Source organism: Ochotona princeps, chromosome 13 (assembly GCF_030435755.1).
Source record: "Ochotona princeps isolate mOchPri1 chromosome 13, mOchPri1.hap1, whole genome shotgun sequence".
Lineage (NCBI taxonomy): Eukaryota > Metazoa > Chordata > Mammalia > Lagomorpha > Ochotonidae > Ochotona > Ochotona princeps.
In genome coordinates, this window is record NC_080844.1 from 5,805,169 (window position 1) to 5,920,404 (window position 115,236).

General features: G+C 47.4%; 2 protein-coding genes across 5 annotated transcripts; one reads left to right on the forward strand and one right to left on the reverse strand.

The window, feature by feature from the left end:
• Positions 1-1,951: 1,951 nt before the first annotated feature.
• On the reverse strand, positions 1,952-105,586 carry MARCHF8 (membrane associated ring-CH-type finger 8). 4 transcript variants are annotated; one of them, XM_012930780.2, is made up of 8 exons: positions 105,475-105,586; positions 71,849-72,036; positions 26,452-26,502; positions 7,262-7,344; positions 6,197-7,027; positions 4,415-4,595; positions 2,710-2,857; positions 1,952-2,371 (listed from the first exon to the last, which is right to left on the reverse strand). In XM_012930780.2, the coding sequence occupies exons 2-8, from the start codon at positions 71,948-71,950 to the stop codon at positions 2,067-2,069; spliced, it is 1,701 nt and encodes a 566-aa protein (XP_012786234.2). In that variant the 5' UTR covers positions 71,951-72,036; positions 105,475-105,586; the 3' UTR covers positions 1,952-2,066. The 4 variants fall into 4 exon arrangements, with proteins under 4 accessions (XP_012786234.2, XP_058527060.1, XP_004598709.2 ...); XM_058671077.1 differs by lacking the exon at positions 26,452-26,502; XM_004598652.2 differs by lacking the exon at positions 6,197-7,027.
• LOC101524534 (protein JTB-like) lies at positions 26,781-30,661 on the forward strand. Its single transcript, XM_058671236.1, is given in 4 exon segments — positions 26,781-26,786; positions 26,937-27,066; positions 30,227-30,369; positions 30,371-30,661. Coding segments are annotated over 4 exon segments (570 nt in total).
• Positions 105,587-115,236: the final 9,650 nt, after the last annotated feature.

Here is a 115,236-nt window from a genome sequence, read left to right on the forward strand (position 1 = left end):
CTTGTGGGTGAGCATAGGCAGCCCCGAGGAGCAGCCCTTGGCGGCCTCTGCCTCCCTGCAGATGGAGGGATCTGAGTGCAAGGAGAGAGGCCAAAGAGAGGTGGATGCGGATGGTAGGGGCAAGGAGGCAGAGGGGTCAGGCCTTCTGGAACTAAAAGGAGAAGCCTTCAGGGGCCTGCCTGGCTGCACCTGGGAGGGAACGGAGGCTCTGGGGGCAGCTCAGCTCTAAGGGAGTGCCAGCCTTGCCAAGGCTGTCTCCACGGAGCGCAAAGTTTCAGGGCTTCCACGGTCCAAGGAAAGCTATTCCGGACTTTTCGGTTTGGGGGAGAAGGGAGTTAGAGGGAGGAGGTCTCACACTTTAAACAAAATCCATTGTGGCCTTCACTGTCAGAGGGTGACGAGGCAGTGTACAGAGTTCCTAAGGGCTACAGGCACGGCTGTCCTGGGAGCCAGCTAACCAGAATGGACAAGTCTGAGGCTGCCTGGTATCCCCAGGTGAGAAGGGACACGGGTAATTGCACTTTGGGAGCACAGTCAGCACACTCACCGCCTAGGGAGAACGGGGAGGGGCAGGCTGCTTGGGAACTGGCTGTGACAGGATGGCACCTGCTTGGTCCGGGGAGGGTCCTGACGTGGTAGGCAGCTCTACAGACTAGTCTGTGAGTGCAGAGCCATCAGGAGGCTGGGGCAGGGACAGGGTGGGAAGGTGAGGAAATAAGATGCCGTTCTCACACACTGGCCAGCTTACTCCTCCTGGCTCTCAAAACCCAATGCCAGGGCTTCCACTGGCCAAGGCCAGGCTCAGAGAGGCCCTCAGGTCCTTGGCCTCCTCCAGGGGCTGGTTGCCTGGCCCCATGGAACTGGGGGTGAAGGAGAACTTCCTCCGAGTTCCCAAAGGGACAGAGGCCATTTGATGGTAATGCTTTGGGTTTTGTTGTTTCAAGAAAAGAAAAAGGAAAAACAAGTACAGAGGGTAATCCCTGAAGAGAACAGACCACGAGTGGGGCTGAGACCCCTCACTGTTCAGTCCAATTAAGGCAACGGGCAGGTGGGTGTTGGGCTAGGGACATGCCAGAGGTGGTCCCTGGACCCTCAGCCCTCAGCCGTGACTCCACATAGAAGTCAGCAGGAGGCAGGTGTGGGAGCAGCCATGTGTGGCCAGCACCACCTGCAGGTCTACCTGGGAGAGCGTTTTCTAAACCCTCGGTCCTCTTCCCATTACTAATTTTGTCCCCTTCCACACAGACCTCAAGCCCCTGCCTCCAGTACTGACCACAAAGAGGAAGCACACAGCACAGGCGTCTGAGGTAAGGACTCATCGGAGAGCAGCTTCAAAGCCACAAGAACTCACTGTGCAGCATCCGTGGCCCCAGGGGACACCTGCCGTGGAAAACCTCACACCATGGGTCTCTTCCACATTTGCCCTCCATGCTCAGAGCACGTAAGGCAGAGAGGGCTGTGCACCTACCAGGATGTAAACTGAACAGGACGGTGACAAAGAGAAGGCTTCTGGATGCAATGTGAAGTCTTGGGCCTTCTGGATGCACGTATCACAAAATGGATTCCCTTCTGTAAAGTGCTGTCTCCTTAGCACGCACGTACCACCAGACACGGAGCGCCAGGTCCGGCCCTGTGGCAGGAGCATGTGCCTGGAGGGGTGGGTCGGCCTCCCTCCCCCTCCCTTCTATCCCTGCATTTCCAGTGTGGGAAGGGTCGGCTGCACCCATGGCCTGGTCCAGTATCCAGACTCGGCCATCAGGCATGGTGTGTTCCTCCCTCCTTCTGCCTGAACCCATGGGTAACTCAACCTGGCCCCCAGGATGGCTGTGTGTGGTCTTGACCTTCCCTTCCCACACCGCAGCCTCAGCAGAGGGGACCCAGCCCAGTCCTGCTCACAGGAGGGCTTCCCAGAGGGCCACCAAGGAGGGTTCAGAGAGAGGAGCCGCTAGCCAACAGTCACCTGCCCAGCAGCCTAGGCTATTAAAGGACGTAAGAAAAGGACATGATGGGCAGCGAGCCATGGCCAGCAGCTCCAGGAAGATGGCAGCCTCTGCAGGTGCTCGCGGTCAGACGTGGAGAACTTCTGCCCCACTGTCCTCGGGTTCTGAGCAACAGGAAGAGTTTGTGTCGGAACGACAGGCTCCATGTCCATCCTTGGTGTCCAGGTTGGGCTCTGTTCGTGCCGATTTCTCGAAAATACTCTTATTGCTAGTTTCTGGGCAGTTCTGAACATAGATCACTCTGTTGTAGGCCTTGAGCCTCTTCCACAATTGCACATACACTTTGCACTGAACGTACATGAAGAGCAGCCCCCCAGTGAAGCCAATGGCCACGACCACCAGTTTAGTCCAAAAGGGCCACTCCAGGATCCCTGCAAGGGAAAAAGCACAGACGGCCAATCAGTAGGTCTGACGCCTGAGGGTCCTAACCCTTAGAGCCGGCAGGGTCTTCCTTCACTCGATCCTGCTTCAGCCAAGGAGGAGCAGAGCCTGGCCCCTTCACTCTGCTCCGCCAAGAGGCAGTCCTGGAGACTCGATCCCTTCCCACTGGATCGCAAAGATGGCCACCAGAGCAGGAGCAACTTGCCCACAGGAGACCTGGTGCTCACTGGCCCTACCACCTCCCAATCCTGGCATCCCTGGTCTGAATGGTGCAATGATCCGCTCCCAAGCACCCCCTTGGAACTCACCTGCCCACTGCAGTACCCACCTGTGACCTGCCCCTGCTTGATCTCCTCGGTGGTACGATCGATGAGCACGTACAAGGACCAGACCACGCAGGTGATGGCGATGACGTGGAACGTCACCGAGCACATGATCTTCCTGCGCTCGCTGGCCGTCATCTGCAGCTTCTCCCACTGCAAAGACAGCACGCATGCCACGCATGAGGATGCAGCTGGGGAACACCTGCTCCCCCACCCACCCTTGCCCACCTGGATGAACCATGCCCCAAACACCCAAAGCTACTGTCAAAGCACTTGAACCAGGCTGCAGGCAATGGACAGAGGCTGGGCTTGAGATGAGGCTACAACCACCACTCGCACCTCTTTGCTTACTCCCACAGGCTGATCTCGAATGGCCTGACAGAGGAGTGTAGGATCTCGGTCCTGATGGGGACACACTGGCTCGAGAGCCCGTGGCACATGTTACGTGGCCCTGCCTTGCTGACCGACACGGATGAGCAGAAGGGGATTGATGATGCCACGACACACCGGCAGATGGCCACGTGGTGAAGGTGAATGGCAGAAGGTGCTCACTCTTTTGGTCCTCTGCAACTCTGCAGCAACAGCCTGGGATCGGTGCTAAGAGTTCCTGGTACAAGCAGGCTCTGCCAGTCCCTTCTCCGCTAGGAGTTCATACAATTACTCCAAATAGCCAGACTTTTTCATCTACCAGCTTCCGAATCAGAAGAAAACACAGAGAGGTGGAGAGAAAGAACACAGTGTGAACGCTCTGGGGACGCTTTCCAACTCCAGCCAGGCCTTGCTCCAAGGGGCTCTCCATGGGTCCTGTTGCAAACAGAGCCTCTCAGAAAAACCCCTGGTGCTGCAAGATCCCCACAGATGGTACCCCAGAATTAGCAGGCATTACTAGGGCCAGCCATTGTTAAAGGAGTCTGCACCTGCCTCCCCTGATGTCCCGCCACCTCCGGCTGCCAAGTTCCCGGTGCTGCATTCTGTACCCACAGACCCCGGCTACATCCCAGGACACCTGCAGCTCCACTCTTTTGACTCAGAGAGTTCACCTCCTCCTTCTGGCTGTGTGTTTTTTTCCCACAGATATGGAGGCTCCCCAACCTCTTCTTCTTGGCCTCCAAGTCTCACCAATGCTTCCAGAACTGCTGAGACCCAAACTTCCCATGAGGCCACGACCACTGCACCTGCCCAGCAGAAGGGAGGCCCACAGCAGCACTGCCTTCTCTGAGCATCTGACATGCGTGTCCCTGCATTGCCATCTAGAAGTGGATTCCCCTGCAGTTCTCTTGCTCAGGTTTTGAGACGGGTATAGCTAGTCTTTTGTGCTTCCCAACAGAGCCTTCAGCACTGGGCATACCACTGCAGGACAGGGCCAGGCACAGGGTTCCTCACAGCAGGGGCAGTGCGCTCAAGGGGGCCTGTGCTTAGCTGCCTTTCCCCAGCCAGCAGGGCCCCTATGGGTGCAGACAGATCGACTCTGTGCCACATGGGCCCGGTCCTGAGGAGAGCCACTCACTCCGATATGCAGTCCTCGGGACAGACGTGACAAAACTGTCACCAAGGACAAACTTGGACTCAGCGTCACGTGACCATCTGTGGGCAGGGCCATGAGAGGAACAGACAAGGCAAGGAAACTTGAGGGTCCGCAAGGCCTGAAACCCCGCGGCTTGGAGCCAGCCCGTGTGAGCAGGCCCTGGCTCTCTGCCCCTGCATGCACACCTTCCTCAGAGGCTTCAGCTTGGTCTCCATGATGAACTCATACTTGCAGAGCTCGCAGCAGCGTGTGTCCGAGCTCTTGATCCACTGCTGCAGGCAGGCCTGGTGCACGAAGTGCAGGCTCCCCGTGCAGTGGCAGGGGGTGATGAGGGGGCTCTCGTCATCTCCCTCGCAGTGACAGATCCTGCATCAGAAGGAGAGGTGGTCACTGCCAGAAGGGCCCCACGATCCCCCACAGCCCGCTCCGCTCTGGGATGCAGACACCACAGGTTGGCGAGCAGCACCGGCGCGTGGGTATACACACACACAATGAAGACGGCCATGGCAGCTACCACGTGCCTGCTTGCCACAAAGGCGTGGGAGGTCTATGCGGCACAGGGGGAAGCAACACAGCCAACGACAGCGTGCTCAAGTCTCAACAAACACTCACAGGCTTTCCTCAGACACAGCGTGGAGCCGTCTTCCCAACAGAAGATGTTAAGAGGATTTCCACATCCGGCGAAACCAGTGAGCTACCTTCCAAGTGTACCACAACTAATGACAAAGACGAGGAGCTGGCTTTTTAGCTCTCGTCCCTAACTTCACTCACACGCCACTACTCACTTCCTCCATCGCTCAGTGAATGAACCACGCCAGGAACTGAAAACTCACCAGGAAAAGGTGTTGCAATGATGTCTTTTGAATCCTAAGTGTCCACGGTCTCCAAGGAACCAAGCAGCAGGACATGGCCACTAACCTCAAAGGACCAACTATCTTTCAGAAGGAAAGGGATTTTCCAGCTGCCAGGGACGAGACATCTGTCCTTACAGGAGCCAGGCTTTAGCCTGGGAGGTCTGCATCAGTGCCAAGGTTTTTGACCCAACCGCCAGAAAAAAACGAACAGCCGGCACCAAGCAGGGAAGACTGGGCCAAGGTCAGAATGGGCCAGGCCCAAGAATGGCTAAAAAGCAAGCTGTGAGCGACTTGGGAGGCTGCATCAGCACGATGCACAAGGGATGGTAACAGTGCATATTGGAGGGGTTGGCATTCAACCTAGCAATTAAGACACCCGGGTCCCAGGTCATGGCACCTGGCTCCAATTCCACACACCAACTCCCGACTCCAGCTTCCTGCCAAAGAAGGCCCTGGGAGGCAGCAGTGATGCTCCAGCAACTGGGTTCCTGACACCGACACAGGGGACCTATGGTGGGATACCCGACTCCTGGCCCGGCCCTAGCCTTTGTCCCACTCTAGCCACTGTGAACAACTGGGCAGAGTTGTAGGATGAACCTCCAGTTCTTTTTGTCTCTCAGATGCATAAAATGTTATCTAAGGTGGGAAGTGGAGGATGGCCCTAGACAGAGATGGCTGTGTTGAATAGGGGGAGAGGAGAGGGAAAAAGAGAGGGTGACAGGCTGGAAGAAGCCAGCAGCTGGGTAGAGCCACTTCCATGCTAGTGGGGACAGCGGGCAGAGAGGCTGGGTAGGGAGGCCTGGGCCGTGGAGCAGGAAGGCTACAGAGACTATCTTCCTTCTTCCAGCTTCTTTAAGCAAAGTCTACTTATCTCTCCTTGAGAGCAGTCAGCTTGGCCTTCGCCAGGCACAGCTTCTTCCTTCACCACCTGGGATACTACCAGGACTCATTTCACAGACATCAGCTTTCAAATACCCATACTCCATCCTTCAGAGGGAAACACGGACCCCCAACTGGCTATGACCACCTTCCTGGGACCTCACACACTAGAGCAAAGGGGGCTACGGAGGTGCACACAGGCACAGCCGGGGTGGCAGCTTCTGGCAAACCAACCTGCAGGCATCCCCTGATGCGGACTCAGGAGACACGAGGGGCCGTTTCTCAGCAGGGGGGGAAGGACAGTCGAGGTCACTGTCCTTTTCCACGGAACACAGGGGTGCCCGCGCGACCCCACCCGTCAGCCTGATGGATGTGCTGTCCTCAAAGACATCGTCGTCCCCCATGTCGTCAGAGCAGAAGCCCATGCTCCCAGCCAGCCCACTGGAGGCCTTGGCGGTGCGCGGGGCAGGGACACAGCTCTCCAGCTCCTGGAACCTGTGCAGGCTGCTGGCGCTCGAGCCGCGGGACAGCGACAGCAGGTAGCGGAGCAGCCTCCGGCTGCGTGACACAGCCTGGCCGTCTGCTGACTCATCCAGGAGCGGGACACGCACACTGCCCTTGCCGGCATCCCCCTCAGAGGCAGACAGGGATGAAAAGCAGGAGTGCCAGGGAGCGGCCCGCAGCCTGTGGCTGGGCGTCCTCCGGTCCTTGAGAGGGAACCCGCTCATCCCGAGACAGGGGCCCTGAGGGAGTGGCAGGCGGCCTTCCGAGCAGGTTCTCTCCGTGTAGTCCAAACTTGCCAGCACATCCTGGGCCTTCTCCCCAACATCGTTCAGGGACTTGGAGAATCTCAGTGCTCTTCTTGTTCTCGCATTCCTAGTGGGCTTTAAGGCCTGCACCCATTCCGAACCAAAGGCATCTCGCTTGGGCGCCTGTACTGTGTCTTTACAGAGAACTGTCACAGGGAGCCCTGCTGTCAGAGAACTCCGGCATGGAGCAGCTTTCAAGACAACGGCCGACTGCACGGGACTGTGGTGACAACACTCAGAAAACACTGCACTGGAACTGCATGCCGAACAGTGGGATAAAAGCACAGAGAGTAAAAACAATTTTAAAGAAGAACAGACATCAGAGTGAAGAAATGAGACTTGTGGGGCAGCTTCGTGAACAAGCAGCGTGTGACACTGGCCCAACAGCAGACTGACCAAGCAGCTGGGGTATGGAGACCCTGCAGACACCAGTGCCACCCAGGGGGACACGCACTGATCCTGGCAGCCTCGGCAGCAAGCAGAGAATTACCTGCAGATGTCCTGGGTGGACGGTGTGACCGAAGTGCGAGAGAAGGCAGAGACTGGAGCTGAGGCCGACGGAGGACTCACGGCCTGCAACGACACAGCTTCCGTCAGTTCCAGGAAGGAGCCAGGGAAGACAGCGCACACTGCCTCTCTGAACTGCAGTGCGTGCAGAACCCAGCAAGAGCCACCCTTCCCACTGCTCAGGGAGGAGCATGCATCAAGGGTGTGCAAGTCTGGGCAAAGCACTGCTTCTCTCATCTGTGGATAGAAGTGATGGGTCGGGCCCACCTCAGCTGGCCTGGGGGCAGTGGCGGTGGGGGCCTGCTTGCGACAGATTGGGCACTGTATCTGGACCTAGGCAATGCCACCGCCAGTATGTGGCAGCTGAAACTGCCCAGGATTCCCTAGGCATCTCAGGTTCACGTGGCGCATATCTGAGTCAGGAAACCAAGTATTACCTATCCATCAGGTGCCATGCAAACACGAGACGGGTGAGCTGCACAGTGCCAGCCTCTCGCTTCCACACGCCGCGCTCTCCCCTGGGACCTAGGGTGACCCTATCCAAGGCAGGCTGTCTGGACACCTCTGGTCCACAAAACTTCACTGTCCTGTCCCAGCTCTTGATACAAACGGAAGACTGCCTCGCCACAACGCCACCAACCCACAGTTCAGCTGGGGACCGAGGAGAAAGCTGAGCACAGAAGGCTCCCAAGAGATCTAAACTTGGAATTGTTAATTAGGAAAATTGGGAAGACTGTGGAGGGGAAAGGTTACAGGGCAGAATGGGGCCTCTGCGGGGTGCCCAAGTTGGTGGGAAGTGCAAGAAGAACCCACAGCAGGCAAAGACAAACAGGGAGGAAATGGGAAGCAGAGAGAGCAGAGAGCCTAAAGATACAATTCCACCACGCAAGGCCAGCAGGCTCCCCTGCCAGCTGGGGTGGGACATGCGTGCACACAAACTTCTCCCTCCTTGGAAGGAGTGAGCTCCTGCTTTGTGCACCCACACCAACCTCAGGTCAACACTGCTCAATCTGTCACAAGCAGTGCCACCCTCCCATCCACTGCCCCCAGGCCAGCTCAGGTGGCCCAGGTCCATCACAGCAGCAGGAAGCTAGACAGGAAGCAGAGCAGCCAGGCCTGCAACTGGTGCTCCAATATGGATGCTGGTGATGCAAGCAGCGCCTCAAACTGCTGACCCATGGTACGGGCCCCACCCCTTTTTTCGGTGCCACTCCTGGTCAGCACTCGACCCAGCCTGGCATTCGACCTATGGGCTCCTGGCTTCAGCCAGCCCCCACCAAACAGGTACCCACAAGGGCTTGACTGGGCCGTTCCCCAGGACTCTGTCTTCCTGGCCAGTGTGAGGGAGCCCATTTGTCCTCCACATACCTAGTCCAGGAAGTCACCATGGGATGGGGTGAAGAGAAGCAGTGCCGCTCTATTACCATCCAGCCTCTGAGTCACCCATGATTCTTATCCAACTGGACGTTCATATGGCAATAATGGTCACAGCACTGAAGACATCTCCCAAGATCCCCTTCACTCCTTACTAAGACTCTTCTTGAAACACAGGGAGGGCATTCCAGAACCAGAAGGAAGACGCAGCACTGTCCTCCAAGCCACACAGCACCAGTCAACTTGTCCTCCAGTACCCTCCTCCCAGGGAGGCCATGAAGGCTCCTGTCTCGGGGGTCAGTGCCCAAGGCTTTGTGCTACTGGGGGAATTCACTGTGAAGCACCAGGGAAACAGGCCGGAATCCCCAGGCTCCCGCAGTCTGTGTGATCGTAGCCATTTGGTTTTAAGGCTGCTCTGAGACTGACAGCTGTCCTCAGCTTCTTGCTCCTCCTTTTACCTCCCAGGGTTACCAGCTCTGTGCAGCATCTGTAGGCCAAACCAGAGGCTGCAGGGAAGTCAAGGCTGCCACCATCCCACCCTAGAGGGAAGAAGGGATGTGCAGCTGCATTCACCGCCTTGTCCCTGCCACGGGGCGGCCTCTTCTCCAGCACTGTGGGGACTGATGTTTAGGAAGATGCTGCTGCCCCTTCTGAGGGACAGAAGATGGAGATTTCCCTGGGACCTCCCTCCCTGTAGTCCTCAAAAGCGCAAAGACCCTCACTGACCCAAGCATATTTCCCTATCTTCTGAAGGGAAGGCAAACCCTGCGAGAGGGTGCGGGCATCTTCTCAGGGGAAGGACACCCAGCCAGGGTCCATGTCCCGGAAGGAGACAGGTCTCAGACTGCAAGCAAAACAGAAATGGTCTCTCATCCCTTCTGAACTCAGGGGTGTGGGTCGCACCTTGCATACCTGAGGTGGGGGACAGGGGTAAGGCCAAGTCCCAGGGGAGGAGGGCAGAGCCTGGGAGCCAGCAGCGCCTTCCAGACCATCCCCACACATGGCAGGACCTGTGTTCACTTGCCCATCATTTCTTGTCTCAGCTGCATCCCGTGAGTTCACACAGATATGGCTGTACTGGCACCAATGCCAAGGCTAACGAGACAGCAGCAGCACGCCAGAGGGCACTGCAGCTGGCAGCATGGATCTGCACCGCTTCACCTGCCTCAGCATCCTCTGCTCCAGTCCCATCTAACACAGCAGGACACGCTGTGCCCATGACGTCCCAGCTCAGCCAGCCTCCCAAGACGGAACCACTCTTCTTACTAGAGTGCAACAGCCTCTGACTCCTGCTTTGAGAACAGCAGGAAAACCAGCTCCCTTAAGAAGCTCCCATCACCAGCTGCACATGTCCTTAAGTTCAGGACCCATCCACATGTAGAGTAAAAGTGACCTGTTAGGGGTCTCAAATCGAGCAAAATCTACCAGTCAACCAGCAAGGGTCTGAGAGGCTGGCCTGAGCGAAAAGCAGAGGTGGCCTCCATACCACTGTGGTATGGAATCAGGGCAAGTTGAGCCCACACTAGGGCAGGCAAGCAGGGAGCCCTAGGGTCGGGGCTGCACAACACTGAACCCCAAGCACACCTCTGCTCTCTTTTCCATGAGGACTCCATAAGGCCTGGCAGAAGCTGCTGCTGTTTAGGAGCAGAACAGCCAGGCAAAGCCAAAAAACGCAGCCCTAGTCCCTCCCAAGTTCTCCGTGGTTCTCAGAAGAGAAGTTTCCAGTCATGAGAAGGAATGTACAGCAACCTCAAGACAAAACAATTCCGCTAGAAATCCCCTCTTCTGACACGGTCATAGCCAATCCTGCCCAGACCAGTCTCGAGTGTTGCCTTTCCTTTGAGCTCCCCTCTTTTAAACCATTTCAATGAGCCTGTTCAGACTATGTGGGGCCCTGGCAGTAATCAGCTCCACTCCCATCTCCACCTGCAAGAAGGTGGCCCTTAGGAGCAGGGCTGGCAGGCTAGCTCAGCACACCACACCTTCCCATACCGCTCCCTTTGCTCGCTCCCTTACACAGCTGCTGCCCAGCCTCCCCCTCTTCTCCACAGCAAACCCCAACAGGCCTCCTCAGCATTCGCCAGCAAAGCTACCTGTAAACATCTGTGGTCCTGGACCCCTAGCAAATGCGGGGACAAAGAAAAAGTGCAGTTGGCTTTGCTTGGCATCAAGGCAGGAAGGACTGGTTCGGGAGGGTGAGAGGGATCGTGTTCACCACTGATCTCAAACTGCCCTCAGTCAGATCAGTGACCCCAGAGAAAAGTGGGAAAGGGCAGACAGGTGACCCCTAAAACATGAAAATGCCTGATCTCTGTCACAAGGACAAGCAATCAGCAGCAACAACACTGCTGAGTTGCCCCGACACCCACAAACCTCCAATGTTCACCATCCTTTCCCTGAAAGTCCACCTGCCTTATGCTTTAAGAATGGGTCTGGAGGGGCAAGTGCAGCTCCCTGCAGTGTGGCGGCTGTGGGGGATGTCCCTGCCGGGTTGGACCCAATGCTGGGGACTCACGTCAAAGACACTGCCGGAAGGCAGTGAACGAGTCCTCGGGCTTGGGCGGCCAGTGCATCAAGTGGTGCCAGGCTTTGCCTGCTGGCCGCCCGCTGGCAAACTCTGGGGTTTTTAAGATATGTAGTTGTTGCCTGGGGACACTCATGACTAAGGTCAGTTTTAGTGTAGGTGAGAAGTGAATTTTGGGTGATTCCCAGTGACAGGGTCATGAGTTTCAGGCATGCGTGGGGACTGAGACCTGGTGGTTTGGAGGAAGTATCCAGAAGACAATTTGGGTTAGACAGATTCACCAGCCCAATTAGAAATATAGAGATGGGCTGTTAGCATAGAGCATCACTGATTGCCACACACCAGCCCTCACCAAAGCTATGGATAGGGGCCTCTTTGGCAGTGTTGGGTACCATTACCCGACTGTGTGGTGGAGTGGTGGAGTGGTCACATTTGGCAGGGTCAAGACTGTATCCAGCACGTGAGAGAACCTGGTCTGGGGATAGACTCTATGGGGTTGTGTGGGCCCAACCCTGTGGAAATACAAGTCCCCCTGGTTAGCTCGCAAGCAGGAGTTACGATGGACTAAGCTAGGTGTGACCATGCCACCTGCCATCACACACGAGTATAGGAACCCACAACAGTCAGGGCAGGTCAAGGCAGCAGCACCTGAATGTGCATCCTAAAACAGGATGAGGAGTGGGCTGGGCTGCCACTGGAAGGGGGCAGAATGGGCAGGGCTGAACAAACCTTAACTCACAAGAAACAACAGAAATCAGGTTGGAGCCTAGGTCATGCCAAGTAGGTCCTTGCACCTACTGATCCGCGTGAGACAGGGACGCTAAGCCACAGCATCTAAGGGGCCAGGACAAGTTAGGGGCTCTGCCAAGCTGAGTCAGAGCAACCACTGGCCTGCACATGATCTAAGGCTGGGAATAGGCCTGGTTGGGCAGCTAAGGGGACACCCTAGCTGGGTTGAGTTTCCCAGCAAGGAGCGCATGGGCTGGAATTGGGGCTGCATTCTGATCAGGATACGATTGTAATCTCACTTGGCACAAGTGTGGACTGGGACTGGAAGCACCAAGCTGAGCCAGACTCCAACACCATCTGGTGCTCTGCAGGACCAAGGGAAATGTGTGACAGACTAGGCTAGGTCTCAGCCTTTACTGAACCATGTGTGAGCTGTATGGGGGTATGGACGAGCCGTGGCTGGGTTGAAACATCCAACAGTAGGAACCAGATGGGGTTGAAGACCAGTCAGGACCCCCTGGTATGCGTGAAATCTGCCACTGGGAGAGTTTCTGATGGAGGAGCCTGGGCAACTCCTCTGGCAGGACACAGACCCTGCAGGTAAGCGCAAGAAGCACAACAGGAAACAGCCCAACACTGGCTATGGAAATTATCCCACTGGCATACACATGGCATGGATTGGGGGCAGACCAGGCTGAACCTCTTCACATCAACCGCTGGTGAGTCTGAGCACCAGAACAGAGTGTGAGTTGAGCCAGGTTCGGTTGCAACACATACCAGTACACATTAAGGAATGCCAAGGTGAGAAGAGCCCTCCTGGAGACCCTGGGGAAGGACGCACCTGCCTGGCGGCTGGCATCCTTGAATCCCACTCCACCTGACAGATCGCTGGTTGCCACACAGGGGCCCTGCCCATCCCCACATTCACTTGGGCGATTCATCTTCCAACTGCCCCTTCTGCCACCAGCCAGGGAGAATTCTCCGCTCTTTAGGACTCATAGGATTCCATGGGACTTGTGTGTACCAACCAAGATGATCTCACGATGTCACAGACAACCGGGCTACACAGGAAGGACACCACACTGCACCTACGAGTCCTGGGCGTTGGGGTAGGGTGGCTTTTGGGGAGCAGTCTAGACACCCGACTAACCAGGCTCAGCAAGTTGCTAAAGGTACTCACACTGAAAAACATCCGTCTGCTCCCCTCTGCCCCTGCACCTGGTCCTGTCTCACTCGGGGCTGGGATCCTGATTTGTACAGGCTGGGATTATGTGTCTGCACATCCTGGTGAGCACAGAAGTCATTCTGTCTAAGCCAATGCTTCATTACGAGACTCTGACTTCCAAAAATAAATCCTCGGTCACATTCAACTGCACAAAAGAACCACAATTAAAGGAGGAGAGGCCTTCTGTGGCTGCTGTGAGAAACACTGGGTGACCCTGCACCAAGGGCTGTGCAAGAGGCAGCTTTCTCCAGCAGCGATTATAGTTGTCCAGCCCAGGGCAGACACACAGCCCAGGTCCCACGGGCCAGGGTGGAGGATGAGAATGTCTCAAGGCCAACATGATTTCCACTGTAAATGACTGGTGAGCACGCTCCATTTGGCAGCACCGACATGGGTTACAGTTAGACACGTAGCACAGCCGCCGCCGCCACCCATCACAACATCGCTGCTGGAGTCCGTGGTCAAAGGCACTTTCTCCAAGCTTCTCCCACAGTTGGCATCTGCCTGCAGTTCACTGAGCCATGAGCAACCACCCTGAGCACTGAGGGCTTCGCAGGCCCAGAAACTACAGACGTGGCAAGGCTCAAAAGCACCAGGAGCTATACGAAAGAAGGGTTAAGTTGTTCCCCACTCAAACCAGCCTTTAACTTCTGTAACTTCCTTGAAAGAGTTAACTTCCAACAACAACCAAAAATCCGCCTTTGAGAGGATCCTCAGGGTAGAAGCACTGGCCTTGGACTCCAAAGTCCTCCGTGTCCCAGGGACCCTCCACTGAGCACATCACCCACTGAGGGGTTAATGATTTAAAACTCAGGTTACCAATCCAGTGGGATGCCACAGACATCAAAACCAGCTGAGGTGCGCCTCCCTCCACCCCAGGGACACACACTTCCATCACGAAGAACACACTTCTGACCCCTGCAGATTAACTTCAGCTCACCATCGTGCACCCACCTGGGAGGAAGAGAGTTTGCTTCCGCCCAGGCTACTTGGGCCAGCCTTGGCCCAAGGTAAGCAAAATTGCCAACGGTGAACCCTGGGTCCAGGAGCCAGCACCTAATAGGAACCCCAAAGGCCAGGAAAGTGGCCCTGACTTCACAGTTAAGGCTGAGTGAATTAGAGAAAGTGACAGGGAAAGTAGCCCACCCACGGCCCATCTAAGCACTGATCCAGAGACTTGCCTGAAACAGCTCCATTGCCCTGTGAGCCCAACCTCCCCACCGCCACCCTGGCCTCTCTGCCCCTGTCCCACAGCCTTGCCTGAAACACCTCCATTGCCCTGTCAGCCCGACCTCCCCACCCCTGTCCCACAGCCTTGCCCAGCGGAACCAGCAGCTCACAGGCCTCTCCTCCCACTGCTTCTCCAGCAGCACCCACCAAGGCCATGGGAGAAGCTGGGTCTGGAGCAGGACAGTTTTGTGGAAGCCACCGTGTGTGGTGAAAACATGGCAGGTATTGGAGGACACCTGCTGAAGGAGCTGACCCCCAAGGCAGAGGCCCTGGTGTGAGATCAAGACACCTCTAAACCCCATGAGCTGCTGATGGGGCTTCCGTCCCCAGCACTGAGACATCTGAACACACAGCAACACTGTCACATCCACAAGACACACCAGCCCACATGCCACTTAGCCTCTGCCAACTTCACCTCCCCCTGGCAAGCGGCCCCGGGAGGGAATGGCAAGGAAAGCCTCTGGGGTTCCCAGCAACGGTGCCAAACTTGCTCCCCCACACCACCTCCAGGCATCTGCACCAAGCAGATGGCCTAACAGTCTACCAAATTCCAACTGTGACCACGTGAGGAAGCAGCACCAAACACCCGGTGTGCCCAAGGTTGCCAAAGGGCAGCCACAGGGCAAAAACTGTGCTCTGTGACAACTCGGGTGAGGTGGCCTAGGGCTCCTGCCACAGATGGAGCAGCAACAACTACGTGAGGCCGCCCTCCTCCACCAACTCATTGCCCTATTTCTTTTCTTAAATTTTAATCAATGTATATTTTCTTATGATATAGTTCCATAGGTTCTAGGGTTGTCTGCGCCCTTTCCCTGAGGTCCCTCCCCACCCACCCCACTACCTGCATTGATTTCAAACTAAGAAACTTCAGCACAACAAAGGAAACAATCATCAAAGTAAGAAAGCAACCAACAGAGTGGTACAAAATCTTTGCACACTACATAGGGGCAAGGGACTAATATCCAGGATATACAAAGAACTCCAACATAACCGTAACAAAAGAAATAAACCAGTTAAGCAATGGGCAATGGAAATGATCAGACACTTCTCAAAGAAATACAGATGGCCAACAGACATATGGGAAATTCCTCAAGCTCCCTAGCAATAAGGAAAATTCAAATAAAAACAACATTGAGGTTCCACTTAAGTCCAGTAAGGATGGCTCACAGAGAGAAAACTACCAACAGCACCTACTGGTGAGGATACGGGGAAAAGGAACAATACTCCACTGTTGGTGGGAAGGCAGGCTGGTACAGCCACTGTGGAAGTCAGTATGGTGAATACTTAAAACTCACCTACCATATGACCCAGCAATTGCACTCCTAGGAATATATCCAAAGGACCTGATACATGAGAAAGCAACTTGCAACCCTGTATTCATTGCAATCAATAATTGCGAAAACTTGAAATCAATCAAGATGCCTTATTTTGGTCTTGACTTCCTTTGCTTTTGGTGATATTGTAGGAAGTCTTGCCTGTGCCTACATCTTGTAGAGTACTTTCTATGTTTTCTTCTAGAAGTTTAATGGTTTCTGGGTGTAGATTTAGGTCCTGTACCCATTTAGATTTGATCTTTGTGTACAGTGGGAGGTGGGGACCTTGTCTTTTAGTTCTGCTATCCAAGTGTCCCGATAGCATTTATTAGAGACCTTGTATCTTCCCTGAATTATTTTCTGTTCTTTTCTCAAAGATTAGAGGGCTGTACGTGGCTTCAGATGTTTCTATTCTGCTCCACTGGTCTTCCTCTGTTTCATCCGTACCAGTACCAGGCTGTCCTGATTACTACCACCCTATAATATGTCCTAAGGTCTGGGATTGTGACCCCTGCAGCTAAGATCTTATTCTTCAGGATAGTCTGGCTATTCATGGTCTTTTGTGCTTCCAGATGAACCTCTGTATCACTTTTTTCCAGCTCTGTGAAGAATAATCTAGGTATTTTGATTGAAATTCATGTTGAATTTGTACGTTTCTTTTGGTAATATGGCCATTTTGATGATATTGGCACTACTCATCCAGGAACATGGTATATTTCTCTACTTTCTGAGGTTTTCTATTTCTGTTTTCAATGTTTTATAATCTTCCTCATAGAGATCTTCCACATCTTTAGTTAGGTTTATTCCTAGGTATTTCAGTATCTTGTTATTTTGAAGGGTACCATGCTGATTAGTTCTTTTTCAGCCTTGAAGCTGTTTGCATACACTAAGGCCACTGCTTTCTGTTCATTTATTTTGTACCCTGCCACTTTACCAAACTCTCATATAAGATCCAGTAATCTTTTCATTGACTCTTTGGATTCCCCTACATAAAGAATCATATCATCTGAAAAGCTTGACTTCCTCTTTTCCTATTTGAATTCCCTTAATTTCTTTTTCTTGCCTAATGGCTGTTCTGAGTACTTCCAGTACTATGTTCAACAGCAGTGGGGACAGTGGACATCCTTGTCTGGTTCCAGATATTAGTGGGGACATTTCCAGTTTTTCCCCATTCAGTATGATGTTGGCATTGGGTTTTTCATAAACTGCTTTGATTATGTTGTGGAGTGTTCCTTCTTATGCCTACCTTGCTTAGGGTTTCAGCATGAAGGAATGTTGAATTTTATCAAATGCTTTCTCTGCATTAGTTGAGATTATCATATCACTTTTATTCTTCAGTTTTTTGACATGGTGTATCACAGTGATAGATTTGCTTAAGCTAAACCATCCCTACATGACCGAAATAAATCCCACCTGGTCTGTTTGAACCATCTGTCTAATGTACTTTCATATTCTGTTGGCTAGAGTTCTGTTGAGAATTCTAGCCTCAATGTTCATCAAGGATATTGGTCTATAACCTTCTTTCTCTGTTGTGTGTCTGGCTTTGGTAGTGATGTTTGCCTCATAGAAACAGGTTGGAAGGATTGCCTCCTCTTCAATTGTTCTGAATTGTTTATGAAGCATTGGAGTCAGTTCCACTAGGAATGCTTTGTAGAATATAGCAGACAAGTCATCTGGGCCTGGACTTTTCTTTGTTGGGAGTGCTTTAATTACTGTTCCTATCTCTGTCTCAGTTACAGGGTTATTTATATTTTCTGTAGCCTTATGATTTAGTTTTGGTAGTTGGCATGAGTCCAGGAATCCATCCATTTCTTGAAAGTCTCCTGATTTGTTGGCATATAATTACTTGTAGTAGTTTTTTATTATTCTCTGTATGGCTGAGGTGTCTGTTGTTATGCTCCCTTTTCCGTCTTTGACACTATTAATTCTTGCCTTTTCCTGCTTTGTGTGTCAGTTGATCCAGTGGGGTGTCTATTATGTTTATTTTCTCAAATAACCAACTTTTCGATTCATTGATTTTTTGTATTGTCCTTTTGGTCTCTACTTGGTTTACTTCTTTTATTTTGATTATTTCTTTTTTTCTTTTGTTCTTGGGATTTTTTTTGCTTTGTTTTTTCTAGTTCCTTCAGGTATATACTTAGATAATTTACCTGGTGTGTTTCTTGTTTCCTAATGCAGGTGCCAACTGCGATGAATTTACCTCTTAACAATGTCTTCGCAGTATCCCACAAGTTTTAGTAGGTTGTGTTTGTGTCTTCACATACTTTTTTAATTTCTTCTTTAATTTTTTTCTCTGACCCATTGTTTGTTTAGTAGCATGTTGTTCATCTTCCAAGAGTTTAAAAATTTCCTAGGGTGTTTGGATCTGTGGATCTCTAGTTTACCCCCCTGGTGGTCTGAGATTTCAATTTTTGATTTCAATTTTTTAAAAGTTGGTAAGGCTTTTTTTGTGACCTATCACTTGATTGATCCTGGAGCAGGTTCCAATGAACAGCTGAAAAGAATGTGTATTCAGTGTCCATAGGATAGAAGGTTCTGTATGTGTATATTAAGTCCATTTGTTCTATTGTCTGTATGTGATCTGTTGCCTCTTTGCTGAGTTTGTCTCATCGATCTGTCTATGTTAATGGAATATTAAGGTTTCCCATTACTATTGTATTATCATCAATGTCTCCACTTAGGTTCATTAATAATTGTTTCATATAGTTGGGTGCTCTTATATTTGGTGCATATACATTTACTACGGCTATTTCTTCTTGGCATATGACTTCCTTAATCATTATGTAGTGTCCCTCTTTATCTCTTTCAATATTTTCATGGTGAGGTCTAAATCACCTGATATTAAAATGGCTACTCCAGCTCTTTTTTCTTTTCCATTGGCCTTTCACTAACAATTTCCTTGAATATTTATTGACTGGATGTGTCTCTTGTAGGCAACCAATAGATGAGTACTGCTTTTTGATCCACTCTGTTAATCTATGTCTTTTCACTGTTGAATTTAGGCCACTTGTATTCAGAGTTATTACTGAGAGGTGGTGATTTAGTCCTGTCGTGTGTGTGTGTGTGTGTGTGTGTGGTGGTCTGTGAACTTCGGATTCTTTTATGGTTTTTTTTTTGGGGGGGGAATCTTCCCCTTTGCCATTGTTGATTGTGATTAGCTTCCTTTCTTTCTGACTTCACATTTCTGAGCAGCGTTTCCAGGGCTTGCTTAGTTTTGGCATATTCTTCCAACTTCTCTTTACTATGAAAATATTTTATTTCATGTTCAAATACAAATGAGAGCTTTACTGGATATATTATCCCAGATTGACAGCTTTTCTGTTTTGGAATCTGGAAAATGCTACTCCATTCTCTTGTTTGAGGGTCTCTTCTGAGAAGTCAGCAGTGATTCTGATTGATTTTCCTTTGAGTGTTATCTGCTCCTTTTCTCATGTTTGGTTCAATATTCTTTCTTTATGTTCAGTTGAGGGAAGCTTGACCACAATGTGTCTGGATGAGGGTCCTTTCGGATCTAACCCATTTGGTGTTCTCTACCGCTCCTGTATTTGACTTTCCCTTATGTTCCCAGTATTTGGGAAGTTCTCTTTTATAATTTCATTGAATACCTCCTGCAACTCTCCTTCTCTTTCCACTCCTTCAAGAATTCCTGTGATCCTAATATTTGATTTTTTTTTATATAATTCATTTCTTGGAGAGATTTTTATTTTTTTTTTTTTTGCTTTATTCAGATTTTCTTCCAGATGCCTAATTAGTTGTGTGCTCTCCTCTTGGTTATCGTCCACTTCTGATACTCCTTCTTCTGCAGCATTTATTCCATTGTTTAAGCTCTCTATTGTTTTCCTTAGCCCTAGTATTTCAGTTTGGACCTGTTTTATCTTTGTGATGATGTTATTCTTTAATTCCTTAAGTTCTTCCCAACATTTTTCATTGTGTCTGAAAAGTTTCATGGTGATTTTCTGTATTCCCTGTCTGGGAGCTCCTCCATATCTTCATCCTGCAGCTTTAGGATTGAGGTGGTCTTCTGTTCATTTTTGAGGGAAGCACTGGCCCCTGGTATGTAGTGTTCCCTATTTTTCTACATTTCCCCATGATTTTTCAGATCTGTGGGCTGTCTTATGGCTGTCAAATTGCGTGCTTTCTGCCTCTGATGGTTTTCTAGTATTTTCTGATACACCTGTGTGTAGTCTGAGAGGCTGGTAGCACACAAGGAGACTCACTGTGTCCCTGCTTGGAGGGTGGAAGGGGTTTCTTTGACCTGCCACCCTCAGGCAGCAGATGGTGCTCATGGGCCAATGTAGATCTAGTAAGGCTGCAACTGAGTCTTGGGGTGTTGTGTGTTAACCCGGGTTGCCGTGCATCCGACAACTGTACTTCCTCCCTGTGACTCAGCATCCGTGCCACTCTGGGGGGTGACTGAGATTCACGCTGGTTATCTCCCTGTATAGGTCCACGACTCACCCAGCTTTTTCTGCATCCCTGTTTGCAGTCAGCATTTGCCCTCCCAGGCTGTCAGTTGCCAGCTGCAATCCTGTGCACCTACCATAACTCTTCCTTGCCTTCATGGCACCTGTCTCCCTCCGGTGAACTGTAGGAGCTTCAGACACCTCGTCTGGCAGTTTTCTTCCAGCTCCCTGCTCATCTGGATCCTGTCCCTAAGCTTTCTTCACAGTCATCCATAATCAGCCATCTTGGATCTCCCCTCACTGCCCTATTTCTGTCACAGGAGAGTCAATGTGCTGGACTCTGGCACAAATACAGACACACATGCTCCACCTTCCAAGAAGTCTAAGGCTGAGGAACTTGAGCTGTCTCCTCTGGCCTCTGGAATGGAGAAACCAACCACTTCCCCAGACAACCTCATGTGGTCTGTCCCTTTTTACGCCTAAGTGGGTCAGCCAGTCTCCCTTTCCAGGTTGAATCTGACCCAACTGTTCCAGGTAGCCACAACACTGGAAAAGAGCCAAGAGGTCTAGGGTAGCCAGTGCTCAGACGCCCTGGGAACCACAAGTCGAACAAAAGCACAGCAGTAACTCCATCTGTTCATTAGCACGCCCAGTCTGACTGCCACCAGAGAACACTTGACTCCCAGACATGCACCACACTCATGGCACCTGCAGAAACAAGTAGAGTTCCAAACATGGCCTGCAGGCTGCTAGCCTTTGGTGATGGCAAGAACCTAGAGGACTTGGCAGAGGGCACTCTCCACCAAGCTTCCAGGGCCTTCTCCCTGGGGCAAATGCTGCCCATCATAAAGTGGCTCAAAAAACTCCACCACCTGGTAAAAGCCTATTCCCACTGCTGAACTTCCGGCTTTCCTTGGGTCAAACAGCACCATGTCTGTGTGCTGCCCTTTGTATGCCACAAGCCAGGCCCCACATTATAGAAAGACAAGCCTCTGGGATCAACCTTGCCTAGGATGGTCCTGGTGTCTGGACACTAGCAAGGGGCAGGCATACAGTAACATACCATGTCCCACTGAAGCACCCAGGTTCAATAGTAGCACTGCAGCCCAGAACTCCAGCTGCCTGCCAGTGAGTGCTGAGGGGCGGTGGCAGTGGCTTGAGTACTTGGGCTCCTCACCCCTGTACAAGATCTGGTTTAAGCTGTTGGCTTCCAGCCCCAGCGAAGGGACACAGTGGGTACAGAACCGCTGGAGTACTTTCTTTCTCCCTGTCTCTCAAAAAAGGAAAGAAATTATGGCAGGATAGAATGAGCTTGAATTCCAACCTGTCTCTGGAAGATTCCAGGCCAACGACGGCTGGCAACATAAGCTCAAAGTGTACCGGCACCAAGAGCTGAGCACCGTGAAGCTGTCATTCCGGTGACTAGAGCTGGCCTTCTCTGGCCACCTCAAGTACTGACATTTCCAACTATCTGTCCACTGTGGGTCAGCCCCACCCTGGCCGACTCCTTCCTGCCGTTAACAGTCTGCCTTCCTTTCAACTGGGGCCTCCTGCAATTCTCCATCTCAGCCCCTGCTGATCCTTTTCCAGGTTCTGGCTCCATCCGAGGCCCACACACAGACCAGTACTGTCTGCTTCAGTATTCACAGCACAACATCTGGCAGCGGGTCCAGGGCTGGACAGGCAATGAATGTGTGTCATGCTCACAAATGCTGCACTGGGCCTGCTAGGCTCACATGCAGGTGGAGGGGCGGTGGTGCAAGCACACAGTGCTAGTGGACAGGTAGCTCCTTCTGCTCTCCGGGGTCTACTCCGAGGCTCTGCTCAGTGCCTTGCTGCTCCCCACCCCCAGCACCTGCAGTGGCAGTTCCTTAGTAGGCAGAGGCTCCCAGGAATGACAGTAGATAAGATGGTCCAGCCTCTATTCCTCTCCTCTCTCTACCACACAGTCTCCTAAAGGCACCCCCTATGTCTGGCTCTACCTCATAAAGGACCAGGAACAATACATATGCTTAAGTAACAAACCAAGGAGTGTATTATAGTTTTAAGTAACTACATTTTGTGTTCTAAAACTAACCAAACACGTGATTTCAGATACTATGCAGTGATCTATTTTGAGCTGGTCCTTCAAAAAATGATTATGCAGAGTGGCACAGAGGGGTCTGTGGGTGGGGGACCTGGGGAAGATGGCTCCAGGATGCTCCGCTGGCCCGTAATTAAGTCCTCCACCAGGTGGCGCCAAAGCACTCAGTCAACAGAGCAGGACAAACCTGCTATGCCCAAAGACAAGTGGTTCTAGACAGGGTACCAGTATCATTACAAATGGAGCATGATACAGAGGGAGCAAAGATCGTACTACATTGAGTGATGTGATGTAGATTCAAGAAGTGGAGGGAGAGCACCTCTAAGGAAGCAGAGCCTTAGAAGAAACCAAAGTGAGGAACTGGCCATTCCGGTGAACAGGAGTGGTAGTGAGGACGCCTCTCCACTGGAGGGAACCGCATGTCCACAGGTGGGCAGGAAGCAGGCTAGCCTGTTTGACCACTCATCTGATTATGGTAACCAAGAGACACTGCACTGGGCAAGGCTTCAAGTGGTCCATGTGGGGTCCCTGTAGACTCAGGCCAAGGTATGGGGCTGGACCTTGACCTTATTCTAAGATCAACAACAAGCACCAGAATTCATGTCGTGGCTCCGGCGCAAGGACTGTGGAGGAGGCCAGAAAGTAGGTAGAGGCTTGGAAGTGTCTGGGATCTGAGAAGGCCTTGGCCAGCAGGGCTGGAATCAGCTTGATGACAGGGCAAGAGAAAGGTATGAAGTGTATTCAGGTGTTGGGCACACCCTGCAATCACTGGCTTAGCATGCACCAGGAACCTCCAGGGTCGCCCTCTGGCCTTGGCAATGACAGGTCAGGGTAAACAAGTCACAGCCCTGCGTTCATGGAACAGAGGTGTTTTTGAAGCAAGAAGGACAGCTAGGACAGCCAGGCTCAGTGACAGATAACCGCAAATCAGGCTCAGACAGACAGAGGCAGAGACAGCACTGCTGCTGCCACAGCCAACAACGCTGGGGTTTAAAGCAGGCCAGCCAGCCTTCCTCTGCAGGCTCCAGAGAGACCCCCCCAGATTTCAGACTTTTGCCTCTACAACTGTGAGAAAACAAATCTGTGTTCTAAAAAAAAAAAAAAAAATACATAGAAATGCTTCAATATGCTTCCTTCATTAGCTCTTGAAGGAAACTCAATCGAAAAAAGCTAGGTAATTCTTATTTATTTGTGACTCAGAGACAGGAGCTGTGGCTGCCCTGCAAGGCCATGCTTCGCACTCTGTAGCCTTCCTTTTATACAAAATCAAGTGGAAGAACAGGACCAGATCACAAATACATCCAAGAAAAGGTCATTTAATGTCACAGAGGATCTACCAGATTAGGTTAAAAGATGATTTAATGAAAACATTCGTGCTGTTAATAAATTTAAATGGTAAATAACTTACTATCCATTTTGGCATATCAAGGAAGCCCTGAGACAGGACAGGTTGTGTCCCACTGTGTACGTCAGGGTCCTGCCAGGAACTCTGCCACACTGGCCACACACCAAACATGGGAACTTACACGACCCACAAGTCGAGCCCATGTCTGAGCTGATGTGGCCACATGCAAACAGCTGGCCACATGCAGGCGTGGCAGCTGCCGTGACTGGTATCTCAGGCCTTTCCTTTTCCTATCTGCCTTCCAGCTGGAGGTGGCCTGTGAGCCAGTTCCAGCAAAAAGAGGCGCAGGCAAAACTCGGGAAGCTGGGTGGGGCTTCCTGCCCAAAAGGGCCCCTATCAACTGATGGCCTACCCCGTTCCTATTAAAAGCCACAACCAAGGTGCCAGGCAGCTCAGCTCCCACTGAGACATGCACCATGATGGAGGATGGCCAGGTAGCGAGAAGGCAGCACAGACAGCAAAGACAGAACAAGTAAGTTAGTCCTGCACCCCACCTTCAGATATCTCACTATCTAAACTCTGTAAAGCCACAAGTATTTACATCACCACAGTTGGCGTTTCATTATTTTCTGCCAAATGCAGTCCTAATTGAGTCAACACTCTGGTGAAAACTGACTACAAGAGATGGCATTTCCCCACAAGTCTCCTGCTCTCCTGTTAGACACTCAAGGTGGCCTCACAAGGAAAACATTAAATGCCACACGTCCTGCGTGGGCACAGGAACGGGTTACAGAAATCTAGCAAGAGTTTCAGGTTCAGTGACAAAAACACACAGCAGAACAACGGCGGCGGCCTCCTCAGGACAGGGTGCTGTGCCAGCAGGACATGCCTCACCCCGCCCCCTGCCCGTGCGCAACACTGGAGCTGCGTCACCCACTTCTATCCCGCACACTGAAAACCGATCAAAGACCTAAGTTTAACAATGATGATACAGGGCCCAGCGGCGTGGCCTAGCGGCTGAAGTCCTCGCCTTGAAAGCCCCAGGATCCCATACGGCCGCCGGTTCTAATCCCGGCAGCTCCACTTCCCATCCAGCTCCCTTTTGTGGCCTGGGAAAGCAGTTGAGGACGGCCCAATGCATTGGGACACTGCACCCGCATGGGAGACCCGGAGGAGGTTCCAGGTTCCCGGCTTCGGATCGGCGCACATAGGCCCATTTCAGCTCACTTAGGGAGTGAATCATCGGACGGAAGATCTTCCTCTCTGTCTCTCCTCCTCTGTGTATATCTGGCTGTAATAAAATGAATAAATCTTTAAAAAAAAAACAATGATGATATTAGGAAAATGAAGGGCAGTCACTTCAAGATATTGGTGTGGGCAATACATTAGGGGGGATAAGACCCCAAAACAGAGGCAGTGAAAGTAGTAACAGACAAATGAAACTGCTAAGAAGCTTCAGCACAGCAAAAGAACCAACTAGCAGAATAAAAATATAACCCACAGTGTGGGAGAAAATTTTGGCCAACTTTCACCTAGGCACTGATAATTGGGGATTAGAAGGAACAAACACAGTAATCAAAAAAAATTCAATTTAAAGACAGACAAATGATACAAACATTTTACAAAAGAACAATTTCAAATGACCAAGAAGTTTGCAAAAACATGCCCAACATCACTAGTCCTACAGAAAAGCAAATCAAAACTACAGTGGGATATACTTACTCCAGTCAGAAAGACTGTTACTGCAACGTTGTTGAGGCCCCTGTGCGGCAGATGGATCTTCCACCCACAGTGTTGGCTCATGTCCTGGCTGCTTCACTTCCAATCCAGCTCCCTGCTAATGGCTTGGGAAATCAGCAGAGGATGGCGCAAGTGCTTAGGCCCCTGCACACACTGGAGATCCAGAACAAACTCCTGACTCCTGGCTTCCGACTGGTCCAGCCCTGGCTAGTGCAGCCATTTGGAAAATCTGTCTCTGTCTCCCCTTCACCCCGTATCTTTAACTTTCAAGTTACATAAATCTTTTTAAAAAGGAAGAAGATGAACACTGTCAAAAGTGATGTAAATGTGGGCAGCCACCATGAAGAGCAGCACAGAGGTTCCTCAGAAACTACAAACCCAACTGCTGTATGACCCAACTATCCCCCTCGAGCATCCACGCAAAGGAAATGAAACCAGCGCAGCAAAGAGGTGCCTGCACTGCCAGGCTCACAAGGAAACAATCTCGATGTCCATCAGTGGACGAGTGGACAGACAGTGCAGTGTGCATAAACGACAGAATATTATTCAGCCGTCGAAAGAATCCTATCCTTTGCAGCTTACTAAACCAGATGCCACGGGAGGATATCATGTTAAGTGAAGTCAGTCAGAAAGGAATTTACCATAGGCTCTTTCTCACATGGAAGATTTTAAAAAATCGACGTGAATGTAGCATGGTGATGACTAGAGGTGCGGGAGTAGGGAGGAAATGGAGGCAGGCCACATGCCGGACGCCAAACCAGACAGGAGGGGGAAGCTGAACTGCTCCAAGCACAGCAGGGTGGCTACAGTTCACAACAACCTACTTCCAGAAGAGAGAAGCTCGAAGGCACCCAATGTAAACCAACAGCAAGAAGAAGGGAACAGTTATCCTGACTTGAAAGGCACCCACTGCACATACTTACCCAACCACCAACTCAAACATCCTTAATACACATGCTTGTCACATCCTAATTTTAAAAGTTCCTTAGATGTTTAAGGACATGGAAATTCTACTTATCTGATCATCACCCAATGAATACATACAGTATCTTTTTCACTACACAATGTACAATTTAAAAACGCTTCCTAATGACACAGTCTCCCATTCCCCCTTTGATCTGTAAGGGAAATGCATATAACTGTACAAATTGTCTAAGAACAGCAAAACACCAATGTGCTCATGGATGGCATCGCAGTAGTTCTCTACCTTAGAAATGTTGCTTGAATGACTCATGGAATGTCCCAAAGTCTTCTCATTCTGCAAGTAAAACAAACAGGTATGAGGTTTCAAGCTCTGATTAAAATAGACCAGAGAAACGATGGAGTGTAACAATCCTATTGACAAGTTATTCCCAGAAACAGAAACTTGCTGAGCACAACTTGCTGTGTTCTGGATGTATGTAGCCAGGCGGCTGCTACTGGATAAATGGCCCAAAATGAATTAAAATACGAATTGCTACCAGAGAGACCTTTCAACCTGAGATAACTTATCAACAAATTATCAAGACAAGAACAAGAGCATTCTAAAGAACTAACATGGCGGTAGGGTCTTCAAGATGCACTCAACCGAAGGTCCCGGGGCAGGAAGCCACATGCATGACACACACAGTCCACACCACAGCATGGGGGAAGTGGACAGACAGCTGATCCCACTCAGGCTTTGAGGCTGTACCCAACTGTCCCCCTCACCAGAACCTTCTGGAGCAGAGAAACCTGGGCGTCACGCTGGGCTCCTCCCTCTCCAATCCCTCCATGGTCAGTTACAGTCTTAGACCCAAACCCCCGTCAGTGTCCTTCAGCCCCATCTCCATCTCTCCTACAGGTGCTCTTTTCACTTGGTCCCACCTGCGCTTTGTCCCTACATGTTGGCCTCTTGTCACGGACTAGATTAGGTCTCCGTTTTTGCCAGGCTCATGCTCAGGTTCTAACCTCAGCATCTCCGAACGTGGCTGAGTTGAAAGCGTGGGTCTTCTGAAGAGACCATTAAGCTTGAACAAGGTCAGCAGGGAGGACGTTGATCTGGCAGCACCGGCAGAGATGAGGATCCGCACAGAGGGAACCAGGCCTGCCGGCACCTTAGGACTCCAGCCTCCAGGCTCTGCGGGGAGGCCGCCCAGCCTGTTGAACCTCAGTAGGGGAGCCCTGGCAAACACATACAATGACCTTCCACACTGAGGATTTAGAAAGTGAGCGTTGCAGGGCCAACAACATAGCATAACAGGCTAACCCTCTGCTGTGGTGCTGGCATCCCATATGGGCACCAATTCATGTATCAGTTGCTCAACTGCCAATCCAGCTCCCTGCCTACGTGTCTGGGAAAGCAGCAGAGGAATGGTCGGTCAAGTGCTTGTGGCCCTGTATCCACATGGCAGACCCAGAAGTTTCTGGCTCCTGGCTTTGAACCAGCCCAGCTCTGGTTGTTATAGCCGTTTGGGGGCTGAACTGGCAGATGGAGGAGCTCTGTTTTTCCTTCTCTCTTTGCAACTCAGCTCTTAAAAAAAAAAAAAAAGTATTCCAAGGATAAATCTGGTTCTTAAAAATAAGCAATTCCTTCTGAATCCACTCATTCTGGATCTAAAAACCCAAACAAGTAAAAACTACAACCAACTATAACCAAAAGAAAGACTGTATTAGCCCTCCCTTTTTTTTCCTTTTATTTTTCTGAAAGGCAAAGAAACACAAGAGACAGCAGACAGCAGGATAGACCTCTCGGCCACGGAGCGCTCCCCTGATGTCTGCAACAGCCAGGGTCGGGCCAGCGCCTGGAACCCACCAGCGTGACACATCACCCGCTGCCTCCCAGAGCTGCACGAGCCAGAAGCTGAAACCAGGAGCCGAGCAGGTTGCACATGTGCCCAGCAGGGCCGACTGTCAACCCCTTATTTGTACCTTTAAAGAAGTCTACTCTCACTTCGGTTCACGTGCCACAGTTAGCTGTGGCGAAGGCTGAGACCTGGTTGGTGGAGGCACTCCACTGATGGATCGCAAGTACAGAAGCAAGAGTGGATCACTTAGAGACCCTCTGGTGAAGCGCTGGCTCCACTTCATCCAGCCTCTTCTCACAGGGAGCCAGCCCTCCAGAGTCGGCCCACACCCCTGCCAGCCATCAGAGGGCAGATCCCTTCGGGCCAGCACAGCAGGCTCTTGGAACACCTCCTACCCTAAAACGCTATTGAACACGGCCACATCTCTCAAGCAGCCTGACAGCCAGCACGCCGGCCCAGGCAATGATGCCTTCTTGCCTTTACAGCAATGTGCTTGCACAATTCTTTGAATGTTTTATTACAGTTTTACTTCACCATTCTGAATAAAAACAGAAGTGCCTGACCTCGGTGCGATGTTAAACAAAATCAGAAAGTTTGGTAAGACATGACCACAACCCAGGTCTGATCAGGAACTTCATTCAGCCATGCCATTCTCTCTCTCTCTCTCTCTCCCTCTCTCTCTCTCTCTCTCTCTCTCACACACACACACACACACACAGGCAAGACAGATCAACCTCTAAGTCTAACCATCTCAGATTCACTCGTGACCCACAAATACATGATGGATAAACAGAGGATGCGCTATGACTTCTAACTTGACGCTTTACCTTCTCATGACTTACTGCTACACTCCAGTCCATGACATCAAGAGCAAGATACCACATGCCTTTGGCAATAAGCACCAAGACCAAGTGCAATCACTGTCACGTCGGCCGCCGCCTCAGGAGACTGGCCAGCTGTGCAGCATCTGGCAATCTCTGGGGCCAGGCTGAGGCACTGGCAAGAGAAAGCAACACTTTCAAGACATCCACTGTGCCATGCAGGCTGGGTACTCAGCTGCTTCTCCACTGTATGAAGAGATCTTAACTGAGCTCCAACAGGTCATCTCCAAGACGTCAAAACACTGCTGTAATTTTATAAATGTCCACTTGGACATTTCAAAAAGGACTTCATAAGATGTTCAGGATGGGGGCCCGGCAGGATAGCGCAGCAATTAAAGTTCTCGCCTTGAATGCGCTGGGATCCCAGATGGGTGCCGGTTCTAATCCTGGCAGCTCTACTTCCCACCCAGCTCCGTGCTTGTGGCCTGGGAAAGCAGTCGAGGACGGCCCAAAGCCTTGGGACCCTAAACCCACGTGGGAGACCTGGAGGAAGTTACTGGCTCCTGGTTTCAGATCGGCTCAGCACCGGCTGTTGTGGCCACTTGGGGAATGAACCATCGGATGGAAGATCTTCCTCTCTGTATCTCCTCCTCTTGGTATATCCACCTTTTCAATAAAAATAATAAATAAATCCTTAAAAAAAAAAGAAGTTCAGGATGACCACAGAGTTATTTTCCAAAAAGTAAATCCAATGACTCATTCAAGGCAATCAATTCATTCAAGCCACACTTCTTTATCTTTACCGCACAGCTACGACACGTAAACAGCTTTGTCAGACACGCAGCATGGACAAGAACACTCCAACTCCCAGCACTGGGCCAAGAATGGTACTATCTCAGAACCACTTTGAAACAGCATTCTGAGAGGACTCTAAAAGCAGCAGGGAGCTGGAGGCGGGGTGGCTGACACCACTGCTCTGTCCTATGGCCAGGCTGGCATATGTCTAAACAAGAACAAGGCACTTAGCCAGTATCAGTGTCAACAGCTAGACAGCTACACCAAGGCGAGAGGAGCTTCAGGCCAAGGCCAAACGAAGCCTCAGTGCCCAAGCAACAGAAACCCTGGCAGGCCATTTCACAAGCTCTGTAACACAGCCACCGGGCAGTGGTGCCAGCTCCTTGGAGTTCTGGGCAAAAAAGCCCACCGCACCCTCCTTCCTTGGGGAAGACACAGGGGGCACACTCTCCCTGGACCTCTCTTGTCTCACATCCAGTGAGGCCTGGGAGAACTGTACCATGCACCCCAGAATCCTCCACAGGGCAACATGGTCAGGGTAGACCCTGAGCACCCATGCCCACTGGTGGCATGCAGGGGTGTGTGCTGTGCATACACACAGCATCCCCACCACTCCCTGCCGACAAGGGCCGCTACCTGCGTTGGTTTCTCTGGCCTGGCACTTTAAAGCTCTGCCAAGCAGAGGCTTCTGTGCCGGGGGACAAGCTGTCAGTGAGCACCTCGAACTTGCCCTGTTGACTGGTAGGGAGAATTTGTGCTGGTCAAAGAGTGTACCTCTTGTTCTACATTTCAGACTGAAACGATCCCAGAGTGTGGGTCCACAGAGTACGTGGGGAAGGTCACACGCAGCTCATCCAAAAGGAATGAGCTGATAAGCTGCCGCTCTGCTCTGAGGCAACAACCACACTTGCCCTGGGAGTTGGAAGGGGCTGCCCTGGGTGTTGCCTTGGCCTTGGCTTGCCTGGTCAGTGCTCATCAGCAACAACTGGACACAAAGGCTCCAGAGAAGGTCCGGAAGCAAATCGAGTCCATATGACTGCACTCCACCTTGTATCATGCTCTTATAGACCTTTTTCCAGACAAAGTAGAGTGGACTGATCTGTATCCTTACATCTTTGGAATATTGTCATGATGACCCCACCCCTATTTTCCTTTTCTGGATCATTAAGGGGCAGAATAAAAAGCATGTAGGATAAACTATTGAGTTAACACAAAAAAACCAATGAGGAAATAGATTGGGGAAGATTCAGTCAGTGGCAGGGTGTGAGAAAGCAAAGTTATGTTAATGTAAGAAGTTACCAAACCACACAGATTTAAACAAAACAAAAAGCTCTGCTGAAGAACACAGGACATTACACAATTCATCTAATCGGTGCTGTTAATGTTTCTCAAAAGCCCTGTGCACTTCCAATAAAATGCAGCTTGTGGCAGAACACTGCCAGACAAGCCCCGAAAGTGGAAGCCAAGGATTATCGGGAGGACTGTGATGCCTGAGCAAGTCTGGGAATTCTATGCACAGAATCCAACAGCACAACTTCGTGTAGGTGTTTCCCTGAGACTCTGACCAGGCGCGGTGACTTAACACAAAACTGAAGGCATCTGCATCTGGTGCAGTGGTTAAGACACCGCTTGGGGCCTAGGCGCCATCCTTCCGCTGCAGCAGCGCATAGACGGGGCCTCAGGGGGCCTGGGGACTAGGGCCGGGGGCCAGTGGAGCAGAGCAGGTCTGGGAACTCACCCTCAGGTTTGGGTCCCAGGCAGGTGGGAGGAGGACAGGTGTTAGGGCCCCCAGGCTGGTGTGCTGGCCTGGTTTGCTGGTGGACTAGGCTGTGGGCCCTTGGACTCATTAACATGCTCGAGTCCCTGGCAGGTACATATACTGGAGGACTGGTTCTAAGACCCCAGGTGAGCAGGCAAGGCTCCAGATCAGCACGCCGCCCATCCAGAAGATTGGGCTGAGGAACCCATGTGCTCACAGGTGCGGGGGGGTGTGGGGCAGGCCAGGCCACAACATCCACCAGCCCCCATAAAGGACAAGACAGAGAGAGCCTAGTACCATGTAAGGACCTAGCACCTGCTGTGGTACATGTGAAATCTGGGTCTGGGAGTGGACGTGGCAGGGGAGCATGAGGAACTCTCCTGGTGGGCTGTAGCTCCTGCTGGTGAGCACTGAGTCAGTGCTGGGTATTGGTCAGGCCAGGCAAGGCTGTTCCACTTGTCAGAAGTGAATTCAAGGAGAAGGGGGGGCAGGCGGACAGGCAGGGCTGGGCCAAACACTAGCACCCTGGCATGTACGGGAGAAAGGATGGAGTATTGGCTATGCTGGGCTAGGCTATTACACCGACCAGCTTGCGTGAAAGCCAGGGATGGGGCCAGGCTGCTCAGGGCTAGGCTACAGCACGTACCAGCAAGAGTTGGGACTGGGGGTTGGCTAGGCCAGACCAGGCTGCAGCATCTGATGGCAAAGGCCAATAAGGGGGACAGGCTATGCCATGATAGGAGAGAATAGCCACCAGCACGCACAAGATCTGTGGCTGGGAGCAGACCTAGCCAGGGAGCTAAGGAAATGCTTCCTACTGGTGAGTGTGACTGCCAGAATGGGAGCAGATAACTAGGCTGGACATGGTTGCAGTGAATTCTGGGATGCGTGTGGACTGGGACTGGGGTGTGCCTGACAGAGGAGCTTGGGGAACCCCTCTGACAGAATGCAGACCCTGCAGGTGAGCCCAAGAACCAAGACTAGGAACAGCCCAGACTAGGCCAGATTACAGTACCTATCAGCATACAGGTGGGTCAGGTCTGGGGGTGGGCCAGGCTGTGCCAGCCCATAACACCCACAGGCAAGATGTGAGAACCAGAACAGGACGCAGGACAGGCCAGGATGGGTCACAACATCAGCCAGTTCACATCAGCGACAGGATCTGGGGCAGTCTGGCTGGGCTGGGCCACAGTACCTGCCAGCATGAGCTGGGACTGGGGGCAAGCCAGGCTACAGCATCCATCAGTAAATGCTGATGTGAGGCAGGTTATGCCAGGCTGGGCTGCAGCACCCATCAGCACATGTGAGACCCGAGGGAGTGGGACAAGACCAGTTGTGGGGCAAGCCCAGTGCTGGACTCTATGTTTGGTATATGCTTGCAATGGGGGAATCTCAACTGAACTTGAACTGTGGTTATGCAACAAGGTGGAGGAATCCACCATAGTGGGAGGGTTTGGGGAGGGGTGGGGAGAATCCAAGTACCTATAACACTGTGTCACATAATACAATGTAATTAATGAATTAATAATAATTAATTAATTAAAAAAAAAGAGAGAGAGCAGCAAGGACTCCCCTGCCGGGCCATTGCTCCTGCTGATGAGCATGAGAAATGAGACAGAGGGCTGATCAGGCTACAACACCGTTGGCCTGCATGTGAGCTGGATTAGGGATGGGGCCAGGCTGGACGAACTGACTGTATCCACTGGTACATGCGTGAGCCAGAGTAATTACGTGCAGGCTTAGCGTAGGCCAAAACCAAGAGACAGAAACTCCACCCAGGTCTTCTATGATGAGCAACAACCCAAGTCTTTGAGTCATCACCTGCTACCTCCCCGGGATGCACATATAAGCAGGAAGCTGATTCGGAAGCAGAAGAGCCAGGACTTGAACCAGTGCTTCACAAAACAATGCGGGATATGAGTGTCCCAAGGGGTGCCTTCTTTGTTCTGCTTTTTTCTTTAATTTTCTTTTTGATGATGTTTACCTAGTTGAGAAGCACGCGTGCCCCTGTGGACCACTGACTAGGGTGGGAAGGGTCAGGGATAGGAGAAAGTGGATGAGACTATTGTTTCCAATTTTCTTTTTCTTTTTTTTTTTTTCTTCTTCCTGTATCTGGAGCAAGAGGGAAGAGAAGGGAAGAAGCCAATCCCAGCACCCTAACCACATCAGTCCCCAGGGAAGAAGGACAGCCACCCAACATCATCCCAGGGTCACTGATGGGGAGCATGCTCCAAGGTACTGCTCAAGTGGTTTTGACAGCTCTGAAATGCAGGTGATGGCTCAAATATTTGCGTTGTTGCTAATCATCGGGGGCCTGGGTGATATTTCTGTATCTTGGTTTTGGCCTACGCCAAGCCTGGCTTTTTGCAGGCATTTGAGAAGTGAACCAGAGAGTGGAAGACCTCTCCAATATCTTTACATTGTACTGTTTCGGTTAATCTTTTTTTTTTTAATGCTATTCTGTGTACCACACACACACACACACACACACACACATCAGCTGTTGATGGACTGCAATGTGGACTCTGAATGCCATCAATGAACTTTGAGTGCTCTGCTCTCTTACAAATCAATTGGGTCAGCTTGTACTTTGAGTCCATCTCTTTCCTGATGACTGGTACAATGTGATACCACAGCCACGCAGAAACTACTGGCCTACACTGCTCCACTAATCTTTCAAATGTCGGCATATTTCATCAGGCAATATGAAAAAAGTCATAACATGGCTGTCAATATCATCAGAAGTGTTTTGTTACTGAAAACATTCAGACTCAGTGATGAACAGGTTTCCAAAATTAAAATTACTGCTGAGAAACCTCAAATGTTAACATTGGCAACAAAATTTGTTACTAGCTTTCTCTGAAGTAAAAAATTTACTTTCAAGAAAGTCTGTCCATGCCAAAAATAATTGTTTGACTATTAGTCATTCTGGCAAGCAAAACCTGTATTTAACTTTCTAAAGCCACCAGAGGTAACCACTGTATTTTAAAACAAGTGGTAGAAATGCCATAGCCCAGAAATGCAAAGAGGTAGAAACAGACGAGCATATACACTGGAGAGAGCAGTCCACTGAAACTGACACACTAAAATCAGCAGAAAAGGACATCAAAATGTTATTATCACTGCCTTCCAAAAGTTCATTAACACATACAAGATCTATATAAAATTCAGGGGCCTGATGCAACAGCTCAATTTGCTAATCCTTTCCTCTGAAAGTATCATCCCACATGGGCTCCAGTTCATGTCCCAGCTGCTCCACTTTCCATCCAGCTCCCTACTTATGGCCTAGGAAAGCAATAGAGGATGGCTCAAACCCTTGGGATCCTGTACCCAAATGGCAGACCCAGAGGAAGTTCCTGGCTCCTGGCTTGAGAGTGGCTCAACTCCAGCTGTTGCAGCCATTTGGGGAGTGAACCAGTGAATGGAAAACCTTTGTCTGTCCCTTGCTCTGTAAAGTTACCTTTCCAATGAAAATAAATAAGTCCTTCAAAAAAATTTACTGGGCCTGGTGCAGTAGCCTAGTGGCTAAAGTCCTCGCCTTGAGTGCTGGGATCCCATATGTGCTCCAGTTCTAATCCCAGCAGCCTCACTTCCCACCCAGCTCTGTTCTTGTGGCCTGAGAAAGCAGCTGAGGACGGCCCAAAGCCTTGGGAACCTGCGCCCGTGTGGGAGACCCTGGGGAGGTTCCGGGTTCCTGGCTTCGGATTGGCTTGGCTCCAGCTGTTGCAGCTGTTTGAGGAGTGAATCATCGGACAAAAGATCATCCTATCTCTCTTCATCTTTGTATATTTGACTCTCCGATAAAAATAAAATAAATCTTTACAAAAAGATTACTATGCAAACACTGAGAAGGCTATCCAAAGACACACGCTCATTAATATCACAGATAAAATAAATTGAACTCTAAGAATTCAAACATCCTATAGAAAGGCAGGAAAAATGAAATAGGCTAAACTAACAGGAAAAAAGTAGCTGGAACATTTAATTCCTGAGATATCAAGCCAGTCTGGAGACCATGTACTATAAACACAACCAACGGAGCCACAGAACAAGGAGACTGCCGGCTGAGCCACCTCCCTGTCCCTCCACCGCCTCACCCTGAGCTGGCTAGAAGCTCAACACTGCGAGGATGTGCGGCTCCTCCCCATCTCGCCACTGAGCGGTATTGTCTCCCCCCAACCCCCCCCCCGAGAAGCAGTCGCTTCCAGCATTGCTCACTCTTCCACCCCCAAGTCACAGAAACTCACCCCAGACCCAAGCGGCTGGGAGGTGCGTTCTCCGCACGGTGCCCACTGGCCAAGCAGTTCTATCACAGGTACACGGCACACCGAGAGCCAAGAGCAGCAGGCCAGATGTGCTGGACCCAGTGTGCCCACAGCAAGGAGGTCACACTCCAGAGGGGAGCCAGAATCGGTGTGTGTGCGGCTCCGTAATGCAGGTGTGTCACCCCAAAACATGAGGCCGCTGTTCACGTCCAGCTTTGAGGCAGAAGCTGCTGTTTTTGTGAAGGTGGAGAAGCAGGCTCCCCGAGTGTTCTCCAAAGGAAACTGGCATTGTCTCAAACTGGCAAATTCAAACACAAAAGTGTTGTGGAAAAACAATGGCATTGTGCAGGTAAGCGAGGGTAGTGAGCGGCTTCGTGAGATCAACGTTGAAACTGCAAACCAGCCAGAAGCATTCAAGGGAGGAACAGGGAACTAAACCACTGTCGGCTAAAAGAAATCTCCACTCTGGGTAAAAGGAGCCACATTCACAGGACTCCTGCTCAGGAGCATGTCCCACCCCAGGGACTGAGCGCGGAGACCAGAGGAATTCACCACCAAGAACTGGCTGTGATTCCAACGGAGACAGAGACCGTAATACAGACCCAAAACTGACACGCAGAGCACTGCTAAAAACAGCAGTCCAGCAGTCCAGCCGGACAGGCTCTGGGCCCAAGGCCCTAACCCCTGAGCAGCAGTACCTGCCGCTGCTGCTCCATGTGAACAGACTTCCTGTCCCACCCAAACACCACACCCAACAAGTAACAGGTGCTTGGAGGAGGAGGATGGAGGAAGGGTCATTCAGAGTTGCTGCAACTTATGATCTCAAATGTTTAGTTTTGAGCAAAAACAAGTACAAATAGAACTCTTTCCACACACAGGAGGAAGAACAGCAAGTAACAGAAAACTGTCTTGAGAGGGCCCAGATAATGGATTTGGCACAAGGAGCCTTCAAAGGAGTCATGACAAACACATCTATAGAAGGACAGGAAGTCACTCTAGAAAACAAAGGGAAACAGGGTGATGGACAACAGCAATAAAAGGATACAAACTAAAAAATTTAGACAGATTATGGAATGTGTGAACTGAAAGTAACTCACATGGGTCTAGGCACCAGCAGATACAAAATTCTGTTCAACGCTCAGGTGTTCGGACCCTGCCATCCAGAGAGATTTTGGATGGAGCTCCAGGTCCCTGGCTTCCTGTGTCACCCAGCCCTGTCTGTTGTTGTAGGCTTCTGGGAAGTGAACTGACGGATGAAACCTCTCTCTCTCTGGATAAAAACGAATGTGCATAATTTTTTTTTAAAATCTGAACTATTACTCAAAAATGATTTACAAACCAAAAAGAAAGGTTATCATGGTGGATAAATACACAAAATCCAATTGTATATTGACACTCTTTGATACAAATTGACAAGCAGCAGCTGAGGCTGGCCTAGTGGTGTATGGCATTAAGCCACCACCTGCAATGCCAGCAACCCAGTTAGGTGCTGGTTCAAGTTTCAGCTGCTGCACTTCCTATTCAGCTCCCTTATAATGACCTTAGGGGGAATAACAGAAGATGGCCTAAATCCTTGGACCCCTGCACCCATGTGGTGAATTTGGATTGACCGTTTGGCTTCAACCTGGTCCATTCTTGGCAGCTACAGCCATCTGGGGGCGTGATCAGCAGATAGAAGATCTCTCTCTCTCTCTCTCTCCCCCTCTCCCTCCCTCCTCTCCCTCTCCTTTTCTATAACTCTGACCTTTAACGAGAAGAAATCCTGAAACAACAGGATTAAATGAAAAGATACATAAAACACAAAAAGGACCTGTAAAAAAGCAGTGATTAGACTGATATCAGGCAGATTTTTGCTAGCAACATGGAGGGGCTTTTGACAGAATAAGGCCAAGTATACCGGTGAGATTTAATGATTGCAATATGCCCTAGTGTAACACAGCTGGAAGATGTATTAGGGATCTCAGATACACAAAACAAACCCTGAGAGGAGAGAGTGAAAAGAAGCATTTGTAGACGTAAACCTTTTTTACTTATATATAATTTTTTAATAATTTTACTTAGTTGATTAGGGTACAAAGGGTTAAGGGCTGCAGAAAAGTGGGTAATACCATTGTTTCCACACTAATATAATTTTTTTTTCCTGTATCTGGGGTCAGGGGAAACACAAAGGGAGAAGCCCCACCCAGCCTCCCACCCATCCCAGATCCCCCATGTGAGGCACTCTCCGAGGGTCCTGCTCAAGCAGTTCTGAGAGTTCAACAGTTCTGAAATGCTACCAATCTCGCCATTCCAATCGCGATGAAATCCATTCAGAGTCCACTGGCTGACACAGTCTCTTCATGGTTGGGGTTCTGAGATCAGCAGTTCAGTTGGAGGGATCGCCAAAGAAATTTCATCTGAGATGATCCCAAACCTGATTCCTGTGTGTGCTTGCCAGTACAGGGTCCAGCACAGTCCATTGCCCCAGTCAGCTTACACACATGCTAGTCATTTCAATTGCTGGGTCAGTTCTGTTTCCAGCCCTGTCTTCCACATGAACCGATGGGTGTTGCAGTCCAGCCTGATCCTGTCCACTTCATACTCGGCCCTCACACAAACCAGAGGGAACTGAAGCCTAGTTGGGGCGACTCCCCATAACCCTCACCAGGCCGGCCCCCTACCCTAGTTCCCATGCATGCCACTATGTACCACACAGGAGTCCAGTCTGTCTCACATCCCATTTAGCTCTCGTATATATCAGTGGGCATTGAAGCCTAGTTCAACCCAACCAACCTACTATCCAGCCCACACACACTGGCGGGTGCCTTTCTGTCTAGCCATGCCTGCCCCCGTCCTAGTTTTCATGCTCTCCAGTAGGAGTGGTAACCCAAGAGGGAGGTGCCCACTATTTCCCTACTAGGCCACTCCCACTCCTGGCTTATGCACTCTCCAGGTGGTTCTGGAGTTTTACTTGACAGATTCAGCCCCCCAGTGCCAGCATCTGCCATCTGATTCTGCGGCAAAGCCCAACCCTCACCCACTCTAATTTTTGCTTGCACCAGTCAGAACAGTCAGTCCAAGCTGGCTTTTTCCTGATATAGTTCACATGAAGCCCACAGGTGTTGTAGCCCTGCCTAGTCTGGTCTGCCCCATCCCAACCCACACTCTCCAGTGGGAGTGGTTGTCCAACAGAGGAGCCCACATTCCCCCTGCTGGCTTTGCCCCCGCCCTCCCTGGTTCTCACATGTGCTGTTTGGGCGCTGCATAAACCTTCTTTTGAACAACGGGCCGACCAACAGGAAAGAGGCTGAAGATTGCTATGAAGCAGCCTGACAGTCTGCACACATCTTTACAGAACATGCCTCAAGGGCATGTATACACCCCCCAGGCGAGCTGCAAAACTCACCTTAGCACACTTCCAAGAACTGAAACCAGAGAACACGTGATTTATGGCTATGACAGAGGTAAAATTTAAATTAAATGCCATTGTGTGGCTAGTCGAAAGTCATAAGCAAATTCACAGGCATACGGGGATTAAACAAAAGTTGAGATAACCTGTGCACCACAAGCAAACTTCACCCGAAAAACTCAAGAATTTTAAGATTCATAAAAATGAAGACATGGAACCCCAAATTTACACAGTGCAGCCAAAATAATGCCCTGAGGGATGTTTTCAGCTGGAAATGTCAGTGTTACTAAACAAAGGTGCTGGACAAGCCAGCCCCAGCTGGGAAGCAAGGCCTCACCTGAAAATCAACTTGGTTTTGGATTTCTTGCCTCCCAAACTCTGGGTGATGTGAGCCTGTGATGTGTTGCCACTGCCAAACATCTACAGATCACATCAGTTAGCAGCGAGACCAACAAGGCCTGCCTGAGTTGTTTTGTGGAATCTTTGTGACAAACAGGACCAGCCTAACCACGTGCAGATACACAGCTCAGTATCATTATGTGTACTCACACTGCAGTGCCCCAGTTACTTCATCAGGCAAAACTGAAACTCCACACGCATTAAGCAGTTCCCCACTCCTCCACCCACCGTCTGTAGTGGCTGTGAATTTGATGGCGGCGGTATTTCACAAAGGTGGAATTGTACGATGTTTGGCTCTTAATGCACTCAGCACAATGTCCTCAAGGCTCCCCCATGTCACACAGTGTGTGTCTGAATTCCTCTTTAAGACGGACAAAAGGGTACATCCAAAAGTTCACGGTAAAGAAATAGAAGCTAGAATCTGGCGTGTGCACTTCTGGTTAGCTGCTGGTTGGGAACCCTGCCGTCCAGGTTCTGTTAGGAGTCAGAGGGCTAACAGCCAGTTAGGAAGGGCCCCTGTGGGAACAAGCAACCAGGTGTATGTTTTCTGCTCTTTAGGCACTGTCCAAGAAGAGGAGAAGACTGCTAGGGAACACCATGGGCCCCGTATCCACAGGTAATTGTAAGAAACGAGGCTCTGACACCATACCAGAGCACCCCACAGTCAGATGTCCCAGGCACTTAGCAAAGGACCCGGCAGGCATATACTGCCTTCATTAGGTCAACGTTCTATCTCAGCTATCACACCACTCAAGCAGTTGGCAAGGTAATGTGTTCACTGATCAGTAAACATTAGAGCTTTCTGAGACGCAGTAAAAGCAAAGCTGAACCCTGACACACGTCAACCGTGGAAGCACCGATCGATGGATATGCACTCCCAGTCCAACGTGCCGATACCCAGACTTCAATGGAATCCTTCTTTGTGGCCCCTCCTAGCAAACCATTTTCACTTAATACAACTTTCACTTTCGCTCACCCCCACAAACTACTGTCTGCATTATGTTTAAACGTCATGAGACAAAGAACTGGAAACTCTTGGAGTAACTCCAACTCTTAACTACAGCTTCCTACTAATGTGGACCCTGATAAAATAACCAAATACCTACCACCTCTGTGGCCTGAGTTCCCGCTCCTGACCTTCAACCTCTCCAGAAGTGGCAGGGTTTTGGAGAGTGAGTCAGTAATGGCATTCTCAAGTAAAAGAAAAATAAAGATATTTATTTGGGGGTATGTTTTTTTCAAATCATATATACAAAGTCTTCAAAAACGTCATGGAAAATTCATATTACAAAAAAAACTGCATGGGTTTCAAAGAATTTTAAGAAATGTTTATTTTCATCTACATGAAATGCAGAACAAGAGAGATCAATCTTCCATCCACTGGTTCACTCCCCAAACGCCTGTAAGAGGGAAGGTCTCCCATGTGGGGGACAAGGGCCCGAGAGTTGGGTCCATCACCTGCTGCCTCCAAGGATATATTAGCAGAAAGCTGGATAGAAAGAAAAGAATAGAGTGGGCCAGCGCTGTTTCTCAGTGATTTGTTAAGCCACTCTAGTATCCTGTGTCAGAATTCTGACAGTTCTAGCTCCTACCCAGCTCCCTGCTAGTGTTCGTGGGTAAGCAGAGAAAGATGGCCCAAGTACTTGGGGCCCTGCCAAACAGGATGGAGTTTCAGGCTCCTTAGACAAGCCCCAGCCCCAGTCACTGAGCCACTAGGGGTCATGATCTAACAGACAGAGGCAGCTCACTCTCATTTACTCTGCCTTTCAAGTCAGTCAGTCAAGAGAAAAGGAGAAAGGCAAGTAGAGGAGACACAGACGTCACGGGTGGTGGCTTAAGCGGCTGCAACACAATGCTTGCCCCAGATACAAGATGCTGAATTGCATTCTCCACGCACTTTCTCAAGTCCCTTCTTACATATGTGCCATGTCTGGATCACCCACTCGGCTTCTGACGGAGACCTGTGCTGACGGCTGGGGACAATGCTGCTAGTGACACAGGTGGAGGCTTTACCTGCTACCCTAGAATACTGGTGGCTAAGACAACTTCTAAGGGGAAAGAGAGTGTGTTCTTTTATGGTTTAGAAAATAGAACATCCTAAAAAAATCAAGGAAGAAAAACGAAAGAGGTGTGTAAGTATCTCTTTGTGACCTGGCTTTCAATTCTTTTGAATATATGCCCAGAAATGAAATTACTGGATCAGATGACAACTATTGTATCTCCCATCTTTTGAGAGGGATCACACTGGTTCCCACAGCAGCTGCTCCATTTTCCATGACTCTCCGTGGCGCACAAGGCTTGGGCTTTCCAGCTCCTTCACGCCCTCACTGCAACCTGCCTCTGTCGTTCACCTAACAGACATCCTGATAGCTGTGAACTGATAACCTCACAGTTAACGGCACCTTGGCTAGGTTTTGTGATCACCTGTGTATCTTCTTTGGGAAAATGTCCCTCCAAGTCTTCTGCCCATTTTTGAAGTTAGCTGACTTGTCTTGGCTGCCAGTGCATCACAGCAGTTGTTTAAATAGCAAACCTTACCACAGCCAGGGTTACATTTTCCCCCATCACACCAACTGACTCTTCATTCTGCTCACTGTGTCCACTGATGCATGAGGTTTTAAAACGTCAATTCAAATTACCTTTTACTTTTGTCGCCTGTTCTTCCGGCGTTAGACACAATAAACTTTTACAAAGTCCAATGTCATGAAGCTTTCTCCTGTATTTTCTTCTGGGAATTTTAAGTTTTGGGTCCAAGATCCATTGAATGACTTTCTGTATGCGGTGCAGAGTAAGAGTCTAAGTTTCTGCTGTCACACGCTCACATCCAAACTCTCAGGCACCATCTGCAGCAAAGACTGCCCCTTCCCCAGTCGGCAGTCCCGGCACCTCTACTGTGCATTCCATATGGAGACATTCTAACACCTCGACTTCGTAAAATTAAGAAATCTCCCACTTGTTTTAACATGTATAATTTGATAAAAATAGCTATGTCTTCTCTGGTTTATTAGTGTTAACTAAAATATAAGTGTAAGTTTTTATTCTATTTGGATTTTTTTAATTTACAGATTTTGTGATAAAAATGAGGTAGGATTTACTGATTTAATGCCTAAGAGTACAGAAAATGCAAACCTGTGTGCAACAACCAAACTGAATCAAATTATATATATATCAGTCTGGAAAGAAATTTATTCATTCATTCATTCATCTATAGATTTTATTTATTTGAAAGGCAGAGACAGAGAGAGGAAGGGATAAAGAAGAAAGTCTTCTCATCCACTAACTCACTCTCCACATGGCTGAAACAGCCAGGGCTAACCCAGGAGCTTCTCCCGGGTCTCCCATTTAGCGTAAAGGGGCCCAAGCCTGCTCATACGCCTACTTTCTACTTTTTTTTTTGGAAGTAACTGAAAAACCTGAGTCAGTATTAATTTGATTAATTAAAGGATACCAAGATCATTTCCAAGACTATGAAGCTATTGTTGAGTGCAGGTTTAGATAATATCACTTGTTTTCATGTGCCTACAAAGAGGCTGGGCATGGGATCTGTTAAGCAAACGGCTCCTTTGGCTGTTCTGTAGCCTGTGTGAGAGGATGTGTTTAGGAGAGCATTTCAGCTTGGTTCGTCTGCTGCAACAATGCTATGAGACAGCTCAGCATCATTCACTCTCTGGTTTTTCTCTGCAGATTCAGAGCTACTTCAGTTAAAAGCTGTAGTGAATATACCCAACAGTACAAGAGCGGACAGGCAAAGCTACAGGTCTTGATGTATAAGGCAGTAAGATAAGTTTCACTCATTGAGAAAATACATAGCTTTGTCTTAAAATTTAAAAAAAAATCTTGTTTTGCCAGAATGAGAAAGAGGGTCATAAAGAACAAAGGTTGATAGAAAAAGTCATAAAAGATTTGAAGAAAGGGCACTATTTTCTATTTGCCTTGGCCAAAGCTAGCTCCATTGTAATGGATTACTTCACAAGATTTTATAAAAGACTGACATGCAAAAATTAAGGCAAAAGCAGAACTTTGTTTTCTGTGACGAAATGAGAAGGTTTTTTTCCCCTGAATTACTGGTCTGCTTCTTAGTAAGAAGTTAATAGGATTATGTGCTCTCCAGATAAAAAGATTTTGTACTTTACCAGAGTAACTTCCTGAGCTTTTCCTGTTGATTTTACTGAGTCCTTGATTAAGTGGAAAACAGATTTCTCCCCAGTGAGAGCCAAATGCTTTACCAATTTTATACCTACTGTTTACTTCCAAATGTTCAGATGCTACTTTGAAATAAGTACGCAAATTTGAGTACAGTTGCTGTTATGCACCGTGATCTGTTACTGTTCTCAACACTTGCTCAGCGTGTCCGAGTTCTCACGTAGATGCAGCACCTCCTGGCCCGTGGCTCTTTCACGGAGGCTTGAGGCCCACTCCAGCCATACCGAGCCTCTTAACCCCACATCCTTGATACATTCTTGGTGCGTTGCTGATTAATAAATCTATGACTATTTTGTCAATATTGTTGCTCCAAGGTTGAAGCTAATCTGCTTTGGTAAATCAGATGCAATGCTTATTGTACTCTGAAGAATTCAACAGTATGCTGGTCGCTTTGGTCTGAAAAATTGTCTTGGATTTTCTTGCTTTCCATGCCACAGAAGCAAACAGACTTTCCTATCAGTTATATTTTCCTTAAAATAAATGTTCATCAGTTGTTTTACTTTTGAAAAGTATCGGTAATAAATTGCAGTCAATTCAAGAGTTTGTCATCCACACATGTTTTGTCTGAGTCTAATGCTTCTTTCTGGCCAGAAGACCATAGAAAAGGACACACTAGGTGCTTCTGACATCCCCAGGAGTAGAGTGACTCAGGGCAGTTAGCATGCTGCACAGCAGGTAAAGTTGGGCCTGGCATGGAAGCCTAGTGCCTAAAGTCCCTGCCTTGCACACGTCAGAATCCCATACAGGTGCCAGTGTATATCCTGGCAGCCCCACTTCGCACCCAGCTCCCTGCTTGTGGCCTGAGAAAGCAGTCAAGGATGGCCCACAGTCTTGGGACCCTGCACCCATATGGGGGACCTGGAGGAAGCTCCTGACTCCTGGCTTACAATTGGCTCAGCTCCGGCCATTGTGGTCAATTGGGGAGTGAATCAGCAGATGGAAGATCTTCCTCTATATCTCTCTTCCTCTCTATAATCTGACTTCCCACTAAAAATAAATAAATCTTTAAAAAGAGAGGAAAGAAAAGAAAGAAAAAAGAAGAAAGGAAAGGAAAGAAAAAAGAGAAGAGAAGAGAAGAAAAGAAAAAAGAAAAGAAAAGAAAAGGAAAAAAAGAGGAGAGGGTAAGGGGGGAGAGGGGAGAGGGGGGAGAGAAGAGGGGAGGGGAGTGGGGGGCGGAGCGAAGCAGGTCAAGTCAGGCACCGGTTTGTGTCCTGGCTGCCCTACTTCTGATCCAGCTAGCTGCTCATGGACTAGGAAAAGCAGAAGACACCTGAAGCATTTGGACATGACACTCGTATGAGCGACCTGGATGAAGCTCCTGCCTTGGACCTAGCTCGGTCCCAGCCATTATGGGCATTTGGGGAGCAAACCAGAATATGGAAGATCTCTGTCTCTCCCTCTCTGTAAGTAAAAATAAGTCTTTTAGAAATAGCAAAAGCAGATGGGATCACAAGGTTGCTAATCCCAGATGCAGTAAAATAAGAAGTAACTGTATCAAGGGAAATCAACTGACAAGTAATGACTATAGCTTTTGTCTGGAATTGTTGATGTTGTTGGAGTGGTCTATTTTCTTGCATTTTTTTTTTAAACAGAATGGATTTCATGTACTTCATAGGTACAATTCAAAGAAGATAATCATCCTTTCTTCTCTTAATTTCTGGGATGTTCTCTTTTCTAAACCATGAAAGAACACACTTTCTCTTTCCTCTTAAAAACTGTCTTGAGACCAGCACCAGCTGCCGCTTGTGTCACCAGTATTCTATATGGGCATTGGTTTGACTTCCAGCAGCTCCACTCCTGGTCTAGCTTCCAGTTACTGCCCCTGGGAAAGCAGCAGAGGATGGTCCAAGTGCCTGGGCCCCTACATCTACGTGGGAAACTGACTGGCTTCCAACTGGCTGAGCTCCAGCCAATGCAACCATATGGAGAGTGAGCCAGGACATGGAAAATCTCTGTGTATCTCCCTAACTCCACCAATCAAACAAATAAATAAAATCTGTATTTTAAAAAACAGCAATCTGGGAGAACCAAGATGGCGGAATAGGGTAAGGACATGTTTAAACGGACGGAAAAACATTTAATCAGGATTAACTAGAGAGGACATATTTCAGGAAACAGGAAAGGACAGAACAACAGCAGAGGGGTACCTGGAGACTGACAGACACAGGAAAGCAGCAGACACAATGGTGTGGTGTTGGCAGTGACTGATACTCCAGCCGCATTCAGCTAACAGCAATCTGAACTCCACCAGCAGCCGGAACTCCACCAGCAACCAGCTGGGAAGGGACTTTCACTCGGAGCTTGGGAGGTGAACCCAAAGAACCGTCCGTCCTGCTGGTCCGTTTGATTTGACCAGCAGCAGAGACACAGCAGCAGATCCCAGACGGGCAGTGTGAGAACAGGGTGGATTTCACAGCCCAGTCAGCCCCCTAGCTGAATTGGGCGCCATTTTGCATAAGGAGGCAAAGGCAAGGGAAAGGACTGAGCATACACTGAGCTGGGAGTGAACTCATTTCTGACTCAGTGAACTGCAGCAATGTGGCATTCTACAGGTTCCATCCAAGACAGGTCTGGGTAGCCCTCAGACCTGACGGCCAGCAGATCAAAAACTGTAGTGGTGGTACGTCAGGTGCCATTTTGCACACTGTGGCAATAGGTTTAGGACTGCAGGGGACAAGAGTGAACTGCGCATGCGCTGAGCTCACGAGAACTCACTGAGTTCAGTGGACTGCACTGGTCCCGCAGGAAAATAATACTGACTGTGGCATCATACGGGTCAAAATAGGTCCGTGTGGCACCCAGACCTAACGTCCAACAGGTTCTGGCAAGATCAGTGCCACCAACAACCTAACTATAGGACACCTGGTGTCTCTCTAATCCTGGGACCTGCTCCAACCGGAAGGGGGAGAAAGGTTGCACAGACAACAGTGCAGCCTGAGCATGGTATCACAGGAGGTGGAAAGTGGTGAGCCAGGGGCTGGGGTTACAGAGACCATGGTGGAAGCCTAACATAAGAACCCAGACCTGGAACACGCTGGAGGTTGTGGCACAATTGGCTGCAAGTAAAGAGTTGTGTGCCAACCACAATAAGTAAAATCGCATTGTAGACCTGTGGGTGGCACAGCTTAGAAACCTGCCCCAAGGAGAAGATTCTGCTAACCAGAAGTGCAATGACCAAGCGCAAAAGAAGACACAAAGGCACAATGAATATTACTGAAAACTCCCCTGCAAAGGAGCAAAACCCTATGCCAACCTCAGAGTTAACTGAGGAAGACATCGAGAAAATGGGGGACACAGAATTCGTAAAACTCATTTTAAAGCTTCTGATCAACAATGAGAAGCACATACAAGAGTTCAAAGAATTTAAGAAAGCAACAAAGCAAATCAAGGCTGAGGTATAAGAAATTAAGAACACAGTAGAGCAAATTAAAAGTTCAGTGGAGAGTCTCCAAAATAGAATGAAGCAAGCAAAAGAAAGAATCTCAGAATTGGAAGATATTTCCTGTCATCAGAGGGAAGCAAACAAAAAACTGGAAGCAGAGCTGAATCAGGCCAAAAAAAGTATTCAAGAATTGAAAGACACTATTAAGAGGCCAAATATAAGAGTTATGGGAGTCCCAGAAGGCGCAGAAAGAGAAGCTGAGTTTGCAAATGTATTTAATGAAATAATAAAGGAAATTTTCCCCAATCTGGAGAAAGAATGGGGAAACAAGATCCAGGAGGGGCACAGAACTCCCAACAGGCTTGATCTCAAGTGATCTTCACCAAGACACATGATCTTCAAGTTCTCTTCAATTGAACATAAGGAAAAGATCCGTAAATGTGCATGTAAAAAAAATCAATTGACATATAAAGGAATGACAATTAAACTCACAGGAGATCTCTCACAGGAAACTCTACAGGCAAGAAGAGAATGGAGTGACATATTTCAGATTCTAAAAGAAAAAAAATTGTTGGCCTAGGATAATATATCCAGCAAAGCTTTCTTTTGTCTTTGAAAATGAAAGAAAATTCCTCCACAGTAAAGAAAAGCTAAAAGAATTTGCCTCTTCCAAACCTGCCCTACAAATGATACTTCAAGATGTTCTCTTGACAGAGAAGAGGAATAGCACCTACCAAAACCAAAGGCAAATGGGAAGAACATCCCAGTAAAATGACAACAGAAGACTAAACCAATGAACAACCCATTCCTAAAATGACAGGACCAAAGTACCATCCATACATATTAAACTCTGAATGTGAATGACTTAAGCTTAATCAAACCTCATACATTAGTAGACTGGATTAAAAAAACAAAACCCATCTATTTATTGTCTAGAAGAAACACATTTCACCAATAAAAATCAGCAGAAACTATATTGCATGGGTTTTGTTGTTTTCTGTTAGTTTCATCTCTTCAAAAAATTTTCTGATTAAATCATTCAATGACTCATAGATCATACAGTAGCATCATTTTCTTCGAGGGTTCTTGATTTTCATTTCTTCAGCTACACATTAGTCATTTAGTAGCACATTATTTAACTTCTTGGTGTTGTTACTTTCTTTTTTCTCCCTGATGTTGATTTTGTTGTGTGGCTTTTCACTTGAGGGTATGTATAGTAGCTGTGCAATGGAGACTGTCATATCTAGTAATATGTCATTTAACTTCATGGCATTGTAAATTTCTATTTTTCTTCCTGTTGCTGATTTTGTATTATGACTTTTCATTTAAGGGGATGTACAGTAGCTGTGAAATGGAGACTAACATCCAGATGTGAGGATGCAGTGTGGTATGCATTTCTGCTTCCAGACAAAGATGGACTTATAATGAAACTGTTCACCATATCTTGACAATAGGATGCTGGACTCTGTCATTTTCCATGCCCGCAATGATGGACATATGACTGTGTATGAAGAACTATATTCCAGTAATGATATAGAGGAACTAGGTGGGAGAGAGGGGTTTGGGGAGGGGTTAAGGGAAATGCCAGGAGCCTATGGAACTGTATCATAAAATGATAATAACAAAATGTAAAAAAAAAAATGTGAAAAAAAAAGAGCAATCTGGGCCCAGTACAGTAGCCTAGTGGCTAAATTCCTCGCCTGGAGTGTGCCGGGATCCCATACGGGCACCAGTCCAATCCAGGCAGCACCACTTCCCACCCAGCTCCCTGCTTTGTGGCCTGGGAAAGCAGTCGAGAAAGGCCCAAAACCTTGGGACCCTCCACCCACATGGGAGACCAGGAAGAGGTTCTGGGCTCCTGGCTTCGGATAGGCGCAGCTCCAGCCTTTGCAGCCACTTGGGGAGTGAATCAACAGACGGAAGATCTTCCTGTCTTTCCTTCTCCCTGTATATCTGACTTTGCACTTCTTTAAAAAGATTTGATTTTATTGTAATCTGTAACTCAACAACGTAGTGGACTCTGCTCTCATAACCTAAAACGCCATCTCCCTGCGTCATGCCTCCAGAAGCCAGAATGTTACTGAATATTCTTTTATAGCAATAAAGTCTTTGCATAGGCTTCTAAGAACAACAGTCCTTCTTATTATGATGTAACTGAAATAGAGCTTTTGCTACCAAACTCACATTTATAAACAATGCTCATTCAGTCAGATATGATCGAGCACTTCCAAGGAACTAAGGCCGACTCTACGGGCCACACCTGGAAAGCCTTCCCTTGGAAAACTGGCCTGCAGGGTTCCCTGTCTCAAAGGCAGACAAGGAAAGGTACTTCCCAGGAAGCCCAGGAACTCAAGACATCCAGAGGACCACAGAGAAGAACCGCCATCTACGGGAATTTTTTACACATACTAGCAGTGAAATCTGACAGCCAAGTCTTGGCTTGGCTTACCAGCCTTAGAACTAGAGAGTCCAATCGGAGATTCCTCAAGCAAACGTAAAAACAAAGCAAGCTTATGCCTACGTAAATAATCAGGCCAAATGTAATGAGATTTAAAAAAGAAACAACATCTATGAGATCTTATTTTGTGATCAAGATAAACTTTCTTGGGGCTGGTGCTGTGATTACAGCAAGTCGAGCCACAGCCTGAGACAGTGGCATCCCACCATATGAGCTGGTTTGAATCCTGACTGTCCCACATCTGAACCAGCTCCCTGCTAATGTGCTTGGGAAAGCAGAGAAGACGATCCAGATTCTTAGGTCCCTGCCACACTCACAGGAGGCCTAAACAAAGCCCCCAGGCTTCTACCCTCAGCCAGGCCCAGCTGGCCATTACGGCCATCTGGAGGTGAGGGGGTGAACCAGCTGGATGGACATGTAGAAGGTGAACCAGTTGGATGCAAGCTCTCTCTGTAACTGTACCTTTCAAACAAAATGACTCTTATAAAAAGAATAACTTTTGTGACATTATTTTTAATCAAAAAAGGAAAAGACTGTAAAAAAAAAAGTTTCACTGGAAAACTAGTTCAACTCCATAAACTGTAAGTACCTAAAAAATATAAGGATGTCCGAGAATGATGCTAATCAACTTCACTCCCACAGGGAGAAATAAGCTTCAGCTCTATGAGAGTAGCTCATCTCAGTATTCCTTTCCAGAAACTGGGGCACAGATACAGTCCTGGTGCTCTCAGATCACGTGTAAAAGCAGTTCTTCAATACATATTCAAGAGAATCATGATTTTGATTTTTCCTGGAATTCTGGTTTTTAAACGCATTGTTTCATGTACATGTAGGTGGTAAATACATAAAATTTACCTTTCTGAAGTACATTCAATGACATAGTACAGACATTCAATGACATTTAGTAAACATCTAATGCTGAGCAATCGTTCATCACTATATAGTTCCTGAACATTTTCACCATCCTATCATGAAACTTGCTATCCATTAATGGCCACTCCCATTCCCTGCTCAACCCCTGGCGACTACCACCCTGCTCCACGATCTACCAACTATAAATATTTCAGAGACGACCACACAGCATGTAGCTTTTTTGACTGACTTCATTCACCTGGCATAATGTCTGCCAGGTTCATCACTGCTTTCTAGTCTGGATCAACACTTCGTTCCTTTGTACGGCTGTATGATCCTCTGTTGCACAGCTCTCTCTCTTCATCCATTCACCCATTAATAGACACTGGATTGCTTCTACCTCTCAGTCACTTGGAATAATGCTGCCACACACACGTACACACGGGCTTTTGCTTGCCTATTCTGAGGTCTCCACCTGGGGGTGGAGTCCTGGGTTGTACCACGGGTAGTTCTGTTTCACCGCGACACTGCTTCCACAGCAGCTACGCCAATTTTCATCCCCACCAGCAGGAATTCATCCTTGTCTTCTCAGTAGGTATGAACTGCACCCTGATCCCCTAGAGCAAGGGTGGGAAACAATCAGCCAGCTGGCTGCACAAGGCCAGCAAAACCATTTAGTCTGGCCCTGCGACCACAGGCCAGACTTAAAATCAATCAATGCACTGCAGCACCTTGAAAAATTCTGTAGGGCCCCTGAATGATGTTAAAAAGGTCCAAATGGCTCTTGTCAGAAGGAAGGGCTCCCCATTCCTGCCCTGAAGCCTGCTGTATGGCCATAAAAATGCTCTTCTATCAACACATGGATGTTGGAGAATCAACCAGCTCGTCTTCCACAGAAAGCCCAGCCTTCATTTATCAAGTGGAGAAAACTAGAGTCCAGCAATTCAGGAATACCCTGCCATCCCCGGATGACAAATAATCGAGTCTGGTCAAGACTGAAACTTGCCCTGGCACAGCGGCACCTGGGAATACCTCCTGGGATTCTGATCTGGGGCACTAAGAAACACGATTTCTTCAGCTTGCAAAGGCTCTGTGTAGCTTGGAGCTCACTTCCACATTATTTAAAACCATTACACTGAAAGCGCAGCAGTGGGCAGCAAGTCCTAAGCTGCCGCAGACTGTATTGTTTAGATATAGGATGCAGTGAAAGTCAAACGAGGTCCTGAGGATGGGGATGGCACAGCTGGACAAGACTGCCGTCCGTAGAGAAGGCGCATCACCCTGCAGCATGTACACACAGGGAGGGCAGCCTTCCGCCAGCCAGGAAGAGCCCTTGCAGGAAAGCTCTGCTACACCTTTGACTTGAAGACAACAATCCATCTTTTTTAGACCACACAGTCTGGTATTGCAAAATGAGAAGTAAAATTTAGGGTGCATTTAGTAATAATTTTAACACAGGGAAAAATAATCACATCACAAAAGTTAAGGCAGTGGGGCCCGGCATGATAACATAATGGTTAAAGTCCTTTCCTTGAACGCCCCGGGATCCCATATGGCCGCCGGTTCTAATCCCAGCAGCTCCACTTCCCATCCAGCTCCCTGCTTGTGGCCTGGGAAAGCAGTCGAGGACGGCCTAGAGCACTGGGACCCTGCACCCGTGTAGGAGACCTGGAAAGAAGTTTCTAGTTCCTGGCTTCGGATCGGCACAGCACTGGCCATTGCGGCCACTTGGGGAGTGAATCAGTGGCTGGAGATCTTCCTCTCTGTCTCTCCTCCTCTCTGTACATCTGCCTTTCCAATAAAACAAATAAATCTTTAAAAAAAAAAAGTTAAGGCAGTGAGGGAGGGGAGAACTACAATATTTATAAAACTGAATGGAACAAAACAGCCCATGGCAATTCATGTAAAACAATGCAGAGGGGTCGGAATGGTCACAGGACCCAAGACAAACTTAAATACACTGTCTGCTGTTGTTGCTGCTCCTTATTAGCCTTTCCCGTGGCGATGATTCAGTGCAACGCAGGAGACGAGGTGGCCCAACACCCTGACGGCCAACTGCTGTCCAAGGGCCATCCCTCCAGTCTACCTTCAGCTTCTCCTCCGGAAGCCAGCTGTGTGTAGGAGGAGGGAGGGGCAGTGAGCAGGGATGGCACCAAATGTGCCCCTGTGTGCCAACATGCTGCACTTTCACACTTTCCCCTCAAGCCATACGTGAACAGTTCTCACACAGACTGACAACCTTTCCTAACATGTTCCCTCCAGCATGGTGTAAGAAACTTACCTTCCTAGGGATGCACTGAAGAACACAATATTCCAAATCCCAGTTATTTCCCACTATCTTCACTCTCTTACTGAAATACTTCTTGTAAGATTTTCCTGAAGGCGAAGTTCTTTGTATTCATTAATTTATTTTACCTAGCAAAATCGATACATACATTTCTACCATTTGAAAAATATGTATCCAGTCAATATACCCTGAAGTTATAATAATCTGCATGAATATAAATCAGAATTTGTTTGCGACTAAGGTCCCAGGACTTTAACCCTAACTACTTCTACTTCCTACACTGCTCTAAGAGCAGGTGACCCTTGTCCGAGGACTACTGGAGCTCTTTGGTGTAAAATTTACTCATTCAGGAACACAGTGTTGACCACTTTCTACGGACCGAGGCTTGTTCTTTGGAATGATGAGTGAATGTGAAAACTAATCCTGCTTCTGCGGAGGGCGCTTAAGCAAGTGACGTCACGGGAGGCTGCTCTGCTCCGACCATCTCAGCGCATGGGAGCTGTATGTTCAGCAATGAGCATCCATCACAGTCTCTGAGAGGCACCAACAGAACTAACTGTACATCCCACCTGGCCCAGAGCCCTGGGTACTCCATGTGGCTCTTCTCACTTTTCCATATTTTATTTGCCCACAGCTCATGGGCACCTGATGGTCTCAGTAAAATTAACGAAGACAGCATCCATACACAAACCATACAAAGTGTTACCGGCAAATGGTCCTGCAAAAAGAAACTGCATGTCTGGTTTGCACGATGGTGCATGCGCGCACACACACACACACAGCAGATAAGACCAACAAATAGAACAAAGCCCTTTTGTTCTGCCTTCTGTGCATCTGACCATCCTTGCAGAAGCAAAAAATCTAGCCCAGAATGAGCATTCCAGCAGCAAGAATTGAAGTGACTGCTGAAAATTCTGCTTCCCCCAGAGACAGAGCGCAAAGAGGACCATAGCTGTGCTCAGATCACGACCTGAGTCGTCCTCTGCAGGCAAAATCAGGGAATCACATGACTGACAACTCAGTGGGTGATATTAATCAATAAAAAAGACATGTTCAGCAGCAAGAGTGAAACGACAGCCTTTTGAAACACTACAATTCATATATGCAAATGATTCCACATCTTCACAATTTCAAGGAATATATTCTTGTTAGAAACATAGTACAGTTACAACCTGGAAAATGGAATGACCTGGCCAAGCTTCTCTGGTCAGGAATCCCAACAGTGTGCCACCCTGGAGCCTCCCTGGAATCCCCAAGCTGGATGGCATTCCTACACCGGGGGAGAATCCAGTGGCCAGCTCACGAGGCCCTTCTCCTACCTGAAGTTTCATTTTCCCACAGGAGCACGGCGGCGTGTCCTCGGGGCAGCTGGCCCAGGCCACACGGCTCCGCCAGGTCTGCGGAGCAGCTGCCGCCCTGCAGCAAGCAGCGGCGCATCGCGGCCTTGGGACTTGCCAGGGCTTGCTGGAGCTCTGGGCCGTTAACACTGCTGTGAGCACACTGGACTAACTACTTCCTCCAGCTGATTTCCAAGGCATGAAGCCATCAATGAATAATTCATGACAAGTCCATTCCAGCAAGCGCTTTCCCTTCTGCCCTCTGGTCGCCCAGCAGCAAAAAATGTATCACATAATGCAATGAAATTTTTAAAAAAGGAAATGCAATAAGAATATATGTTTAAAAAAAAAACAAAAAAAACAAAATGCAAGTACAGATTCTCAGCCACATTTGGTGGCAGCCAGGGAATGAGACCAAATGCTGCTCCATGTGCTCTGCTTGCATGATAACCTATCACCCACACTTACTTCAGGTTTTTTTTTTTAATGCACAAAGGTAAATAATTAGCCACAGATGTCTGTCGGAACAAACCAAAAAAAAAAAAATCTCTATAAAACCTGCCTTACATCACGGGTTCTGACTGTGGGGAAAGCAGCAAAGTGCTTGCTCTGCAATAAGCAAGACCGTGTTTACATTTAGCAAGATAAGCTCCCACAAACCAAAGAAACTCATCACAGGCTGGGGGAGGGGAGCTGAGAGAAGCAATGCCAGGAAGCCAAGTGCTTCAAAGGGGAATTTTCCCTGGTCTCGGCTACAAATCAATCTTTCATCTCACTGGCATTCTTCTAGGAAGCCCGGGAACATTCATTTCCCCAAATTTTTCAAGGCTTACACATTTTTCCAACAAATGATATCTGAAGCAGTTAACTTGTTGCCACTAAAAACACAAATTTCCAGGAGGAACTGGAATCAAAAGGCGAGGGCCCAGGCTCTCACCATCTCGGCTACACCTCTAGGAAGTTCAGCCAGCTGAGGTGTTATCACCAGTTTTGCCTCAATTACTGCATTCTTTCCTTTTGCATTCACTGTTAGTACCACAAGCATCTATCCTACGGAAACCAAGGTCCGAGGCAGTGCTTTGATGGGGACCCCAGATACTATCAGATCCTAGTCTCCCACAGTCTCTAGTCTCCCTCCCTAAGCTTAGTTTCCTTGCTCTATCTTTACTAAAAATAACTGACTGAACTGAGACAGTGGGGCAGCCAGCCCCATAGGGTTTTTTTTTTATTGCATTTCATTTTGTGACATCGTTTCATAGACTCCGAGGTTCCCCCAACCCCTCCCCATCCCCTCCCCCCATGGAGGATTACTCCACCCTGTTGCAGTATTACAGTTCAAATCCAGTCACGCTTCTTTCACTGCAAGCATGTACCATGCATAGAGTCCAGCATCTTATTGTCCAGATCAATTCAACAGTTTCTTGGGGAGACCATCTCTGGTCTGAAGGCAGAGCTGGCAGAATATCTTCCCGACCAATTAAAAGCCATAACATAACATCAACAACAGTTTGCAACATTATCCGCAGGGTTCTTGACCACAAGACTTCAGAGATATTTTTCTCTCTCCTGCACCCATCATCTGGATTTGGGGACTTGTCTTGAAGATTTTTCCTAAGCTCCCAGCAAGAACCCTACTACCTGGTCGACTGAAATCCACTTTCATCAAAACGCTCGGAAGAAGACAGAATCATTCATAAATCAGTGGTAGGCCGTGAATACTGTGGACTAACCAGGGACTCTCACATGAACTGAACATGCACCTCTTAACCCCAACTTCGGTCTGTGAGTGAGACTTGAGAGAGACAGGACTCCCAAGATGAAACCCTCCCAACCTGATATGTATTTATTCCATACTGCCCCGAGCCTGTGACCAACAGGCATGTGACCATCGTCAGGTGGCAGTAGTGAGCAGCTCCATCACTGAGCGTGTAGTGTGCAAGAGACACAACACAGTGACACAGAACACTATACCAGGTGCAGATGAGGAGAGGCACCATCGTCCCGCCCTAGCAGATAACCCCTGCCCAGTTCCCTGCCCTGCACTAGTCAGTCCAGCAACAGAGCCCTCTGGCAGAGGCTCTTCCCATGATGCTGTCTCCCTCATGTTCAAGCATAAACCCCCAACCAACGTTGAGGTGCAAGGGGGCCTTCTGTCAAGTTCCACTGCAAGGAAATCAAAAACTCCTAGGGTCTGTATCCTATTGAACGTGCCCCAAACCCTTGAGGAGCCTGGGAGTGAAACAGTAGCTGTCTGGCTCCTCGCTCTGAGCTTTGAAATGAATACAGCCTTTCTTCCACCACTCCAATGTCGAGAGAGAGATGCTATGTGGTGGGTTTGAGCAGGGGGCAGTTCTTCATGAGTTAGCTTTTCCAGCTGCAAGTGTACCATTCCTAATTATTTCTCACTTAATTGCTGGTTCTGCAAATTGGTTTTTCACGTGGCACCTTGACCCCACAAGTCCCTCTTCGCTTCATTCCACGGCTTTATAAGGCACAAGTTCTTCTTTGCAGGTCCACAAAACTGAGGAATCCTCACCACAACTGAAGAGAAATTATTTCTTCCAGAAGTGCCTGCACCCTCCCTCCAGGAGCTCTGGCCACTCGAAGCATTCTGCTGTGTGTAGAGACCTCACATCTTTCACCTGTCATCACTGGGCGTCTATCCCACCTTTCTGGGGGTGCAGCTGTCAGTCCAGGGGGCCCATCCCTTCCTTGCTGCGTGAATGTGTGGGCCAGGAAGCTCACAGAGTGTAGTAAAGGGCAGAAGAAACCTGCTGAGTGCTACATTCAACATCTGTTACACTGTGGCTCCGGAAGTGATGCCCCAGAGCATGGCACTGTGGCAATGCTGAACATTCGCTAACTGGCAGGGTCTGAGAAGCAACGTCTCTGACTTTGTTTTGTCTTTTTCCCCAAGGCTGATCACACATCTCCTATCCCCAAATGTCAGCCATTAAGGTTAGAATATTCCCCCCCAACCTTTCTGTGTAAGAGGGTGGTCTTCAAAAAAATCCTCTGATGCACCTTGAGAGCAGCTTAAAAGATCCCCATTCTGGAAGGGATCCCCACACCAGGGAGCGATGTGCAGCATCGCTAAGCAGCTAAGCAGAGCCTGAGTTTTCCCACCTCAGTCTACTACGGCACATCACGCTTTTGTGTCACACCACTCCACTACACGCTGGCCAATCCTCACCAATCCTAGGCAGATAAACATTTTCCCTGAATCTCTGTGCCTTCTGACTATCCTCACATCACCTAAAACTTTGATTGAATATGAAGCCCATGCCATGACACAGCCCGTTAAGCCTCCATCTGTGATATCAGCATCCCACATGGGCAGCAGTTCAAGCCTTACCTACTCTTTCAATCCAACTCCCTCCAGCTCCTTGCTAATGTGCCTGGAACAGCAGGACCAGAGGACAGGAAGTCCTTGGGCTCTGCACCCACATGGAGACCAGGAAGAAGCTCCTGGTTCCTGGCTTCTGACCTGCCCAGCTCTGGCCCATTTCCACTGCTGCAGTCATTTGGGGAGTGAACCAACGGATTGAGGATCTTTCTCTCCCCTCCTCTTTTTCTAACCCTGTAATTCAAATAAAAAATAAATTTAAAAAAATAAATAAACCCATGTGCTTTTCTCTTGATGGTATGTTTTGGTTTCACACTGCTGGTACATTTCTGTTGGATTTCATCCATGAGCTCTTCACATCAGGAAGACTTGGATTTGATGTCATCAACAACAGCTCTAACTCTGACGACACCAAGCTTAACAGGTGAGCAAACACCAGCTCTGCCACACAGCACAAGCAGAGGAGCCCGCCAGCTGCCGTTCCTTCTCCTCAGGAGAACCCAGCATCTGTTCTTTCCTGCCCTCTCTAGTCACCAGGAGTTGTGGGGACACTAACCTCCCTCTCCTAGTTAGAGCAGGCTGGCAAGAGCCCACTTCCTGAGGCAGATACCTCCAGCAGGACATGATCTGGATGCTGAATGCTCTCAAACGCATGTGTTAAGAGCTTGGTCCTCAGAGTGGCCCTGCTGAGAGGTAGAACTGTCAGTGGGTGCTGGGGCAAGGGGGATCAGGTGTGTTCCTTGGGCGAGCTGCTATAAAAGCCTGAGTTTGGTTCCATCCAGGATCGCTGATTCCTAGTGCACAACATGATCTTGTCCCCATCAGCTACAGGCACCTCACAAATACCTATGCCACACACAATCTTGACTTTGACCCTCCAGAACCTTGAGGACTCAAACTCTTCTTACTCTATAATCAGCTTGCTTTGGAAATTTGTTGTAGTACAGAAAAGCTGATGGATACAACCATTAACAAGACCTCAGTCATGTGTGTCCACCACCAGACCCCCTGCCTGTGCCACCTGCCCATTTTGTCCCAGTTACTCCAGTGAATGTGACCAGCTGCACCAGCCAGAGCTCACCTAGCCAGACCACCACAATCTGTCAGCCACTGGCACTTTCCGTCCTGCTCCCGTCCTCCTCCTTGCCATCGGCTCCCTCTCCACATCCTCTACACCACTTCCTGGTTCAGGTCACTGTCACTCATGGGCGCCATCACTTTGTAAGCAGTCTCTTTCCAAGCTCCTCTCACCAAATGATTCTCTAATTGCATGGTGACCTAATAAAAATAGTGTTCCAACTTTGTGACTCCCATCCCACCTCCATGGACTCTCAGTGCTTATGGAATCAATGTGGCACTCTCAAGCCTCGCCCCATGCACCCAGCATTTAAGTGCCAGTCATTAACAGCTTTGGTTAGTTCCTCAGTGGTACCTAAGCACTTCTCCCTCCTAAGAATTACTTCTGCAATGCACTCTTCCCAAGCCCAGCATGATAGCCTAGTGACTAAACTCTTGCCTTGGAACCACTGGGATCCCATATGGGCACTGGTTCCTATCCCAGCTGCCCCAGTTCCCCATCCAGCTCCCTGCTTGTGACCTGAGAAAGCAGTCGAGGACGGCACAATGCCTTGGGACCCTGCACCCGTGTGAGAGTCCTGGAAGAGGCTCCTGGCAGTCAGTACTGCTCAGCTCTGGTCTTTGCAGCCACTCGAGGAGTGAACCAGCAAACAATCCTTTCTCTGTATATCTACCTCTCCAATAAAAAATAAATAAATCTTAAAAACAAAGTAGTAGTTCTGCATTACACTCCTCCCTCTGGCCTGAACACAATCCGCTTTAGCTTCACTACTAGTACCTTTTCTTATCATTTTTTTTTAAGATTCATTTCATTTTTATTTGAAAGAGTTACAGAAAAAGAGATCTTTGATCCACTGAATCACTCCCCAGGTGGCTTCACTGACCACAGCTGGGCTATTTCAAAGCCAAGTTTCTTCTGGGTCCCCCACATGAGCACAAGAGCCCAGAGCCTTGGACCATCATCCACTGCTTTTCCCAGATGAATTAGAGGGAGCTGATTGGAAGTGGACTCAAACCAGCACCCACATGGGATGCTGGCACTGCAGATGGTGGATGAATAATACACTACAGTGCCAGCCCCAGCTCCTCCTTTTTGAAGATTCAGCTTTGACAATTCTCCTTCCAGAAAATGTTCCCTGCAGTCACAGATTTGGCGCAGAGACTCTTTTCTGGACTACGGGATTTGCCACACCCAACGGTCTGTCTACTTCCGATCAGCCACAAAGCGGGACAAACAGGCTGAGGCAAGGAGACTAACAGAGGTTGCAAAGCAGTACAGGTGACAATGTCTGGGCCACAGTGACAGCTGTGGAATGGACAGAGAACAGGGTCTGCAGAGAGAATCAGCAGCCCACAGCTTGTCTCATCATAGTATCACACGCATGCTTTGTACCTGACGTAGTAGTACCTGAATGTAACACGGACTGAATAACTACTTGTTTAAAGAATGAACACATTAATGAAGACTCGGGTGAAGATATCAGCAAAAAAGCAGAATGCAAGACTCGAGCTCAGTGCAGACTTACTAAGCAATGCTGGAGTGTAGATACAGGCCAAGCGGGTGGAGAAGGGTGAGGTCCTTAGTGAGGCACAGCTGGTTTACAAAGATACGGCCCAGGGGCAGCGTTGAGGAGCCTTCACACAGCAAGTGAGTGAAGAGCAGTCTGGAGGTTCAGTCTGCAAACCCAGTCCACTCTCAGCAAACCAGAGACTCATGTCTGTGCCTCACCTAAGAGATGAGCGTGGGAGTGACGGTCATACTGCTCAGTGAATGACCTGCAGAGACCGAGGTTCGCGAGGCCCCTGAAAACAAGATCTTGCACAATGTTCATGCCAGCAGCTGCTGTACAAAGCAGAGATCCTCAGTGCCAGGCTTTCCCCGAGATGCTACAGAAATGGTCGTGTTCAAATGTCTGCCAGAACCTCCACTTACACAGGGAGAAGGAAGCCAGCACATCTGCACCTGTCAACAATCAGGATCGTTTACACAGACACAACTCACAGAACATCAGGGAAACTACAACCTCGGAGCTGCTTGAAAAAGTGCAACACCCCAACCCGCCTCCCAACACTGCAGGGAAATCCTGGGCAGAACCCAACAGGATGGTCTTTCACACGTAGCCAAGTTAAAAAGCGAGCCAGAGAATTCTCAGATGCCAACAGGTAGATACAGACAAACAATTGCACAGCAGCTATCACTCAGCTGTGATTTTAATACATGTTTACAGAGCTAAAGAAAAAAAATACAATTTAAGGGCAGGAAATGAAAAAAAAACACAAAAGTTAAAAAAAATAAAAATGTACAGACACTAGAATAAAAAAACTTAATGGCAGAAGTAGACCTGAAAGAAAACAAGTCCCGCTCACAGAGAGAGAAGGGGAGAGGCAGTGGGGGAGGCCAGGTCTGCAGGAAGGATGGCTGAGAAGCCCAGCAGTGTAAAGGCATGTGCCAGGCAGAGACTGCCACCAGAGCGCGGACAGCGGGGCTCAGCTCACCGCCTCCCCGCTGGACCAAGGATGCTGCAGCGGAGGGCGGGGCTCCACCATCAGTGTGCTGCTCCAGTGAGAGAAAACCAATGTGAGCAACACACCATCTGTGCATGAAAGCATGCTATAAAGGAAACTAAACAATATGGAAAAGCACACAAAGTCAGGCGGCCACGAGAAAGACAATTCTCACTGGATATATGAATATGTGTAAATATAGGTAAAATAAAGATATCTTGGTGAGATAGTAAGACATTAACAACTATTACAGGGTGCTAAAATTATAGGGTACTATAAGATTATTGAACAATCTGAATTGAAAAGCAAATTTGGTTGTTTTTCTCCTTTTAAGATTTCTTCAGATTATTGCTGCCCCACTGTTTAGTTCACAAATGACAACTGGCAATTACAACCAACTCGATTCTTCATTTTCACTTATCTAAAAGGCAGAAAGAGAAATCTTCCATTCACTGGCTCACCACCTAAATTTCTACAACAGGCAGGGCTGTGCCAGGCCAAAGCCAGGACCCCTGGAACTCGTTCTGTATCCACCACATGAGTGGCCGAGACCTGAGCACGTGGGCCATCACCTGCTGCCTTCCAGGCATGCACTAGTCGGGGGCTAAAACCAGAAGCAAGCCCAGGACTCGCACCCAGGCCCCTCTAGCTAGGAAGTACATCCATCTTCAGTGGTGTACTGACCACCGCACCAAACACCAAACCCAGTCATGAAGTTCTGCAGTGACACTCTGGACACTCTGGAAAACCAACACCAGTGTTTCTCTTTCCACACAGCCAGACCAGACTCACCAAGATTTTTGGCTGTACTTAGATTATAATTACTCTGATGGAGCAAATTCTTACTGGACTAACAGAGACAGACCAGCCAGGTTCACTCTGTACACCCTCCACTGGACTCACACATAGGCTGGGAATGACAAAGCCAGCTAATGAGTACACCACGGCCTCAACAGTGACTATCACTTAGCGGTTACTTCTAGAAGGCTCTGTATTTTTCAATCCTTTTATACTGCCTAGTATGTTCTTTTTTTATGACTTACTTGAAAGACAGAGGGACTTTTCTTCTGGCTATTTGGAAACACACTAAGCTATTCTTAGCTTTAATCACGTGCTGTGCAATAAAACTTATTCCTCCCATGTAACTGAAACTGCACCTATGGAGCACTCCAGAAGCTCTAACTCTCCTGATGTACTCTCAGGAGTTCAGCTGTTCGGATTCCACGCAGACACCATACTTGTTTTACTGCGTCTAGGTAGTCTCAATTAACATACTGCCCGCTAGGTTCATCGACTTTGTCACAAAGAACTTCCCCACTTTCTGAGGATAAAGAGTATTCTGCTTTGCAGACGCACCATGTTCCAGAACTCATCCACCAATGGACACATAGAAACACTGAGGATAATGTTCCAGGCAGCAGAACTAACGCCCTGGCAGTCTCTTCCTGTTCGTCAGTGCTTCCTTCTCCCTCCTTCTGCCTTTCAGTGTCACCTCCACACAAACCCAAGTGTGTTCACGCTGGACAGCTGTGACTCCTGAATAAAACGTACCCTCCACACTCACTATATTCATAAGGTGGTATCCCTGTGTGAACTGGCTGATGTGTAATCAGAGATGACTTGTCACAAGACTTTTCCATACTCTTAACATTCATAAGATTTCACACCTGCGAGAACTCTCTTCTCTATTTGACTTGCTGATTACAACCTTCCTGAAGTTTATTTCCTGAATTCTCCGATTTCCAAGCAGTTCATCCTTTCTGTGGGCATCTGAGAGTTGTTTATGGATAGGTTTTTCCATTGTCCGTGGCATTGTTCCTTGCTCCAAGATCACATCAGCCTTGGTAATGTAGCATCCCAAGGAGAGCATACTGCTTTCAATAGCTCTCCAGCATCACATCCCCAAACAGGGTCTTCTGAGCATTGTTCATGATCGCCCATTGCTCCTGGGTGAACTCCATAACCAAGTCTTCAAATGACGTGAACGCTGCTGACATGTTCATTTCCTCCAGCCTTGGAAACACGGAGTGGGCTCCAGGGCTATTCCACTTTCTGCTGCTGGCGTGTCCAGTGCACTTGTTAGCACTCCTTCAGCGAGGGGACTTCTGACAAGACTCACCGGCACAGGTACCTCCGAAAATGAGAATGGGCACACAGGAAAAACTAAAATGTACCTTCGCCACTAGCTAGGATGCAGTTTAATTTATCTTCAACAGGACACAGCACTGAAAGGCAAGACCACTCGTTTTGATCAAAACTCTTTGCACACTAAGAACAGAACAGAAACGCCCTTAAACTGATGAAGGACATCTACCATAAACACACTGCTGGCACCACACTTAGAAGCTGAGCGAGGATCCTTCTCACCGAAATCAAGAGCACTACAAGGATGTCTGTCCTCATCGTTTCTGTCCAACGCAATAAAGCAAGAAGCGGGGAGGGGAGGAAAGGGATGGCAGAAAGCAGAACTGGCAGAGAACAGCCAGACAGAAGAGGGCAATGCACAGGGCACAGCTGTCTCTACTAATGACATGCATACCAAAGCAGTCATCCACGGATTCTCCAAAAGGATGGCAAGGAGTAACAAGTCAGTCTGGCAAAAATGCAAGGCACCAGTGACAAACAACAAGACAAGCAAATTTTAAAACAAGGGAATAGGCACTCAGCCTTGCAGTTAAGACTGAGTCTCCTATGTCTCAGTGGGCTTAAGTGTGACCTCCAGCTCAGGTCCTGATTCTACATTCATAGGAACGCAGATGCAGGAGGCAATGATGATGGCTTAAGTCACTGAGGACCTGCCACCCACATGGAAGACCTGCACTGAATCTATCAGCCCAAGCCGGGCCATGGCAGGTATCTCGAGGAATTAGTCAGTGGATAGGAGACCTCTGTATATGTTTTAGAAATAACTTACAAGAGGTTAAGACCTCTATAGTGGGCTCTCTCTGGCTCTTATTTCTGCCCTGCTATTCTTGCAGCAGCCTCAGCTGCAGCGGCCCCTCCCCCTCCAGCCCTGCTGGGCGGGGCGGGGCGGGGGTGGAGGTGGGGAGGGCTAGGAGACCTAGGTTAACCTGAATACACTGCCCTTTATGCCTTCAAAAAAAAAAAAAAAAAAAGGCCTTTACAGTGAAATCTATGAAGATCGCTAAGCGAAAGTGTGAGTTAAAGTGGACAGATTATCTTGCTCATGGGTCAAGACTCCATAACGCTAAAATGTCAACTTGTTTCTAAGTGGAAATGGATATTGAAAAACAAAAATATGAGAGAATCAAGATGGCGAATTAGGGTAAGGACAAGTTTAAACAGATGGAGAAACAGCCATGTGAAGCACAGAGCGCGCACTCCAGGAAATAGGAGAGGGCAGAACAACAGCAGAGGGGCACCTGGAGACTGACAGACACAGGAAAGCAATGGATACAATGGTGTGGTGTTGCAGTGACTGATACCCAAGCCGCATTCAGCCAGTGGAGACCTGAACTGCTCCAACAACCAGAACTCCACCAGCAACAAGCTAGGAAGGGACATTCACCAGGAGCTCAGGAGATGAACTCCAACAAAGAACTGCCCATCCTGCTGGTCTGTCTGATTTGACCAGCAGCGGAGACAGAGCGGCAGATCCCAAACAGGCAGTGTGGGAACAGGGTGGATTTCACAGCCCAGTCAGCGCCCTAGAACTGAATCAGGCACCATTTGGTGTAGGGAGGCAAAGGCTATGGGACAGGACTCAGCATGCACTGCGCTAGAAGTGAACTCATTTCTGGCTCAGTGAACCGCAACAATGTGGTATCCTACAGGTTCTACCCAAGGTAAGTCCAGGTAGCCCAAAGACCTGATGGCCAGCAGATTAAGAACTCTAACCATTAGCACATCAGGTGCCATTTTGTACAGTGAGTAAAAGCTTTAAGACTACACAGACAATAGTGAGCTGCACATATGCTGAGCTGGGAGCGAAATCACTGAACTCAGTGCACTGCACTGGTCCCATAAGAAAATACCGACTAAGACACTGTACAGATCTATATAAGTCTGTGTGGCCCTCAGACCTAATGGCCAACAGGTTCTGGCAAGATCAGTGCCACCAACAACCTAGCTATACAGGGCTCATGGTGTCTCCTAATCCTGGGAATTGCTCAAAGCAGAAGAGGGAGAAAATTGTACAGACAATGGTGCAGCCTGAGCATGGTATCACAGGAGGTGGAGAGTGGTGAGCCAGGGGCTGGGGTTACAGAGACCATGGTGGAAGCCTAACATAAGAACCCAGACCTAGAACTCGCTGGAGGGAGTAGCACAAGTGACTACAAACAAAAAGCTGGAAACAAAGCTGGGCCAAGCTAAAAAAAGTATTCAAGAACTAAAGGACACCATTAAAAGGCCAAATGTAAATTATGGGAGTCCCAGAAAGTGCAGAAAGAGAAGCTGAGTTTGCAAATGTATTTAACGAAATAATAAAGGAAATCTTCCCCAATCTGGAGAAAGAATTAGGAAACAACATCCAGAAGGTGCACAGAACTCCCAACAGGCTTAACCTAAAAGCTATCTTCACCAAGACACATGATCATCAAGCTCTCTTCAGTTGAACATAAGGAAAAGATTCTTAAATGTGCACATGAAAAAGATCAATTGACATAAAAAGGAATGCCAATTAAATTCACAGGAGACCTCTCACAGAAAACTACAGGCCAGAGAGAATGGAATGACATATTCCAGATTCTAAAAGCAAAAAATTGTCAGCCCAGGATAATGTACTCAGCAAAGCTTTCTTTTGTCTTTGAAAATGAAATAAAATTCTTCCACAGCAAAGAAAAGTTAAAAAAAATATGCCTTTTCTAAACCTGCCCTACAAATGATCCTTAAAGACGTTCTCGACAGAGAAAATGAATAGCACCCACCAAAACAAAAGGCAAATGTGAAGAACATCCCAGTAAAATAACAACAGGAGACTATATCAATGAACAACCCATTGCCAAAATGACAGGACCAAATTACCACCTATTCATATTAACCCTGAATGTAAATAGATTAAACTCATCAATCAAATGTCATAGATTAGTAGACTGGACTAATAAAACAAAACTCATCTGTTTGCTGCCTACAGGTGATTATATCACCAACAAAGATCAGCAAAAACTATATCTCACAGATTTTGATTTTTTGTTTCATGTCTTCAAAACTCTTTCCCATCAAATTCTTCACTGACTCATAGATCATACAGTACCATCATTTTCCTCAACAAGGTTCTTGATTTTCGTTTCTTCAGTGACACATTAGTCTTCAGTAGCACGTTATTTAATTTCATGGCGTTTTTAATTTTTTTTTTCTTCCTGTTGATTTCGTTTTGTAGCTTTTCAATTAATACAGTAACTGTGTAATGGAGGCTATCATATCCAGTAGCATGTTATTTAACTTCATGGCACTGTAAATTTCTGGTTTTCTTCCTGTTGATTTTGTATTGTGGCTTTTCATTTAAGGGAATGTATAGTAACTGTGTAATGGAGACTGTCATATCCAGATATGAGGACACAATGCAGTATGCATTTCTACTTCCAAACAAAAATGGATTCCCAATGAAACTGTTTACTGTATCTTGACAATAGGATGCTGGACTCTCTGCCATTGTCCATGCCCGCAATGACTGACATATGACTATTCATGAAGAACTATACTATAGTAATTACACAGAGAACTCAGGAAGGGGACAAGGCTTGGGGAGGGGTGAGGGCAATCCCACGGCCTATTAAACTGTATCATAAATTGATAATAATTTTAAGAAGAAAAAAGTTCATGGAAAACAAATTTTAAAGCTCGGGTTTTATTTTTGTGTTAATTATTTCAAGATCCATGTGCAGTTTTTCCATTGTATTTTCCATGAACGTTTTGTAGATCTCTCATATACCTGAATTGCAAACGTTTTTGCAGTAAAATAAACTTAGCTTTTAATTTTCTACAGACTTTTAAAAAAAAAAGAAATAAGTTGAATTACCAGATTGTTTACTTCGAGGAATTAAATTAAGTGGAAACTATCAAATAACACTTTAAGAAAACATTTAACAATTGAACTAAATTGTACGTTAGAGAGAGCAGTGAGTACAACAGGAGTACCATGTCTGGTTAGCAAACTTGAGTACAAATACAACAATGACTTAAAGTATTTTAAAAATAGCTTATTAAGGATTTAAGTTATCTGAAAAAATATAATACAAATATAAAATCCAGTAGTGGGTTTTGTCTTTATAGAAATTGACAATCTGATTCTTCAACATAGAAATGAAAAACATAACCAAAATTAGGAAAAATGAATTTAAAGAAAACTATCACCTTATTTTCAAGATGCACTATAAAGCCTGAACACTGACAAGTGAGTGGTGTTAGTACCAAGACGGACAAACAGGTGAATGTAACAAAGAGAGCCCAGAAAGAAAATGTATGCACAACTGATTGAAGGACAGATACTGCAGAGAAGACAGTCTATTCAGCTGTTGCTGGGGCAACGGAATATTCATATACAGAAACATTACGTTCTTTGTCTATCTTTCAAATAAAACCCAAATAAATAAAATGGTAAATAGGAGGAGGGGGTTGGGTGTTAGCACAGCTGTTGAGACACCACTCGAAGCACCCACATCCCATGTTGGACCGCCTGCTTGCAGTCCCAGCTTCTACACTAGCCAGGTGACTTCATCCTAATGTGTTTCATGGGGGGCAGCAGTTGATGGCTCATGTACTTGGGTCCCTATCACCCACCTGGAAGCGATCCATACCGAGTAAAAGGCTCCTACCTTCTGCTTAATCCAGCTCTGGATGCTGCAAACATTTGGGGGGTGGAACAATAAATGGAAGATCCCTATCACTCTACTTCTCAAACAGATGAAAACAAACATTTATAGGTGTGTACACATGAAGTTAATGTACATAAACCTATATACCTTCCATACAGCTGCACTCCCAGTTATCCACGCAAGGATAAGGGAATACCGGAATGTGCACAGCAGCCTTATTTGTCATAGCCAAAAATGTAAACATCCCAAATCCCATCAACAGGATACCAACTGTGGCATATCTGAATGACGGGTAATACTTGGCAAGAAAACAGGCTGACTAACTACTGAGAAAACGGCTTAGATGAATAAGCAGGGAACTAAACTGCATGAAAGAATGCTGACCAGGGCCCAGCACGATGGTTCAGTTGGCTAATCTTCAGTCTGCAAGCGCCAGCATCCCATTTGAGTGCCAGTTTGTGTCCTACCTGCTCTACTGCCTATCCAGATCCCTGCTTGTAACCTAGCAAAGCACAGGAGAATGGCTCAAAACCTTGAGCTCCTGAACCCCTGTGGGAGACCCAGAAGAAACTCCTGGCTCTCCTGGCTTCAGATTGGATCGACTGCCGCCACTGTTGCAACCATCTGGGAAGTGAACAGAAAATACCAATCAGTCTATGGCGAAAGAAAACCGATCAATGAGTACTGAGAGAGGGAACGGACAGCGGTCCGAGGGAGGGATGACGAAGTGTAGGACAAACGGGGGAGGCACAGATGTGATCCTGATGGGGATGACCTCGTGTGTGCACATGTCTGAGGTTATCAAATGGTGGACATCAAGAAAACCCTTTCTATTTACTATAGCCACAAGGAACCTGTACTACTGTTATATGTGTGTGTGTATGTACATATATAAACTCCTTTCTTTCCCCCCTCCAACTCTGCACAGCTTCCTCACACACATACACACCCGATGACTGAATGTCTCCCCTGCCCCAGGCCCTATGTCGAGGCTCTAATCCCCTAGCAAGTCAGCAGTTAAGGACCAAGCCTAGGGGAGGTAATCAGGTACTGCAGGTGAGGTCAGGATGTCAGGATCAGTACTCTTTTTTTTTTTAACTTTTTTTTTATTAAATTTATTCATTAATTACATTGTGTTGTAATTTCATAGGAACTGGAATTCTCCCCCCACTTCCCCACACCCTCCCCCCATGGTGGGTCCCACCACCCTGTTGCGTAACCATAGTTCAAGTTCAGTTGAGATTCCCTCTTAGCAAGCATATGCCAAGCATAGAGTCCAGCATCTTATAGTCCAGTCAAGTCCAACTACTTATTGGGGAGACCCTCTCAGGTCTGAGGGCAGAGTCAGCAAAGTATCATCCCGATCAAATAAAAGCACTAACATATTATCAGCAACAATTAACATCGTTATGGAATTAATTGACATAGTATTGAGCAGCCAACATGTTAAAAATAAATGCGATTTCTTAACCACATTCTGTGACCACCCCATTCACATTTCCATTTTAGTTTATATACTACATATGACATAACATCCACAACATAACATGTTACGCATAACATCATATCTTCTTAAATTAAGGCGAACACGTGGTATCTAACCCTTGGAAACCATAATGCTAAGGATCAGTACTCTTAGATGAAGAGGCAGCTGTTTTCAACTCAGAAGGATGGGGTCCCACTGGCACCCTGAGCAGGACCTCGAGCATCCAGCACTGTGAAAAACAAGTGCTTGCTGCTTAACCCAGCACTCCATGCTATTCTGTTACAGTAGCCGAAGCAGAAGATTCACACCTATCAGACATTCTGACCAATCTGGTTTCCACACTGGACATGAGAACAGGACTGGCAGCCTATGCTTGCTACAAGACAAGTTCTTAGACCGACCTTCTGCCTAGCTATATTGGTCAATTCATTTAGACTAAGAAGATTTTCAAGAGATTACCAGGGCCAGGGTTATGGCACAGCAGGTAAAGTCACAGTTGGCAACGCTGGCCGGCATCCCATGTAGATACCAGCCCCTGCCCTGGCTGCTCCACTTGTCATCTAGTGCCCTGCTAAACAGAAGACTTCCAAAGCGCTTGGGTCTCTGCCACAAAGAGGAGACTGAGATGAAGCTCCTGGCTCCTGGCTTCAGCGTGGCTCAGCCCTGGCCATTGCAGGTATCTGGAGAGTGAACCAGCAAATGGAAATTCTGTCTGTCCCTCTCTGTAACTCTTTCAAAAAAAAAAAAAAGCAAGCATATCTTATTTAATTAAATGAATCTTTCATTGATAGAATATAAGAAATATAAATCTTGTGGGTACTTTCCCATTATTTTAAATTGAAAAACAAAAAATACTGAAAACACTGTATTTATAAACCCAACCCCACCCATACTTCCACTTGGCATTTCCAACAATGCTGACCACACACTTGCCCAAAATTCAGTAAAACAGAAAGGGCTGCAGGTCAACAAAAAAGAAAAAACATGAATGATTTCGAGGTCCTTTTTAATTTATGAGATGTACTACTCCTTGCAATTCTTCTATTTTACAGGGTGTGACAGAAGACTGTGCCTTCAGAAAATCCTCTATGGTATAGAGGAAGGAACGTGCATCAAGTTCAAACAGGACTTCTTAATTCAAGATTTAACAAAGATTCCTTACAATCCTGGGCAACTATTAAGTTTAAGCGTAAGAAATGCTACAACAGCTCACAGAGCAAATGTCTGCCAAGGCACTCTGTAAAGCAGAGCAGAGAGCAGGCAGGCAGTCCTGCCTCCTGCCAGCCGCTCCCATCTGCGCTCATCCAGCCCGACAGGGTAACAAGCCAAACATACCATACACACCCCCAGCCATCAACTCCTATCATTCTCAGGGTCACCATCACATTTTTTGCAGCCAAGGATAGGGAATGACCTCTAGACCAAATCCAGCTGACCACCTGTTCTGGTCACTGACATTTCACTTGTACATACTCATGTGGAGAGAAACAGACACCGTCTTCTTGTGTATTTTTACACTACAATGGCACAACCAAGCAGCAGTTCATTCTGGCTCACAAAGTCTTAAACGTTTTTTATCTGATCCTTTATGGTTTGCCAAGTCTGGACTAAGTAAGATATTAAATAATCCTCTATTCATTTAATTCACTCCCCAAATGGGAGCCTCAATGACCAACTTAAAAAAACAAGCATAACAACAACAACAACAAACCACGGAGCCAGCATGGTGGCACAGCAATTTAAGCAGCCACCTGAAAGGCCAGCATCCCATATGGATGCTAGTTCAAATCACAGCTGCCTCATTTGCAACCAAACTCCTTGCTAAAGCAGCAAGGAAAAAGTAGCCAAAGACAGCACAGGTGCTTGTTCCCTGTTTCCCAGACGGAGTTCTCCCTGGCTCCTGGCTTTGGTGTGGCCCACACCCAGTAGTTATTTGGTGAGTAAACCAGTAGATGAAACCACTCCCCCTATATCTGCCTCTGGTTCTGTATCTGAGCTTTTCAAAAACAAAGAAATGCTTTCCAATCTCCTCTGATGCCCCATCCAACGTGTGTGTTTTGCTGGAGTTATTCTATCCCAGTATCTTCAAGTGCACCTTGCTCAACCCCTGGATCTTCAGTATGTACAACTTCTCCCAGCTAGAACGCACTACAGTCTCCCTTCTCAAGACTTCTGGCCACCATTCCAGTTCTCCATACGAATGCCATTTTCTCCAGAAAGCCTTTCCTGATCCACTGGTGTGGTGGGAGCAGGGAAAGGTGGTCCTCAACTTCCTCCATCACTGACCTGATCAGCCTTTTAATGCATATTTAATGATCAAGCCAGAGGGTGGATACACAAGGGCAGAGAGAGGCTCTGTGTTGCTAACTGCAACAGATCTTGGATCAAGCAAAGCCTTCCTCAATTTTCGCTCAAAGAAATTATCCTCATGCTCTGAGAATCCAAAGAATTTGCCTCAGTGATTTTACCAGAAGTAATCAGGCTGAACTCATCAATGAAAGAACCACTTAGAAGCAGTCTAAGTTTACATTATGTCTGTAAACACAAAAACCTACCAGAAGATAATTCCGCTGGAGCACAACTACTTGTGTGCGTTTGAGAATACTGCCAGCACACACTCTGATCTTGGGCAATCAATACCACTCTATGCAATACTTAATGGAAATTTACTGCAAAATAAGCTCAGCATGGTATTCCCCTTACCTGTTCCTCCCTCTCCTTTTCTTTGGTCTTACTTGTGTAGACGCGAGCAGAGGCAGCATCCTGGGCTGGGATGGCAGAGAGCGGCTGCAGTGGCATGCTCATCCCAGCCTCCGACCTGGTGATCTTCTTCAAGGGAGGGAGTCCCCACTGGCAGAGTCATTTTGGGCCATGGACTTCAAGCTGTGAGACTGAAGACAAGGAAGAAGTGACTAAGCTGAAATGCCTGCGAGATATCCAGCAGTGAGGCTAGCAATGTATATGCGTTTTCAAAAACCTTAACACCAAGTCTTGGGAAAAAAATGCTTAAAAAAGGAATTTAAATAGGAAAAAAATGCAGAATTTCTCTGACAGTAAGATGGGAGTGCCTGAAAGAGGTTGGTGGCCAGGTATCAGCGTAAATCAGAGTTCAAGTTTCCATGGGCTGCTTGGATTCAGGACACAGCAGTCTCCATTAACTGTAAGAATTTTTTAAGTTAACAGCTTTTCAGCATCAAGCTTTCATTCTGACATAAGTAACGATCTTTCCTTACAACTGCTATCCGTGAGTCCCCATAATGGTAAGATTAGAGGGTAAGTAGTCTGAAACAAATTCAACATAGCTAGGATCTCTACTTAACATTCCTGAAGTCTGAACTCTCCAGATCAGTTGGCAAACTTTTTCTTTCTATGAAGTGCAAGATGTGGGCCAAATGTGTTCCAGCTATTCAGCTGCGCCTGTGTGGCGAAAAGGTCAGCCATGATCAAGTACAAATAGTGAGAGCAGCTATGTTCCAATAAAACTTTCTTTACAAAAACAGGTGGCGGGCCCGGCGGCATGGCCTAGCGGCTAAAAGTCCTCACCTTGAATGCCCCGGGATCCCATAGGACGCCGGTTCTAATCCCGGCAGCTCCACTTCCCATCCAGCTCCCTGCTTGTGGCCTGGGAAAGCAGTCGAGGACGGCCCAATGCATTGGGACACTGTACCCGTGTGGGAGACCCGGAAGAGGTTCCTGGTTCCAGGCTTCGGATCGGCGCAGCACTGGCCCGTTGCGGCTCACTTGGGGAGTGAATCATCGGACGGAAGATCTTCCTCTCTGTCTCTCCTCCTCTCTGTATATCTGACTTTGTAATAAAAATAAAATCTTAAAAAAAAAAAAAAAAAACAGGTGGCAGGCTAAGTGTGACACACAGACCTGTAGCTTGCCAAACACTGCTCTAAACGGTCTCCCTGGGAAGCCGGGAGCCAGCGAGGCCATTCCTCAGAACCGTGCAAAGGCTGCCCTCGGGTGAACGTACAGTGCTCCTGTCAGCTGTCTTCAGGCACCTCTGCTCCTTTCTGGCTTTTCCCTACATGGCTGTAAAGCAGCTAGTGATGGCATAAACATTCTCTCCTTTTCTCTCCCCTGGCTGTCCCGGACTGAAACCTCTCAAACTCTGAACAAAAAAAAAAAAAAAAAAGACACAAACTGCCTGTAAGAGTTAATGTAGTAATGCTTCAAACTCTTCAAGCTTCCACAGTGGATAGAAGCCTGTCAACCCTGAGATTACATAGGACAGGCAGCCATTTATTCTACCTTTCCCAAAACTCTGTTCTCAACCCACGCCACGTGTTCACAAGGCTGCTCCCGCCTCTAACAGAGTCACTAACCAAGCAGAAAAGCACCAGGATTCACAGAATGGATTCGTTCACACAACTATCCAATCAACAAGCAATGGGAAGCAACAAGCTGCAAGAAAAACAGCTCCAAGAACACTGCTGCGGGAGCCGAGCAGATGATGCCAGTGTCTGGATGCCACATAGCACCCACACCAATTCCAGCTTCTGAGGAGCCTGGCACAAGCAACAGCACCATGTCCAGCTAACAGTGTGGACCCCTGTGTTCGGCACATTCACAGGAGCCAGTGCTTAGCAGCTGTCACTCACACAGGGCACAAACGCCCCAGGGGCATAGCTTTCACGTCCAGAATTGCCCAGAGTAGAACTTGTGACACGATCATCACTGGTCCATCACTGGCCTATGCCCATTACACGACTGAGAGGGACTATTCATCCCACAGAGGCACAAATGCAGCTGGCGTTTATTTTTTCACCCCAGGGTTCTAAAGGACTCTCTCCTTTAGCTGTGTCAGCTACTGCTCTGACACGGGCTCCCAACCCTGGGCAACGGCCTGCAGGTTTACCTAAGGCGATCTCTCTCCTATGCCAGACATAGTTAGGATAAGTGTAACTTTACAAGTAAGTCACAACACAGGCTATGGCACTTCTAGTGTGAATGCTGATTAGAAAATCTTGCTTGAAAGATTTGTTTATTTTTATGGGAAACACAATCACAGAGAAGGAGACAGAGAGAAATATCTTCTATCTGCTGGTTCACTCTCCAAGCGGCTGCAATGGCCAGAACTAAGTTGATTCAAAGCTAGGAACTTGGTCTGAGTCTCCCACTCGGGTGTGGGATCCCAAGGTTTTCAGCCACCATACCAGACACAAAAATCTTAAAGATATTACCCATATTACTTTCTTTACATAATTTCCAGAAACTGGTTTTGTATCAATTCAGTGCATCCTTAGCTAAAAACTGTTAGACGGGGACCTGGTGCAGTAGCCTAGAGGCTAAAGTCCTTGCCTTGCATGCACTGGGTTCCCCTATGGGTGCCGGTTCATATCCTGGCTGTTTCATTTCCCATCCAGCTCCCTGTCTGTAACTTGGAAAAGCAGTAGAGGATGGCCCAAAGCCTTGGGACCCTGTGCCTGCGTGGGAGACCCAGAAGTTCCTGACTCCTGGCTTCAGATCAGATCAGCTCTGGACGTTGCAGCCACTTAGGCAGTGAACCAGAGGGCAGAATATCTCTGTCTCTCCTCTCTGTAAATCTGACTTTCCAATAAATAAACAAATAAATCTTTAAAAAAAAAAAAAAAAAGCCCTGTTAGACCTCTGCACTAACCCTGACAATCCAGACACAAGGACTTCAACTCCACTACTGCTAACTTGTAAAATACAGCATGCTCATATGAACACCTGAATCTAGAAGTGCACTGCCAATGCAAGCTGTCCAAGAGCCTGAAAAGGTATCCCATGTTCATAGATCAGAACTTAATATTGCTGTCAATTCTCAAACTGATCGAAAGACTCAAAGCTACTCCTAACAAGATGCGAGTTCAGTCGTAGAAATGGACAAACTTTTCCTAAGATGAATATGGAAATTCATAGGACTCAGAATTGCTAAAAACAACCTTGAAAAAGAACAAAGCAGGTTGACTCACACTTCCCAATTTCAAACTCCAGTATAAAGAAATAGAAATAAACTCCTAGATTAATGGAATAGAATTCAGAGTCAATCGTATCTGGGGTCAACTGATTTTCTACAAGGGTGCCAAGATCATTCTAAGGGGAAAGAATATCTTTGATAAATGGTGCTGACACAATCAGACAGCCACGTGCAGAAACATGGGTCCTTTCCCAGTACAAAGAAAGAAAGAGACAAGCTCAGTAACAAAATTAAAACATATGTGCTTCAGAAGATACCAACCAATAAAGTGAAAAGACAACCTCAGAACACAAGAAAATGTTTGAAAAGTCCAACTCTAATATAGGACTTATGTCTAAAATATGTAAAGAAAAAACTCATACAACTCAATAATCAAACAAATAACTCAATAAAAAATGGGGCATTGAATATCATGAGGCACCAGGAAAATATAAACCAAGCCCATGATATCACTTAATTATATCCAAAACCAAATACAAATAAGGGGCAGGTGTTAGGCCCTGCAGTTATCACGTGGGACAGCTCTCATAGCAGAGTGCCTGGGTTCAAGGCTCACCTCCACCTCCATTTCTGTTTCCAGCAAATGTGTACCCTAGAAGTAAGCAATGGCTCGGGCACTTGGTCCCTAACACCAATAAACAGAAACATGTCTGTGTGGGTGTGTGTGTGTCTGTGTGAGGTTCTGCCTTTCAAATTAATAAATAAAATTTTAACAAATAAGGCACTGGTAAGGACATGGTGAACTGAGTGCCCTCATACACTATGGGTAAAGAAGTTTGTAGTTACTTTGGAAAATAATTTGTCCCTACTTTGAAATGTTAAATATGTTTAATCACAGAATCCAGCAATTTCACTCCTGGGATAGTGAAATGAACAGATATGATCTTGTACATGAGTGTTTATATCACATCATTCGTAATAGCCAAAAAGTGGAAAATACCCAAATGCCAAACAAATGATAAATGAAACTTGGTATAATCATTCAACAAAATAATATTCAGCAAAAAAAAGAAATGAAGTACTAATACAAGCTACAGTATGGAAGAGCCCTGAAAAATATTGTTACATGAATGAAATCAATCACATTTGAGAAAGCACCTGGACCACCTCTGTAAGGAACGCGCAGAGTAGTCAGCACACAGTGACAGGAGATTAACGGCCGCCAGTGCAGGGGCAGCAGGGAGGAAGTGGAGGACTGGACACAGAAGGAGTTTCTAAGATATCGAAAACATTCTAAAACTGATAGTGGTAACGGTTGTTTAGTTCTTGAATACAGAGTTACAGCCTTATACACTTTAAATCTTAATTAAACGTTAATTGTGGTATAAGCTGAATGAAATAGTAATTGTAACAGATATAAGCTAAAAGTCTGTCTCAGTAAAGCTGTTCTTAAAAGGACACCAAAATAATGCAGACTAAAGAGAAAGGCTTTGCTTTCCGTTTGTGCTCCCCTGCACGTGACTCACCCAGGTGACCTGGACATGGCCACTGTTGCCCTCTCTCTCTCTTCCAGCTGAGAAGGCCAATGGGAAGAGTACAAAAGTCAGCAATCAGAAGCTACACTTCAAGTCCCAGCCCGAAATGATGTTGGGCAAACTGAATTCTCATGCGTAAGAGCGGAGCACTGTCCCCTCTGGTTGGTTCCCAGGGTGAAGGTCGGGCGAGTCCCACCCACGTGCACTGCTGTGTGGGCTCCGCACACCAGGGCATCCAGCACGCGGGTCCCCAGGCATGTGCAGGGACTTCCCTCGCCGTCACAGGGGCCTGCAGCGATGCCCTGTCTTTCCAGTACTACTTTCTGTCCCCCAGTGCCTGACACAAGATTTTACACAATGGAGATCACAAATCCTTCCTGCATCTATTTAGGACTTCTAAGCAACATGATTGTGAGACGGGGAGCAAGGCAGACAATGCTGTCCCTGTGTGCAACAGAAAGAAGGCCCGATCCTGAAGACAATCAGTATGGCTTAACAATCAACCGTTCTGTGTGCTTTCCAGATGGCCAAGACAAACCAAGGATTCTGCCCATCCCAGCAACGATGATATGGACAAACACAGATGACAAAGTGGGAGGCAGGAGGTGACGAAGGTGCCAGACTCATCTCCCTGGGGAATGGTCACACCAGGAGGGGACGGGTCCCCCTGTACAGTCTGCAGGACACCTGTTGCCGTTCACAGTGCATTGTTGAATTTTCACACTCTGACTGGCACTGTCAGAAAAGACAAACTAAGTCTGTGGTCATCAGAAGCACAATTCATGTGCCAAACGAGAAGCCTGTGAGCAACAGTCTACAAAACCGGAAACCAGAGAAGGCAGTAGGAGGGGCAGGCCACTCTGAATACCAGCAGGGAATAATCACGGTCACAACTGACCCAAGACACGTGCAAAGACAAGAGACCATCTAGAAGGGGATGCTTTTGTAACCTGAAGAGGGACTTAAGGCAGCGCCTGGTTTCTGGATGTACATTCACAATACAAAAATGCAGAGAAGCAGCAGTGGGAAGACAGGCTCAGTATAACACATAAGGCTTTGCCCGCACACAGGGAAACATTATCTGTTCTTCAAGGAAAATGGTGCACTCAGTCATATATATGCTTAGATGCTATAAACAATAAAACCCAACACTGATACAGAACTGTAAAACCTTTTAGAAAACAACAATGGAGGCCAGCATGACAGCCTAGTGGCTAAATCCTCACCATGCACCTGCAGGGACCCCATATGGGCACCAGTTCTTATCACGGCTGCTCCACATCTCATCTAGCTCCTTGTGACCTGGGAAGCAGCGAAGGATGGCTCAAAATCTTGGGACCCTTCACCCATGCACGAGACCCACAAGAAGCTCTGGCTCCTGACTTCAGATCAACTCAGCTCTGGCCATTGTGGCCACTTGGGGGATGAACCACCAGACAGAAGATCTTTGTTTCTGTCTCTTCTCTCTGTAAATCTAAATTTCCAATAAAATAAAGTAAATCTTCAAAAAAAATCAATGCAGAATCATAATGTAAACAATACCCATCTCAAACCAATATTCAACAGTCATACAAACTGTTTAGGGACGCTCTAACCAAACTAAGAAGTAAGATAAGCACTATCTTTGTAATCACTTATATATTACCTGAGAGTAACAGAGAGATACCTCCTTGCGCATGGCAGGGACCCAACCCCATGAGCCACTATTTGTCTCCCAGGGTGCACATCACCAGGAAACTAGAATCATAAGTATACCCGGACTCAAAGCCAAGTACTCTGACATGGAATGAAGACCATCAAAATAGAGTTCTTACCTACCATTGCCAAACACCTGCCCCAACACTGCCATTTATAATATATGGCTAGATTTTCTGGCAATTAAACAAAAAGGGAATTATGTAACACATTGTACACATGAAATCAGGGAAGGACAATAGAACTCTATAGAAATATGATATAATCTGTCAACAACTTGTATGCTAGGCCCTTGCCCTCACGTAATGGGAACAATCAGGTTAGCCTGATTGACGGAACTAAAAACTGTACAAAAGTTGATTCTTGGCACACTCAGCCTGTAAAAATCTGTAAGGCCCCAGATTTAACATTACATTATTTACCACAAAAAATAAAATTTGTTAAAATGTCAGAATGCCAAATAAACCATGCTACTAGCAGAATCAAGTCATTGTCACTCAGAGTTTTACGTATAATTATAAAAAGACTCATTTTCTGTGAAGAATGCATCTCTGAGGGCCTCGAAGGCGGCAAGCCTAGTTTTCCTAAAGGAACAGAGTAGGAGAATAGTCAAGACACCAAGCTTTCTCCAATGTACAAGGATATTATAAAACCTTCATTGAAGAAAATGGGAATACGAAAGAGCCTAGTATGATGGCTCAATGGCTGAATCCTCCTCACCTTGCAAGCACCAGAATCCTAGATGGGCATCAGTTCGTGTCCCAGCTGCTCCATTCCCCATCTAGCTCCCTGTTTACAGCTCAGGAAAGCAGCAGAAGCTGATCCAAAGCACTGGGACCCGGCATCTACACGGTAGACCCAGAAGAAGTTTCTGGCTCCTGGCTTTGGGCCAGCTCAGTTGTGGCCACGGCAGCCATTTGAGGAGTGAACCAGGGGATGGAACATCTTTCGCTGTTTCTCCTTCTCTCCATAAAATGCAATCTGCCTTTTCAGTAAAACAAATTAAACAAAATAAAATATGATTTTAAAGGCCAATAAAAAATAGAATTAAAAGTTAACTTTAAAAAACATTTTAAAATCTATGTTTTAAGATTTATTTTATTTGAATGGCCTATTTGTACAGAAAAGGAGAGACAGAAAAAGAGAAATATCTTCCATTCACTGGCTCACTTCCCAAATGGCTGCAATGGCCAGATCTGAGCCAATCTGAAGCCAGAAGCCAGGAGCCAGGAGCCAGGAGTCTGGGTCTTCCACAAGGGCAGAAGGCTTCCAAGAAATTAAGCCATTCTCCACTGCTTTCCCATAAGCAAGGAGCTGGACTGGAGGTGGAATAGTCGGTTCACAGACCAGTGCCCGTATGGGATGCCAGAGCTTGGCGGTGAAGGATTAGCCAGCTGAGCCACAATGCTAGGCCTGCAGCGTTTTTTTAATATTATGTATTTTCCAGAAACCAACTGAAAAAGACCCCTCATATGCATGAACTTCAAAATGCTTCATACCAAAATAAGCTCATCTTTTAATTCCATTTCGCATTCACTGACATATATAACATTACACAACTCTAAAACACTATAAGAAAATCCTTTCAAATTTTTTTTCACAGCTGGGGAATAATATGAAATGAAGCCTCTTAAGAGCACAAGCTGGACCCCAACATTTTCAAAATTCTAAGCCAATATTTCACCAAGGAAATATATGTCCACCCAAACTATCAAACAAATGAGGAGACAGAATTATAGGGTAGGTAGGAGCACAAGAGGAATCAACACATATACTTCCAATACATTTCCAACTACAACTCCACGTTCTCCTTACCTCCTTTTTTTTTTAAGATTTATCTATTTCTATTGCAAAGTCAGATATACAGAGAGGAGCAGAGACAGAGAGGAAGATCTTCCATCTGATGATTCACTCCCCAAGTGACCACAACGGCCGGTGCTGAGCCGATCTGAGGCCAGGAGCCAGGAACTTCCTCCTGGTCTCCCATGCCGGTGCAGGCTCCCAAGGCTTTGGGCCGCTCTCAACTTCCTTCCCAGGGCACAAGCAGGGAGCTGGATGGGAAGTGGAGCACCCAGGACATAAACCAGTGACCATATGGGATTCCGGTGCATGCAAGGTGAGGATTGTAGCTACGCAAGACCCTCCACGAACTTTGTGAAGACTTCTCATCTATGCTGATCCACGCCTACAGTGGTTTCTTCTGCCTTTATGATTTGATTAACTCATGTAATCATTACAACACCCTTTGGAAGGAAATGTCACATATATAGATTGCTACGGTATCAGCACATGACCTCTCCTTCATTAACTATTTAAACTATATTTACTGAATTTTTTAATTAATGACTTGCCCCTGGACTTTAAGATTCCCACAGAGATGGTATCTCATTTTGTTCACCTTTGCATCTCCCTATTTCTTACCCTCCCCCTCCCTGCCTCACCCCATGGTCTATCACAAAAGACCTATTCAATAAAGGCTAGCTGGAGCCATCTCCTTGGGACAGCGGCCAAAACTGAATGGGAATAGCATTTATAACTCAGAACTATTAATCCACACTGCACACAGTCTCAAACTCTCACCAAACATCCTTTCCAAAGAATGAAGAGAAAACTACAGTCCATTTCAACTCAGAATAAATAATGTACTTTTAAATCCTGGGGCCGACCAACCACATCAGACCTAGTTTAGAATTGGAATGAAACAGGACCAGCATCTTCGGGTAGCAAACAAAGCAATGTCAGCCACTTTAACCATTTGGGGAGTGCACCAGTGAGTGGAAGACATCTGTCTCTCCATGGCTCTGCCTTTAAATAAATACAATTTGGAGAAATTAAAAGACATGATTTAAAAACCATAGTGGAATTCAAATACAGTGAAATATGATCTCTAAGGATAATTCTAAATGGCCACAATTTTACTATTAGTATTAGGAATTACTAATTAAAGCTCTAGAGAATGGGCCCAGCACAATGGCTCAGTGGCTAAAGTCCTTGCCTTGCACACGCCGGGATCCCATATGGGCATCAGTTTGTGTCCCAGCTGCTCTACTTCCCATCCAACTCCCTGCTTGTGATCTGGGAAAGCAGTCAAGGGCAGCCCAAAGCCTTGGAACCTTGCACCAGTATGGGAGACCCATAAGAATCCCCTGGCTCCTGGCTTTGGATCAGTTCAGCTCCAACCACTGCAGCCACTTGAGGAGTGAACCAGCAGACAGACAATCTTTCTCTCTGTATCTCCTTTGCTCTGTAAATATGCCTTTCTAAAAAAATTTAAAATCTTTAAAAAAAAAAGGTTGAGAAAGGAAAATTTGTATTTCCTAAGTTACAAATGAGAAAGTTCAGCTTCAAACAACTCAATGTTGAACAGTAAGCAAGTCACCAATGCCATATCCACAGGGTACAACAGGTGCACAAACATCCCATGCACATCCCACATCAGCTCAAAGCCTTACCTCTTCCAGTCACTCAGCCAAGGAGGAAGGTCACCCCATGAGCACCTAACAAGCCAGCAGACCACTGAGTGGCAAAGCACAAGCCATACGCTGTGAAGATCCTCCTGCTGCTGCCCTCCACTAAAACAGAGACTCAAACTGAATTTCAAAGTTCTGAGAAGTTTCAGGGAAGCTGACAGGATAATCCCACCCACCACCCCCACCCCAAAAGTCTGAAACTGAACCTTATTATTTAGGCTTGCTCTGTATTAACTTACAAGTGGTAGGATTGTCTTTAAATAGCAAAATGAATTTTAAAAATCAAATGCAAAAACAGACTTAACTACCAGAAAAATATATGTACAACTATCAAAACTAAAGAAATAAAAAAAAAAAAAACACTTTAAAAAATGGACTCAAGTTTACTCAGACACAAATAAACGCTAAAAATTCTTAAAGGGAATGCACCTGGCACAGAAATCAGGGCTGGGAAAGGGCTCGGCTGGACCGGGCTGTAATACCTGCTGACACATGCAAAGGTCAAGAGTGAGGACAGACCATGTCAAGCAGGGCTGCAGCACCTGCAGGTACATGTGAGATCTGGGGCTGGTAACACGCCTGGTAAGGGAACTTGGGGAACTCCCCAGCTTGGTCACACTTTCCACTGTGAAGCACAGTAGCTGGGATTGGTCCACATCATGACAAGTTGCAGCAGTCTTTAGCATTTCTGTGGACTGGGATAGGGGCAAGCAGGGCTGGGCCAGGCTGCAGCACCTACTGGAATGTATGAGAGCTAGGACAAGGTGTGGGATGCACCGAGCTGAGATGGGCTGTAACATCCACTAACAAGAGCTAAGACTGCAGGTGGGCCATGGCAGGCTGGGTTGAAGCACCCATCAGCACACAAGATTCGGGGCTGAGAACAGGCCTGTGAAGAGAACTCTGGGGACTCCCCTGGTGGGTTGCAGTTCCCACTGATAAGTGCAAAAGCCAAGACTGGTAGTGGACCTGACTGGGAAAGACTGCAGCACCCACTAGGAGACATGTGGGCTGGGTTTGAGGATGATCCAGTTGAGGCCAGGCTCCATCACCCACTGGTGCTTGGGAGAGTATGAGTATGAGACAGACCAAGTTAGGTTGTGGCACCCACCAGTTCACATGAGAGCAGGATCTGGGGGTGTGTCAGGCAGAGCTAGGCACAGCACACACTGGTCAGAATGGGAATGGGTATGGGTCAGTCAGCCTAAACCACAGTCCCTACTAGCGAGTGCTAGGACTGGGGACTGGCCATGTCAGGCTGGGCCGTAGCACCCACTGGCACACTCTAGATCCAGGGCTAGGAGCAGGCCTGATAAGAAAACGTGGAGAACACAACCACTAGGCCACAGCATACACTGGTGAGTGCCAGTCAGGCCCAGGAGCAGGCCAAGCCAGGCCAGGCAGGGCTGCAGCACCCATTGGCATATGTGTGAGCTGGATCTGGGCACAAGCCAGCCTGAGCCAGTTCACAGCACACACTGGCATGAGTGAGAATCAAGCCAGGGCACATGACAGGCCAGGTTGAATCCACATACCCACCAATTCACATGAGTGCTGGGGATAGGACAGGCTGGAATAGGCTGCTGCACTAGCCAGTAACAGCTGGGACTGGGTGCAGGCCAGGCTGAGCAAGGCTGTAGAACCTGCTAGTGAATGCCAAAATTGGGGACAGACTATCTAAGACTGGGCCACAGCACCCAATGGCAAGCACAAGACCAAGGGATAGAAGTGGGCCTGGTAGGAGAACCAGCATCGCTGGTGAGCTTGAGAGTCATGGCCAGGGGAAGGTCAACACTCATTGGCACACATGTGGGCCAGGTCTGGGGGTAGGGCAGACTGAGCTAAGCTGCAGCACCCATGGATGTGCACAAGAGCCAACGGGATGCAGGATAGACCGGGCTAGGCCAAAGCACATACCAGTACATGAAGGAACCAGGGATGGGGGTGGGCTTGGTGGGGATTTGGGTGGGTCTCCAACTAGGACACAGCATCCACTGGGGTGTGTGAAGATTAGGCCTATGGCAGGGTGGGCTGGGCTGGGCTGGGGGCAGCAGCATCTGTCAGTTCATGTCAGAGACAGGGCTGGGGGCAGAACTGACCAAGCAGCTGAATTCATCAGTGTCTGCAAGCAACAACTGAGCCTGACCCTGCACTGGCTGCAGCACACAAAAGTCAAGTCTGAATTCAGCCCAAGCCAGTACACACAAAAGTCAAGTCTGAAGTCAACCCAAGACAAGGATTTAGTTGGGAACTCTCCAGCTAAATCTCTGGGCTCAAATGTGGGCCACAGAGAAAATCACAAGAGATGTGGTCCAGCCATGGAAAACATGTTATCAAGGCTAGGCCTCCTCATTTGCTGACGCTCATGCAGTGGACAGCATGTCCAGATGCACACAGGGAACAACAGCCAGCTCATCTAGGCCAGTCTCCTTTCCAGAGGACGGAAAGCAGAACAGGTTGGACAATTCCCCTGGCTGAGCTTTGCAACATGTTCCTGAGCCTTTGGTTAGGCTAAGGTGAACTTGGTCGGCCAACAGACCTTGGGAAAATTTTCTCAACCCTGGTGCAACAAAGCAGTATCTCAGAATCATCTAAACCACTCAAATGTTTAAGTGTTTGAACACACTAACCCACACAGGGGTCTTAAGGCCTCACCAATAACTGTCCTCTATCCCTGAGTGCTGATGTATTCTAACAAGTAACTGCTCCCTCCTCCTTCCTCCCACTGTGGACACATGAGAAAAAATAAAAGTTGAAACATTTGTCCCACCAACCTTCCTCTGTAACTTAGCCCTCCCCACCTTATCAGAGACCTACATGGGCAGGCATCCATCTCAAGTACACAAATAGTATTAAAAAACAAGGGGGAGGAATAGCAAAAAAAAAAAAAAAACTGATCTTCCTGGGAAGAAGAGAGAATCCTGAGAATTTTTGATTGATTCTAGCCTTGAACTCCAGAATTGCCGCTTCCTTGGTTCTCCAGCCTCCAGACTACTCTGCAACTGTTGGACTTGCTAGCCTCTTCAATCACATCAACCAATCCACATTAAAGAAACTGCAACTGGAAAAAAGCAAAAGCTACTGTGTGATGGAGTTTACACAAGAAAAAAAATGATGCAGAATTCAACCTGGGCCAGCCTTGGCTGTTGAGGCCACTTGGAGAGTGAACTAGTAGATTCAAAATCTTTCTTTCTCTCCCGCTCTTTCTGTATTTCACGCAAATAATCTTTTTTTTTTTTAAAGACAAACCTAAGTGTGCATTGAACTGGTGATGTAACCATGAAAAGGGAATTACTTTAAAGGAATGATTAATAGCAATTTCACCATATCCTCGGAGGAATCCATCCCACCATTAAAAAGCTTTGAATTCACAAACTAGAAATAATCTTTTCAACATGCAATACAAACATAATCTCACATAATTCAATAAAATCCTCCACTCCTAAATTTGCACTGGAAAAAGCAGTATGAACCTCATGAAATATTTTCTTTGTATTTACTCTTTTTCATTTTCTCTGGAAGGCAAAAAGAAATTTTCCATCTGTTGATTTGTTCTCCAAATGCTCACTGGGTCAGGGTAAACCATGAGTCCGGAATTCCACCCAAGTGACAGGAACTCAAGTACTCAAGCCGCGATCTACTGCCTCCCAGGATACGCATTAGCAGGAAGCTTCAAGCCTGCTCCAGTATTTTACAAATGGTAACAAGACATTCCTGGCTTTGCCCACTAAGAGAACAAAGCACAACCATCTCAGAGACCAAGGTCTCAGAATACAATTTCCCACTACAAGGGACCAGGGCTGGTGGGAGAAAGGTCCTGCGATGGAGTAAAGGGTGGCCATCTACAAGACCAGACAGGAAGACCCACGGGGAGCACGCACACCAGAAATACCTGGAGATGCTCCCAGTGGCCAGATACTTTGATCAGCAATGAGAATAATTGCAATAACCTAAGAAATCACCAAATACATTATTTAAAAGTCACATGTTCACAAGATTTGTTAAAATAAATGGATTCGAGAATCACTGGCCATCTTTGGGGCCATAAAGTTTTCCAACGGTTATAAATAAATTTCTTTAAGATATATTTATTTTTATTGGAAAGGCAGATTTACAGAGAAGAGGAGTGGCAGATACACAGAGAGAAAGCTCTTCCATCCGATGATTCACTCCCTAAGTGACCGTCACGGCCAGAACTGAGCCAATCTGGAGCCGGGAGCCTGGAGCTCTTCCAGGTCTCCCACATGCGTTTAGGGTCCCAAGGCTTTGGGCCGTCCTCGACTGCCTTCCCAGGCCACAAGCAGGGAGCTGGATGGGAAGGGGGGCTGCCGGGATTAGAACCGGCTACTATTTGAGATCCCGGCATGTGCAAGGCGAGGACTTTTACCACTACACTATCACGCCGAGCCCATAAATAAATTTCTGAATAGCCAGGTAATATCTAAGAAACTTCCCCACAGAATTATTCTATCTAATATGTGAAGAAGGGATAATGGAATTTAGGATGGTAACACTATAGAAACACATGACTTAACACATGATCTAGGCAGGCCTGTTTCAACAGCTCATTTAGTCAATCCTCCCCTGTAAGCAACGGGATCCCATATGAGCGCCTGTTCATGTCCTGAGTGCTCCACTTCCTATCCAGCTCCCTGCTTGTGCCCTGGGAAAGCAGTTGAGGACGGCCCAAAGCCTTGGGACCCTGCACCGGCATGGGAGACCTGGAAGAAGCTCCTGGCTCCCTGGCTTCAGTTCACCTCAACTCCAGTCATTGCAGCCACTTGGGATTGAACCAGTGGATGAAAGATCTTTCTGTCTCTCCTCCCTGTACATCTTTCCAATAAAAACAATTCTTGCAAAACAACTGATGTAGGCAAATTGTAAGTGAACAGCCATCACAAATAAAAAACCAATCACACGTTACATGCTGTCAGAAACAGAGACTAAGCTCTGTGAACAAAGGTCAGCTGCAACCTCTAGGCCTCACATCCCACGTACAGGGAACACAGGGAAGAAGGGACACCTGCTACCGGACTCCACTAGACACCGGCTGTAAAACCCACAGGGTGAGCCATCACACGACACATGGGACATGACTGCTTCAGGAAACACACTTGAAAAAAAAAAGGGGGGGGTGTAGGGGAAGCCCGCAGGTGAAAAGATGTTCAAGCAAACCTCTGCTCAACGTGACGTGTGAACCTCACATCCAGATCTGAGCAAGTCAACCACACCAAGGAAGCAGGAAGTGACTCTGGGGTGACAGCGGTATTGTGGTCGGTCCTAAGGAAACTGTTTTGTCTTTTCAGGGAAAATATTCAAGTCGTTACAGATGAGTTGATACAACAAGAATGTGTTCCAAGAATGCAGTGGGAGAGGCAGGCGCCAGCAGCAGCAACAGACTGTTTCACCCTATACGGACCTCTGAATCTGTACCATAACCCATATGAGCAAGTGCATGACTCTATACTACCTGTTCAAAGTTAGTAACAACATATTCATGATACACACAATTGTTCAGGACCTTCTGCTTTACAACAAAAGAGTTTGGATGTTCTTTGCTAGCTAGCAAAACTTGACATGATTAATAATTGGTAAAAAAAAAAGTTAATTCCACTTGCTACTCATCTGCTCTGCTAAGCCCTCTAAAGATCTAACAGACTGATCCAAATGGAAATGAAGAGTGTGGAAATAGAACCAAGAACACATATGATTAACAAACAATCTACATTTAAACTCTTAAAATTGCACTTCACAAAAGATACGTTTTTTTTCTCAAACTAAAAATACATAAAAATTATCAAATTGGGCTCAGTGTGGTAGCCTAGCAGCTTAAATCCTCGCCTTGAATGCATAGGGATCCCATATGGGCACCAGTTCTAATCCCGGTCGTCCCGCCTTTCCCTCCAGCTCCCTGCTGGTGGCCTGGGAAGGCAGTTGAAGACGGCCCAAGGCCTTGAGACCCTGCACCCGCGTGGGAGACCTGGAGGAGGCTGCTGGCTTCAGATCGGCTCAGCTCCAGCTATTGCGCTCACTTGGGGAGTGAATCATCGGACGGAAGATCTTCCTGTCTCTCCTCCTCTCTGTATATCTGCCTTTCCAATAAAAATAGATAAAGCTTTAGAAGAATTATCAAACTATTAACTATTTTGAGCGTAGGGTTCTGAAACAGATCTCTAGAATTTCTTCATCCATAAAACTGAAACTATACTCATACAACAGCAACAAGAGATAGTTTTTCTTAATGTTTCCTGTCCACTACCTGGTGTAGCCCACAGACGACAGTAGCAACAACTTCTTTTAAGGTATTATCTCAGTTACCAGGACAATAGCAAATAGAAAAAAAAAACAGTCCATAAAGGAAACAAGAGTAGTCTGAACCGCGCATGCAGCCAGCAGCCGCACGCACACCATCCCCTAACTGGCAAAGGAAGCCAGGACTGGAACGTGGCTTCAGGAGCCCTCTAAGTGGGAGTGGGGGGCCAGGGCAGGAAGGCAACCTGCAGCACCCCACAGAGATATTCTCAGCATGGCTGCACACCTCAGAGCCCCACTCCCAAGGACCAGAGGGAAACCAAGTCCTCGGGAGCACCGTGCCAGGCTGCGCTCAGCACGCTTGTAGCAAATATGCCTGTACAAGCCTGCAAAAGGAAGGGTAAGACATAAACTTGGTTCATATTTATAGATATAAACTCAGTTCATATGTGTAGCGTACGCTACTAAAGCCTAGTTGTTACAAGACTAGCACAATTATGTTTTTAAAAATGATCACTGACACTTTTTTTTAAAAAATGTATTCTTGGGCCCGGCGGCGTGGCCTAGCGGCTAAAGTCCTCGCCTTGAAAGCCCCGGGATCCCATAGGGCGCCGGTTCTAATCCCAGCAGCTCCACTTCCCATCCAGCTCCCTGCTTGTGGCCTGGGAAAGCAGTTGAGGACGGCCCAATGCATTGGGACCCTGCACCCGCGTGGGAGACCTGGAAGAGGTTCCTGGTTCCCGGCATTGGATCGGCGAGCATCGGCCCATTGCGGCTCACTTGGGGAGTGAATCATTGGACGGAAGATCTTCCTCTCTGTCTCTCCTCCTCTCTGTATATCTGGCTATAATAAAATGAATAAATCTTTAAAAAAATAAAAATAAAAAATGTATTCTTATTTGAAAGGCAGATTATACAGGGAGGAAGAGAGGCAGAGAGAGCTTCCATCTGCTGGTTCACTCCCCAAATGACAGCAACGGCCAGAGCTGAGCTGATCTGAACCTAGGAGCCAGGAGCTTCTTCCCAGTCTCCCAAGTAAGTGCAGGGACCCAAAGATTGGGCCAATCCTCCGCTGCCTTCCCAGGTTCTAAACCTGGAGCTGGATCTTTTAGTGGAACAGCCAGAAAAAGAACCATTGTCCATATGGGAAGTTGGCGCCGCAGGTAGAGAATTAGCCTACACTAGCCCAGACACTTTTTTTTAAAAAAGATTATTTATTTTCAGGGGAAGATGGATCAACAAAAGTCTTCTATTCACTAGCCTATGCCCCTAAATGGTTCTTTTTTTTTTGTTAAAGATTTATTATTATTGGAAAGCCGGATATACAGAGAGGAGGAGAGACAGAGAGGAAGATCTTCCGTCCGATGATTCACTCCCCAAGTGAGCCACAACGGGCCGGTGCGCGCCGATCCCAAGCCGGGAACCAGGAACCTTTTCCGGGTCTCCCACATGGGTGCAGGGTCCCAGTGCTCTGGGCCGTCCTCGACTGCTTTCCCAGGCCACCAGCAGGGAGCTGGATGGGAAGTGGAGCTTCCGGGATTAGAACCGGCGCCCATATGGGATCCCAGGTCGTTCAAGGACTTTCACCGCTAGGCCACGCCGCCGGGCCCCACCCCTAACTGGTTCTAACAGCCCAGGTTACGCCAGACAGAAGTTAGGAGCTTCATCCGGGCTGGCCATGTGAACAGCAGAGAAGGACCCAACTACGTGGGCCACCTCCTACTGCTCTCCCAAGCAAAAGCTAGGACTGCAAGTGCGGCAACCAGGACTCACGCTGGATGCAAGGCGCTGCATGCGGCAGCTCAACCTGCAGCACTGCCACACTCGTCGGCACTGCCCCTTTTCTGCTCATCACTCCAGTTCCAGTTAACTTTCGTGCTAATGAACCTGAGCCAAACAGTCCTTCTTCCGAACCACTTTCAGACTATCCCACTGTTCCACAGAACAACTCCTGGCCTGAGCCTGCACTGGGACCAAGCCAGAAAACACAGGGATCCTGCACAGACCCAGAACACTGGCCGACAGCTCAGCCACAGATTTCTGACTCTGCAAGAGGCCTGTGAGTGGCAGAGAGCACTCAGCAAAGTTTATGTTGGAGAAGCAACAGCCCAGGTTTAATTTTTTTTTTTAAAGACACAGAGCATGAAATCTAAGTAGTGGTCTAGAGAACATCGCATCCATTGCTCCTACTCCGTAACACCTGCATAAAGCAAGGAACTTGTAGAATGAGCTAAAGACACCCTCAGAAAGGCCCTGGACAGCAACGGACGTTTCAAGGCAGCAGCAAAGCCACCCTTTACGCACGGAGGCGAAATGAAGGTACGTTCAGCAAACCGTACCTCAGGGAGTTTCTGACCAGCAGAATGCCACTGAAGAAACCTGGGAAGGAAGAATTTGTGAGTGGTGTGTACAAGATGGAAAACTGACCTTAGAATGAGATCTGAGGTGCCAGAACGAATGGGGTACAAGTACAGGCACACGTGCCCATGAGCACAAGCAAACACTACCCAGGCTAAACACGGCGGTTTGCATTAGGATACAAGAGGGGCAAAGAAAAATCAGGGGTGGGGTGGAGAGGGGAACACCAGTGTTTACTTCAGAGAATGTAAGAAGGGAGATCATTCAAGTATTTTAAAATCTCTACATTTTCCTGGAGGGAAAACCAAGATACTGATGACATTCGGCTTTATTAGCTTAAAAGGCTAGGATGAATCAATACCATATGGTTGTCCATACCGTATGGACAACAGGCAAGGAATGCAGTTGACTCAATCCAACAAGGAAAAACACTAGAAGCACCTCCACGGCGCTACATTAACACTGGTGGTATCGTTGCAAATTGCTGTACATATTATATTGGGACTCTTAATTGACTGGGATGATACTCTACCAGCTCTAACTTCGGACCAGAAATGGTCTCCCCAAGAAACTGTTCAACCCATCTGGACAATAAGTAGCTGGACTCTATGCTTGGTATACGTTTGCAAGGAAAGAATCTTGATTGAATTTGAACTGTAATACTGCATCAAGGTGGAGGAATCCACCAGGCGGAGAGGCATGGGGAGGTGGGGGGATTCCCAGAGCCTATGAAACTGTCACATAATGCAAAATAATTAATAAAAAAAAAAAACACTGGTGGTATCAACAGGGAATCGCTTTGTGGGTTTTTGCACACACGGAAGATGTTCTGGCCTGATTATACCCCCAAAAGTGCATGTTAAAACTTAACCCAATAGGATGAGTAGAGACCTGGCAGAAACAGCCTGAACGAGGTTGGGGAACTTCAGGAAGGGGCTAGAAGGGAGAAGCCAGACCCCAGGCTCTTCTGCCTTGCTCTTCCACCAGGCAAGGAAGGAGCAGCAGGAAAGCCCTCAGACACCTAACGCTGGTGCCTCGAGTTTGAATTTCCCAGGATCCAAAAACATCAAGATTCAAAACTATCAAACTTCTGTTTTTATCAAGTACCCAGTTTCAGGCACTTTCTCACAGCAATACTAACAGGCTAAAACAGATGAATCAGAAATACAGACAGCCATTACGAACCTACACAAGGGTATAACCTGGCTCTGTCCACTGAGGCCTGGAGGTAATGGCAGACACACCAGTGGCAGCAGGCACCTCATGTGCCCAGATGGTGATTTCCACATACATGTCCACCCACAGCCCCATGAAAGCAAACCTGCCAGGAGGGGCCACTCTGAGTGCTGCGGCACCCAAACCAGCCAAATCGTCTGCTTGCACCAGCAGGTAACTCTCAAGCAACCAGGAGACATAAAAGGGGCACAGGAGAGCAGGGTGAGAACAGAAATAACTAAAGTAATCTAAGAATATACGGATGAACCATTCCAATGAAATAACAGATCAAAGCCAGAAGGTGCAGGAGGGCTCCTCCTCCCGTACAGCAGTAATACAGCACGCTGGAGAATGACCACTGCAGGCTGAAATAGTGAGTCAAAGTTTGAAGAGGAAAGGGTATTTTTATTTATGTGGTGGCAGTGCACCCACTTCCAAACCAAGGACTGCATTTTAGCAGCAGAGAAATCTTTCAGCTACTAACAGAACCCATTGGCTAACACCATCATAACTGTTGGAACAAACTAACCTTGGAGAGCTCCTCATACACTGTGCTGAGAAGAATGGAAATCATCCATTTGAAAATCCCTGTCTAAAATATACAACCTGAATCCAAGCTAGAGGAAACTTCAGAGAAGCACAAACTGAAAGTCATTCTAGGGGGAAAAAAAACTCATCTGTAATCTTCCAAAACATCACAGCAAGAGTGACAAGCAGAGGTTAAGAACTGCGTCACACTGAAACATCCTTTTTTTTTTTTTTTTTTAAATTATTTATTATTTAACTTCAGTAATTACATTGTATTATGTGACACAGTTACATAGATACTTGGGTTCTCCCCCACCCCTCCCCAAACCCTCCCACCATGGTGGATTCCTCCACCTTATTGCATAACCACAGCTCAAGTTCAGTTGAGATTTCCCCATTGCAAGCGTATACCAAACATAGAGTCCAGCATCTTATTGTCCCGTTAAGTTCAACGGCTTCTTAGGTATACCCTCTCTGGTCTGATGACAGAGCCAGCAGAGTATCATCCCAGTCAACTGAAAGCTCCAACATACCATCAGCAAAAATTTACATCATTATGGAATTAATTGACATAGTAATGAGTAACCAATATGTTAAAAGTAAATGCGGGTTCCCAGCCACCTTCTGTGACCACCTCACCTATACTTCAATTTAGTTTATACACAACATGTAACATTCAAAACATAACATGTTATACATAACATCATATCATCTTAAATTAAGGCAAACATGTGGTATTTAACCTTTTGGGATTGGCTCATTTCCCTTAGCATTATGATTTCCAGTTTGGCCCATTTGGCCACAAAGAACTGCATTTTGTTTTTTTTAATAGCTGAGTAGTATTCCATGGAGTAGATGAACCATAGCTTTCTTATCCAATCCTCTGCTGATGGGCATTTTGGTTGTTTCCATGTTTTTGCAATTACTGATTGTGCTGCTATGAACATAGGAGTACATGTTGGTTTCTCATAGAACAAGTGTTCTGGATATATTCCTAGGAGTGCTATTGCTGGATCATACGGTATGTTGAATTTGAGTTGTTTGAATATTCTCCATACTGATTTCCATAGAGGCTGTACCAGCCTGCAGCCCCACCAGCAGTGGAGTAGGGTTCCCTTTTCCCCGCAACCTCGCCAACAAGTGTCGTTGGTGCTTTTATTCATGTGGGCCAGTCTTACTGGCGTTAGGTGGTACCTCATTGATGTTTTAATTTGGATTTCCCTTATTGCCAGGGAACTTGAGCATTTTTTCATATGTTTATTTGCCATTTGGGTTTGTTCCTTTGTGAAGTGTCTGCCCATTTCCCGTGCCCATTTCTTGAGTGGGTTGTTTGTTTTGACATTTTGGTTGTTTTGTAGCTCTTTGTATATTCTGGATATTAGCCCTCTATCACCTATGTCGTGTGCGAAGATCTTCTCCCATTCTGTGGGTTGCCTTTTTACTTTGTTGATTGTTTCTCTAGCTGTACAGAAGCTTCTTAGTTTGATGAGGTCCCAATTGTTTATTTTGGTCTTGATTTCTACTGCATCTGGAGTCTTTTTTAGGAAGTGAGGGCCTACCCCTAAGTGTTCCAGTGTGTTTCCAACATTTTCTTCCAAAAGTTTGAAGGTTTCTGGATGTAGGTTTAGATCTGTTATCCATTTAGATCTGATCTTAGTGTATGGTGAGAGATGTGGATCTATTTTTTTGTTTCTGCAGGCTATCAACCAGTTGTCCCAGCAGCATTTATTGAACAGACCTTCCCATTTGCCTGGGTTGTCGTTTGTCTTTTTGTCAAAGATTATTTGGCTGTATCTGTGTGGGTTTCCTTCTGGCGTTTCTATTCTGCTCCATTGATCTTCCTCTCTATCTTTGTGCCAGTACCACGCTGTTTTGATAACCACTGCCCTATAGTATGTCCAGAGGTCCGGGACTGTGATTCCCCCTGCTAACTTCCTGTTCTTCAGGATAGTTCTAGCTATCCGTGGTTTTTTGTGCTTCCAGATGAACCTTTGGATCATTGTTTCCAGTTCCATGAAGAATATTTTGGGCAATTTGATTGGGATTGCGTTGAATGTATATATTGCTTTTGGCAGTATAGACATTTTAATGATATTGATTTTACCTATCCAGGAGCATGGGATATTACTCCATCTTTTGAGGTCTTGTTCAATTTGTTTTTTAAGTGGTTTGTAGCATCCTGAAGACATCAGACCCAGTGCAGGGTGGCGTGGGACCTAGGAGGACATGGGGTGATAGGGGCGACGGCTGAGGCTGCAGCACACTGAACGAGAACACCATGCCACCACTAACTTCCCAACAGAAAACTCTGTGGTTCTGTCAGCGAACACCCTGGATCTCAGGAAATACATCCTGAAGTGTTCTTATGACATATGCAACTTAGATTTAAATGAATCAAGGAAGAATTGCCACCCATTCTTATACGCATTCAGAAAAAGAATGATAATGCTGGGCCCAGCACAGCAGCCTAGCAGCTAAAGTCCTAGCCTTGCACATGCCGAGATCCCACATGGGTGCCAGTTCTAATCCCGGTGGCCTCGCTTCCCATCCAGCTCCCTGCTTGTGGCCTGGAAAAGCAGTCAAGAAAGGCCCACAGCCTTGAGACCCTGCACCGACATGAGAGACTCAGAAGAAGCTCCTGACTCCTGGCTTCAGATCAGCTCAGCTCCGTCCACTGCCGTCACCTGGGGATTGAATCAACGAACGGAAGACCTTCCTCTCTGCCTCTCCTTCTCCCTGCATATCTGACTTTCTAATAAAAATAAATCTTTAAAAAAATATGATAATGCTAACAATAAAATACAGTATGTGAATCTAAGCAAAGAACACGTAATAATTCCTTATACCCTTCCCACAGGTTTAAAATCATATCAAAAGCTACACATAAAACAAAAGATGTAACTGGAAAACAGTATTTGATACATGATCATTATCTTTAATATCTAGATATTGCATAAAGCAAACTTTAATATTCAAAGATATTACATAAAGCAAGATGTAACTGGAAAACAAGTATTTTTTTCATACAGGATCACTATCTTTAATATTTACATATTTTATAAAGCAAACTTCAATATCCAAAGATCATATTAAGCAAAAGATCTAACTGGAAAACAGAAAGTGTTTTTTCACGCAAGATCACTACCTTTAATATTCAAAGATACTGTATAAAGCAAATTTTCTTAAAAAACAACACCACTCCTAAAAATAACAGGAAAAGAATACACACAGCCACATCTCAAAAGCTGATGAAGACCTTAGGAACACGGAGAAACAACAAAGTCAGCTTCACTGATGACTTTGAAGCAGTCAAAGGCAGACAGCAATGAGATGTTCTGCACCTGTTCTGGCCCTAAGTTTCTGTTTGGAAAGCATCAGCATTGGCCAGGATCCCCTGAAGTGGGCACTCAACACCTCAGCAGTGGAGTGTTAGCTGGAACCTTTCAGGAAAGCAATTTAAACTGTGAAATCAGGAGCCTTAAAAAAAAAATCCACACCATTCTGGTTCTTGACACCACGTGAAACACACTTCAACTGTGGGTTAAAGCTGTCGCCATTCATGTCCTAGCTGCTCCATTTCTGATTCAGCTCCCTGCTACTGGACTGCAAAGGGCAGTGAAGGACAGTCCAAGTGTTTGGGCCCCTGGCACCCATGTGGAACACCTTGATGAAGTTCCAGGTTTTGACCTGGCCCACTGCTGGTCACTGCAGCCATCTGGGCAGAAGACCAACAGATGAGAGATTTGTCCCCATCTCCAACTCCTTCTCTGCCTCCCCTCTCACTCACTAAGTTAACTTTTTCAAATAAATAAGTCCTTTTAAAAATAAGTAAAAAAAAAACTTGGGCCCGGCACTATGGCCTAGTGGCTAAAGTCCTCGCCTTGAACGCCCCGGGATCCCATATCGGTGCCAGTTCTAATCCCAGCAGCTCCACTTCCCATCCACCTCCCTGCTTGTGGCCTGGGAAAGCAGTTGAGGACGGCCCAAAGCCTTGGGACCCTGCACCCGCGTGGGAGACTCAGAAGATGTCCTGGATCCCGGCTTCAAATCAGTGCACAGCACCAGCCGTTGCAGTTACTTGGGGAGTGAATCATCAGACAGAAGATCTTCCTCTCTGTCTCTCCTCCTCTCTATATATCCGACTTTGCAATAAAAATAAATAAATCCTAAAAAAAATAAGTAAAAAGCTATCCCCAGAGGAAACAAAACTGTTAAAAAATAATCCACCAAAAGCAAAAGAAACACAGCTAAACAAACTGTAACATGTAAGAGTCAGACATTAAAAGTTGTTAAAATGGGAAATATACTGCGAGGTGTTGATAAATTTTCAAAAATGAGGCTTTAGAATGAGCTTACCTACCTAAGAAAACAATTCATAAAGCTCACAGTAGAAGTGCTAACATATAAACAGGGACATGAACCGATCCCCACCTCCACAGTCCTCATCAGTGTCCCCACCCAGGCCAGAGCTACCATTCACTCACGGCAGTATCAATGCCAGCCACTGGTGCTCCCTCTGCTCGCCAAGTCCCACCTCATCTCATGCATGTCTCAAAATGGACTCAAGCTACTGAAGTCACTTCGAAATTGAAACCTAAGTTAAATATGGACCTTCATCAAGTAGTAATTTCACTTTTCTTTTCCTGTTTCAAATAAAGGCTATAAAAACAACCCCAGGGCTTTCTGAGACAACCTAGTCTCCCAAGCAGACCAGAGCCAGCAGTTAGAACCCACATACCCAATGGGTGCTGGGTGCTGCTGCGTGGGAGCCAGCAGTTAGACCCCACATACCTGATTATAGCTGATGGGCGCTGGGTGCTGCTGCTGTGGGCTCACCTTTCTGTCAGCAGCGGCGTCTGGCAGCCTAATCAAGAGCCACTGGGGAAAACACAGGCAGCCGGGAGCCGACCTCCGCCACAGCCCAAAGCCACACCTGACTCCAGCTCCGCCCTAGTCCCTACGGATTCCACCTTGCACTTGGCAACAGGGCCTAATTAGCTGAGCAGAGCACAGCAACGCAGGCAAAAGCCAGGTGGGAGCAAGTTCACCCTAACCATGCAGCAGGTCAGTTTGAGGTGTGCGTAAGTGAACGGTTCTCAGCAGGTGTTAAGTGTACAACCCAGGGGACTTGTGCCAGTGTCTTAGGGTTTTGGCTTAAGAGACAGAGAGAGAGAGAGAGAAATGTTTACTGAAGTCTATTCAAAGAGGTGGCTGCAGCATATTGTGTGTGTGTGTGTGTGTGTGTGTGTGTGTTTACTGGCATCCATTAGAAGAGGCGGCTGCAGCATTGTGTGTGTGTTTTATCTATTTGAAGAACCCAAGGACGCTGCTGAACATCCTACAGCAGCTCCCCACAGCAAAGAATTATTTAACCCCACTGCTGACCGAACTCAGTGTGAGAAATCCTGCCACAAACTGCTGTGTCTCCCAAGGCAGAAGCGCCTCACCCCCGGCCCAGCAGAACAGGAGCTACTCCAGAAATGCCAACTAAGCCATACACTGGAAAGTGGCAAATGCGTCTTTCTCCCCCGGGGCTTGCTCCCTTACATATCTTACATTTCCTCCAACACCGCTTCACAGCAGAAACCAGAAGATAATACTATCAAAATGGCACAGGATGGGGGCACACCCACAGAATCGATGACAAGGTCAGCTGTGCCTCTCGGCAGGACCTCGGACCCCAAACTCACAGTCCCCAGCTTCGCTTACAGACAGAAGGACAAGCAGTCAATAATCATAGAAAATACTGCTCCTTCCCCCAAAACTTCACAAGGCATAAAGAGCCACAAGCCATACTCAGCGTGCCCCTGCACAAACAAAAAGGCAGATAAGAAAGAATTTGGTACTGTGGTAACGCAACAGGGTGGAGGAGTCCACCGTGGAGGGAGCTGGGGGGGTTGGGCAGGGGTGGGGGGAATCCCACTGCTTATTAAACTATGTCACATAATGCAATGTAACCAATAAAAAAAAAGAATGCGGTATACAAATTGTCACCGTTGTAACTGGATTACAGTCATGACGGCTAAGACACACACCACGGTAGCTCTTCCTCGATTACTTTTTTTTTTAAAGATTTTATTATTATTGGAAAGCCGGATATACAGAGAGGAGGAGAGACAGAGAGGAAGATCTTCCATCCGATGTTTCACTCCCCAAGTGAGCTGCAACGGGCCGGTACGCACAGATCCGATGCCGGGAACCAGGAACCTCTTCCAGGTCTCCCACGCGGGTGCAGTGTCCCAAAGCTTTGGGCCGTCCTCGACTGCTTTCCCAGGCCACAAGCAGGGAGCTGGATGGGAAGTGGAGCTGCCGGGATTAGAACCGGTGCCCATATGGGATACCGGGGCTTTCAAGGCGAGGACTTTAGCCGCTAGGCCACGCCGCCGGGCCCTTCCTCAATTACTTTTAACAGCTTCACCAAGCCATGACGTCAGCCTCCAAGAGGCCACCAGGTAAAGAGGAGTCCTCAGGTCCCATCCCTGGCTGAGGCCTAACAACCTGGGCCTGCCCCTGAAGCATCACTGAGCCTGTCTGACCCATACATTTGTCCTTCCAGCGGCAGCGACACTGACCACTTCCAGTGACCCACTCAGTACTGACCAGCGGCCTGTTAGACACACGTCCATTACAGATGGACTTCTGGTGCAGAGGTCAAGGACCCCCTGGGACACCTGCTTCCAGTATCGAAGTGCCTGTGTTCGAGCTCAAGCTCAGGTCTCATTCCCCATTCCTGACAACAGGCAGCAGGTCAGGACCCAAGCAGCTAAGCCCCGCCACACATGCAGGAGCTCCGACTTGAACTCCTTGCTCCAAGTTTCAGCCTTGGAGTGGTCTAGCGAGCTTCGTGCTCACACCCCTGCAGGCCCAAGGGTTTAGGTTCCTGTCACTCACACATCAGACTCAGTTCCTGGATCCCGGCTTTGGCCTGGCCCACCTCCAGCTGTTCGGGCATCTGGGGCAATGATCAAGTAGATGGAAAATCTCTCCCTGTATCTCCCTGTCATTCTGCCTTTCAAATAAACAAATCCTTTTTAAAATTCTGAATTTTGGGGCCTGGCACTATAGCCTAGTGGCTAAAGTCCTTGCCTTGCATGTGCTAGGATCCCATATGAGCTCCAATTCATGTCCCAGCAGCCCCACTTTCCATCCAGCTCCCTGCTTGTGGCCTGGGAAAGCAGCTGAAGAAGGCCCAAAGTTTTGGGACCCTGCACCCGTGTGGGAGACCCAGATGAGGCTCCTGGCTCTAGGCTATGGATCGGCACAGCACCGGCCGTTGCGGCCACTCGGGGAGTGAACTAGCTGATGGAAGTCTTTCTCTGTCTCTCCTTGTCTCTATATGTCTGATCTTCCAATGAAAATAAATAAATCTTTTTTAAAAGTCTGAATTTGGGGGCCGGCATAGTAGCGTAGCAGGTAAAGCTGTCACATACAACAGAGATAGCCCACATGGGCACCAGGCCATGTTGCGACAGCTCCGCTACCAACCCAGTTCCCTACTAGCAGCCTGTGAAAGCAATGGAAGATGATCCAAGTGCTTGGACCCCGTACCCATGTGGGGGACCAAAAGACCCACCCACATGCCACATCATAATGCTTGGTTCAAGTCCCAGCTCCTCTGGTCCTGTTCCAGTGTCCTGCTAACAACTCAAGTACTACGGTTCTGCCACCCAAATGGGAGCTCTGGATCGAGTCCTGGGCTCCTGACTTCAGCCTGGCTCACCCTGAGGGCTATGAGCATTTGACAGTGAACCAGCAGACGGGAGCTCTCATGTACTGTCTCTCCTAGGAACAATCTTTTTCAACAGATGAAGGTAGGAAGGGTGTCACCAGGCAAGGAATGCGAGTTGCCACAAGACCCTGAAAAGGGACAGACATCTGACAAGCACACACAGACCTCATTCCTACAGCACAGAGAACCAATTCTGCCAACAGCCTAAATGACCCGAGGAGCGCACTCATCTTCAGAGCTCACTGAGACAGGGTAGTCCCAAGGACGACCTGAGGTCAGCCTCCCAAGACGCAGGGCAGGTAAGCCGGCCAGGCACAGCACCCTTCTGACCTGCACACAAGGAATGTGTGTTGGCTTACATGGTCACCTGTTACACAGCATTAAAAAAACAACACCTTCAGGAAAGGTAAAGGAATGTGCTACCTGGGGCCAGTGACATGGCTCAACAGGCTAATCCTCCACCTTCAAGCACTGACATCCCATATAGTTGCCAGTTCATGTCCCAGCTGCTCCACTGATCCAGCTCTCTGCTTACTGGTCTGGGACAGCAGCAGAGGACAGCCCTAGTTCTAGGCCCCTGTACCCATGTGGGACACATGGTCAAAGTGAAAGCAGCTCCTGGCTTCGGCTCGGCTCAGCTCCAGCTGTTGCGGCCACTTGGGGAGTGAACTAACAGTTGGAAGTTCTCTCTATTTCTCTATGTCTTCCCAATAAAAATTAATCTTTAGGGGCCCGGCGGCATGGCCTAGTGGCTAAAGTCCTCGCCTTGAACGCCACGGGATCCCATATGGGCGCCGGCTCTAATCCCGGCAGCTCCACTTCCCATCCAGCTCCCTGCTTGTGGCCTGGGAAAGCAGTCGAGGACGGCCCAATGCATTGGGACCCTGCACCCACGTGGGAGACCCGGAACAGGTTCCTGGTTCCCGGCTTGGGATCGGCGTGCATCGGCCCGTTGTGGCTCACTTGGGGAGTGAATCATCAGACGGAAGATCTTCCTCTCTGTCTCTCCTCCTCTCTGTATATCTGACTTTGTAATAAAAATAAATCTTTAAACAAAATAAAATAAAATAAATCTTTAGAAAAATAAATTCATTACTCTATAATCCAACAGTTTCACACCTAACTATACCTAAAAACTCTGACCTGTCCGGACCAGAACACAAGCAAAGAAGATGCATATCACCTGGGGGTGGGGGGAAGGTGACAACCCATTCATTCATCAAGGGCACAAAGAACAAATCAGAATATTCGCACAATGCAACACAACACAGCAATTAAACAGCAAGGAACTCCACTGGCTGATTCTTAAAGTCTTACGTGGTTATGAAGCTCAATAATACATTGGGTTAAGCCTGCATTTACAATTCTGGGATCCCAAGTAGGAGCACCAGTTTAAGTTCAGCTGTTCTACTCCTATTAATACACCTGGAAGACGGTGGAAGATGACCCAAATCCTTCATCTCCTGCCATCCTGGTGGCAGACCTAAATGGAGCTCCTGGCTCCTGGCTTTGGCCTGGCCCAGTCTGGCAAGTTTCCATCTGGGGAGTGAACCGGCAGATGAAGGCAGGAGCCAGCACTTCTGCTGCTGCTGCATCTGAGAAAAACAGCGGCAGACATTCCCTGGCAACCAAGTGGGAGGCCCGGATGAAACTCCTGGCTTCGGTATGACCCACTGCTGACTGTTGCAGCCAGCTGGGGAGTGAGCCAGCAGAGGGAAGATCTCTCCATAACTAACTCTCAAAACAAGTAAATCTTAGGGTAGCAGTTACTTCTGCGGCGACGTAGGCAGATGAGATCCGAGTGGAGTACCCAGCATGGAAGGTAATGTAACGTTGTTCCTAATGGCGACTAAATAACAGTATTTACATTCTGTGCATGTTTTATAAACACCGTAACATCTATCCAAGATTTGAAAGATGAATACATCTAACCAACACAATGTGACCAAAAAGGGGGAAGTTTTTGTTTTTTGTTTTTTTTACCAAGATACATGCATTGCAAACACTAATTCAAATTATGTGGACACATCCAATCATTTTTAATCGTATAATGCATGGATTTCATGCCTTTTTCCACTCAGTGTCTCTTCAAGGCCCATCTAGGCTGCAGTACATATCAGTTCCGCAAGCCCTTCCACACTTGAATATTCCACAGTAGGGGTGAGCTACACTTTAGTTGCCCTTCATCAGCTGATACTCACTTGAGTTGCTTCTACCTTGGGGGTGTTCTGCACATCACTACTGTGAGCATGCATGCACAGGTTTTGGTGTGGGTACACGTCATCACTTCTGTCAAGCACCTGAGCGTGAACCTGAGTGTCATGTGGTGACCCCGTATTTGGCCATTTGAGATAGTGCCAGACTATGACTCAGAATACCAGTCCCAATGTACAAAGATTCTAATTTAAAAAAAAAAAAAAACAAGGAGTATTTATTTTGAAAGAATTAGAGAGAGATCATGCATTCATTCATCAGCTGGTTCATTAGACAGACCAGCACAGGTCGGGCTGAAGTCAGGAGCCTCAGCTGGGTTACCCACACAGGTGGCAAGGATTCAAGCACTGCGGCCATCTTCCACTGCTTTCCCGAGCCGTTAACAAGGAGTTGGACCGGAAGTGAGGTAGCTGTGCAAAGAACCAGTATCCGTACAGGACTGGCAGCACTGAAGGCGGGTGCCCACCACCTCTTCCCAAAGATTCCAAGTTGTGCAAATCCCACAACACTTGCAATTGCCTCTGTTTCTGACTATAGAGGGGCCATCTTGATGTGTGTAAACCTGACATTTCATTATGGTTTTGACTTCCATTTCCCTGGTGGCTAATGTCTAAAATCTCTATTAACACAGATTTTTCATCTGCTGGTCCACTCCCTAAATGCCTGCAACAGGTAGAGGTGGGCTTCAGCCATAAGCCAGGAACTCAGTTCAGGTCTCCGACACAGGCAGCAAGGACTCAACCCCTGAAGCCACTGCAGGCAGCAGCCTCCCAGGATGCATTATCATTTTTTTGTGCCTACTGGCCACTTACGTGTTTTGTCCGAGAAGTATCCATTCAAATCCTTTGCCCATTTTTAAATTAGGTTCTTATTCTCATTGCTGTTGAGGTACAACAGTTCTTTATGTACTCTGCTTCTCTGTACATCTGCCTTTCAAATAAAAATAATTCTAAAAAAAAAAAACACTTAAGCCAATCACATACCTGGAGAATAGGCAAGACTGAAACTATCTTCTACAAAGAAAAAAATACATGTACATGCCAATCTAAGACTCAGATTACTTTTAGAAATCTTGGAAATATTTCATCTGCTTTGATATTTGAAACCATTTGCCATCAAATACATTAACCTAAATTATATGCATTAGGGCAGAAACAGAATTTACTATTTTTATTTACTTTTTTTTTCATCTGTTTGAAAGACAGATCTCCCACCTGCTGGTTCACTGCCCAAATTTTCACAACAGCTGAATCCAGACCAAGCTGACAAGGAAATGCCAGTCTCCCATGTAGGTGGCAGAGATCTGTCGTCTCCAGGGTGACATGAGCAGCCAGCTGGAGTCAGGAACCAAACTCAAGCCCATCAGCAGCAGCTCACCTGCCGCCCTAAATACCTGGCACAGAAACAGAACTTACACAGTGCGGGAAAACAGTAAAAGGACCAAGGGGAGCGAGGAATCTCTCTCAGGAACTACTACTTTTTTTTTAAGGATTTATTTATTTTCATTGGAAAGTCAGATTTACAGAGAGGAGGAGAGGCAGAGAGGATCGTCCTCTGGTTCACTCCCCAAGTAGCCGCAGCAGCCACGGCTGAGTTGATTGGAAATCAGGCACCAGGAGTTTCTTCAGGTCTCCCATGCGGGTGCAGGGTCCCAGGACCTTACGCCATCCTCGACTGCCTTCCCAAGCCATAAACAGGGAGCAGAATGGGAAGTGGTGCAGCCGGGACACGAAGCAATGCCCACATGGGCTCATGGCCCAAGCAAGGCATGGACATTAGCCACTAGGCTACTTAGCCTGGCAAAGAGGATTTCTTAACTGGTTTAGTTGCTTTATATGCTAATTTCTTCCTGGCACTAACAAAACAAAGAGAAAAATGTGGGAACAAAATTGCCAAATAAAAGTACAGTAAGCCTGGCTGAAGGTGAATTTCAGACAGATTGGTTTAGGTATGCCCCCATGTAATATCCCTATGAAAAACGCATCCGTTATTTATCTGGAATTGTACTGAAATTGCATCTGGCAACTCTGCACAGAGCTTTCTACAAGATGAAGCCAGAGGGCCTAGCACAATAGCTCTAATGGCTAAATTCTCACCTTGCAAGCACCTGGGTCCCAAAAGGATACTACTGACTCACAGCCCAGCTGCTCTACTTCCCATCCAGCTCCCTGCTTATGGCCTGGGAAAGCAGTAAAGGACGGCCCAATGCTGTGGGAACCTGCACCCACTTAGGAGATCCGGAACAAGCTCCTGGCTTCATTCAGCTCAGCTGTGGCAGTAGCAGTCAACTGGGGAGTGAACTAGGAGATGAATGATCTTTCTGTCTCTCCTTCTCCCTGTAAATCCGCCTTTCCAATACAAGTGAATAAATCTTACACACAAAAATAGAATGAAGCCATAACCAACCTAGCTTCCTTACTTTGTAACAGAAACTAAAAGCCAGAGAAAGGAAGTGGTTTGCCTAAACGCAAACCCAAGATCAAGGAAGTGAGCCCTACTCCGAATAGAGAAAACAGATTCCACGGGGAGACCTTAAGGCGCCCTCCCTCCGTCCATGCGACCTCCAATTCCTGCTCTTGTCAGAAAGGCGCCAAGGACACAGGCTGGGAAGGGGGTGGGCTTCCTCTCTAACGTCAAACTTTCAATCTCAATAAGTGGTTGAGCAGCTCCAGTCTTCAACAAAAGAGATTCGGAAATTATGCTTTTGAATTTAAAAAAAAAAATCTGGTTTTTTTTTTTTTTACAAACCACCACGTCACACTTTTGGATACGTACTTGCTGATTAAATCAAACAGGACATCCTTTTCCCATGAACTCAGTGCTCCAGGACTCTCAGATTTAATAAAGAGGTGTTCTCACAGACCATACTCTTTTAGCGTCCTGAGCCAGGCACACAACTTCCCATACAGATGTCTTCCACTCCCACTGGACTCCCGGGCACCTAACCCAACCCAGCAGTGACAAGACAGCTGCTACAGCCTAACAACCCGCTTCCCAGTGGGGGCTGGAGACATACCCAAAGTCTACCAGACAGCGCTCGCTCCTTGTCCACTTTGTGACAGTTTCCGTAATGGCATGACACAGCTGAACCCCAAAAAGCGATAGCGAAGCCTACACTCACAAAGAATTCGTCCTCCAGATACCAACAAACTCCCAAATACGCAAAGCATTTCCGCAATCGTTAAGGGAGCTTCTCCACCTGTGAGCTTTGGGGGTCCCCGGAAGGGGACGGGGTTGGCAGGGAGACCCACCCCCCCAGAGGCTTCTTTTTTGTTTTTTTTTTTTTAACTTCTAAACACCTCGTTTTCAGAAAGCAGCTGGGGTTAAAAATGCTTACAATAAACCATGATCCCACTCCCGTTTCAAGTTTGCAAGGAAAAAATAACTTGGCGCAGGTGCACAGAATCCAAATCAAAGGAGTAACAGCAAGACGTGACACCTACCTGGGCCTCGGCCGGCGGCTCCGGTGCGTGCCACGGTCCGCGGAGATCACGGGGCGGACGGGGAAGCGTCCCTCCCGCACAGCCGGCAGGGGCTGACCGGGCCGGGGCTGACCGGGCCGGGACGGACGGCACCTGCGAGGCGCCCCGAGCCGCCCGGGGTCCCCGCTCACGCCGGCGCCCGGAACCCGCAGGGCCGGCTCCCACCTGTCGCCGCCCGCCACACCCCCACGACCCGCTCGGCCCCGCACCACAGCCGGCCCCGCGACCCCCGAGCCTGGGCCGCCTGCTCAGGGGGGCGCCGAGCGCGCGGCACGGCCGCCCCGGCCCGCCTCGGACATGCCAGACGCGGACACCGCGGACGCAGCAGCTCCACGTCGCGCAGCGCGCCGCCTATTTACACCCCTCCGCCGGGGGCGGGGAGGGGAGCGGACGGGAGGGGATGGGAAGACGCCGGCTGGCCGTCACGTGACGTCCGCGTCACGTGGCCGCCCGCCTGGCGCGGAAGAGTTGCCCTGGCGACGGCGGCGCGCTGGAGGCTGACGTCTGCTGGCGGCGGCTGCCTTCACGCCGCTCAGGGGTCTTAGGACTACAACCAGCGAGGCCAGAAGGGCACTACTAGGCTTGTTTTCTTTCTCGGAAAAGGGGGAAAGAAAAAATGGAAAATATCAACCCCCTTTATCGCGAGCTAACGAATGGAAAGACAAGTGAGGAAGTAGTTTTGTTTACTTTCGAGCATTCATCCTGAAAGACACCTGCAACCCGTAGAAGGGGTGTGAAGGATTGCAGGGCTTAAAACCTTTATTTTAGATTATATTGTAATTTTCACGGGGATTTTTTTTTGCATAAGTACAGATGTGTCAAAATAAATATTTGAACGTTCAGTTTGTGTCCACAGTTTTCTGATTATATGCTCTGTTCGCCGCCTCTGTGTCTACCAGGTGTGGAGTTCCTTCGGCCAACCTTAAGGGAGGAATGTTTTTCAGCTGCTGCCAATGTTGCCTCCAATTGGTATCTCTTACAAACAGCCTACAACCCTAGTGGTTTGTGTTTTCCAATATTCTCAGGCATGGATTGTGAGCAAATCCACTCCAACTATTCCCTCAGGTATTTGGTTGTCCGAGAATGATCTACTGTAGCACTAACAGGTTTTCTCAAATACTTGGCTGGGTAGAGAGCGCACTGTTGGGACTTATGCAGGGAGCTCGAAGAAGCCTGTGGATGGTAGATTGTGGCGCAGGGGGTTAAGCCGCTCTTGATGGCAACAGCCCATACAGCAACACAGGTTCACGTCCTAACTCCACTTTCAAATCTGCTTCCCATACACACACCTGGGAGGGTAGTGGAAGATGGCCCCAGAACGTGGGTCCTGACAGAGGGAAGAGCTGGGAGTAGTTCTTGGCTGCAGGCTTTGGCAATGAACCAGCCCAAGATTGCTTTCTGTCCCCACACCCAACCCTTGCTCTCTGAAAAGCTACTCTTTCAAATCATTTTTTTTTCAAATTAACATAGCAAGCCCAAAACAAGTTCACTTCCATGCCACACTTAGAATGCACACAGAGTAGAAAGTGTGGTGGTGAATTTTCTCCATACCTATCTTTTACTGCCAAAATCAGCAATCAAGTCCATTACCACAGCCTGTTGACACTTCTGGCAGCAGGACCAGTATTTTTCGTCTGCTTGCCTTATGCCTAAACCCTGCCCAGTGAGCAAATCTTTGTATAGGAAGTGGCAGGACCTTCATGGCTCCTGGGGGATCTGAGAGCAGGACACACAGCAGCAAGGCTCAGGTGAGTGTTGGCCCAGCCTTAACTTTCTAGGCAGTTGACTTCACCTGTGAGCCTGCCTAGATCTGCCTAAAACAAAGATCTTTATCTGCTGACTGTAGAGTGGTTTTGAAATGACATGAGTTGACACACAGCTCTTCCTAGCACCCAGCACAGCCACAGTTTGGCTGCCTTTAATCTCTATGGCATTTGGCAAGAGGATCATAGTACAGGAGGTCAGAGTCCGCAGGAGAAAAGGGGTTGCTTCCAAAGCCCGGGGCCCTGGATTTTTGTACCTGGTCACCGTGGAAGATGGGATTGCCAGCAAGGAAATGGGAGCACAAGGGAGCAGCGAACCATTTGGACTTAGAATATGAAGGATGTCAAGGAGGCACCTGGTGCTCACTGCAGATGCACACACGTGACCAACCAGGTGCTTATTCCCAAAGCAGCACTGGCCTTGTAACAACACTTTCTGAGTTCTGTCCACTGTACTTACAGAGACTCCAAACACAAACCCCAGTCATGTCAGGAACCTGCTATGCTCTCCTGGGGTCGGGCCAAGTGATCAGTGCTAATCCCAGCAATTAGACACAGTGGAGTTACCACCAGATGGTGGGACACACAAACCATAGTTCAGTTTTTGTCTCAGGGTTTCCTGGCAAACAACAGGCTATGCAGTATGTAAGACAAAGCACCGGAAATGTACAGACCCCTTCCACGTGGCATTTTTCTCTAACCCAGATGGACATGCTAGAGCTCCCCTTCCACTCTGTATGTTGATGAATGTAGACTACAAAGCAAGAATCAAAAATGACCTACTAAGGTGTGGTAAAGCTACAAGCTGGCAGAGCCAGCCTGGAGTTCAAGTTTCTTGCCTACAAATTAGAATTTCTTTTCCTATTTCTTTACAATTGGACAGATGTGGTTTTCACCTTTTGTTTAGCCGTCTCAGAGGGTTTTTTGGTCTTCTATTATTTGAACAAATTTGGCTTCTGATGGCACACAAGTGGTTAAATCCCAAATGGTACCAGAGGGTGGAAGTGTACCCCAATGATGATGTTTAGAAGCTGGGCCTAGTGGCAGGTCTTAGGTCTTGGGGAGCACACCCTCAGAAGGTAGTGGGCCCTGCCTTTCTCTCGTTTCCCAACTCACAGTCCTTCCTCCACCTGAGCTTGGCCATTGCCATCTGCTGTCCTCCCTCAGAGGCCAAAACAATCGTGCCATCTGATTGTGGACTTCAGCACTCCAAAATGCTGAGTCAAACAGAACTTTCTGTCATATGAATTTCCTCAGGCGTTTCATTTTCTGAATGGCTAATAGACACGCCCCAGGATGATTTGCTTCACATAGAATTTTGTGTAACAGAGGAAGAGGATTTGGCGGTGAAGTAAATGTAAATGTGAAAGGAAGTCACAATGAAGGGTGATCACTCTCATCCTGCCCCAGAGTCTTGCACCTGTAAAGACCAGCAGAAGAGAATGCCCATTTTATAGAGAGGAACAGAAGAGTTATGTGCACTTAGGGGCAGGGCAAGGGCAGGGACAAGATTGAGAATTTTAACTTGCCTTCCAAATTTCCAAATTGAGATGCACTGTCAGCAGCTGGATGGAAGAGAAGGTGATTTTTTTTGTTTTATTTTTTAGATTTTTTTTTTTTTTTTTTGGAAAGGCAGTTATCTGTACAGAGAAAAGCACAGAGAGAAAGATCTTCCATCTACTGGTTCACTCCCCAAGTAGACACAAGAGCCAGATCTGAACCTGTTGGAATCCAGGAACTTCTTCTGGGTCTCCCATACAGGTGCAGGGTCCCAAGGTTTTGGGCCAACCTTCATTCTTTCCTGGGCCATAAGCAAGGAGCTGGGTGGGAAGTGGAGCATTAGGGACGTGAACCAGCACCCGTATGGGATCCTGGCACTTGAAAAGGGAAAATCAGCCAATTGACCCATTGTGTTGAGCCCGAGACTGTAATTTGAAGGACAGCTATAGAGCTATGAAGTGTGTGGTATTTAAGCCTATGAGACCAAATGAGATCACCCAGACAGTGACTTTAATATCTCTGATCTCAACTCAGGATAGAAAATGCATTTTATGTAGAGACTCACATATATATGGAACTGAACATTTCCAGAAGCAAACAGACCATTCTCTCTTTTTATTTTTTGAAGATTTCTTTATTTGATAGAGAGTTACAGAGAGAAGGAGAGAGAGAAAGAAAGAGAGAGAGAGTGCTCCCATCCACTGGCACACTCCCCCAAATGGTCACAATCTTCTATTGTTTTACCAGGCACACTAACAAGGATTTGGATCAGGAATGGGTCAGCTGGGAATCCAACTGGGATCCAAGCAGGATGTCAATGGCAACCCAACTAGCCACAATACAATGTCAGGCCCAAATTCATTCTTTGTAGGCTTGATGCACTGGTCCCTTTCTCTTCTTGTAGTATCTTTAAAATTCTTCATTGATTTTTTAAAGTTTTTTTTTTTTTTTGAACGGCAGAATTATAGGAAAGGGCAGGGGAAGGAGGGAGAGACAGAACTCTTCCATCTATTTCATTTCCCACATACCCACAAAATCCAGGACAGGCCAGAAGCCAGGAGCCAGGAGATTCGTCTGGGTCTCCCTTGCAGGTGCAGGGTCCGAAACAACAGGTGTAGTTTTCCTTGGCCATCAACAGAAAGCTAGATCAGAAGTGGAACAGCCAGAACATGCACCTGTGCTCATATGTGATGCGGACGCCACAGGCAGAAGCCCAACTTGCTCAAGCCATGGTGCTGCACAAACCACACCCCCCCACATTGATTCTTTTAACCCAGTAACAGTTGAAGCTTACAGTGTGAAAACGGCAATTGCATAACTGCAGCAAAAGAAGATATCCCAAAGCTAGGCATGTGATGCAGCAGAAGAAATGTAGAAGGAGGAGCCAGAAGGGAGAGGAGGACCGGAGCAGAGGTGCCCAGCAGAAGCTTGCAGGAGGGCAGGAAGCACCTACGGTGAGACACAGGACACAGAGATCCTTGAGACTCTGAGCCTAGAGGAATTGAGATGAAAGTGCTGGAGATAAAGGCCTGAGTGTAGAGATAACAGATGGTGACACCAGGTAAATATTTGTAATTTTTTTTTCCTTAGCAAAAGCAACAGGGAAATCGGATCACACACATTCCTAACCCATGGACAGGCACAATCTCTTATCACCTCTGCTAGCATCCACGATGGTCACCTGAAACCAAGCCAGCTCTGACACCTAGCATGCTGCCTCCCAGGCCCCGACCTCCAAAGGGCATTTCTACGAGAGGGTGACGTGTCTCTGGGCATGTCAAGACAAACAGAGTGAGTCTCCAAGCCTCCGCCATCTTGGCTTGCTCTGCAAGGTTCTGTCAGCAATGTTATTTATTAAGTTATTTGCTTGTTTGTTTATGTATTTATCTATTTATTTTTTTATTTAATGGCAGAGTATTAAATAAGTAAATATTAAATAAGCAAAAATAAATTTTATTTATTTGAAAGGCAGAGTGGCAGAGAGAGGGGACAAAGAGAAAAGGAGAGAGAAAATCTTCTATCTGCTGATTCATTTACTGTCCAAGTGGCCACAATGGCCTGGTGTCCTACATGATGCGAGGGTCCCCTGTATTGTGTCCCAGCATCATCTGCTGCTTTCCCAGGCACATCAATAAGGAACTGAAGTGGTGTAGCCAAGACGCAAACTGAAATGTGGCATTGCAGGGGGCAGCTTAAAGCATTGGGTTCATGACCAAGACACTGCCACCCCCTAACACCACCACCACCAGAGATCCTGTTCTGTAATGCCTTGTTAGGGTTTTCTTGTAGCAGTGAGTGAGGGAGGTGAGTTTATGGATTTGCGCATTTCTGTCCAATATAAATGGCAAGGTCATGGCAAGGCAACATGGATATAGAAGAGGGGCCACCGTGGGAAAGAAACACTGCAGATGGCTGGAGGAGTCATTGTTGGCTAAGCCGAATAAGCTGGGGGTGCAGGCACAGTAAGCTTAGTAGATCTCTTAGACACATGTAACATTTCTCTTCTGATTTAATTATTTTTTAAAATAAAATAAGAAGCTGAACAAAAGAGGAGGGGTATAGGGGAAAGGTGCTGGTGGTTTCAGAGGAGGGGAAATTGTGTGACTACTAGCTAGGAGTGTGCTGTGTCCTGGCCCTATGGCTTCCCACCTGCCTCCCATCCTTACCTTTGGCAGTCATTTCCAACCTACACCCCACCCCACCCCACAGAGTCACAAAAGTTGATTTTGTAAAGATTTAAATTAGAGCATGTCAACTCAACACTTTCCCACTGAAGAGTGGAAGTGACTGCTCAAGTGCTTGCCCATAAGGGTCTCCATGACCTTGGCCTCTGTCTTCCCATGGTTCTCACCACCTGGCAGTGCCTTGGCTTCTTCAAGGGTAGACCACTTCCCTCCATGTCCTCACTTCCTCTGTGATTTCACTTCCAAGTGTCTTTCTTGGAGACGGGATGCCTGGGCCACCCTTGCTGAAACAACTCTACTGTCAGTGCCAGCACCCACTCCTGCTGAGTTTTTGTCTTTAGCCTTTCAAGTCATCTATGGCCAAGACAGTCACAGTTCCCAAGTATCCATTTTCCTGCCATCCTCCTTCTCCTACAACACCTGTGACCCGGTTGGTAACATCAGCAGCTCTGGCCAACAGGTTGTAAGCATGGAGGTTCAGGTACACCTTGAGGCTCCCTTCCTGCCCTACCCCCAACCAAAAATGGAAGCTCCCTTGTCTTCAGCAGAGGTGAAGGCACATGATGGAAAGAGCCTGGATCATAGAGCCTGTGTGGGGCAGCTGCTTCAGGAAGTTCCCTGGCTTCCTGCACTTTTCCCTGATGAGAGATGAACTTTGTTGAACTACCGAGCCTTCTGGGGTTAATCTGCTACCATAGTAAAATACAGAATCTGTTAGGGTCTGAATCGTGTTCAATCCTCCCCTGGCCCTTCAAGTCCTAACACAGTTGGGTGACTCGGGAGATAGAGGCCTTTATACAGCTGACTACATTAGAATGAAGTCAATAGGGCCCAGTGGGTTAAGCTGCCACTCAGGACTCAGGTATCTATCCTGGTCTCCCCATTTAGCTGATAAGGACTCAAGGCCTTGAGCCATTTTCCACTACATTCTATGCACAGTAGCAGGGAGCTGGATCAGAAACTTGAACCAGCATTCCATTAGAGGGTGCGGGCATTAAGGGACAGCTTAAATTGCTATGCCACAACATTGGCCCTAGGGAATGAAATGTTTTATTACATGCACAAAATACAAACATATATATATATTATATATATACATATATAGAAAGAAAGAAGAAGGAGAAGTTTGAGACATTATGTGATATTTTTTGTTATCACATCCTCAACATTTAAATGTGTTCTATCCTATTTTACCAAATCCAACATCTATAAAAAAAAAAATAAACTGACCAAGACAAAAACCTTAAGGGGCAAGGAAAAGATGATAAATGATGGAATGAACAAGAAGTTAAGTCTTTAACAGAAAGTAAAAGTTACAAATTTTATATATATTTTTTTATATATATATATTTTATATATATATATATAAAATATATATAAAATATTTTATATATATAAAATATTCATATTTATTATATATTATAATATAATATATAAATATTATTATTATTATAATAAATACATATAAATAAATATATGAATAATAATAATATAAATAAATATAAATAAATATATTATAATAATATTTATTTTATATATATATAAAATATTATATATATATATATATATATATATATATATATATATATATATATATGGAAATCCAATGTCTTGCTACCAACAACATCCAAAGTAGGATGATGAAGACAAATGGGACAATCGTTTAAATTTAGCTCCTTTCCTTATATTGCTTAATAGAATTTCATTGTGCAAATATATTTCATTGTTATGTCAGTTGAAGGTGTGTGAAGCAATAATACCCCAATGGGAAAGCACACACTTGACACACTTGGGGCCTTGACCTTGCTTTGTAATACCACCCTCCACAAATGAGTCAGCATTCCTTGAAAACATGGCTGATTACAGCATTGGGACAGGACATTTACAGATCTCTTATGGCAGGGTTAGTGTGGTGTAGCTGCCTGGGCTGCAACCTGTGACACTGGCACCCCAGGTTGGAGTGCCAATCCAAGTCCTGCAGGAGGAGGCTTGTATCCCAACCCAGGAGACTCCCAGACTCATCAAGGACTACCAGTATGGGCGCCAAGGACTATATCCCATCTGCCGAGGAGATCACGGAGAATTGGAGTGCCCTCGCAGGCTGAAAACTCTGAGGTCATCCATTCCCTATCAGATCTCCCACATGGGATGGAAGAAGCCCAGCTCCTTCCTCACAGGATCTAATGTCAACAGAACAACAGCCAGGAGCCCTGAGCGGTCCTCAGAAACAGAACAGTAAACTTCCTTCGGGACTCGGGAGAGGAGCTTTCTCTGGTTCTTACTTAGTTCCAACTTTGGCTCCCCACCCTCTCTTGCAATGACCATAAGGGTCACTCTGGAGCCCCCCCCCCCCCAAATTAGATCAGATAGACAGAGCGAGACCAATAAGGAAAGCTTAGAACAGACAGGAAACAGTCAGCTTGGACTCCCACATAACTAACTAGGTAGGACACAAAGATTAGTTACTCCTCACTAAGGTATTGAAGATTTCTCTGCACACCCCTCCCAAAACTGTTCTGCTCCTCACTTGTTAACATATGGCTTGTTTGAAGTATAAGCCTGCTTGGACTATCCTAAATTTCACGTAGTTCAGTAGAAATCATGCTTGAATACTTTAAGCTGCTAAATATATAAATGAAAATAGACACGAGACAGGTGAATAGTACCATATAACTATTTCAAGGTGTATAGCAGCCTGTTGTGTATAAACTATAATTGAAATGTCAATGAAGTAGTCACAGGATGTGGTTAAGAACTTGCATTTTCTAACATACTGGTCACTCAATACCATGTCAATTACTTCATGATGTTGTAAATTGTTGCTGAAGTTGTGTAGTGGCTTTTCATTGGAGGGTATGATATTCTGCTAGCTCTACTTTCAGACCAGGGATGGTTTCCCAATGAAACTGTTGAATTTATCTGGACAATAAGATGCCAGACTCTCTGCATGGTCCATGCCCGCAATGAAGAAATCATGATTGGTTATGATCTGTACTACTGTAACAATGTGGAGGAATCCAACAAGGGGGGGGGGAGGGCAAGGGGAGGGGCCGGGGGAATCCCAGAGCCTTTGAAACTGTGTCATAAATTAAATAAACATAGTTTAAAAAAACAAAAACAAACAAAAAATTCAAGTCCTGGTTTGCCTCAGGTCTGATCCAACTTCCTTCTATTGTTCCTAGGAAAACAGCAGATGATGGCCCAAGTATTTGGTCTCCTGCCACCAATGTGGGCAACCCAGATGGAGTTCCTGGTTCCTGGTGGTAACCTGGCTCAGACCCAGCTGTTTGCAGACATTAGGTATGTACAGCAGCAAATGAAGATATCTCTATATATCCATCTCTCTCTTGCTCTCACTCTCGATCTGGATCACCCCTCACTCTTTGTTGCTCTGAGTTTCAAATAAGAAAATGAATAAGTCTTTAAAAATAGATATGGTCCAGCTCCCTGCTTGTGGCCTGGGAAAGCAGTCGAGGACGGCCCAATGCATTGGGACACTGCACCCGCATGGGAGACCTGGAAGAGGTTCCTGGTTCCTGGCTCCGGATCGGCGTGCACTGGCCGTTACAGCTCACTTGGGGAGTGAATCATCGGATGGAAGATCTTCCTCTCTGTCTCTCCTCCTCTCTGTATATCTGACTTTGTAATAAAAATAAATCTTAAAAAAAATAGATATGGTGTCAGAAAGTGAGGAAGTGCTAAGAATATACAGCAGCAGGATCACCTATTGGTGATCAGCTATGTCAGAGGTGCTGCTAGTGACAAAGCCTGAAACA

Coding starts and splice junctions, on each gene's coding strand:
- MARCHF8 (XM_012930780.2), bottom strand. CDS start 71,950: ATGAGCATGCCACTGCAGCCGCTCTCTGCCATCCCAGCCCAGGATGCT. Junction 4,596..6,196: donor GCATCAGGGGATGCCTGCAG/GTTGGTTTGCCA, acceptor CTTCTGATGCAG/GATCTGTCACTGCGAGGGAG. Junction 2,372..2,709: donor CAAGCAGGGGCAGGTCACAG/GTGGGTACTGCA, acceptor TTTCCCTTGCAG/GGATCCTGGAGTGGCCCTTT.